Source organism: Chiloscyllium plagiosum, unplaced genomic scaffold, assembly GCF_037043375.1.
Source record: "Chiloscyllium plagiosum isolate Xiang-an unplaced genomic scaffold, Cpla_swu_hap1 HiC_scaffold_28, whole genome shotgun sequence".
In the NCBI taxonomy this organism is placed as follows: Eukaryota; Metazoa; Chordata; class Chondrichthyes; order Orectolobiformes; family Hemiscylliidae; genus Chiloscyllium; species Chiloscyllium plagiosum.
This window is the reverse complement of record NW_028270166.1, coordinates 16925911-17043836: the sequence shown is the minus strand read 5'-3', so window position 1 is coordinate 17043836 and position 117926 is coordinate 16925911. Positions and strand designations below refer to the sequence as shown.

General features: G+C 39.0%; 1 protein-coding gene across 3 annotated transcripts; it reads left to right on the top strand.

The window, feature by feature from the left end:
* The first annotated feature begins 2052 nt into the window (after positions 1–2052).
* Positions 2053–116637, top strand: polrmt (polymerase (RNA) mitochondrial (DNA directed)). 3 transcript variants are annotated; one of them, XM_043721278.2, is made up of 21 exons: positions 2053–2204; positions 9158–9256; positions 16000–16784; positions 18913–19046; positions 49564–49750; positions 51625–51774; positions 52673–52840; positions 55704–55874; positions 57378–57617; positions 65324–66112; positions 67305–67427; positions 75730–75852; positions 76482–76661; positions 83190–83276; positions 85720–85833; positions 102500–102552; positions 106906–107004; positions 110188–110260; positions 113209–113300; positions 113452–113525; positions 115375–116637. In XM_043721278.2, the coding sequence occupies exons 1-21, from the start codon at positions 2081–2083 to the stop codon at positions 115422–115424; spliced, it is 3915 nt and encodes a 1304-aa protein (XP_043577213.1). In that variant the 5' UTR covers positions 2053–2080; the 3' UTR covers positions 115425–116637. The 3 variants fall into 3 exon arrangements, with proteins under 3 accessions (XP_043577213.1, XP_043577215.1, XP_043577214.1); XM_043721279.2 differs by lacking the exon at positions 9158–9256 and having other exon boundaries at positions 2058–2204; XM_043721280.2 differs by lacking the exons at positions 102500–102552; positions 106906–107004; positions 110188–110260; ... (1 more) ...; positions 113452–113525; positions 115375–116637 and adding an exon at positions 99158–101329.
* Positions 116638–117926: the final 1289 nt, after the last annotated feature.

Below are 117926 nucleotides of genomic sequence, written 5' to 3'. Positions count from 1 at the left end.
AGAAGAGTAATGGTGACTTGACTAAAACATGTAACATCCTAATGGGTTTTGACAGGGTAAATGTGGAGAGGTTTTTTCCTCTTATGGACAATCTAGAACTGGGGTTTGCTATTTAAGAATAAGTGGTTGTCCAAAAATTAGGTGAGTTATTTTTCTCTCAGAGGGTCATGAATCTTTGGAACTCTCTTCCTGAGAAACCACTGCAAGAAGAGTCCTTTAATATTTTTAAAGTTAAAACTCAAACGACACCAGGCTATAGTCCAACAGATTATTTGAAAGTATAAGCTTTCAGACTGCTGCTCCAAAACTTGTACTTTCAAATAAACCTGTTGGACTGTAACCTGGTGTTGTGTGATTTTACACCTTGTTCACCCCAGTCCAACACCGGCACCTCCACATCATGAATATTTTTAAGACAGAGTTAGGTAGATCATTGCTCAGCAAGGGGTGAAAAGGTTATGGGAGGTGGCCAGAAATGTAGATTTGACCTTCATGAATTATATGGCTATCCAACAATCATTGCCGGCTGATGAGAAAATTAAGTTTGAGGTTGTCATTTCTAAAAATCACAGCCTTCAGTGTCAGCTGTCATTCAGTTTGTAGCTCTCTTACTTGAATCAGAAGGTTATAAAATCAAATTCCATTCCAGAAATTTAAACACAAAACTTGGGCTGACATACCCATTGCAGTGCTGTACTGTTAGAGGTGTTGCTTTTGATTTGAGATGTTAAACTGAAGACCTATCTGACCTGTGCATACAAAAGATCTCGTAAAACATTTTCTCAGCCATTATAGCTTGACAAGTAAAACTGAAAATGAGCTGTTCATTATCTCATTGCTTATTGTATTGTGCAAATTGGTTGTTGTATTTCCTGCATTGTAACAGTCACTATCCAAGGTTCTTTCTGTTCTGTGATTGAAATTTATCCCAGCACAGTATCCTTAGCTGATATTCATCCTTAAGCATCACGTAAATTAGATTCAAAACCATGAAATTATGATGCTGGAATGAAAACAGAAAAATTTTGAAAACACTTAGCAGGTAAGCCAGCATTTCTAGAGACAGAAGCAGAGTTATAACTTTTTAGATCGATGGCTTTTCAGCACAACTTCCTAACTCAGAATCCTTATTATTGTTCCTTGTCCTGAAACATTAATTCTGTTTCTTTCTGCGCTGACGCTGCCAAACCTGCTGAGTATTACCAACATTTTCTGCTTGATCTGAAAATAAATGATCAGCTCATGATCTTATTGGTGAGATTGTTAGTGTAAGTTAATTAGCTGTCTTGGTTCCCTACATTACAACAGACTGTTGCACGCTTTAAAATCATCCTGGAAGATGTGTATAAAATGCAAGTATTTCTTCCTTTTCAGGAGGGAAGAGACTGAAAACAAAAAGTAATCTGATAGTGGTATTTCAATTGTAGTATTTTATTCAAGAAATATATTCATAGCCCAAAGGCCAAAGTTTAGTGTAATTTATATGTAAAGTTCATGAATGAATGAACCAAATTAAAAATATGGAAACATTATAATCATGTACTGACAAAATTAGATATTGTGCAGATAACAGGATTGTTAATATTAATAGGCAGAATGTTTCAGGAAAGAATATTAAATGAAAATTAGATTAAATGCACTATTTGTCTGATTTATATCATATTGAATATAATGCATTATTTTTGTCCTTCTTTCCACAGATGCTGCCAGACCCATCACTTCCTGTTTTTGTTTCAAATGTCCGGCATCTACAGTAATTTGCTTATGGTTTAGTTGACTCCGGGCACTAAAATACATGCAGGGTTCACTGTTCAATACACCATTTATCTTTATTACAAACAGAGTAAACAAATACAGGTCTTTATCTGCAAATGGATTTGGGATCTTCAGTGCAACTGCTCACACACGCGATTCCTGATATCACGTGGTTTGTCCGGAGCCAGGCCTTCTGGGAGTTGTAGTTCGCTCCGCAAACCGGCCTCAGTTCCCGTGGGGCTATGCGAGAGTCGCGCGTCTGCGCTCTGGCTCCGGCGGGCCGCCTGACCCGAACAACCAAGATGGCGCGGTAGGCGACAGGGCGATGTCGTTTCTGAGGCTCTGTTCTTCTCGGAGTTCCCGTCCCGCGACTTTACGGGAAATGCTGCTCCTCCCCTCCGGTTGTCACCGTTGTCTGCAGCTCAGGAGACATTCCGTTAGGAGCTCAGGTCAGTAAAAGTGTAGCAGCTGGACTGAGCCCTTCCTGGAGGCTGAGGCTCCATGTGCCCCAGGCGCTTCCCTTCACTGAGTCTGAAACATTACAGTCGTTATAAGCTACCCCCAAAAACTCTCATAAAATAATCTTATGGAGAAGAATCGATCTGGACTCGAAATATTAACTGTGTTTAGCTCCACACATATCAGAAACTTCCATATCCGCCACAGATTCACCTGTACCTCCACACATATCATCTATTGCATCCTTTGCACCCGATGTGGCCTCCTCTATATTGGGGAGACGGGCCGCCTACTTGCGGAGCGTTTCAGAGAACACCTCTGGGACACCCGGACCAACCAACCCAACCACCCTGTAGCTCAACATTTCAATTCCCCCTCCCACTCCACCAAGGATATGCAGGTCTTTGGACTCCTCCATCGCCAGACCACAACAAAACGACGGTTGGAGGAAGAACGCCTCATCTTCCGGCTAGGAACCCTCCAACCACAAGGGATGAACTCGGATTTCACCAGTTTCCTCATTTCCCCTCCCCCCAGCCTGTCTCAGTCAAATCCATCAAATTCAGCACCGCCTTCCTAACCTGCAATCTTCTTCCCGACCTCTCCGCCCCCACCCCAGTCTGACCTATCACCCTCACCTTGACCTCTTTCCACCTATCACATTTCCGACGCCCCTCCCCCAAGTCCCTCCTCCCTATCTTTTATCTTAGCCTGCTGGACCAACTTTCCTCATTCCTGAAGAAGGGCTAATGCCCGAAACGTCGATTCTCCTGTTCCCTAGATGCTGCCTGACCTGCGCTTTTCCAGCAACACATTTCCATCTCCAAGGATGCTGTCAGTTTCTCCAGCATTTTCTGTTTGGTTCAGATTTGCAGCATCCACGTTATTATACTTTTACACGTTATGAGTCCACCTTGTTTGTCAAACCTCGTCTGCACTTGAAGGCAAAAGCATTTTCTTTTATACTCTGCTGCTGACAACATGGAAATGTCACAACCCTTTGTAAACAGGGTAAATTGTCAGACAGCTATGGTACTGGATGACCAAAAATGACCGCTAGTGGGAATGACTTGGAGGTGGACAAAGTTAAAAATCACATAACACCAAGTTATAGTCCAACAGGTTATACCAACAAATAAACCTGTAGGACTATAACTTGGTGTTGTGTGATTTTTAACTTTCTCCTGTGAAGACTGGCCCAGATGTTGCAGAGAAATTATATTTTAAAAATGTATATTTACCATTCTCTGTTTTCTGTGCTGGAATTTCCTGGACAAGAGCCCCCTGTTGTGAACTTGATCCATGACTTCAGCAGCAAGGATTTTTAATGAAACAACACTCCTTTTTTGCAACAGTCACTGCATTGTTGTGTAATTTAAATGCACAGCCGGCACTTGACAGCTGCTGTGATAGGATAAGAGTTAGGTATGGTTCGGGTGCCGGGTAAATGACCAGGTACATAAGTGATTGTCAGGACTGACAGGTAGGGGGTGGGGTGCGATTCTGGGAGATATTGGATCCAATATGCTTCAGGCTCGCTGGAATGGGTGTCAGGCTTGCAAGTGTTGGTTCAGATTCAGTGGTGCATTTGATCCAACAGATGAGAGGAGTTATTGGGGCAGATGCTGTCAGATGAGCAGGGATGTGTGTGTGGGGAAGAATCAGGCCAGCAGTGTTCAGTATGCAGTCTGTCCAGAAGATGGAAGGAATTGTTGCAGGTGGGGTGTGGGGGTGGGGGGGGTGTTTGGGTTCTAGCTGGAGGGTAAGTTCAGGGTTTCAGGTGATCTGTTTCATTTCAGTCTGGGAATGGGGTCTCTGGTCTAACAGGGTCACATCAGGGGTGATGGAGACTGATTCTGGTGGAAGTGGGAGGTAGGGAGGTGTTGGTATGTTTGAGAGAAAGTGAAGTCTGTAGATGCTGGAGATCAGAGTTGAAAAGTGTGGTGCTGGAAAGCAGGTGAAGCAGCATCTGAGGAGTAGGCAAGTTGCTGTTTCGGGCATAAGTCCTCCAGGTATGTTGGGGGAAGGTAGGATGTAAATGGGCAAGTGTTGCATCTTTGAGGATTGCAGGGGAAGATATTTGTGTGTGTGTGGAAGTGGGGTGTGAAGAGGAACCAGCTGAAGCCTGCAAACTGGAAATTCCATAACTGGCATAAAGCGTCAGAGGAATTGAAGATGCAAGTGGCCACGGACTGGACCAGTGGAGAAAAGACCAGGTCAAGTTAGGATGAGATGAGTTCTATGGGGCAGAAGCAGGCAGAAATAATGCTGGACAGTTCTGTTTGTGGATTTTCAGAAGGAGGTAGAAGCAAGCTATACACGGTTGGGATACGATCAGCTTGGAAGCGATTGGGGGAGGAGGGCGATCACCGGTCGAAATTAGGTTCATGACTGGAGTTGATACAGTCGCCTGATATTCCATGGTGGGGGTCATGGTATGGGGGAGATAAGAGAAGATTTCTGTGCATCTGCAATGTATAGAGGTAAGTATGCCAGACTACAACAGTACAATCCTTATTGGCAGGCTTAATAACAAAGTCAGGGTTGGATCTGAGTGCATGGAGTGCAGTGGAAATTGGAATTTGGGGTGAGATAGGTTGATTGGGTAAGGGGAGGGGGAGCAGAGAAATTGAGGCGACCAGTGGTGTCATGTTGGCAGTTCTTAATGAACAGATCAAGTGCAGTTAGAAGGCCTGAGGGAGGGGTCCAAGTGGAGGGAGAGTATTGGAGGTGGGTGAATGGGGTCTGAGAGACAGGTAGAAGACTCTTGTCGAACGAAATGGGTATGGCGGCAAAGACAACGGAACAAGAGTTTGACATTCTGATCTCTGCTGCTCCAGCAACTCTTTGGCCACCAGAAACCTGGGCCATTGTCTTTAGTCCCCGACTTCAAACTTTACCTTGCACAATCACTCTCCCAAGCCATTATCTTTGGCTGTATCAAGTCTCATACTTCATGCCAAGATAATCTTTGATTATTTACTTATGATACTGCTAAGACAGCCTATTTCACCACTGGAAAGACAGCCTGCACTGCTCACAGCTAAGCTTGTTTGCTGGTTAAAGCCTTGTCCTTACCTTTGTTAGTTTACTTCTACAGAACTCTTGATTATTCCAAAACCCTGATGGTCACTTTTGCATTCTTCCATGATCCACAATTTGAGTTCAACAAAAGCTCTGCTGAGTGTGTTCTTCTAGTATACTATGCAACCAGTCCCACTCATCAGCTCTGTTCACAGACAGACATTTCCTGATTTCACAATGCCTCAATTTTGAAATTCTCGTTCACATTCTGTGGCCTCACTTCCTCTATTTTTGATATTCCAGCCCAATAAACTGCGACCTTTGTGCTTCTTCAATTTTGACACCTCAAACATCTCTGGCTTCAATTGCTCCTAGACTGATGACTGTGTTTATAGTTTTAAACTTAGGCAGCTGTAGGAAATCGTCTTTAAGCATTTCTACCCTCCTGTCCTCTTTATTATACTCTTGAAACCCAGCTGTGTTAATCATCTGTTAATATTCTATCAAGTAGTTCAGTGTTAAATTTTGATTAGATTAGATTAGATTGGATTCCCTACAGTGTGGAAACAGGCCCTTCGGCGCAACAAGTCCACACCGACCCTCCGAAGAGCAACCAACCAGACCCATTCCCCTACGTTCACCCCTGACTAATGCATCTAACGATACGGGTAATTTAGCATGGCCCATTCACCTGATCTGCACATCTTTGGACTGTGGGAGGAAACCGGAGCACGCGAAGGAAACCCATGCCGACACAAGGAGAATGTGCAAACTCCATGTAGACAGTTGTCCGAAGGGGAAATTGAACCCAGGTCTCTGACGCTGTGAGGCAGCAGTGCTAACCACTAATCTTCCAGCAAAGTGCCTTGGAGTGCATTTTTGGTTCTTGTCTCAATTGGAATACAATTTGGTGTAAGAGGATCAGTTTTTATTCTAACCGAAGTGGTGTTGACGGAAATGTTTTTGTATTTATTTAATAGTCTGTTTTACTCTATTCAATAGGTTTCTTTAAATTCATCATTTTCTGTGGACTGGCTTGACTGATTCTGTAGATTTTATTGCAAGGTTTTTGTGGCTCAATTTATTGGGTTAGTATTGAAATTCATAGAATGCTAGAAATTAAAAACACAGAAGACCATTTGTCTTGTCATCTGCGCTCACTCAGTTATTCACATTCTCTACTTTCCCTGTTTATTTTCCAAACTTTTATCAGTCATTTGAAGAAGTCTTAAGGCTTCAATTTTAAAAAAAAATCGCAACAGTGTTGTCAGCAAAGTATTGGCTGTTTTGGGGAAAATGTTTGATTTCCTTGTTGGAGGTCATGTGACTGTGTTTTTGGGAGCTATCAAATTTGCAGTTATTCTTTGGTAATTCTGATCTCCACTGTACACTTCGTTCTGACTTATTCAATCACTTTCTAGTGGATATATTTCATGCTTTTATTTGTAACTCCTTTAAAGTACTAATGTTTCCACTTTCCTAAGATGTAAAAGCAAAATCGCTCTCCATTAATATTGTCCACACTGGGAGAAATTAAAAAAATAATGTGCATTGATCTCAGAGCAGAGGTTTCAGTGCATGTGTGGGTCTTTGACACCAGACTTCCCATTTTTGATTCCCAGGACTTTGCTGGTTAGGCCAGCTTTAATTGCGCAAAAGTAATTACCCTTGTGAAGGTGGTGATGATCCATCCTACCTTGCAACTAATAAAATTCTTGTGGTGCAGGTGCACCCACAGTACTATTAATACCAAGTTCCAGAAATTTGGCTCAAAAACAGTAAGGAAACACAATGTGGTTCCCAGTCAACACATCCTGCAGGTGATGGTGTTCATCTGCAACTAATCCATTAGATGTCATATTATGCTTTCAGTTTTCTTTCCCAGATGTTAGTAAGGAGGACTTTGCAGGGTTTGGTGCTAGGTTTGCAGTAGTCACTTCCTGGGCCCTCGGCCCAAGGTTGACAGTGGGCCATCTGATTTCAATCCTTCTTTGGATCTCATAGCAGTTTAATACAGCTGTGGCTCACCAAACTATTTCATGGATGTTTAGGAAATAACCACATTGCTGTGGGTCATGAGTCATCTGTGGACCAAACTAAGTAAGGACAATGGATTTCCCTCCCTAAGGATACCAGTGAACCAGATGGGGTTTACGACAATCAACAGTGGTTTTGCAGGCTATTTTTTTAATTCTGCATTTATTTATTTAGTTGAATTTAAATTTCACCATCTACCTTGATGGTATTTGTAGCCATGAACCTGGACTTTTGAATTATTGGTCCCATGGTATTACCATTAATCACCACCAGTCCTGGGATGTGATCATTCAGCTTTATTGATGAGATTATTTAGTATAAAATGGCACTTTCTATTCATAAATTAAATTAAAAATATTGATGTTGTGGTACCAGGAGATCCAATTTCATGGTAGAGTAGAAATAATTTTTATTTAATTGTTTGCTGGTAAATGTATCTGCTAATCTGATAAATTGTTCATAACTGCATGTTCAACCCATTGAAATAATGACAGCCAGGTATTATTTCCAAATACGTCCACAGTTTGTGTCTCAATTTTTAAACTGGTCTCATCAGTGCATCTTCCACAGAATGTCATGTAACCAAAAATGGCAGATGAATTTTTCTTAGAATTCATTATTTATTTTAATATCATTCTGAGGTTTTGGCGTTTGTGTATTATCCAGTTATGCTGGCCTTTTTAATTCATTCATTGAATGTGGACATTGCTGATTAGGCGAGCATTTATTGCTCACCTCTAATTGACTATGAGAAGATGATAAGCTGCTTCTTGAACTGCTGCAGTCCGAGGGATGTCAGTGCATCCATTGTTAGGAAGGGAATTTAAGGACCCAGTGACAGGAAAAGATTGACAATATAGTTTAGAGTCAGGATTTAGTATGGCCTGGAGGGGAGCATGTAACAGGTGACATCTGCTAACCTTGTCCTCCTGGTAGTAGGGATCATGAGTTCGGAAGGTGGTGTTGAAGGATCAATCATAGCCAGTTCCCAAAATCAGAAAAGCCATGTTTGCACACATGATTCAGTTTGTTTTCAATCATTTGTGCTCATGAGGTTAGAGCACTTGTCTCTGGATCAGAAGTTGTAGCTTCAACTCTCACTCAAGGACCTTAAGCACAAATACCTAAGGCTGACATTAAATTGCAATGTTGAAGGATAGCTACACGCTTCAACTGCCATCTTTTGGATAAGATGTTAATTTGAGCTCCTCTCTGTTGCTCTTCAAATTAAATGTACAAGATTTTGTAGGATGATTTTGAAGAAAAGGGAGTTATTTCTGGTGTTTTGATCAATATTTATCCCTTACCAAGATAAAAAAAAACTAGTCATTAATACATTGTTGTTTATGGGAGTTTGCACTTAAATCAGCTGCCGCATTTCCTGTATTGCAACAGTAACTACACTTGAAAAGAACCTCACTGACTGTGTGCTACTTTGTGGTGCTCTGATATCATGAAAGGCACATGAATATATGTTGTTTCTAGACTTGTAGATATGAACTCCTTTATTTATTGAGGAAGCACAGACAGTATTTATCTGAAAAGCAAAATGCTGTGGATGTTGAAAATCTGAAATAAGCACAATGTTGAGAAGCTCACCATCTGTGGTGAGAGAAAAATTTAGTCTGGTAAGGCTTTTCAGAACTATTATTTATATCAAATGGGTGGCTAATTGGGTTTGTGAATACCCAGGCGCTTATTTACCAGCCCAGTGACAATATCAGTTACGTAAGAAAACTGAAATAATGTCACAAATGAGAGCTTCATATTAGGTTTGTACATGTTTCAGAAAGTTCTAACCAACAGAAAAATATGATTATTGGTTAAATATTCTTGTTGGATGGACAACATAACTAAAAATACTGGCAATTTTTTCTATCAGAGCTGCCTTGGGGTTTCTTCAGAAGAAATTACTCTTCTATTATTCCTAAGAAGGATGTTGGAAAGGATCAACCCTGTGAGAAAACTCGTTTGTTACAGGGTATGTATTAATAAAGAAAATTTAAGGGACAAAGAAATTAATATTTTTCAGGAGTTTATTTTGATTTTGAGGAACTAGTTTGCATGCATCAATGCCAAAGTCAAAACTTTTACTTCCAAAACACTTCAACTGTTTGACTGGATCTATTGTATTTTTTTTTAAATATCCATAGTCAGCTGTAGTTAGCAATATTTTGTAACGAGACATTTTATTACAAACAGAATAAAGATTTGTAAATTCTCAGGCTTTTGTGCTTCTGTTTGTGAAATAAACAGAAAGAGCTGCTTATGGTAGGACCATATATAAGAACGTAGGAATTAGAAGCAGGAGTAGGCAATTCAGCCCTTTAAGCCTGCTTCACCATTTACAGAGGAACTTCGATTATCTGAATATCAATTATCCAAAGGGGATCTCCAGGTCCCGATAGAAACATTACGTCAAAGAGCTGTTTCAACCCTGATTGTGTCTTTTGTTTACAAGTACAGCGATTAAACTCAAACAAAACAGTCCTGGACAGTCCAGGCACGTTGCCAAATGACTGACTTCCCGCCCTCCCTCTCTGCCCCCACACTTTCTCTGGAGTTCTACACAGGGCTGAACCCTAACCCCGGCTTCCCCAGATAATCTCTCCAGCATTGTCCTGTACAGGACAGAGGTGGAACCTGTCAAAAAGTTGTGTGCGCACGCTTTGGAGACTTAGCCCCCAAAGGCAAGAGCAGTCTTACTGTTGGTGTACAGTCTGGCTGCCTGGGGCGGGGGGAAGCAGCAGATGGAGAATGGATGGGGGTGCAGAGCTGGAGCTGTGGTGTTGGGGGCAGATGGGGGTTAGGGTGGGAGCAGACAGGGTTGGGGATGAGCAGGGTGGGAGTGGATGAGGGCAGGCGGGGGGGGGACAGGGTGGGTGCGGATGGGGCAGGGGCGGCCAGGTTGGGGTGGGAGCGGACAGGGTCTTGCACACAGTGTGCTGCTGCTGAGTCTCCTGAACAGGGAGCAGACTTCACAGAAGACTCCGAGCCCCAGTGGAAACCAAATAATCAATTATCTGAACGAAATAGTGCCTGCCCATCTCATTCGGATAATCAAGGTTCCTCTGGAACATGATCATGGCTGATCATATCCTGATTTCAACTTCACTTTCCTGCCTGCTCCCCATAGCCCTTTATGTTGCTTTTTTAGATTAGATGAGATTCCCTACGGTATGGAAACAGGCTCTTTGGCCCAACTAGTTCACACTGACACTCTGAAGAGTAACCCACCCAGAACCATTCCCCTAGCCTATATTTACCCCAACTAGCACACCTGTCACTATGGGCAATTTAGCATGGCCAATTCACCTGACCTGCACATGTTTGGTGTGTGGAAGGAAACCCATGCAGACACAGGGAGAATGTGCAAGCTCCACATAGGCAGTCGCCCGAGGCGGGAATTGAACCCGGATCCCTGGCGCTATGAGGCAGCAGTGCTAACCACTGAGCCACCATGCCACCCCATCACAACCACATCTGTTTTTTTTTCTTGAATCTGTTGTTTGATTCTGCCTACACTGAACTTTGGGGCAGTGAGTTCCACAGATTCACAACCCTCTGAAAGAAGTGGTTTCTGCTTATCTCAGTTTTGAATCTCCCTCCTCTCATTCTATACCTATGACCTCTTTTTTGAGACTGTCCTACAAGGGGGAACATCTATTCAAAGTCCACCTTATCAATTCTCTTTAGCATTTTATATACCTCAGTCACATCCCCCTCGTTCTTCTGAACTCCAGCGAGTACAAACCCAAGCTTTTCAACCACTCCTTGTATGGAAGCCCTTTTCATCCCTGGAATCAATCTTGTGAACATCCTCTGAACTATCTCCAGTGCCACCACATCCTTCCTCAAATAAGGAGACCAAAACTGAACACTATTCCAGTTGCCATCTCACCAATACCTTTATATAATTGCATCAACACTTCTTTACTTTTCATAATCCAGTCCTTTTGCAATCAATATGAGGATTCCATTCAATTTTATTATTATGTGCGGCACCTACACACCCCTTCCTGCAATTCATGTACAAAGATGCCCAGATCCTTCTGGATTCATTGAAACAATAATTTGCCCTTTTATTTTTCCAGTCCAGCTGAACAACCTTGCACTTATCTACGTGAAACTACATCTTCCAGATTCTAGCTCATTGTCCTCACCTATCAATATCTATCTGTAAGCTCTTTATCACCTCATACAGCCTGCTTTCCCACCTATTTTAGCATCATCTGCAAACCTTGCTATGTTACACTCTGTCCCTGTTTACAGATCATTTATATAGATTTTAAATAGTTGAGGTCCAAGAACTGCAACACCCCACTAGTTACAGTTCGCATCCAGAGAATGAGCCATTTATCCCAATTCTCAGCTTTCTATCAGTCAGCCAATCCTCTACCCTTAGCCCCCTGTAATTTAACCTTCTGGATCAATCTTTTATGCAGCAGTTTATCAAATGCCACCTGGAAGTCTATATATGCCACATCTATTGGATCCCAATTGTCCACCTTGCTGGTTACATTCTCAAAGAATTCCAGCAAGTTTGTCAATCAAAACTTGCACGTCATGAAATTGTGCTAACACTGATATTTTACTTTAAATGCAGATGTGAGGTAAAACTTATCTCTGTCAATAGTTTGTATAAGAGTAGGTATTTAAGAAGTAACTGGGCACCTACAGCTCAGAAGGGAAGGGGGAAGAAGAGCAGAGCAGTAGTCATTGGGGACTCAGTAGTTAGGGGGACAGATAGGATGTTCTGTGTGGATGAGAGAGACTCACGGTTGGTGTGTTGCCACCCAGGTGCCAGGGTCCGCGATGTCTCTGGACGTGTATTTGGGATCTTTTGGGGGGAGGGAGAGCAGCCCCAAATCGTGGTCCACATTGGCACCGACGACATAGGTCGGAAGAGCGATGGGGACTTGAGGCAGAAATTCAGGGAGCTAGGATGGAAGCTTAGAACTAGGACAAACAGAGCTGTTTTCTCTGGTTTGCTGCCCGTGCCACATGCTAGTGAGGTGAGGAATAGGGAGAGAAAGGAGTTGAACACGTGGCTACAGGGATGGTGCAGGAGGGAGGGTTTTGGGTTTTTGGATAATTGGAGCTCTTTCTGGGGCAGGTGGGACCTCTACAAGCAGGATGGTCTTCATCTAAGCCAGAGGGGTACCAATATCCTGGGTGGGAAATTCGCTAAAGCTATTAAGGTGGATTTAAAATAATACAGCAGGGGGATGGGAACCAGAATTGTAGGATAGGTACAGAAGAGGATGAGAGTAGGAAGTTCCAAAATCAAGTATCTGACTGGCAAGTAAGAACCTGGTTTGAAGTGTGTGTACTTCAATGCGAGGAGCATCCGAAATAAAGTGAGTGAACTGGCAGTGTGGGTTGGTACTTGGGACTTCGATGTTGTGGCCATTACGGAGACATGATAGAGCAGGGGCAGGAATGGCTGTTGCAGGTTCCGGCATTCAGATGTTTCAGTAAGAACAGTGAAGATGGTAAAAGAGGGGGAGGTGTGGCATTGTTGATCAGGGACAATATTACAGTTGTAGAAAGGATGTTTGGGGATTCGTGGGCTGAGTTTAGAAACAGGAAAGGAGAAGTCACCATGCTGGGAGTTTTCTATAGGCCTCCGAATAGTCCCAGAGATGTAGAGGAAAGGATAGAAAAAACGATAGGAGTGAGAGGGGCAGGGTAGTTGTCATGGGGGACTTCAACTATCCAAATATTGACTGGGATCACTACAGTACGAGTACTATAGATGGGTCAGTTTTTGTCCAGTGTGTGCAGGAGGGCTTCCTGACACAGTATGTAGACAGGCCTACAAGGGCAAAGCCACTTTAGATTTAGTACTGGGTAACGAGCCTGGCCAGGTGTTAGATTTGGAAGTAGATGAGCACTTTGGAGACAGCGATCACAATTCTGTCAGGTTTACTTTAGTAATGGAAAGGGATAGGTGTACTCCACTGAGCAAGAGTTACAGCTGGGGGAAGGGAAATTACGATGCAATTAGGAAAGATTTAGGAAGCCTAGAATAGGGAAGGAAACTGCAAGGGATGAGCACATTAAAAATGTGGAGCTTATTCAAGGAAACGCTCCTGTGTGTCCTGGATAAGTATGTACTTGTCAGGCAGGGAGGAAGATATAGAACGCGTGAGCTGCGGTTTACTAAGGAAATGGAATCCCTGGTCAAGAAGAAGAAGAAGAAGGCTTATGTTAGGACAAAATGTGAAAACTCAGGGCGCTTGAGGGTTATAAGGAAGTCAGGAAAGACCTAAAAAGAGAGCTCAGAAGAGCCAGGAGGAGACATGAGAAGTTGTTGGCGAATAGGACCAGGGTTAACACTAAGGCTTTCCATAGGTATGTCAGGAATAAAAGAATGACGAGTGTTAAATTAAGGCCAATCAAGGATAATAGTGGGAAGTTGTGTGTGGAGTCAGAGGAGATAGGGGAAGCACTAAATAAATATTTTTTGACAGTGTTCACTATAGAAGATGCAAATGTTGGCGAGGAAGGTACAGAGATACTTGCATCTAGACTAGAAGAGATTGAGGTTCACAAGGAAGAGGTATTAGAAATACTGCTGAGTGTGAAAATAGACAAGTCCCTTGGGCCGGATGGGATCTATCCTAGGATCCTCTGGGAAGCAAGGGAAGAGATTGCCGAGCCTTTGGCATTGATCTTCAAATCATCATTGTCTGCAGGAATAGTGCCTGAGGACTGGAGGATAGCAAATGTGGTTCCCTTGTTCAAAAAGGGTAGTACAGACAACCCTGGTAATTACAGACCAGTGAGTCTCACTTCTGTTGTTGGTAAAGTGTTGGAAAAGGTTATAAGAAATAGGATTTATAACCATCTAGAAAAGAATAATCTGATCAGGGACAGTCACCACGGTTTTGTGAAGGGTAGGTCGTGCCTAACGAATCTTATTGAGTTTTTTGACAAAGTGACTAAACAGATAGATGAGAGTAAACCGGTTGATGTGGTGTATATGGATTTCAGCAAGGCGTTCGATAAGGTTCCCCACAGTAGGCTATTATACAAAATGCGGAGGAATGGGATTGTGGGAGACATAGCAGTTTGGATGAGTAATTGTCTTGCTGAAAGAAAACAGAGGGTTGTAGTTGATGGAACATGTTCATCTTGGTGTCCAGTTACTAGCGGCGTACCGCAAGGGTCGATGTTGGGTCCACTGCTGTTCGTCATTTTTATAAATGACCTGGATGAGGGCTTAGAAGGGTGGGTTAGTAAATTTGTGGACGACACTAAGGTCGGTGGAGTTGTGGATAGTGACGAAGGATGTAGTAGGTTGCAAAGAGACGTAGATAGGATGCAGAGCTGGGCTGAGAGGTGGCAAATGGAGTTTAATGTGGACAAGTGTGAAGTGATACACTTTGGACTGAGTAATCGGAATGCAAAGTAAGATCGGAAGAGTAATCGGAATGCTAATGGTAAGATTCTTGGAAGTGCAGATGAGCAGAGAGATCTCGGTGTCCATGTACACAGATCTCTGAAAGTTGCCACCCAGATTGACAGGGTTGTTAAGAAGGCATACAGTGTTTTGGCCTTTATTAATAGAGGGATTGAGTTCCGGAACCAGGAAGTTATGCTGCAGCTGTACAAAGCTCTGGTACGGCCACACATGGAGTATTGTGTACAGTTCTGGTCACCGCATTATAAGAAGGATGTGGAAGCTTTGGAAAGGGTGCAGAGGAAATTTACTGGGATGTTGCTTGGTATGGAAGGAATGTCTTATGGGGAAAGGCTGAGGGCCTTGAGGCTGTTCTCGTTAGAGAGAAGAAGGTTGAGAGGTGACTTAATGGAGACATACAAGATAATCAGAGGGTTAGATAGGATGGACAGGGAGAGCCTTTTTCCAAGTATGGGGATGGCAAACACGAGGGGACACAACTTTAAAGTGAGGGGAGATAGGTATAAGACTGATGTCAGAGATAGTTTCTTTACTCAGAGTAGTAAGAGTATGGAATGTTTTGCCTGCAATGATAGTAGATTTGCCAAGTTTCAGTGCATTTAAGTCATCATTGAATAGGCATATGGACGTACATGGAATAGTGTAGGTGGGATGGGCTTCAGATTAGTATGACAGGGTGGCGTAACATCGAGGGCCGAAGGGCCTGTACTGTGCTGTAATGTTCTATGTTCTATGATTGTGTGAAGGTTTTTTGTAAGTTTTCAGTTGCGCTGTATTTAACTGTAACTCTGAAAAGACACACACCTCCTTGGATAGTCTTTCTTACCTAATTCTTTTGGGCTCCCCTGCATAAGTTGATCCTCTGACTACCAGTCCCTTGCTCTTTCTCCTGATCCTCTGCTTTCTTCTACTCCTGCTACATTTCATCTTCTCCCTTTTCTCCTGAAGCAGGTCTCCTCCTCCCATTTAAGTTCCAGTCTCTTGTCCCCCCTTCTCATATTACAAGTTTCTTTGTCCTTGTACACAGTTGTGACTGTGCCAGAATAGTTTGTGTTGGAAATACAATTCCTCCTTGCAAGCTGTGCTATTGATTAGGACATTCTGCTCATGGATCAAGGTGATGTTTGGTTGGCAAGTGTAGGAATTGTCACCATTTTAAATGTGTTATGTAGTTATCTGTTCAATCGTGCAAACTGTTTATTTGCTTGCTTTCTCTTGTTACTATTTCTATATTGTTTTGATTAAAGTTTGTAGTTAGATGTTTAAACTTTGAACTTCTTTGCTTCGCATGACAGTTCTCGAAGCCCGAATGCAACAACTTCAAGCAGATAACATCACTGAAGTGAAATGTACAGAGGTGCAGTTTGTCAACCGAATAAATGTAACTCATGATGAAAATCAAAGCAGTACAAATAATCTTACTTTTCTGCCAGATCAAGAATTTAAAAAATCTCTTAACCTGAGCACAGAAGCATTTGTAGAAGAAAAGATAGCTAAAGAACAGATGGGAAAGAAATGTTACACAGAACCAGCAATTCCAAAAACTGCCTCAGCTCCAAGGAAATGGATAGAAAAATTAGACAAAGAGAAACGTAACAAAACCAGGAGACAACTTAATATTGTGAAAAAAATCAAAGAATCAAAAGAATCTCTACAATTATCAAGCACAAAAAGTGTTACTGGTGCAAAGACCACTGAGACGGGCAGTAAAAGTACATCAAAAGGCAATGTTGCAAAGGCACCAGTAACACACAGAGCCAGACCTTCAGTAATGAGTAATCGGGAAGCAAAGTCCAGTGCATTACATGATTTTTCTGTGGAAGCTATACTTGCTGAAGTGGAAAACCTTGACCAACGGCTCATTAATTGGGAGCCTTCTGCTAAACTGCTTGAAGATGAAGAAGGCAACAAATATGGTGATGCCCAGCGGAATATTTTATCCTATGTTGAGGCTTGTGCATTCATTAATGATCTGGACAGAGCTCATCAATGTGTCATGTTCCATCATCGGATTCTTACTCGCCGGAAGCAGTTGAATATAAAGATTTATAATGTTTTAATGCAGATGTGGGCTAAAAAGGTTAGTAAATTTATAAGTACAGCTTTAAAAAAAAATTGTGCTATTTACAGCATTTGTTCTGAAGTGCTCTTCCTGTGCTTTTTAAATGAAATTAAATTTTATTAACAGCATTGCTTCTTGCGCAAAAGCATGTTTGATTCCTCTGAAAGGAAGTAGCCAAGAGATAGTGGGTGCATTGGTAGTAATCTTCAGGAAATTCTAGATTCTGGAAAAGCCCCAGAGGGTTGGAAAACTGCCAACCTCTTGATTTTAAAAGGGATGGAGTCAATAAACATACTAATACAGGCCAGTTAGCTTAAAATCTGTTATTTGGAAAATGTTATCAATGATGTAATAGCAGAGCATTAAAAATCACCTAATATGATCAATCATAATCAGTATGCTTTCATGAAGGGAAATAATGCATGACAAATGTTATTGTTCTTTGAGGAGGTGACAAGCAGAATAGATAAGGGGGAAGCAGTGGATGTAATATATTTGGATTTTCAGAAGGTGTTTGAGTAGGCACACAATAGGTTACTTAATAACATAAAAGCCCATGTATTAGAATTAGTATATTAGCATGTCTAGAGGGTTGGCTAACTAGTGGAAGACAGAGTTGGGATAAAGGGGGCACTTTCAGGATGGCAACCTGTGACTGGTGGAGTTATGCACTTTGCAGGAAGAATAAGCCAAATATTATTTAAATGGAGATAGATTGTCGAAAACTATGGAAGAGAGAGATTTGGGAGTCCCCATCCCTGAATCAGATAAAGTTAGCTTCCAAGTTCAGCAGCTAATAGGGAAGGCTAATTGAATGTTGTCCCTTATTTCGAAGGGAATGGAGTATGAAAGTAGGGCGATATTGCTAAAACTAGATAAGGCACTATTTAGGCCACAGCTGGAATGCTTATCTAAGGAAAAATATTCTGACATTGAAGGCAGTCCAGGAAATGTTCACTTGACTGCTAGCAGATATGGAGGGACTGTCGTACAAAGTGAGGTTGAGTAGGTTGGGCCTGTATTTGTTGGTTATTAGAAAAATATGAGGTAATCTGATTGAAACATACACGATTCTTTGGGTGTTTAACAGTGTAGACATGGAATGGTTATTTTCTCTTGTAGCAGAATCTCGAGCAGTGGGATTAATCCCTGAATAAGGAGTCGCACATTTAAGACCGTTGGAATGGTAATGAATCTGCAGCTGTATATATTGCAGACACCAGCTGAGGCTCTGTCATTAAGTATGGTCAGAGCTGAGATAGAGATGTCTAATCAGTATGGAATCAAGGGTTATGGGGAAAAGGAAAGACAGTGGAGTTAATGGTTATCAGATCAGCAATGAGCTGAACGGCCCACTTCTGCTCCTACATCTTATGGTCATATAAAGTGTTTTCCAGACTGCTCCAGTTTTTAATGGGCATTTCAGTTTGTTAACTAAAATCTAGGTCCTTGTACTCAAGATTTCACATAGTGCCCTTAGTTTGCCATTAATCAATTATTTTACTAACAGGCCACAGTATGACTGATATTTAAAATGGAACTGCCCTGCAGAAAGTTTTTGGGATATCTTGTCAGAGCAGAGTACAGTACAATTGTACTGAATTTTGCCATAACTGACCTTTGGGTTCATTGTACTGACACCGGACGTTGTAAGGAAAAATTGTCCCATTTTGCAACACCAACATTCCTTGATTTCATTTGTGCAACATTTCATGATGAGGAGAGGATAATCAGGATCTTTTTGTGATCAATTGTGCTTTCTATAATGCATCAAGTATTTGGCAAGTGCACAGTTTAGGGTTGGCGGTTAAGAGCTCTAGCATCACTGAGGGAAAATTGAAATTTGCTCCATCGACAGCTCAACAACCCACATTCCAAGTCTATTTTTAGCAGTTGGAAGCTCCTCCGAATTAATACTTTTTTCTGTTATTTTGAAGGAAACTGCTATTTTTTTCTTGGAAATTGCATCTGCTTATTTTTTGCCCTTTTTGTTATACTTCATTATTTTCTTTCTAATTTTGTCTTTTAGCATTTTGCTTCTCTTCCTCTATTTTCCAATTAGTTAACCTACATTGGCGATATTCCTGCTTTTTTTCTCCCCCTGAAGATTAGCAGTTAGAAAAATAACCTCATGCTTTATTTGCAGGGTTCATTAAGTCAAATTGGCAACCTTTTCAGTCTGGTGGAAGAGGCTGGGTTGAAGCCAAATTTGGGATGTTATATGGCAGCATTGGAATGTATGGGGCGCATGGAAAACTGCTCCCCCCATGTGATTGAGAGGTAAGCAGTGATGGTAAAAATTGGAGAAAAATGTCACAAAGACGCAATCAATTGGTCAAACTCTATCTATTAGCACATTTGGAGTAAATTATAACTATATGAAAAATGCACATTGACTGCAGCAGAATTGATGACACCAGTGTCATTCATCTGTTCCTCTGAAAATATTGAGGCCTTTAATAACCTGGTTGATTTTCTCTCAGTACTTGAACATAGCAAAACAACAATAGATTATTGGATTTACAAGCTCATTTGGGTATATTTTTGTTACTTTTTCACTTTGTCACAAGAATCTTAAACACCTGTGCAAGAGCGGAGTGCATGGATAGACAATTTCCTTCTAGAAATTGTGTTGAAAATGCAGTGTGGTGTATCTTGAAGAATGCAATTAGAATGGAATTTAAGCATAGCTGTTGCGACCTTGATGTTTCATCTTTTTCCCAGCTAAAACATTTTTGGTTTGGTAATATTATATTGAATATCTCACATTTAAGTACAATGCAAATACTTAATGTACTCCTATCAAATTCTTTCCTTGTTGAACAGAGATTTTAGCTGCTGCTTAATATAGGAAACATTAATATAAGCATATGAATAATTTGTTTGATAGCATTAAAAAGAAAAAAAAAGTTTTATATTAAAATAATTAGGCGTGTTTATTTATCAACTTTGAGAGCAAGTTGAGTGTAAATATGTCAAGGTAGTTAGTTTATGTTGGCATCTGCATATGACAACCTGAAACCAGCCTTGAAATCTGTTTATGTAAATTCTGTGCATACTATGTATCACTGAGTACTGGCAGGAAAGTTTAATGCATTTCTTGGAGCTGTGTATTTTTCCGTCAATTGTGTAACCGGCCAGGATTTTCTGTGTGAGTGATGCATGTTCACTTTTTTGTTCACAGATTGACTTCCTGGCGTACGCCATACTCTAAAGTTGGCGCCTTCATGTGCATAATTACATTGTCTCGCTTGACATCTATCTTGATAGAAAATATAAGGTTTCCGGATTTTTAAAATTCCTTCACAGAAAGTGTGCATCTTTGGCAAAACCAACATTTGATGCTACCCCTAATTCTCTTTGAGGTGATGACCAGCGTTCTTGAATCACTCACACTTTGTTGTTTTGATACATTCATAGTGCTACAAGGAATGCCATTACAGGGTTTTGACTCAGCAGCAGAAAAAAAAATGAGAATTTGGTTCCAAGTCAAGATGGTGTATTGCTTGAAGGGGAATATGCAACTGGTGGTGTTCCTTTGTATCTAGTGCCCTTATTCTAGCTGGTGGAAGTCTTAGGTTTGGTAGGTACTATAAAAGGAGTCTTGATGAGTTGCTGCAGTGCAGGTGTACAAAGCTGCCATTCTGTACTAGTGATGGGGAATAGTGTGAATATTTAAAGTGTGCTGATCAAGATGGACTGTGGTGTCCTCGATACTGTTGAGCTTTCAAGTGTTGTTGGAGTTGCATCCCTCTTGGTCATTGGAGCCTATTCCTTTACACTGCTGACTGAAAGATGGTGGACAGGCTTTGGGGAGTAGGGAGGAGAGTTATTCACTGCAGAATTCCCACTGTCTGACCTACTCTTGTAGCCACAGTATTTATGTGACTGCTGCAGTTATGTTTCTTCTCAGTGGTAACAGCAGGATGGTGATAGCAGGGAATTTAGTGATGGTAATGCTGTACAATGTCTAAGGGACATGCTTAGGTTACTGTTTATTGCAGATAGTCAATGCCAGTCACTTGTGCAGCTTGAATTACAAGCCACCTATCAGTCACAAGTTTGAATGTTGACTGTGTCTTTCTTCATAAAGATATGGACTATTTCAGTAGCTGTGAAGTTGCAAATTGTACAGAACAGAGTAGAAATCATGCCAATAACACCTTGTGTTTCTTTATTCTCCATTAATTCAAAGGCTGGTGCACTCTGTGATTGCTTTATTGACATGCGGGTGGAGAAGCTAAATTTTATGATAACAGTCCTTCTGGGCTCCTGCAGCATCTTGACTTTAGCAACCTCCCCAACTGGCATCTGAGATGAAATGGAAGATATGGAATTTCATTGTACTCCTTGCATGCTGAGCTGGGGTCTTGCATCCACCCCATTAACAAGATTATTTCCTTTTACCTTTGCAATAATATAATTTATCCTGTTTTTCTGTCGACGATTATAGAAGCTTGAATCTATTGCTTCTCTATTACTCTTCTCAGTGCTACCATCAGCTCAGCAGCTCACCAATTACGGCTTATTTCTCTTCATATTCATGTTCTTATCTGCAACAAAGTCTGGTATGCTGATCACCCTTCCACTCTCCCAAATCTCACTGACTTCACACTGCAGTGAGTTAACTTCAGAGTTCTTGCCTTAATTTCAAATTCCTACACAGCCTCCACTAACCTTTGTTGAGGAACTGGTTCAGTCTTCTATGTCTACACAGTCCCAGTTCCTTAGCTGCTTCATCTGCTCATTGAGCCACTTTACTTCCTGCCACTGGCTCTCACTGGATAATGCTGCTTGTCACACTCTTTATATGGTTTCAGAAAATGATGAGGAAAAAATGTCGTTTTCCTTTGATTTTTTACAATGTAAATACAACAAGCTGCTGAATCTCCGGCAGAAAAACAAATTGCTGGAAAGGCTCACGTCTGGCTATCTCTCTCAAGTTATAACAAAGAGAGGCTTGTACTTTCAAGGATAATTTTACTAAAAGTGATGTAAATTGTTAAACTGATTTACAACACTTTTAATAAAATTATCCCTAATCCACCAAGTTGTGAAACATTGTACATTTAAATGTGGAACAGTTTGAATTTATGTAAGAGTTGCAATAGCAATGCAAAGTGATGCTAAAATTGTAATAGTAATCTGGGTTCAGAAAATGATCTGCTCCAGAATGGTATTTCTTGAAAGTGTTGTAAGAATCTCTCCTTGCTGCAACTTGAGTGAGGCTCTGTTTCCATACTTACACTGTAATGCCATTGGCTTCATCGATACCATAGTACAATTGGAAGGTAACTGTGGCTGCTGATTGCAGCTGATGTGGAAATAGATACAAAGTTTAAAAATCATACAACATCAGGTTATAGTCCAACAGGTTTATTTGGAAGCAATAGCTTTCAGAGCGCTTCTCCTTCAGGTGGTTATGGAGTATATGATCGTAAGACGCAGAATTTATATCAAAAGTTTATGGTGTGCTGTAACTAAGATTATATCTTGAAAAAGACCTGGATTGTTTAAGCGTCTTGTAAGGTACAAAATACTTATTTCATCCACTAGATGGCTCCTGTGATCTTTACACAGATGAACAATGAGTAAGTGTTGTAGTACCAGGTGTAATAATTGTCCTGTTTTTAACTAATGCTTATAGGCGATCCCTCTAAAGCAAAGTTTCATCAACCATGGGTCGCAACTCGCAGTAGAGATGCAAGATGAAATTTTGTGGTCACAAGCTCTCAGCCAACAATGGTTACGTGGAGCTCCAGCTGATTTCTGACACTGGGCGACACTTTAAATTCTCACTTTTTTGTTGGTGAGCAGAGCCTAATGATCTGCTCTCTCAGACCTCATAATTGCTGCAAAAGAATTGAGGTTTAATGTATAAGGTGTATTTCTTCAATAAAGAGGATTGTCTTGTGTCAATAATCAGGATCAAAATGCATTAATAATTTTAATTCTGTTGCATCAATGATAAAGATCCTTTTACATCAATGCTGAGTCATATTACGCTAATGTCTCGTTCCCATTACATTCATATCAGAACCCCATTAACTTTAACTGTTACAATAGTACAATAACATCCCAGTCTGACTTTGGGTTGAAAGGGCCATTGAACAGCTGACAATCAACAAGGCTGCTGGCACAGGAAGTTGTCTGCCAAGATACTAAATTATGATGGAGGGTCACTTTTGGCTCATATGCACAAGCTCATCTCCCCTATCTGGAGGGAGGACAGCATGCTACTGATCTTTGAGATTAGATAATCATGAATATCTTCAAAAAAGAGGATGAGACTAATAATGTTAACTGCAGAGGGGTGTCTACGCTGTCTGCCAGAGGTAAGATCATTGCAAACATTTTCCTCAGTTGCTTCCCTTAACTGGCTGAAGAGTTTCTCCCTGAGTCGTAGAGCAGATTCCATCCATCGACAGACATAATCTTCAAAGATAATAAATACAGGAAAAGCGCAGAGAGCAGCAACAACATGTCTCAGAGACATTTGATTCTCTCAGGACAGACTCTGGCGCATGCTTCTCAAATTTAGTTGCCAGAAGAAATTCATTACCATACTCCACCTGCATAATGCGGTCTTGCAAGCTGTGAACCTCACCAATAGATTCACCGAAGAACCATTGTGAGTGCAAGTTAGGGTCGAGCAAGACTGCCTCATCATACCAAGATTCGTTTTAATCTTCTCTGATGCAACACTCCACTTCCATATCTAATGTGGAGCTACCGACTCCAGGATAAGCAGGGAACTTGCATTGTCCTCAGTCCGGAAGCAAGTCCACCCCAACCTCTATCATTAGGCTGTAGTTTTGAGGTCTATGGTAAGCCACTAGACAATGTGGATCACTTCCCACCTCTTGGGACCCTCCACAGTGAGAACATAAATGAAGAAAATCGGTGTTGCTTCGAGTGTGCTGGTGCAGTCTTTAGCCATCTGAGGAACAGTGTTTGCAGGGGCAATAGTGTTGTCAGTCCTCCTGTATGTGTCTGACATGGACAATGTGCAGCCTTGAGAAATATCATTTGTGATGATTCTGCAAAATCCTACAAATCCAGTAGCAGTGCAGATGCTCCGATATCAGCATCCTTGCTTAGGCCAACACCCTCGGTATCAAGACAACTGGTACTGGGGCAAAGGAAATGCTTCAAGGATGTCTATAATTTCTCCCTGATAAATGCAATATTTCTATATTGTACTCTTATCAACTCATGGGAACCTCAAGCTTAAGATTGCCCAATTTGACAAGAAAGTACTTGTAAAGGATCCAACTTGACAGACTCAAATGGAGAACAAGTACAGCAGTGAATGGGGGGTGCAGTACCATCCACCTATCTCAGCAAAGACCATCTGCTCTACTTATGGCAGGTTTTGTTGATACTGCATTAGACTATTTAATTTCCTCAGGTTCCACCACATTAGATTGGGAGAAAGGAACCCTCCATCCCAGGGATTGCCTCTGAAGAAAGAGAAGTGAGATGAAAGTGACTGCTCTTGATATGAAAGCTGCATTTGACCAAGTGTATCATCAAGGAGTACCCTGTATTAGCAAAAATAGAGTAAGAGGGAATATTGCTGGTTGGAATCAAACCTGGCACAAAAGAAGCTGATCGTGGTTGTTGGAGGTCAATGTTCTGCATTATTCATAACCCTTCAGGTTTGAAACATTCCATGTCCAAATGGAGCCAGAACTAGTTAATACCCACGCTTTGGCTGACAAGTAGCAAGTAACATTCATGCCACACAAATGCCAAGTGGTAACCATCGCCCCATGGCATTCAATGGCGTTACCATTCCTGAATCACTCACTATCACTATCCTGGACATTGCTGTTGCCCACAAATTGAACTGGACTAGCCATCAGGAAAGTAGCACAGCACCACTTTCTCAAGGGTGACGAGGGACTGGTAATAAATGCTGACCCAGCTAATATCACATTAATGAAATTTTAAAAATGATGTTAAGTTTCTTAGTGCATAAATGTTCAGTATATTTGACATTAATAATCGGGACCTGATAACAATAATTGAGTTGTTCCTTGGCATTTTAAAATAGCTGCTCATTGCTTTAACAGTCAGGAAAATGTTGCATCAATAATTGGAATTCTGTTAATGTCACTTGCCTATTGTGCCAATAATTGATTCTGTAAGATTAATGATGATGCTGTTATGTAAATAATAGTCCAAATACATAACAATCAATTAATATCCTTGAAACTGAATCATTTGAAATAAAATTGAGAATCACTTTCCTAAAGTCTGCCTTGACTAGTTTATCAGTTATCATGTGTTTGCGTATTCTCTCAGTGCTCTATTTCCTGCAATTTCAAATGGTTCAGCACTGATAATGTAAAAACCACGCAAAATAGTGCTGAACATACACTGAATGATAACATTGTGCAAACTAGGACTGTACTAAGTGGGAAACTATGTGAATTAACGTTGAATTTTTTAATGCAAAGCATAAGATCTGTTCACATCTGATACATTGTAAATGCTGGATTTCAATTGTTTTGTTGAATTAGCTAATCATTTTCACACTAAATGATTATTTCAGTAGGTGCATTAATACTTGTATAATAACTGATGAGCCCAGTTTCAAGAGGACATAGGTTGCCATGCAGTATTATCCCTCTAGTAAACTAGCACAGCAGGCAGCATCATACCGCACTGATGTCAAATCTTTGAAATGTGTTTAACTGTCAATAGTTTAAAATTATGTTGGAGTCAGATTTCTCCATTAGAAATTTTGTCATTAATTTGGGCTTTCTGCTTATCATAATTGTCCAAAGTCCAGATATAATTGGCTATGGAAAGTATTCCTTCTGCTGTACTTAATTTTGACTTATGATCTCAGCTAATGTTAATACTGGACAAGTCAGATCTGTCACAAAGCGAGTCCTTTTTTTCTAAAAGTTGTTCCTTGGCTCAAGCAGACTCTGTCCTTGATATTTTTGAGGGGTAATAAACTGGGCTGAACTCCGATCAGTCTGGTTTGGTACAGATATGAAAAGGATTTTGAGAGGCCTTTTGTTTAAATGTAAACAGATGAGACTTCAGGCCAAAGTGGTCATGTTTTAGAAGTGATCTGTATAAAGCAAGGGGAGTGGTCAGCCCTCTAGCTAGCTGAGCTGAGCAGTTTTATTTCAGTCTTGAACTGGGAAGTTCAACAGGGAGCTGTGTGGAAACTCTCTTTTCTGCCCTTCAACTTCAGCCTGTAAGCATTTATACTTGTTTTTAAGGAGAGTTTGTTTATTGGGGTGTGATTATTCAGAGAAGCATAATTAAGTCTAGTTGTATAGGCTGTTATGTAGGGGTTCTTTATACTGTTCTTTGTTTTTCATTGTGTAATTTTTGTGAATAAAGTTTTTCTCTGTTTTAAAATCTAGAGGTTAACCTAGTTATCTTACTCTGGGTAATTTTTACTGTACAATTACCAAAACAAATTACAAAGTTAGGTCTAGGACTGCCTACTTAAGAATGTTTTGAGTGGTCTGGCCTAGTCCATAACAGATCCCAGTCTGAAATTTGACTTGATAGTTCGGATTTTAAAAAAATTAACAAGGTGGTCTTTTACTGAAACACAAGCATACAATGTTGCAGATTGGTTTGAACAATAAAAATAAGAGTTTATTGCATAATGTGTTTCACACTTTGTATTATACCAGATGACTTACTCTAGTTAGTTTGTAGTTAGTTGTAATGTTGAAAGCCAACTGGGTGTTGTCCTTTTGAACATCTTGCAAGAACCGTACAGATTGATAATTTGCAGATGACTCAACAGACTTCCTATTTTAGACCAGTGAAGTATAATTTTTCAGCCCAGTGCTGAAATGGTGGGGTTAACATTGTCAAACAAAATCTGACTGCACCATGTATTGAGATATTAGGACAGGTAATCAAATGCTTGGTCAAGGACCAGGCTTTAAGAAATTCTTATAAAGAAGAGAGAATGAGAGAAGTAGAACACAAGCAATAAACTTGAGAAGGAGAGATGCCACGAAACAGAATGAGACAAAGATGCTGATTAGTTGGACTAGTTGCTACATCTTCATGTCAATTATGGCTCAACCAGTCAGCACCTTCCTCATTCTGTTCAATAGGGTATCTCTTTTTCAAGTCTGTTTCTAGTGTCCCGGTTCTGATAAGTGCAAGATAATAAGCTTCTATTTCTAGTCTCCTTTTAGCAAGTTCAAGTTCTGTATCACTGGACATTTATTGTTCTCTACAATGGAGGCATTTTGCAGATTGAGTTATGTCTTAACATTTTTAAAAAAACTATATACTTGTAAATGTGCACGTAGTTCTCCTAACGCCATAGTTGTGTTCCAGTGTAACCTCGCTTAGTAGAAAATCGCTTAATAGAAATAACGGGGTTTATGGGAAAAATAGGGTTAGGGGCCGACTAGTTAACAAAAAAATCACACTGAATCACTGAAAAATCACCCAAAAGTCTAATGCAATGAAAGTTGAAATCATATTTATTAACAATAGTAAGTTTAAAACAGTATATTAAAAAATATTAAGATAGCTGCTCCCTGTACAGTACCTCTTTCTGAAAGCTGCTGTATCAGCAGCCGACATTGGCACATGCACAGGATGATACAGAGGAATCAGTGCTGATATCACGTGCACGTAGACTTCACATGCACAGATTGGCACGAAGACCGACACTTGCATTGTCCTTATGCAGATACCGGGGTGTGTGGAGATTTCAGCGTACACATTGGCACATGCACAGAATGAAGTGCACGAACCAATCCTCCCTGGAATCACGCTATTGCCAATGGAGATAAGTGCTCTCCAACATACTGTTCCCTTCAGCATTATAGCCGAATCGCACTGCCGATACATACGTTACCCCAGAACTACCTGTACTATCTTCTTTCTCCTGGACAGTGTCCCTGCACACCTTTAAAGTTGTCTTTTGATTGATGCAGCTGTCATAATAATTTGTTTTATCTTTCCAAAAGCTGAAATCTTCTTTCGCCATGTTACACTCCATATAACATTTCAGTTGGAAAACTCAAAACTCAAGTACCACTGGTGCTGGATGCGGCTGCAAGACAGGCATCTTCTGAGATTTCATTTTTGTCTTTATATGTTTGAGGCAGAGTTATTTTACCTTCACTTCACCAGGTTTCAGATACTTTTGGTCAAAGTTCACTTTTCGAAAAGGAATCGAGGAGCAGGACTACAAGATCTTGAACTGTGGCATTCAATTTATTGATGGCTGAAATGTATTGTATGAACAGGGAAATAGTGGTAGGCAAATTCATTAGATTTAAGGCTGATAAATCCCTGGACCCTAATAATATGCATTCCAGAGTACATCAGGAACCGACCCTGGAAATAGTGGATGCATTAATGGTCATCTTCCAAGATTCTATAGACTCTGGAGCAACTCCCTACAGACTGGAGGGTAGCTAATGTAACCCTTTGATTTAAATAGGGAAGCAGAGAGAAAACCGGGAATTATAGATCAGTCAGCCTGACATCAGTCATGGAGAAATGCTAGAGTCCATTATAAAAGATTTAATAGTTAAGTACTTGGAAAAGATGGGTAAACTGGACAGAGTCAGCATGGATTTATGAAAGGGCAATTATGCTTGACATATCAACTGAAATTCTTCACAAGTTGATGAGGGGGATCCAGTGCATGTGACTTATTTGGTCTTTGAGAAGGTTTTTGATTAAGATAAGAAATACACGTGTAACATTAAAGCACGTAGGATTGGAAATAATGTATTGAAATGGACAGAAAACTGGTTGGCAAACAGGTTACAAAGAATAGGAATAAAACTGTCTTTTTAGGTAAGGCAGGTGATAACAAATGATGTTAGGACACCAGCAATTCACAATATGTGTTTATGATTTGTGTCACAACGCTAGTCCCTTTCTTTTCTAAAAGGATACTCTGTCCTTGATTTTTCTTAGAGGGCTAATAGGCCAGGTTCCGATCAGTCTGGTCTGGTACAGAGGTGAAAAGGATTTTGAGAGGCTTTTTGTTTATATGTAAACAGATGAGACTTCAGGCCAAAGTGATCATGTTTTAGAAGTGACCTGTATAATGAAAGGGGAGTGGTCAGCTCTCTAGCTGAGTAGTTTAGTTCAGTCTTGAACTGGTGAGCAGTTCAACAGTGAGCTGTATGGAAACCTCTCTTTCTGTCCTTCAACTTCAACCTGAAATCACGTGTACCATTTATACTAGTTTTTAAAGGGAGTTTGCTTATTGGGACTGTTGTATATATTTGGAACAGCATAATTTAATCTGAGTTCCATAGGGGTTCTTTGTGTTTCATTCTGTACTTTTGTGAATAAATTTTCATCTGTTTTAAAAATCTAACTTACTCTGGGTAATTTTCACTCTACACTTACTGAAGCAGATTACAAAGTTATGGTCTAGGCTGCCTGTTTAAGAATGTTTTGGGTTGTCTGGCCTAGTCCATAATACTTGGATAAGCTATTTAATTGCAATATTTCCAAATTTGCAAATGACATAAAGCTGCTTAGAATTGTGAGCTGTGAGGAGGATGCAAAGATGCTTCAGTGTGATCGGGCAAGCTGAGTGGTGGGTAAAAGCATGGCAGTTGCAGTGTAATGTGGATACATTTGAGTTTATTCATTTTAGGAGTAAAAACAGGAAGATGGATTATTATCTGATTGCCCATAAATTGAGAAAGAATATGCAAGGAGACTTGCATACCTGTACACCAGTAACTGACAGTAAGCATGCATGTGCAGCAAAAGGTAAAGAAGGCAAATGATGTTTACTTTTATAATGAGAAGATTTGAGTACAGGAACAAGGATGTCTTGTTCCAATGTACAAGGTCTTGGTGAGCCCACACCCAGAATATTTTATGCAGTTTTGCTTTCTTGCTGCATAGGGAGTGTAGGTAACGAATATCAGACTGATTCAGTGAGGTGATAGCCTATGGTATTGCTAGTCTATTAATCCTGAAGTTCAGCAAATGTTCTGGGGTCTAGGATTTGAATCCCACCATGACAGATGTTGGAATTTGAATTCAATTAAAAATATCTGGAATTAAGAATCTACTGATAATCATGAAAACATAGTCAACTGTCAGAAAAAAACCCCATCTGTTTCACTTACGCCCTTCAGGGAAGGAAATCTGTCAACCTCACCTGGGCTTGCCTACATGTAGATGCAGACCCACAGCAATATGGTTGACTCTCATTTACCCTCAGAAATGATCAAGAATGCCATCAGTTGTATCATTTGCTGTGAAGTCTCAAAGAAATGAAACTGGACAAAACACCTGGCACTAATCTACACACTGGAAAAGACGATGGCAGAAACAGCCCTGTTTCTTCCTCACTAACATCTGGGGACTAGTGGCAAAATTGGGAGAGCTGACTCACCGGCTAGTCAAGCAACAGCCTGACATAGTCATTCTCATGGAATTACGCCTTGCAGACAATGACATCGCCATCACATTCCTGGACGTGTCCTGTCCCATCAGCAATACAGGCTAAGCAGAGGTGGCAGTGCAGTAGTATGCAGTTGAGAGGGAGTTGCCCTGGGAGTCCTCAACATTGGCTCTGGACTCCATGGAATCTTATGGCTTCAGGTTAAACATGGGAAAGAAAATATCTTGCTGGTTACCACATACGACCCCCTCTCTGCTGATGAATCCGTACTCGTCCGTGTTGAACAGCATTTGGAGGAAACACCAAGAGACTAGGGCACCAAGAATGGCTCGACTGCAGCACTACTGATCAAGCTGGCTGGATCCGAAAGGACATAACTGCCAGACTTGTCCAGACTTCCTTACCAGTCTATTTTCATCTTGGTACCTTTCACCTCCTTCAATGCTGAAAGCCAATGATAGCTTTTATATAAAACTGAGCTTCATAATTGATCCATTGCATATTAATTTTCACTTCATACATCATGAAGGAGATGTCAATATAGATACCTATTGTTTGCTGCATTATTAGAATTCTTATAAATCGATAATGATAGGTTAGATTAAAATGAAATTTAAAGCCAATCAAAGAAGAAATCATTCTTTATCTGGTTTAATTTCTTGGAATGGTGAGTAAATCAGTATCTTTTTGAGTTTTTTGTTCAAGGTCATACAGCAGATTATGTGCCTTATTGATCATGAATGTATGTATTGAGCAGTAGCCTCTTCAAACATTGTAATATTTTATTTTCAGATACTAGAAGGTTATTCTTCACATTCAAGATTAAGTACATAGTGATACAGTGGGGAGTTAGTGATCAATGTTAGTAAACTTGCATGCATAGTTAACACTAAAGATCATTGTGTCATCGTTTTGATAGTTAAATAAACATTGATTGCTGATTGGAATGCCCATGATTAAAGTATTGTCTTTCTAAAAGAGCCATTTTAAGAGCTGAAAGTATTCTGAATGATTCCAGTGTGTGTCAACAAAGCAACCTGTTTCCGTATGGGTTGATTATTATGTTTTACTTGCAGGATGTTTGAGTGACATTGTATGTCATAGTTTCAACAGATTATTTAAATAGATTGGATTTAGGAATGTAGCTGAATCCGAGGTGTTTTATTGATGCATAGAAGATTCTGAAAGGGTTTGACAGAGTTGATAATGAGAAGCTGCTTCCTGTAGCTGGGTGGTCTAGAACTCGAGGGTAATAGCCTTTAGGATGTTGCCTAAGCTGAGTAGGTTTTTCACTCAAAGGGTTGAAAATCTTTATGATCTTCCACCTCAGAAGATTGTGGATGCTTAGTTGATCTGTAATCATGGCTGGTCTTTTGGATAATAAGGGAATTGAAGGATATAATGATCAGGCTTGCAGGCACAAGTTGCGGGTAGACGATCAGCCTTATCATCTTGAATGACAGGGCAGGCTGGAGGGGCTGTATGATCTATACCTGTTCTTATTTCATGTGTTCTTACAACTTGACACTTGGCATTGTCATGTAGTCAGGCTTAAGTAAAATCTTTTGATCGAGCAGGTATAGATATTAAAAAGAAAGGGTTATGTCGGGATTGTGCTGTGGGAACTTAGGAGAGGAACATACTGACGGAGCAACAGCATGGAATTTACAGGAGGTAGAGAAAGATTCTGAGTTGGAACAGGAGGGCGGAGCATTGTTGTACATTTGAATAGAGAAAGGAATTGCTGGGTTAATGTGCAAAGTGAGCTGATTGGGGAAAGAGGGGATGAAATGGAATGCAGAAATTGAGAGAGATTTGTAAGTGAAAGAGAAATGGGAGAAGGGCATTGTTTAACATTTAACTGAAGATACAACTTTGAATGTATTCTCATTTCACGTCTATCAAGGAGTGAAGTTTGAAGAAAGCAATACAAATAATTAATGAAAGCTTATGGTGGTGATTAGATAATGTTATAAGGTCTGGAACTATATAATTTAGAAGCACTAAAATGGTTAACATAATGAAATAACTGGAGTACCAAATTTGGAACTAGAATTAATAAAGGGCAGCTGCGGTTTTGCCAGGGCTACCCAGCTCCTGACCTTATTACAGCCTTGACTCAAACATGGACAAAAGAACTGAATTCCAGAGGTGAGGTGAGAGTGATTGTTCATTAATGTGAAGGCCACATTTGATCAAGTGTGGCATCAATGTGTTCTAACAAAACTGGAGTCAATAGAAATCAAAGGAAAAGCGCTCTGCTGGCACATGGCAACATGGTCGTCGTGTTGGAGATCAATCATCTCAGCTCAGGACATCACTGCAGGAGTTCTTCAGGGTAATGACCTAGACCTAACCATCTTCAACTGCTTCATTAATGACATTACCTTCATCATTAAGTCAGAGGTGGGGATGTTCCGCAACATTTGTGACCTTTCAGATACTGAAGCTGTCCATGTCCTAATGCAGCAAGACTTAGACAATATCCAGTCTTGGGCTGACAATGACAAGTAATATTTACACCAGCCAAATGCCTGACAATGATGGCATCAGCATCACTGAATGCCCCATGATCAGTAGTAATCCTGGGTGTTACTTTTGACCAGAAACTGAACTGAATCAGCTTTCTAAATACAGTCTTTACAAGAGCGGGTTAAAAGCTAGGAAAACTGCAGTAAGTAACCCATGTCCTGACTCCTCAAAGTATGTTCACCATCTACAAAGCATAAGTCAAGAATGTGATAAAATACTTCCCATTTGCCTGGATGGGTAAAGCTCTATCAACAGTTAAGTTTGACATCATCCAGTACAAACCATTCTGTACAATCTACAAGATGCACTGCAGCAATTCACAAGATCCTGAGACAGCACCTTTTCAAATGACCACAACCATCTCAAGAGACAAGGGCTGCAGATACATGGAAACATCTGCACGTATGGGTTTCCCACCAAGTCACTCACCATCTTGACCTGGGAATATATAACCATTCCTGCAAAATCCTGGAACTCCCTCCCAGTGGCGTTGTGAGTCTGCCGACAGCACATAGATTACAGTGATCAAGAGAGTAGCTCACCATCACCTTTTCAAGGACAGCAACAGTTGGGCAATAAATGCTGGCCCAGCCAGTGACACTCATGTTCCATGAGTGAATGAAATAAAACTGGTGCTTAGGAATGCTGACCCAACGCACAAGATTGCCTTCAAGGAAATGAAAAGTGGAGAATTTTTTTAAAAATGAGTGATCCACCTAAAATTTAGTTTGATAAATGCATTACTTAGAACTTGAAGGAAGAGGTTCATTTTCAATATGATGTAAACCACTGCTACATTTTATATTTTTCAAGACACTTTGCTAGATGTGCTGATGTAGCTGTGAAGTAGAATGGCTTCTTGATGTTGGGTATTTGATTATCGTTCATGAAGTTAAGCAAATGTCCTACCAGGTGAACTTTGTTGTGCGAATTTTGTTATGTTTCTCTTAATCACATTGGGGTGCAAGACCGCAAACCCTGGTTGACGTCTAATTATTAACCAAAACAACCATTACATGATTAGCAGCCAATTTGATTATAAATGGCATTAAATTTAGCCACATCCTAACCACCCACATATACCTTCCCAGTATGAATAGCTGCAGAATAATTGAGGGCTCTTCGAGTATTGTGCAAAGTTTTGGGCCCCATATCTTAGACAGGGTGTACTGGCCCTGGAGCGGGTTCAGAAGAGGTACACAAGAATGGTCCCAGGAATGAAAAGCTTAACATATTAGAAACATTTGAGGATTCTTGGTCTATACTTGATAGAGTTCAGAAAGATGAGGGGGGATCTAACTGAAACTTACAGAATACTGTATGGCCTGGACAGAATGGATGTTAGGCAGATGTTCCCATTGGTAGGAGAGACTAGGACTCAAGGGCACAACCTTCAAGTAAAGGGAAGACCTTATGGAACAGAGATAAGGAGAGAGTGATGGGTCTATGAAATTCACTACCACAGAAGACTGTGAAGGCCAGGTCATTGAGTATATCTAAGATGGATATAGATAGGTTCTTGATTGTCACAGGGATCAAGGGTTACGGAGAAAAAGCGGGAGAATAGGGTTGAGAAATGTATGGCAGAACGGACTTAATGGGCCGAATGGCCTAATTTCTGCCCCTGTGTCTTATGATCTTATGATCTGTTGCACTCCAGCCTAGGAGTTTGAAACTCAGCTGAAGTTTCTGTACTGACTTGCAAGTCCAGTGAACACTAGGAATTGAATTTGGAATTTGTGACATTATACCCATTGAAGACTCACACCCAGAGTACATTTCACACCTTCAATACATGATAAAAAAAACAGTATTATGTGATTATAAAATGTCAACATCAATTGTTACCTTTATTTCCTCCTTTTAGTAGACCGTCGTAGCTCAAGAGCTTCAACTGTCGAAATCCTTCTCCATTACAGATTGGATCCTGTCTGAATGATGCCATCAGTGGATCCATTCTTCAGTACAGCATTGAGTAATTCATCAATTAAAAGCATTTATTAGACTTGAAGGCAGTGCAGGATGGCTTTACTAGAAAGTTACCTGAAATCAAAGGGTTAAATTGCAAGAAGAACTTTCTCAAACCAGGGATGTATTCCATAGAATTTAGAAGATGAAGGGATAATTTGCTCATCATTTTCCTTAATAATTTGAAAACTCAGGATAAGTAGAATGTTTTTACTCCTAGTTGAGGACTCGAGACTAGGTATACAGACTAAGTATTAGAGTCAGACTCTTCAGGTGTGAAATAAAGAAACAATTCTATGTTTGAAGAGTGGTAGAAGTTTGAAATTCTGTTTCGCAATCAGCAAATGATACTAGCAGGATTGGAAATTTTAGATTTGAGGTGGGTACACGTGGAACCTTCAAGCAAGGTGTATTGAATTATGTCTCAGATCAGCTATGATCTCTGAATAACTATATAGATCCAAAGGCAAATGGCCCGCTTCTGTTATTTTAGATTCATACTATGTCATTAATGTGACAATGTCCCATGATGCTATGGGTAGCCCATGAGATATTGATCCTACTTAGTTTTCTAGAGGTGTTTCAAATCTGACAGTTAGAAATATTGGGTACCATGATTTCTTTGTGGGTTGATTTGCAACATAAGCAATTGTGAATGCATTAGCTGAGTTGAAGAGTGCAGAACAGATGAAGGGTTGCACTCTTGATGCTTGGATCTTTTTAAATAATGCAGATATCTAATCTGTAGCTGAGCACAACATTTTTTCCAACACATTATGATGGACTGTTGCTGTTGAATTTCAACACGCCACCAACAATTAAAACTCATGCACAGTATATCCTGAAGAGTTAATTCCTTTATCATTCTATTTCCTTATTTCTAGTTCAAAGATAACTCACGATTATAACTTGCCGATCAGATGGATAGAAATTTATATTTTTGAAATGTTATTATTTAAAGTAGATTGATTTTATGGCAGGCTTTAATTGCATAAAATGTCATCATTATTAGCCCCTGAGCCACAATTTTAAAATCAAATGATAGCTTTAAAGCTAAATTCATCTTGAACTTGATCCAAAGGCTTCATCACAACTGTCATCAGTTTACTGTACCCCCTAGAGCCTTGACACCTTTGTGCTCTGACTCATTGGCACAGCATATTGGTATACCAGCTGGATGGCAAACATTGTTCAACTCTCTCAAAAGGCTAATTTCAACTTTGACAACCTGCATTTATGTTGCCCCTTTAATGGAGTAAAATATTTTAAGGAGTGTTATTCATCAAAACTTGACAATGGAATTGATTGCACATGAAGGTGAATCAAGCTTAATAGAATGGATGCTGTGGTTTTTGTTCTGATAAGGTAACAGATTAGAATTTAGATCTGTTACTAATTTTGAACACATCCATGGCCTTTTATATAATTGTGAAATGTTCAGCCAAATTTTAGATTTAACCATCTGTGGCTGCTCCTGCACAACAAATAGAATGCATACATAGCAACAACAATTGGATGTTTGTGAGGAACATGCTGGTCACTGACTCAGAAAATTAACTGATTGTTTAAATTTCTTTGATAATGGGTATTATGTAAATTGTGAAACAGAAATTGTTTTAATTTCCTAATAATTACTCATGAGTGCAAAATTGAGTATGTTGTGCAATTCAAAGATTATGTGTTGATACTTAAAAGTTTAAATCCATACATCTTGCTGCAGAATTAATTTCATTAAACTTACTTTGTGCATTAGTGCTAAAGTGTGGGGGCAATGTTTCAGTGTTTCCTTAGATGATTTTTACCAGCGTGATAACAAGCACAGTAAAGTGGTGCTTGGCATATTTTGACTAAGGCAGTGGAAGTGTAGTTCAGAAGTTCCTTTACTGACTGGAATTCATGGTACCTGCTAAAAAGGATGTGTCGGACAAGATAGCGTTCCGTTAGGATTAGTTGAGAAACTTCATGGCTTCAGATAAAGAATGGAAAGAAAACCTGCTGGTTAGCAAGTATCATATTTTCTCTACTGTTATACCATTTGACAAAACATTTCTGTTTGTGAAGGTTTGAAATGTACTCTGGGTTAGAGTCTGCAGTGTCTACTTTCAAGCATGTCTTACACCAGTGTTGACTGAGCCAGTCAATGTTGATACAACTGGGCTTGTGGCAGGTGGTGAGAGAACCAAAAGTTAATCACAGAACTCTCCACTAGCAAGTCCTAGCATCTTCACCAGAAAGTTGCAAGATAGTGTCAAGAAAATAAATCGAAATAAGTAATTTCCTAATAAACAGGGCAGAGTAGAATATGTGGAATTAAAGTATTTGTGTCTAGTATCATGATTGCACTGTAACTTGTATTTAGGAAGTTACTTGGGAACAGTTGCAATATGTTTCCTATTGAGTGAACAAATAATCTGGCAGAAGGGAAATATTTTTTAAGTCAGTCAATTAAAACAGAATTCTATCTGTTTCCCAACAAATTTGTTATGTTTCTACTTTCAAGAAAAGGCAACAGACCATAACTACTGCGTCTATTTTAATGGGTTTAGTCAGTACTGAAGTGAGGGAGCAGCTACTGTGTCCACTGAAATGTTTTGTTCCATTATGGACAATAGACAATAAGTGCAGGAGTAGGCCATTCTGTCCTTTGAGCCAGCACCACCATTCATTATGATCATGGCTGATCATCCTCAATCAGTATCCTGTTCCTGCCTTATCCCCATAACCCTTGATTCCACTATCCTTAAGAGCTCTATCCAACTCTTTCTTGAAAGTATCCAGAGACTTGGACTCCACTGCCTTCTGGGGCAGAGCATTCCACACACTCACCACTCTCTGGGTGAGGAAGTTTCTCCTCAACTCTGTTCTAAATGGCCTACCCCTTATTTTTAAACTGTGTCCTCTGGTTCGGGACTCATCCATCAGCGGAAACATGCTTTCTGCCTCCAGAGTGTCCAATCCTTTAATAATGTTATACGTCTCAATCAGATCCCCTCTCAGCCTTCTAAACTCAAGTGTATACAAGCCCAGACGCTCCAATCTTTCAATGTAAGATAGTCCCACCATTCCTGGAATTGACCTCGTGAACCTACGCTGCACTCCTTCAATAGCCAGAATGTCTTTCCTCAAATTTGGAGACCAAAACTGCACACAATATTCCAGGTGCAGTCTCACCAGGGCTCTGTACAGCTGCAGAAGAACCTCTTTGCTTCTATACTCAATTCAATATTATATTACTCTAAAAATGAGCATAGGAATGCTATTGGTTGAGGATATCTTAACTGATGAGAGCAACGTAAAATATATTTCTTAACGTAGGTAGTGCCTTTTATATTTACTTTGTGTAAAATTGATGGCTTTTGAAGAGATAGCATAGTAGCTCAGTGGTTATCACTGCTGCCTCACAGCACCAGGGTCCTGGGTTTAATTCCAGACTTGGGCAACTGTCCCGTGTGGAGTTTAGGCATTCTCCCCATGTCTGTGTGGATTTCTTCCAGGTGCACTGGTTTCCTCCCAGATTAGGCGGCTTGGCCATGCTAAATTGCCCATAGTGTCTAGGGATCTTCTGGCTAGGTTGATTAGCCATGAGAAATGCAGGATTACAAGAATAGGGTAGGGGGTAGGTTTGGGTGGGATGCTGTTGGGTGGGTCAGTGTGGACTCGGGCCGAATGGCTTGCTTCCACACTGGGGATTCTGTGATTCTATGAACAATGACGCTAATGTAGCAGAACTGTGGTAACTGGTGTACAACAACTAAATAAATCAGAGGGAAAGTGAGGACTACAGATGCTGGAGATCAGAGTCAAAAAGTGTGGTGCTGGAAAAGCGCAGCAGGTCAGGCAACATCCAAGGAGTAGGAGAGTCAAAGTTTTGGGCATAAGCCCTTCATCAGGAATGTGGAGGCTGGGAATGGGGCTAAGAGACAAATAGGAGGGTAGGGGAAGGTAGCTTGGAAGGTGATAGGTAGATGCAAGTGGGAAATGATAGTGATAGGTCAGAGGGGAGGGTGGAGCAGATAGGTGGGAAGGAAGATGGAGAGGTAGGACCATTCAGGAGGGTGGTGCCACCTATCCTTCCCACCTTCTCCTGTCACCTCCCCTCCACCCCACCTCACCCCACCCCATTCCTGATGAAGGGCTTATGCCTGAAACGTCAACTCTCCCACTCCTCGGATGCTGCCTGAACTGCTGTGCTTTTCCAGTGCCACACTTTTCAACTAAATAAATCATGCAATACCTGAGTTTCATGTCCAGTGTCAAAGAGTTTATTGATGTTTGTAATGATGCCATGACTTTAAGGGGTGTGTTTTGGGGATCCAAAATGGCGGCGATCTAACAAGTCTGCCTTGCTGAGCTCTGCACCACAACTCAGGCAAAGTGGTGATTTCCCACCCCGCTGTTAGATATTCTCCTGCAGCATCAGACATACCTGCAACCTCAGCTGCGACCTCCTCTGAAACCCTGATCGACTCACCTAGTCAACAAGTTCCTGAAGCTCTGGGAGAAAATTGAAGTGTTGATCGAAGAAAATCGCACCAGGCTAGAACCGAACTCGGCCATGCTACAGAAGCACAAGCAGGACCTGGAAGGACTTGGGAAGCAAGTGGAGGAGGTCAAGAAACAGACAGCGATGTTGGAGACCGTAGTGGAGTCCTCAGTGGGGCGGGTCCAGGCCCTTGAGGAGGTATGGGCCTTAGTGGAGCAAATTGACAACCTCGGAAATAGAGGATGAAGAAAGAACATCCAGGTTATCAGGCTGCCGGAGGGAGAGGAAGGCGAGCAACCAGCTAGTTTCTTGTGAAGACTTGCTGCCACAGTTTCTTGGTTGGTAGGCCGAGGCAGGCCAGGTGCAGATTGATAGATCTCACTGGGCTGCAGTGCACAGGCCTGGTTCGGACCAGCACCCCTACCCAGTCCTCGTGTGATTCCAGTATTTTGGAGACAAACAGAAGGTAATAGAAGCTTCCACATCGCTAGGGAAGGATCCACTGGCCCTGATCTACAAAGGATCCAAGATTTTTTTTTCCAGGACTTTTCTGTGGTCGTGATTCACAATAGGAAGTTCTTTGAAGAGATTGAGGGATCTTGATATTCAGTACACTGTAAAGTACCCGGCGGTGCTCCGTTTAAACAATGAGGGTCTCTGCATTTGTTTGATTTATCGGAAAAAGCAACAAGTGTTCTGGATGCTTGAAAATAGACCAGATGGCCTATATGTCATAAACAATAATGTTTTTTTTTTATTTTCTTTCCCTTTATTTACTTGTGTACTTCTCTTTTATTATAGAAAGTGTTGTTGAATTTTTTCCAGTGTGAATTGAGGTCAGTGCATGGTTGGGGATGGGTGGAATGCCCACTTTCAATTTAATTGTTCATAATACATTTTTTTATCCTTTGCCAGAGTTTGGGGTGTGACTCAAGCTAGAAGAAGCTATGGAGGTGTATTTGGCTGAAATAAGAAACAGGAAAGGAGAGGTCACCCTGACGGGAGTTTTCTTCAGGCCTCCGAATAGTTCCAGAGATGTAGGAGAAAGGATAGTAAAGATGATTCTGGATAACAGCAAAAGTAACAGGGTAGTTGTTATGGGGGACTTGAAGTCGTGCCTCACAAATCTTACTGAGTTCGTTGAGATGGTGACCAAACAGATGGATGAGGGTAAAGCAGTTGATGTGTATATGGATTTCAGTAAGGCGTTTGATAAGGTTCTGCATGATAGGCTATTGCACAAAATATGGAGGCATGGGATTGAGGGTGATTTTATCCAGCTTCTATCCAGAATCATTTTTGCTATCCTTTCCTCTACATCTCTGGAACTATTCGGAGGCCTAGAGAAAACTCCCAACAGGGTGACTTCTCCTTTCCTGTTTCTTACTTCAGCCAAGTACACCTCCATAGCTGCTCCGAGCTTGGATCAGAAATTGGCTAGCTGAAAGAAGACAGAGGGTGGTGGTTGATGTTCATCGTGAAGTTCAGTTACTAGTGGTGTACCGCAAGGATGTGTTTTGGGGCCACTGCTGTAGGTCATTTTTATAAATGACCTGGATGAGGGCGTAGAAGGATGGATTAGTAAATTTGTGGATGACACTAATGTCGGTGGAGTTGTGGATAGTGCGGAAGGATGTTGCAGGTTACAGAGGAACATAGGCTGTAGAACTGGGCTGAGAAGTGGCAGAAAAGTGTGAGGTGATTCCCTTTGGAAGGTGCAACAGGAATAAAGAGTACGAGGCAAATGGTAAGATGCTTAAAAATAACACAACACCCCAGTCCAACACCGGCATCTCCAAATCAGGTAAGATGCTTGGTAGTGTGAATGAGCAGAGATATCTCTGTGTCCATGTACGTAGACCCCTGAAAGATGCCATCCCAGATGATAGGGTTGTTAAGAAGGCATATGGTGTGTTAGCTTTTATTGGTAGAGGGAATGAGTTTTTCGGCCAGGAGGTCATGCTCCAGCTGTACAAAACTCTGGTGTGGCCGCACTTGGAATATTGCATGCAGTTCTGCTCACCGTATTATAGGAAGGATGTGGAAGCATTGGAAAGGTTCAGAGGATATTTACTAAGATGTTACCTGGTATGGAGGAAAGGTCTTATGAGGAAAGGTTGAGGGACCTGAGGCAGTATTCATTAGAAGAAGGTTGAGAGGTGACTTAATTGAGACATATAAGATAATCAGAGGGTTAAATAGGATGGATAGTGAGAGCCTTGGTAATGGCTAGCAGGAGGGGACATAGCTTTAATTTGAGGGGTAATAGATATAGGACAGATGTCAGAGGTAGTTTCTTTACTCCGAGTAGTCGGGGCATGGAATGCACTGCCTGCGACAGTAGTAGACTCACCAACTTTAAGGGCATTTAACTTGTCCTTGGATAAACATATGGATGAAAATGGAATAGCGTAGGATAGATAGGCTTCAGATTGGTTCCACAGATCAGCATAACATTGAGGGCCGAAGGACCTGTACTACACTGTTATGTTCTTTGTGGGTAGTGTAAGCATCCCCTGTGGATGGGGGTAGAGTCCTCCATCAGGTGTTTTTTTCTATTTTGTATTCTGTTTAGTTTGTTGGTTTTTAGTAGATGTAGTTTTTGATTTTAGTTAATGTAGTTTTAGTATGTGTACTTTCTAGGCTCTATGAGTCTATTTATTTGGTGCATTGTATGTAGGGTCTTCCTCTCTGGGATTCAAGGTTGTTTCGGGGGATATGACTAATTGTCTTTTTGAATGGAATGCACCATGGAATTAAAGGGAGTCACTCGCCGTTCAAGAGAAAAAAAGTATTCTCAAGTCTCAGGAGGGAGAGGGTTGATGTTGTCCTATAGCAGGAAACACACCTTGACGATAAGGGACATCTAAAGTTACAGCAGGGTGAGTTTGATCAGGTGTTCTTTTCGTCCTTTAACACTAAGAGCAGGGGAGTGGCTGTGCTTGTTTGGAATAATCTCTCATTTAAGTTATTAATTCACATTAAAGATGAGTATGGGCAGTTCATAATTCTTAAAGCCTTAATACATGGTGAAGAGTATGGCATTCTAAATGTCTACTGTCACCCAGGCACATGCCCTTAAATTCCTGACCGATGCATTCTCCAATTTTATTGCCCTTGAAACGCGGCATTCTGTCATGGGGGAGATTTTAACTACCTCATGGACCCCAAAGTGGATAGAATGCTCAAAGGCCTCCTAAACATCTCTCCGCAATCTAAACAACTGGTTGACCTATGCGTGGAATTGGGACTGATGGATGTTTGGAGCTGTCTCCATCGCACGGGTACAGACTTGACTTTTTTTTTCTAATCTGCACTAATGTATACTGGGATTGACCTTTGTTTTTAGCCCCCTCGGTTTTTCTGGATTCAGTGATGTCCTGTACAGTTGGAGATATTGTGATTTCCGATCATGCAGCAGTATATTTGGAGGTCAAGATTACGGGCAGAGGGACAGATTCACGGCATTGGCAAATGGATCCTTTTATTCTCAAGGACAGTAAGTTTATTCAGTACTTGGCCATTAATTGGGTACAGTTAGCAACCCGTCTGTACTTTGGGAGACTGCTAAGGCCAAGGCTAGGGGGATAATTATCTCTTACTTGAGAGAGCAGCGGTGTGTGCTCAAGGCACGGTTGAAGGCAGCTGAGATGACATATTTTGGTAGGCCATCGGTGACTAAACTACAGCGAGTCAAAGCTCTCCGGGTTGCTTTGAATTCTATGCTCACACAGATAGCGAAGAGAGAACTCTCTTTTGTGAAACAAAGGCTGTTTGAGCATAGTGATAGGCCGGGCAAATATCTGGCCAGGAAAAAGAACAGTCCCCAATCTTCTACAGTAATCAGAGAAGGCTCTGGAATTCCTACTTGTGACTCTAAAAAGATCAATGCTGCATTTTGGAGATTTTACACCGAACTATACCAGTTGGAACGCTGTGAGGATAGGTTGGCTAAGATGAAATCATCTTTTTTTTAAGAACCTGGACCTTCCAGGTGTGACTTCGGAACAGGCGTCTCTTCTTAATGTCCCCTTAACAGGGCAAGAGATACAGGAGGCAGTAAAACAGCTCCAGAGTGGAATGGCACCCAGCCCTGATGATCTCCCTAGTGAATTCTACAAAGAATTTATAAATATATTGTCCAGGCCTACGCTGGCCATGTACAGCTATTCGTACAGTTATGACTGCCTCCTGCCATCCCTGAGAGATGCTAATGTCTGTCTCATCCTCAAGAAAGGAAAATCCTGGAGGACTGCACTTTGTATAGGCTTATCTCGCTACTAAATTTGGACTTCAAAATTTGAACAAGACTTTTGTGTTAAGATTAGAGAGAGTGTTGCCCTCTGTTGTTAAGGAGGACCAGACGGGTTTTATAAAAGGCCGCAGATCCTCCAACAATATTAGAAGATGGCTGAATATGGTCCAAGTGTGTCAACATTGATCAGTTCAGGGATTAATGATCTCTTTAGATGCAGAGAAGACATTTGATCGGATGGAGTGGCCATATCTTTGAAACGTTTGGTCTAGGTGCGGTCTTTGTTGGATGGGTGGAGGTCCTGTTTAGTGATCCTAATGGCTGTGGCTCTCAGCAAAGATGTAAGATCCAGTAATTTCAGTATCAGTAGGGGCAATCTGCAAGGTTGTTGCCTCTCACCTCTACTCTTTACATTGGTGATTGTGCTTCTGCCAGCGACTCAGTCCGTAAGGACCCTAACATAGCTGCCCCAAATGTGGGATCAAGGACATATAAGATCACATTATATGCAGATGACGTTCTCTTCTTATCAAACCCGGCAATTTCTGTACCCCATTTAATAAAATGTATAAATTTATTTGATTCTTTTTCGGAATATAAGATAAATTTTGCAAAGTCGGAGACTATGCCCATGGGAGGGTCTTAGGGGAATACCTGACATTGAAGGTAAATCACAAATTCCTTTTAAATAGTTGCAGGGGTTTTCTTTACTTCATTATTTTTGTTACTCCCAACTTTGATCAGTTATTTAGGCTAATTTTGTTCACTTGCTTGACAAGAATAAACAAGATCTTCAAAGATGGGAGGTCACCCAATATCCTGGCTAGGTTGAGTAGCCCTTATTAAATTTAATATCCTTCCTCATTTGCTATATTCCATGCGAATGCTCCCTCTGATGTTTCACAGGCAAACATTGTGGAGACCTACTGGCTGGTTTAGTTCTTTTATTTGGCATCACAGGGGCCCTTCATTAAACTTGCCAAATTGCAATTACCCCAAGGGCTGGGAGGAGTATACTTCCTGGATATTAAGAGATACCAACAAAGCTCCCTTCTGTCTTTTGTAAGTGACTGGGCTTGTGAGCATCCGACGCCAATATGGTTTGATATCGAGGCCTCCCAGGCAAAGTGCCCTCTTAGTAGTCTGCTGTTAATGGATAAGATGAGGACAGTTACAGAATACTGTCGGCATCCAATTATTAATACCATCAAAGCATGGAGGGCAATGTGGCAGAGTGAGGGCAATTTATCTAAAACCTCTTTTCTCACCCCAATAGTTGAATGCCGGGATTTAAACTTTGGGCAACTAGGGGAGTCTCTTGTCTGGGTGACTTATTTGAGGGTGAGATTATGATGTACTTCGACCGAATGAGCCGCAAGTATGGATTGTCTAGCAGAGGCATTTTTCATTTTTCCAGGTTAGGGACTTTCTTCAAAAAAGAACTATGCTGTTGACCAACCCCTGCAGATCGAATACAGAGAAGAGGGTGCTTCTTGCCTAGAGCACTCTCTTGGTTAGTTCTGCCTACTGCCTCCTGTGGGAGTTCCTCGGATAATATTGAGTGACTATGTGAGGTCTGGGCGAAAGAGTTGGGAGTTGAGAATTCCTCCGAGACATGGGAGGACACTTGTGAGAACATGAGAAAGGTCTCAATCTGTAACAGGACGCATGCCATGTAGTTGAATGTTCTTCACAGGGTTCATTTGGCTAAAGATCATCTTGCAAAATTTAAAAAGGGAGTATCTCCAATGTACCCTAAGTGTAAATTAAGCATAGATGCCCTCACTCTCTGTTAGTGGTCATGCCACAATCTTTGTAGGTGTTGGAATCCTGTGACATGAGTAATAGAGGGGGTCTTGGGGATTGAGGTTAAGGTAGACCCGATCTCCCTTTTCCTCCGGTTGCTGAACTTCGCTACCTTAGGTGTACATGGGAAAAAGCTTATTAACATCCTAACTTTTGTACAAGGAAGAGCATTCTGATGTGCTGGGCGTCTGAACTCCCCGCCCGGGCTGGTCGGAGTTAATTATTGAACATAACCCTTTTGATTGTCTTGCAAATATGGTGTACCAAAAGATGGAATATTTTATATAAGACCTGGTAGCCCTTGTTGAATTACCTGGAAGCAGATATGTCTGCCGTTTTAATTAGGGCCTTTGGTTAGCCATGATGATTAGGTTTAGTAAACTTGATGTCCTGAGAGGAGGACTTTCAAATAAATGTGGGTGTAATAATTAATACTGTCGATAGTTGGGAGCTTCGGTTTTGTTGCACTGAGTGGCACTATTTATTTATTGATCTGTAGGGAGTACAGTTTTCATTTGTTCTGTAGAGTAGGGTAGTAGTTAGTTTATTATAATTTTATATTATATTTTTGTAACGTTATAATTTTGTAAAGAAAAGTTTATCAATAAAAATACTTTTTTTAAATAAAAGGTATGTTTTGCCCTGCTTTTGAAAAGAAATTTTGGGGGGGGACAGGTGTTCTGACAATCTGAGAAGATAAACAATTTATAAAGCCTAAGATTTTTAAAAATATTGGAACAATAGAAGCAGCCTGAATGGCTGTGGTCAAGCTCCCAACCACAGAACCAGGGATTTTAGTTTAGCTTTCTGCAACTGCTGTTAGGGTCTCGAAGAAGTGAAAGCTATTCTTTCCCCTCTCGGTTACAGCCATAAGCTGGAGATTCTCTGCCTGCTACTGGAGAACTGCATGAGAGACCACCTGTTTTCTGAATTTGCCTTTTTCCAAGGCTGTGTTTATGGGATGTTGCAATATTGGAACCGTTAATTAGCAATAATTACTGTATCTATTTATTCTGTTAAGCTTTCCATTAGAGTTGTTATTCCAATTCCTTCCTTTTTGTTGTATTTTAGCTATAATGTTTGAATAAATTGTTTTGCTTAACATTGAGTAGTTTGACCAATCAAATTGAATCTGCAACACAGTACCTCACATTTACCTTTAATATAAGAAAAAGTTGGGGTCCAGGCTACCTCCTTAATATATTTTAAGGGGGTCTGGTCTGGTCCAAAACATGTTACGCCAGTGGGAAGAAAACCTCTGGGGGTCCAGAAGCTTCTTCACTGAACAAAGGAAAGATGCAAACTTTTATACATTTGTTTTCAGCACACTTCTGATTACTACAAACCAATTGTATTATTAATTGATTACATACACATCCAATCAGGGTAATTACGTGATTGCATGGTCAATAATAGACAACTCCAGGTCTTCCAGTGATCCCACGATGTTTCCCAAAAATCCTTATGATGTATCCTTGGGCTTTCACAATTCAACCATGCTCCAGTACTGCTGATTTCCGCCTCTGTTATTCAGTTCCCCCTGCTAGCAGATGGAGGTTTTCTCCCTACTGTCTCAGGCTGTCTTCCCATAGGAATTCCACTAAATTCTTTCATGTTAGTTTGTTAGTTGCATTTAGAACTTCTGTGTGCCTATATAGGTGTATATAATACGTAGTGGCAATTTCCTAAAGAGTCTTAATTATTGTGGGATTAGGCTTTTTCTTGTAATCTTTACTAAATAGCAATCTTTGAATTAGCTGGTTAAAGGGGTCACTGTGAAGTCTTTTCAAGAGTGTTCCTTATTAAACAGTCTCTGTCTCAAAGCAGACTCCACAGGAATATAGTTAATTCCTTAAAGTCAGATATATCAAAACTACCCTTTTTTATCATATGTGTGTGAATACATATAAGTGATTACAATCCCTGTAAGAGTCTGAACTACTGTGAATCAAGCTTTTCTCCTTCTATTCCATATTCAATACCAAACTTTAAATTAGCTTGCAAGAAGGGCTTCTATCAGTGCTTCCCTTATCAAAGCTGTCTCTGTAAACAGTGGTTACATTTTTGCTGCTTCTTCATAAGATACTATTCTGTGATTTCTATGAGACACTTTATCTGGTTGTTATGAGTATGAAGACTACAATTCTGACTGTTAAAATTACTGCTTCAGCTGGCAATTATGGCCATTTTTGTCAACTGAAAGCCACAGCCAACCATTTAGTGTTAGCTAAGAACCATAGGCAGCTCGAACACTTAGGGAAGAGAAGAATAAGAGTGTCAGTATGAAGGAAATGTTTACGTCTGGGGAGGAATGTAACTTGGCTATTATAAACTTTCAGCTTGACAGAAGTCTCCTTATTTAAATTTATTCCTCTCAGTTTTTATTTGGTCTTTGCTTCAACACTACAAATAGCTATAAAATGATTATTTATTTGATTATACTAGCAATGGGAGGAATCTTGCCAGGGCAACAAGCAAATGTCTTCCTGTTTATATTGGACAACATTTTGTGGTCACCAGCAAAGTGATTGCCACTCATCACAGAAAGAAAGTTCTGGCATGGGCTTCATCATTATTTCAATGATGATTTGATTATTTTCCGGCCAACAATTGGTATTTGTACAATCATCAAGCAGATTAAGCAGCCAATCACATTAAAATGTTCTAAAAGCTCGCAAACAAGCAAACACTGATTATCCTTCACATTTTAATTTCATAGAGAGTGAAATAAAGCTTTGGACCTACACACAGGCTTAAGGCAGATGTCAAAATAATCAAACTATTTTTTAAATGATGACATCTGTGGATAAGAGGAACTGTCATCAACTTGCACTCTGTTTCTCAATCCTGTTTAAATTTCAGGTTTCTAGGATCTGCAGCAGTTAAGTATTTTTAAAAGTGATTCTATTGCATTAAAAGGAAAGATTTTTTTTTAAATGCCAAAAGTTTCCATTCCCTAATTACTAAATTGACTATTTATAGCCAGAAAGGCTGTCAAAAGTAATTAGGGCTTAATGCATCATGTAAAAAAACCGTTTTCTCAACAGACCACAACCTTTTGAATCACTGACAATAGCTTAGATTTTATGTTTAACTGCATATTTGTGAATACTTAGCAGGTTCACAGTTGTAGCAGTGGTGAATGCTGGTGATTTATGCAAAATATAAACCTTAAACTTTGTCATTCCCAAAGGAGGGGAACTGTAACGATGCAGCATTCCATCAGTATTGCAATGTATTGGCAGTCCACATTATGAATAAAACCCTTTGCTCTGCATTTCAATTCACATGCTATCAATCTAGATGCAACAGTGTTAAGAAGCGAAACAAGATAGCAAGATTAGATTACTTGCAAGTCTACACCGACCCTCTGAAGAGTAACCCACCTAGACCCATTCCCCTACATTTACCCTTTCACCTAACACTATGGGCAATTTAGCATGGCAAATTCGTTTAACCTGCACATTTTTGGACTTGGGAGGAAACCGGAGGAAACCCCCGCAGACATTGGGGAAAAGTGCAAACTCCACACAGACAGTTGCCTGAAGCGGGAATTGAACCTGGGTCTCTGGCACTGTGAGGCAGCAGTACTAACCACTGTGCCACCGTGCCACCCATAAAGTATATAATTTAAAGTTGCATTTACATGTGGATGACTTTCCTAGATTTGTATGGCACCACAGATTGTTGCTTTGGTCAGTGCAAAGTCATAGCCCTGAATTATTTCAATTGAATGTGTTCAATTCAGTGACCTTAGAGCATAATAGAGTCAATGATTTTGACCATTCCCAAAAAAATAGGAGTCTTTTATAGAATCCCTACAGTGTGGAAGCATTCAGCCCATCAAGCCCACACCGACACTCCAAAGAGCATCCTCCCCAGCCCCACCTGCATTTCCCATGGCTAACCCACCTAACCTGCACATCCTTGGAAAGTATGGACAATTTAGTATGTCCAATTCACCTAATCTGTATATCTTTGAATTGTGGGGGGAAACAGAGGCACCTAGTGGAAACCCACACAGACACAAGGAGAATGTGCAAACTCCATGCAGGTAGTCACCCAAGGTTTGAATCGAACCTGGATCTCTTAGTGCTGTGATGCACCAGTGCAAACCACTGTGCCACCATGCCGCCCTTGTTTGAATAGAAATTATGAAGTGTTTATGTTTTCTTAATTATTTTTCACCCTGCAGGGAAGGAGATTTTTTGTAAATAATAAAGAGTGAGTAATTACTGTATTATCTCCAGGGTATAATGCGTTGGACAGCATTGTACATGCAAGGAAAATCTCCTATTGTTTGAGAAGATTAAACATTTGTGCAACATATTTTAACATTTCCAATGTATTTTCCTAGATGCTTTCAACAGTTAAAAGAAGATGGCTTCACAATACAAGACTTGTTTAAGAATTGTGTGTTCCATAAAGATGAAAGAGAGATGATAATGAAAGCCATTTGGGCTGTAGATCCTGAATTCCAGCTCCAACCTGAACCTGAAATGGAGATTTGCCAATCTCCATTAGTGAAGCACTTTTATTCAAAGGTATGAGGGACAGCATTGCATTTATGTATAGTACTTCATGGAAGATAATTTACAAGAATCAAAAGACAAACCTGTCCCTTGAATAGATTTATTATTTAATGAGTACTTGAATGTTTTATTCACATTTACTGATGAACAAAACAAATTGAAGCGAGCAATTGGTGGCTCCTCTGTATTCTCAGATCTGAAATTTGTTCTATGAAGTCAGTCTTTTGTTAACTTTTTTCAGTTCAAGTCAGGGGCATCAGTCACCTCAGCAACAATGTTTTATAGACAGTGAAGCTTCCAAGCTAGGAGAATTTGGGTACAAGTCTTCAAATTATTAAAAATGAGAAAGTTTAAAGCCCTTAGAATTGTGAAATATCCAGAGATTCAAAAAGGAATCAAAAAATTGTCTCTGTTTCCATGGAAAAGAAACTAGACCATGTCATTTAAACAGAAATTTGTAGTCGAGACGGGAGTGTAATTTCTTTGGACTTGGGTTTCTATCGTGGAAAATATTAAGAAACAAGATGTAATTTTGCCATTTGAGATCTTCCTGAACTCTTCTTTATCCACATCACTTGGTTTATTTAATATATTTTGTGTGTAAACATATGTTCTGTTGTAAAGGAAGCATCTGCAGTCTTGTATGAATATGTTTGTGGCTAATCACCACATTAACAACCTAAATTAAGAATTAAACACGTGATCTATCAAGTCGAATTTCATTTTGAGATCTGACTTTTGACATACAAAGATGTCAATTTACAGTACTGTACTGTATAGTATAATAGTTGGTTCAATGGTTGTATAAGTTATTTGCAAGGCTGTTGCAAGGTGTGAACTATATCTACAATTTGTAATTATAGAGATAGTATTGGTCGCATTAAAAAATATCATTGCCAAAATATAATGATGTAGAGGTGCCGGTGTTGGACTGGGGTGGACAAAGTTAAAAATCACACGACACCGGGTTATAGTCCCAACAGGTTTATTTGGAAGTACTAGCTTTCATAGCGCCACTGCTGCTTCAGGTAACTAGTGTGGCAGGATCATAAGACACAGAATTTATAACAAATGATCACAGTGTCATGCAATTAAAATGATATATTGAACAACCTGGTGTTAAATGATTTTTAACTTTAGCCAAAATAGAAGATAGCTGATTAACTTTTCAAATTTAGAGCTCCCAATACTTAAACAGTGGTGATGGTGATGGTTAGACTCTGAGGATGGTATTCCAGTTAAATAATAATCAAATCAGCAATCCAGAGGAATGCTAATCTTCTATCATAGTTGTACAGGAATGTTGTTGACTTTTGTCTAGAGTGCCCTCATTTCTGTGGATGAGACAGTAGCCTCACAGCCTCAGTGAAAAAGTTGGAGACTGTCTATTAGTTTTTAGAAGAGGAAGGGGACAAGACTATTCTTTTGAAGAACTTGGGTAATTATGGAAGGCTTGAAAGAGGACACAGTGCTCAAGTGAGCGGTTCAGTATGTTGATTAGCATTAAGCTAACAAATACTTGTATGTGTATTTAAGCCCAGGAGTTTTGGACGTGCTCAAAGTCTGGTGAGACTGTATTTATTCTCCAACTGCACATGGCTTGAGAATACTGAGAGTCACTCACCTAGTATGGAACCATATGTAGCTCAGATTCCATTCCTCAAGTGCATTACAGCACTAGTTGGGTTTTTACAATTCTGCTACTTTGATGGTAAGTTTCTGTTCCACCCTACAGGTTGTCAGGTTTTTTGAATTCAGTTTAACAAATTAACCTTGAGGGATTTGAACTTAACTACCTCTGAGTAAGTACTGCAATAATCACTAGGCTATCACTATCTGACAAATTACTAGTAGTTATGTACATGAAGCATCTTGTTTCATTTCAGATTGAGCCTATTAAATATCCCAAATTGCATCTGTGTTTGGAACAACTAAAGGAGAGATTTGATCGACAACTGAGCAGGGAGCAAGAGGATACCATTTCTATTAGCTCTGTTGAAGCAACAAAACCCATTACAGAGAAAATGAAAAGGATGGTACTTATCTTCTTCTATGTATGCACATAGTATAAAGCAATAAAATTGAAGTTATTTTGTGTATCTTTTTAACTCTGATCATGATCTCTTCTGCTAAGGTCGAAGAGAAGATGTCTGAAGTGCCTTTGCTGGTTGTTATTAATGATGGTCATAAATATTTATTCTGTCTGGTACTGTTAGCTGCCATTGACAAAGATGCTGTACCTGGTTTTCCAGTCCTGATTTCTTTTGGTACTTGTGTTAAGGATGACATGGGGTCACAAAATATTAAGTGAAGAAATCTCAGATATCCGTTAATGTTTCCCACATTTTAAAAAGCCATGTTTGTATTATGTATGATCTAATCTTCTATATTACCTTGTACAGTCTATCATAGTGACTTGTAATTCATACTTTATTAGATAATTATTTTAATTATTCTAATTAGTAGTTTATAGTCTTAGATAATCTTTTAAATTGTATTTTATAGGCTTTTAAATAGTATTCAGTCTACTTTGTGACTTGGGAAAGAATAGTGAAATTTTCATAAAGGCTTTAAATCTGTGTGGTATCTAGTGCAATTGCGTCAGAAGGATACTGCTTTTAAATAAAGTGACATGCATTCAACCATTATTTATTATCGGGAAGAAAGTGAGCACTGCAGATGCTGCAGGCCAGAGTTGAAGAATGTGGTGCTGGAAAAGCATAGCCAGTCAGGCAACATCCAAGGAGCAGGAGAATTGACATTTCAAACATAAGCTCTTCAGGAATTCCTGATGAAGAGCTTGTGCTCGAAACGTCAATGCTCCTGCTTCACGGATGTTGCCTGACCGGCTGAGCTTTACCAGCACCACACACTCCAAATCATTATTTATTATATTTGATTATCACTAACAGAATGTATTTTGTTTCGATTCAGCGTAACCGTGTGGCAGATTTACGTGCCAAGTGGCATAAATCTCTACTGCAGGCATTTCGTGAGTTCAGGTTTCACTTGGCTGGTGACCGAAGTTGTTCCTGGAAAATGAATCTCTATCCTTATCTCTGCCTGCTGGATGATAAGGAATATGTAGATATAATGATACAGGTATGGATGACAGAGCTGTGACCACTTTCATAAACCATTAATGCATTGAATTCATTTTAGCACTTGAAGGTTAATTAATAGCTTTGACGTATCTGTGTTCCAAATCGGAATTAATTTTAAATATTGAGTGTCAAGTGTTTCCTGGCTTTTTCTTTATCCTTGTTTTTAAAAAGATAGAAGTTAGTTTGAAATACGTTAGTTGGAATTGAAAGTAAGTTTTGGTATAGATCTGGCTGTGAAGCCAAAGATTCACATTGATGTTTAAATTGACTATTTAAGTTGAGTGAACATTTCCAGGCATTTAAAGCTCCTGCATGAATTGATTTGAGACAAAAGTGAGGACTGCAGATGCTGGAAATCAGAGTCTAGTTTAGAGTGGTACTGGAAAAGCAAGCAGGTCAGGCAACATCCGAGGAGCAGGAAAATCGACATTCCTGACGAAGGGCTTTTTTCCGAAATGTCGATTTTCCTGCTCCTCGCATGCTGCCTGACCTGCTGTGCTTTTCCAGCACCACTCTAACCTGAATTGATTTGAGATCTAACGTAACTGAGCAAACTGTATTGTTAGACAACAAAACAGGCGGTCAGGAACGGAGAAGTTGGTAGGAAGGATACAAGTGTTGGTAGAACGATGGAACTATGTATCACCACTGAAAGGTAAGTCTACATTTATTGATTGTCACCAAGTGGGAGCTAGGAATTAGCGGATGCCTTGGGTAGATGAGTTGCTCTGAAAGTAACCAAATGGAAGCAGAAGGTATTAATTAAGGACAGGTAAGAAATCTATCAAGAGAAAGTGGTACTGTGGAGAAAATACAATGCACTCGAGAAAATGCGATTCACCTTCATGCAGAATGTCATTGGCTACTTGAACCCATATCAGCAGTTCAGAAACTAGAATCATATTTTCAAAGTTGGGGGACCAACTACATGTTTACAAATCTTGTAACAGAAGTTCAAGCTTGACAAAGGGTTAGATGGAATCCAAAGTTAAAACAGTTGAATAAGTTGGAGCTATACACATTGGAATTCAGAAGAATGAGAGCTCTATAAAATGGATTTTGGAAGGATGTTCCTTTTTGAGTTGGAGACTTGAACTAAGGGACACATTTTAAGAGTAAGTGCTGTCCCTTCTCAGAGAGAGCTGATAAGTTGGGGCATTAGTATGTGGTTATTTTGCTCCTAGAAAACAGTGGAAGCTGGGTCACCAAATTTATTCAAGACTGAGTTACATACATTTTTGATAGACAAGGAAGCTAAAGGTTATCAGGTTGATAGGAATATGGAATTGAGACCACAGCCAGATTAGTCATGGTCTTTTCAAATGGTAGAGCAAGCATAAAAGGACAAATGGCAAACTCCTGCTCCTAAGACCTGTGTTCCCACGACCCATTTCTTTTGTTCCAATGTGCTACTTTTAGGATAATAAATTGTGATCTGAATGTTCACAGTACAAATGTTTCTGTGTCTAGCAGCAAAAATGGTTTGTAGACAATCATTTTAAATTTGGCTTTAAATTTTTCCCTTGATATGGTTTCAAGTAACCAATGACATTCTGCATGAAACTGAATCACATTTTCTCAAGTGCTTCTTGAGCTCTCAGCAATCCAATATGGATGGCAAATATATCTTCCTACATACACCATCTCCACAGTACCACCTTCTCTTGATAGATGTCTTATCTGTCTTAATTAACACCTTTTGCTTCCACATGGTCACTTTCAGAGCAACTCAATCTACCCAAGGTCTCCTCCAATTCTTGCTCCCTCTTGGTGACATAATCAATAAATGTAAACTTACCTTCCAGTGGTGACACATAGTTCCATCTTTCTTCTAACATTCGTACCCTTCCTACCAACTTCTCCATTCTTGATTCCTCTATTGCAGACCATCTGTTTTGTCGCTTAACAGGGCTACAATGCTTCCAGAAGGTGGTTTTTATTTGTTCATGAGCCATTTTATGACACCACCTTGTGGCCATCGCATCCTGAGGTGGAATTGGAGTCTAGACCTTCTGACTCGGGCATAGGGATACTGCCATTGCACCACAAGATCTTTCCTTTTTGATGAACTTGTGAATTCAACAGACTGATCTGACTCCTGAGTTCACCAGTTTCTCATCAACGCACATCCAAACTGCTTCATATTGACGCAAAAGAGCTGTTTGTTTAACAGTCGGCTCTGCTATACCATGCTAGCTCCATTCTCATGCAATCCCATTGTATAAGAAAATCGCATAATAGCAGCACCATTTAAACTGATGGGGCCTGAATCACATTATAATCAGTTCGTGCTTTAGAAACAGTGTCCCCAACTCGTCAATTGTGTTATAGTGGATTTGCATTATCGAAATACGCGTTATAACAGAACAATCTGTATTGTTACAATTGCTTTCCTCCACGTAATTTCTGTGTTATGTTCTGGAAATGTATCAGATGGTCCCTTAAGCTAACCTCTCACCATGTTAACTGTACAGGCATGTCTAAAATATGATGGAACTGTGTAGGCACAGGTGATGAGGAATCACCTAATGGGTTACAGATTTTTCTATTATTTACAAATGTTATGAATAAAATGTTTGCAATATTATGAATGAATGCAACACAAATAGCATTGTTTAAGGCAGTCATTTTGCCCTTTAAGCAAAATGCAGCAGATGCTGGTATAAATCTGACATAAAAACAAAGTGCTGGGTTCTGATGACCTGAAACAGTAACTCTTCCTTTACGTACAGATGCTGCCACACCTGGAGAGTATTCCCATCAATTGCTGTTTCTATTTTGGACTTTATTCTATGAAATGATGATTCTTGATCAATGTGTAATATTAAACCTGAATTAATATTTTACGTTCCACCTCTCAGTCTATTGCAAATATCCCGCCAAATGGTGAAGCATTACTGACAATTGCTAAGGAATTGGGTAACAGAGTCTACAACAAGTATTCCATACGGAAGAAGATCAAAAATGAAATGGTAGATAAGATTAAACAAATTTACTATGCCTACATCGAACTGTTGGCAAAGGATACGGAGGTAATGCCAAATTAATGTTTTGTTTCTAGTTTAATTATTTTAAATAAGAATAAATAAAAGTCTTACTTTTCTAATTTTGTTAACAACTCTTAAGTTGGCGTCAAGCTGGTTTATTTATGATTATACATTAGTAACATTCATCCATATGACATTGGCTTTGGTTCACAGATCCGAATGCAAAAGATATTTTGAAATACTTGTGTCGATGCTGTCACTTCAAGAAGGTTATTTTTGCCCTTGGTTATTTTGAAGCAAGGTTGTAAAGGCAGAGGTGCCTAAGTGTCTAGTTAGCAATGGAAAGGGAATGGCCAGTTCTCCCAGTTCAAGTTTTGTTTAGTTTGTTTTAGCTATAGCAGTCACAAGATGTGAGAGTCCAGGGGAGTTGCAAGCTTCAGTAAAGAACTCTTCTGACTATTTTGAAATCTCCCTCTGGAAGTTGTTCCCTCCTGCGTTTGAATCTGTGTTTGAATTTACCTTTTTACCAAGGGGTGTTTATGGGATGTTACTATATTGGAACAGTTAATTAGTTAAATTGCTGTATCAAGTTGAAGTTTTCCAATAGTTAAGTTATTCCAAATTCTGCTTTCTCTGGTTCGTGCTTCAACTGTAGTGTTCAAATAAATTCTGGTTTGCTTAAAGCTGAGTGGTTTGACCAGTTGCATCATATTTGGAACACGCAGTTCACATTGCCTTTAAAATAAGAAAATGTTAGTGCCTAGGCTATGTTCTTAAAATATTTTCAGGGAGTCTGGCCTGATCTCTAGCATACTGTCTGGATATTTTCCACAATTATGAAGTTGAAAGCACAGCTTAAAAATGTCACCCGAGTTTATAACTCATTACATTGAGATTTTGTCCAGCGCTTCTGCTCGTAGATTTCTCAATAATCCTAATTAAGAATGGATTTAATATTTGCATCAGTATGATCTATAACGGTTTAGATTTCTTATCATCTTTTAGTAACATTCAAGCATTTAACAGTTTTGAGTCTTGCTGTTGCATATGGTGACAATCAGAATATTTTAAAAGATTTTGAAAAGCTAAGCTGATAACAAGTGGGAACAACAGAACTTACAAACTGGCCCATAACAGCAATGGAAAAGTAATCCACTCTGGGGTAATGAAAACAATACTGGTTTTATTTTCGTGAGTAAACCTAAAGTGTAAATAGTCCTATCATATTACAAAGGTTTAGAAACTTAAGAGAAAATGCATGACTAGTAAGTTGGTTGATAAACGTGAGAATATGATCTCAAATCAAGATGCTAAACTACAGTGGAGGAACGGAGAGAGTAACATATAAGTTAATAATTTCTTGAAATTTCAAGGATGTATAAACAGTTAATTGTGAAGGCATCTCCTGATCAATATTCTCCTGATCTTGATTTAATATGATTTCACAGCATGGATAGAACACTTAGCAAAGCTATAATTTTTTTTGCAAGCCTCTGATTATTTATATTTGGTAAAAGCATTTAATTATAAACTGTGTTTTGATTCTAGCTGAACAACTTCCTGCCTCGTGAGCACATGGTGAAAGTAGAAAAAGAGATGAATTTAGGTCTTTCGCTATTAAGTGAAGATTCTCCCTGGCCACATTTTCTGATTATAGATTTGGGAACTCATCTAGTAGATCTAATGGTTCATGAAATTAAAATCCCCATGAACACCCAAAGCCCAAGTCACGAGAGGAAATTTATCCCAGTCTTGTATCACATGTACAGCTTTCGCAGTAACAAGCAGGTGAGGCACAAAGTCATGATTTTTTTTAGTATTTGGGTAAATTTTGTATTGTTATTTTTAACAATGTGCACTCAATTGTACTTAACCAGGCAGGTGTTGGCTCCAACCAAATTATCTTGAATTTGTATTTTTTCATGAAGTGGCTGTGTAAATGCTTATGGAGAAGAAAGAAAGGCTTGCAGTTATGTTGGCAGTTGGGACTAGATTGAGTTGGGGTATCTGGTCGGCATGGACGAATTGGACCGAAGGGTCTGTTTCCATGCTGTACATCTCTATGATTCTATGACTCAATACATGATCACAGGATTTCCTGAAGTAATTTGCAGTCATTTAAATATTTTTGGAACTGTGGAGTAGGAAATATCAGAAATATAGTAGAAAATGTGCATACTGCAAGTCATTACAGAAAGCAATTCAACAGTAAGATAAGTTGTTTTTCTCAGTGATCTTGACTGAGAGATGAATATTTACTAGGATGCCAGGGATTAATTTGTTCCTCCTCTTTGAAATAGTATTGCGGGATCTCTTAGGTACACCAGAAAGAATAGGCAGATTTAGATTTAACATCCAGTTTAAAACATAGCACCTTTGACAGTGCAAGTATTGCAATGGAGTGTCAGCCTAAATTTTGGTTTAAGTCCCTGAAGTCTCAATTAAATCCACAACTTCTTGAAGATGTGAGTGTGCCATCACCTGAACTATAGGTGATAGAGGTACTGAATCATACATTAACAGAACTAAGCAGCTATAGCTATGTAGTTGTTTTTGTTCAGATGTACTGTTTGTTTGGATGTCAGTAAGACACCACTTGCTCTCCACAGCAGGACAGAACAAAAAAATGTTATGGAAGAATCTAGTTATGCAGTTGTTTTCTATGTCAAATTTTATCTTCTTTTAGTAATCTACCAGGTAAATGGAAAGAAGTATTTCATCTAATGGTATTAGCTGTTATTCTTTTTGTAAAAAGTGCTGTTTTGCTCATGAAGATTTGTAAGAGAAGTTTAATGATACCAGTATGGTTAGAAGGTAATAAATACACAGAGTTTTGGAAGAGTATTAAGACTATAATATTGTATCTTTAAAAGGTTTTTGAATGACAGGAATTGACATTGGGTAGAGATTGCTCCAATTTACTAATTTGTGATTTATTGCTGCATATTATAGTTCCTAATTATAGATTTATGACCTGTGTTTTGTTACATTTAAATTTTATGAGAGGGGAATAAGTCTTGCAACCTAAAGGAATGTGCATTGGTACTTTCATATTCCTTCAGTTTTTTAAATGTCTACTTAATTGAGCTTTAACAAATAACATCCTGTGTGCAGTCTCGTAAGCGAATATGAACTACTGCAATCCCATAGAATTGTTACAGGACAGGAGGAGGCTATTTGGCCCATTGTATCTAAAGTGGCACTCTGTGCATTTTCACTTGGTGACAAACTCCTTGCCTTTTTCCCCATAACCCTACATGTTTCTCATTTAAATATAATGCTCACTTGAATCCCTCAATTAAGTGTTCCAGACAGTGCATTCCATATCCTAATGACTTGTAGTGGAATACTTTATTTCTCACTCTGCATTTGCTTTCTTAGGAAAATATTTACAAACCCCTGGCTCTTGATCAGTTTCCCAGTGGGAATGGTTTCTCTCTATCTACAGTGGTGCAAACCCCTCATGAGTTTGAGAACTTCTTTCACGTATCTTCTTAGATGTCTCCTGTCCAAGGAAATATTATCTTTTTTCAATATTGCAATGCTCTCCTTAACCAAAACTTCCATCCCTCCATTTTCCTTCTGTTCTATCGTTATTGAATGACTTGTGACCAGGAATATTTAACATCCAGATAAGCCCTTTACTACATGCCACTTATAAAGGTCACTTAAGAAAATTTGAAAGAATGAAACACAAGTTGATCATCAATAGGTTGGCCCATTTTTAACCTCATTTGTGATTGAATTATTACTGAAGAGAATTAGTACAATATCAGTCTGCTAAGATGGTTAAAAATTTAAGTATACTACATATTGTAATGGCTGATGGAGAGTTGCATTTTTCCTGCAAAGTGAAAAAATAAAACAAGAATGCTGGAAATGTAAAACACAAGAAGAGAATATTCTAGAAATGTACACCCCATTCAGCATCTGAAAGCAAACAATATGGTATTTGGTCATTCATTAGATTTCTGTTAGTCATGCATCTGCTATGCTTTCAAAACTAGAATCCCATTTGTGTTAGTCCGTTGTTACAATTTGTTCATAAATGTTACTTGTTATTTACTGTGATGTGAGGTTGCATTGGGGTGGACAAAGTCTGGAGTCACGACACTAGGTTATAGTCCAATCAGTTTATTTGAAATCACAAGCTTTTGGAGCGCTGCTCTTTTGTTAGAAGTGATTCATCTGACAAAGAAGCATTGCTCCAAAAGCTTCTGATTTCAAATAAACCTACTGGACTATAACCTGGTGTCGTGTGACTTCTGACTGTATTAATTTATAATTGTATGCGGGCAGTGGGTTTAATTTTATGCAGGTGGTGGGCCTTAACAAAAGATTCGGTTGAGCCCATGTAATTTAGTGCAGACAAAAAAACTAGTTGTTGGGTGACGATTTCTAAACTTGAAACGTAACTCTGTACATAAAGATAAGTGGATAAAGACTGGCTTTAGTTCATTTTTCTTCAACTGAATTTGTGGAGTAAGTCCACTATACTTTTTATTTCACTCAATCATACAACTACCTAAACAGATTTAGAATTCCTTTGTTAAAAATTTGCTCAGTTGTACATTAGATGCGTGTTTTTGCCACAGAACCAACATTTGTGTCCCATCTTGGGTGGTGATCTTTTTCGTGAAGTGCTGAAATCTGTGTGATGAAGATGTACCTCTGTGCTATTATGTTGAGAATTCTAGGATTTTGAGCCATCATTGATGAAGTTAAAAATCACACAACACCAGGTTATAGTCCAACAGGTTTATTTGGAAGCACTAGCTTTCGGACCGCTCCTCCTTCTTCAGTTGGTTGTGGAGTATAAGATCGTAAGACAGAGAATTTATAGCAAAAGTCTACAGTGTGATGTAACTGAAATTATATATTGAAAAAGACCTGGATTCTTTGTTAAATCTCTCATCTTTTAGAATGACCAAGTTGATTTCAGTTTTTCATATGTAATCCCAGAACATTTTTAAAGTTACATTCTCAAGTGAACTTTAACAATAGGTGCCATTTTGGCCCAGATAATATATTGAAGGTGTGAGGTGCCCTGTGTGAGGCTGTCAGTGCCTCAATGTTCAGACGGATTCTATTTCTAAAAAAGAAATTTACAGAATCTTACATGGATTCATGCAGCTTTTGAGCAAAATAAAATGTAATTCTGCAAGTACAAATTCACCCCACAAACTTGTATATGTGGGTGGGTGTGCGCGGGGTGGGGTATGAGTGTCTGTGAGAGTGTGTGTACATGTGTGTGAGTGAAAGTGGAAAGAGATATAAGTCTGTAAGAGGTGCGTGTGTGTATGTGTATGAGAGAGAGCTTGTGTATGAAGTGTTGGGGTGTGTGTGTATGTGTGTGTGGGGTCACCTGTAGTGTAACATGAATCAAGGTCCTGGTTGAGGCCATCCGCATGGATAATGAACGTGGCTATCAGTCTCTGCTCGGCCACTTTGTGTTGTTGCCTGTCCCAAAGTCCTGCTTGGAGGATGGTCACTCACAGGTCTGAGGTCAAATGTCCCAGATCGCTGAAGTGTTCTCTGACTGGGAGGGAACACTCCTATCTGTTGAACGGACACCGCACAACGATCATCCATTGCCATAGCCTCTGCTTGGTCTCGCCTGTGCACCATGCTTCAGGGCTTCTTGGCCTGCAGCATATGAGATTGGCAACGTTGGCCGAGTCATATGCTGCATCCCCTACAATGACGGCATCGCAGCAACAGCCTCAATACTCAAAACCAACAACAGCCAATCTCCGAACACCTCATCCACTTTATCTTGACCACAATGTTTTCACCTTTAACAACTAGTTCTTCATCCAGACACACAGAACAGCCATGGAGACAAAGTTTGCACCCCAATATACCAATATTTTCATGCACAGGTTCGAACAAGACTTCTCTTCGCAGGACCTCCAACCAACACTATACACCAGGTATATTGACAACATTTTCTTCCTCTGGACCCATGGAGAGGAGTCACTGAAAAAACTACACAGTGATGTCAACAAGTTTCATCCCACCATCAGACTCACCATGGACTATTCTTTAGCATCTGTCTCATTCTTCCACCCATGCATCTCCATCAAGAATGGACACCTCAGCATCTCACTCTACCGCAAACCCACAGATAACCTCGCAATACTACACTTCTCCAGCTTCCAAAACATATTAAAACAACCACTCCCTCCTGTCAAGCCCTACGAATACACAGGATGTGTTCAGATGAGAAGGAATGTGACTGGCACTTGGAAGTACTCAATGATGCTCTCATAAGAACGGGGTACAATGCTTAACCCATCGACTGCCAGTTCCGACGTGCCACAGTGCGAAACTGTAATAACCTCCTCAGGAAACAGACACGAGCTTCAACCAACAGGGTACCCTTTGTTGTCCAGTACTTTCCAGTAGCCAAGAAACTACGCAATATTCTTCGCAGCCTGCAGCACATTATCAATGACGATGAGCACCTCGCCAAGACCTTTTCCTAGCCTCCACTTCTCATCTTTAAACAACCACCAAACCTCAAAGCGATCATTGTTCGCAGCAAACCGCTTTGCTTTCAGGATGACGCCATCCAACCTTGACACAGATACCACTATTACATGTCGGGGAATCTCCCACCATGTGTGTGGCAGGTACTCATGCAACTTGGCCAATGTTGCCTGTCTCATACACTCCAGGCAAGGATACCCTGAGGCATGATAAACTGGCGAGACTGAGCAGAGGCTATGACAATGGATGAATGGGCACCACACAAAAATCAACAGACAGGAGTGTTCCCTCCCATTCGGAGAACACTTCAGCGTCCGGGACCTTCAACCTCGTCGGACCTTCGGGTGACCATCCGCCAAGGCAGACCTCAGGACAGGCAACAACACAGAGTGGCCGAGCAGAGGCTGATAGCCAAGTTGGGTACCCATGGGGATGGCCTCAACTGGGACCTGGCTTCATGTCACATTACAGGTGACCCCACTGCACTACACACCGACACAGACACTTACACGCACAGACACAGACACTCCATGCTGTCTCACAGACCCTCTCTCATACACAAGCTCTTTCTCATATGCTCAAACATAAACACACACATACACCTGCACACACACAGAGACACTCCTATTTCTCCACCCCGTGCACATGGGCACGCACACAAACACACACACATAAGTTTGTGGAGTGAATTTGTACTTGCAGAATTACATTTTATTTTGCTCAAAAACTGCATAGATCCATGTAAGATTCTGCAAATCCCTTTTTGAGATTAGAATCAGTCTGAACATTGGAGCACAGACAGCCTCACACCTTCAGTGCATTATCTGGGCCAACGTGGCACCTATTGTTAAAGTTCACTTGAGAATGTAACTTTAAACATGTTCTGGGATTACATATGAATGAACTGAAACCAACATGTTCATTCGAAAAGATGAGAGACGTAACAAGCAGTCCAGGTCTTTTTCCGATATATAATTTCAGCTGCATCACACTGTAAACTTTTGCTATAAATTCTGTGTCTTACGATCTTATACTCTACAACCAACTGTTGAAGGAGCAGCACTCTGAAAGCTCGTGCCTGATATGTGACTTTTAACTTTGTACACCCCAGTTCCACACTGGCACCTCAAAATCATCATTGATGAAGGAATAGTGATTTACAGTTGACAAGATGCCCAGCCTATATTTATATCTTTTCGGCCTTTCATTGGTTGGAAGTGGAAATCCATGGGTGAAAACTTTTGTTATCTTGTATCTATCATAATGGAAAGCAATCATAATGTCCTGTCCAGCTAAGCTAATTTTGAATGATTGGTGCTTGGATGCCGGGCGGCTTGATTTGTGAGTCAAAAAGTTAGCACTGGAAAAGCGCAGCTGGTCAGGCAGCATCCAAGGAGCAGGAGAATCGACGTTTCAAGCATTGACTCTCCTGCTTCTCAGATGTTGCCTGACCCGTTTTGCTTTTCCAGTGCTGCACTTTTTGATTCTGATCTCCAGCATCTGCAGTCCTCACTTTATGAGAGGACACTGCTGATGGACTGTTTTTATTACTATCAAATTTGGAGGATTTTGCAAAGGCATCACTGATAATACTTCTGTGAGGTTTGAAGTGCCTGCTGTAGCTTGTCCAAGTCTCTGAATTATACGGGGTCATGAGTTGCCTGAAACCAGAATCCCTAAACATCTGTTCTACTTGAAATTTGTTCATAGTAGTATACTCCAAGGAGCCCAGTGGACATGTATTAATGACCTTAAAGAATCCCTGAAGAAGTGAAATATACTCATCGATTCATAGTTTGCCTTGTGGCTAACCAAAATGGAGAAGGCTCATACAGGAAGGCACCAAACATATCAAGAAGCTTTGGGCATTTATAGAGTTGAAGTTAAGGTATTGGAGGGAAAGTGTGAACCTCAAAACAACCCATTTATCCAAACCTTCAAACTCAACCCATCCTACAGTGGCAGAGTCTGCAAATCCCAATAAAACTTGAGTGAAAGCAAGCCACCCTCAATCCCAAAGACAGTGCAAAATTTTACATTATTGTACAACTCTGTTTTGTATGTAGTTCCTCCCTTTCCCATCATACCGTTTGTGCTGATGATGAAACTCTTATGGTCATCCCTTACTGACCATAGATATTTGGGATATTAGAGATAAGCAGTGTTGTGGTTTCACACAGGTGGCAGTTGCTGTTGCATTAGATGAATATCTATATGCAGAGCAGGAATGTTTCAAGTTTTGTTATATTTATTAAACAACGTTAGTTTCTAGAACAGGGTCTTAGTTCATATTCATTTGAAGGTTACTTTTCATGAGTTGAGCATATAATGTGAATTGATGACTGTTGTGGATTAATGAATAGTTATACTCCATACTATCTCCATAATTTGTTTATAATTCAGAATATTTAGGATTTATTTTAATTGAATCTAAAACTCTGTTCTGGTGCTTTCATGGTGGTAAATATAAAATTAGAGGACATGAATTTGAACTACCCAGAGTGATAAGCAGATAATATTAAAATCTGAATCTTAATGTTGATGATACAGGATCCTTATCCACCTCCTCCATTTCTGCCATCAATATTTGTCACCTGTGGGTGTGGTGATGTCCTTCAGTGTTCAATTGGCTGCTCAGTTTGGGGTGAGAGGTTAAAAAAAACTCACTGTCCATATGTCTTTACAAAAGGCACTTTGTTATCATAGTGCAATAAAATGTCAGTATAACACACAGCAATGAAAGTAAAAGAAGAATCGTCAAGATGTTTAAAATTAATTGGCTCAGGAGAGGGAAATTTGCATGGAAATCAAATACATAAATGATTTTCAATATATATGTCCAATACAGTGTCTTTTTTAAAGGATTTTGCATGGTAGAAATCTGAAATCAAATCAGTGTTGGGAAATGCACTCAAACTCATTAAATTTGGTTTGGGGGATGGGAAGCAAGCTGGTTTACTGTTTTCATTATGAACTATTTGTTGTAATGTCTTGTTTTGCAGATTGGTTTCATCAAACCGCATCCTATTCTAACTGAGCTCCTTTCACAAGCTGCTGAGACAACTTTAATCTTTGACTCCTGTGTCATGCCAATGGTCTGTGCTCCCATCCCATGGACTTCGCCTCGGTTTGGAGCCTATATTCTGGCACCCACCAAATTAATGCGGTGCGTGGAAGGGGCTCTACAGCATCATTTACTCCTGGAGAAATGCAAGAGTAGTGACTTGCATCCAGTGCTAGATTCTTTAACTCAGCTTGGTAACTGTGCTTGGAAGGTTAACAAACCAATCCTTGATTTGATTATTTCTATTTTTAATGATAAAGGAAGCGAGAAGCTGGAGATTCCACCTCCACTTTCAGAAGCACCACACATGCCCAAGTATGACCCAAAAGCTGACATTAGTCCAGCAGCAAAGTCTGTATTGAAAAAAAAGATAGCTTGGGTCAGAAAAAGGGCAGCTGAAATGCACAGTCTTCGAATGGATGCCCTTTACAAGCTTTCCATTGCCAACCATGTCAGAGATGACATATTCTGGTTTCCGCACAACATGGATTTTCGAGGAAGGACGTATCCCTGCCCACCATATTTTAATCACCTGGGCAGTGATGTCACTCGTGCAGTTTTATTATTTGCAGAAGGAAAACCCTTGGGAGAACATGGGTTAAATTGGTTGAAAGTTCATCTTGTTAACTTAACTGGCTTTAAGAAAAAGTGTTCCCTTAAAGACAGAATTGATTATGCTGATAAAGTAATGGATGACATTTTGGATTCAGCAGATAACCCTTTAACAGTAAGTGAATATTATTTCAAATGCACCAGTCTATCAATTAAATGTTAGTATCTACATTTTCAAGTATTTGTACCAAAAACAGAAGTTGCTGACGAAACTCAGCAAGTCTGGCAGTCTTTATGAAGACAAAGCAGAGTCCAAGTTTCTGGTCCAGTGACCCTTCAACAGAAGCATCAGAGTTCTGATGAAAAGTCATTGGACCTGAAACACTGACTCTGATTTCTGTCAGACCTGCTGGGTTTCTCCAGCAATTTGTTTTTGTTTCAGATTTCCAGTGTCTGCAGTTTCATGTTTTATTCGTGTTGTTGCATTCTGTTTTTAAATCGCTCCTAAAATTGACAGTGAAATATGCATCTTGATATTCTGTGGATATGAAGCAATGTAATAATTAAAAAGGGATTGCTATTTTTATATTGGCTGTATTCCAATAGAAGTTTTATAGAAACCCTAGATTTGCTGTTACTTTTATTCACTCCTGCTTGTGAAAAGTATTCATGATGATCAAACTTTCGATAAAATGAATTATTTTATAATCCCATCATCAGCCAAACGTGTGTAGAATGAATGGGCGATACCATTATTCAACTTTGGCACTGTAAGATAATCCAAATAGCAGCCACGAAACCTCCTCCACCAGTTGGAGATAGAAAAGGAATTTGAAAGATGATAAAAGCAAACATGTAGATGAAATAAGGAAGAAAGAGTAATTGAATGCAACTAATTTATTAAGTACAAATATGCATGTTCACATATTTCTGTAAAATAATGTTCCTGTTCAAAATACTGCTGTCCTTTATGTACTCTCTAACAAAACTCTGCTACTGAAAGTATAAAAGATCTTCTACTTTGTTAATAATTGCAAGTGATCTAAAGCATTCAATTACAATTATGTGGAAAGCTCATTCATGCAGGTTGCATTGGTATGTAAGCCACTCATTTATATTTCTGGCATTTCAAAACTTTTATTCATATATATTATACTGAAATGCTTGTGACTGTAAATGAAAAGTAAAATCCATGTTTCAGTGGAACACAATTTGTTGTAGAAACTGGTTTTGTCTTGAACGTTTGAAAGCATCTGAGTGCCCAAAAGATGAAGGAAGGAGAGTGAGTGCACATCATTTGCCCTTGATTAATGATGTTTACATAAAATAATGTGTCTGTGTGTCTGAGATGCTTTTGCTTTTCCCAGGGGAGGAAGTGGTGGATGAATGCAGATGAGCCTTGGCAAACATTGGCTTGTTGCAAAGAGATAGCACATGCTATTAGATCACCTGATCCAAGCAAATACATCTCTTATTTCCCAGTCCACCAGGTACGTTCTGAAATATTTAGAAAACATAGACTTATTTTTTTCTATCTGTACATGTGTATAAAGTTAATTTGAACGACAGAATGGCCTGCTTTAAAAGAATATAACAACAAATTTTATTTATATAGTATTTTTACTGTCATGAAATTTCCCACAGAACATGATAGATGTGTTGTGCAATAAAATTTGGCACCAAACCATATAAAAAGGTATTAGGCAAGATGATCAAAAGCTGGATTAGTTAGTTAGCTTTTAATGGGTGTTTTAAAGAAGGATAGACGAGAATTTGATAGGTGAAAAGGAGGGAGCTTCACAGCTATGATCTTTGGCAAACACCAACAGCAGAAATGCTGAAGGTACCAGAATTAGTGAAACGCAGGTGTGGGAGTGTAGTTGGGCTGAAGAAGATTATGGTGTTGAAGACATGAAATAAACTGGCCTCATACTGCTTTAATATTTACAACAGTGAAAACTTTTAAGAAATACTTGCATTTAATTGAAGGTTAGGGCTACAACAGCATTTGTCAGTACATACGCTGATTTCCTTTCAGCTTCCTAAATTGATGCTGTAGGTAATGGCATGTACAAGTTGACTGTGCATATCCGGCAACACCATTTTCTGGCCCCAAAAGGTTGTATTGTTTTCATCAACTTGGCATATAAGTTGACTGTCCCCACCTTTCACCTACTCAAACATTAATAATCAGCCTCGAATTCTTCATCACACCGATGTTTTATTTATTGTTACCTTTATAATTTTATGTAACGATCAGGCAAATGCTGTGGGCTGTGTTGTGAAAACACATGGGAGATTAAGAATAGAATAGAATTTCTACAGTGTGGAAGCAGGCCATTTGACCCAACAGGGCCACACTGACTCTTCAAAGAGCATCCCACCCAGACTCAACTCCCTACCCTATCTCTGTAACCCTGCATTTCCCATGGGTAATCCACTTAACCTGCACATCTTTGGACTGTGGGAGGAAACCAGAGCACCCGGAGGAAACCCACGTAGACACTGGGAGAATGTGCAAACTCCTTACACACTGTCACCTGAGGCTGGAATTGAACCTGAATACCTGGCGCTATGAAGCAGCAGTGCTAACCACTGAGCCACCACGTTTAGCATTAAGATGTAAACACAGAGCCGACTCAGTGTGGCAGATGACGGTGATCACCCAGCAATTGACTTTTATTTTCCATGTAAAAGCTAAGTCCTGTTTTGGAGTGATTATTCAAAGTTTCATGGGTCAACTTATGCATTAGCATCTACACTAACATTGAAAGATTAAAAGTTCTGTAAATGCTTCCAAGACATTTCTGTTTGATTACTGAGAGATTTTGTGACATTTCTAAACTTATGCAGAAAGACCAATGCTGTCTTACTGTAAACTAAAATTTTGTACAATATTACAGTACTATCCTTGAGTCTTGATTGACAACACTACTATTGTATTACCTTCATTTCATTGTGGGCTCATGATCTTCTAAGAGAAAAAAAATTGCCATAAGCTAATTCTGAATAATGCTTCATGGAAAAGTATTTAGTGTGTATGTTCAAACTACAGGATCTGCCTTCAGTTTACCTAGTCACTGTCAACTTATGAAGTTGTTATAGAGTTCTTAAAAATCTTTGGCTCTTCCAACAAAAACTTGTATGGAAATACTGGAATACACAGAATTCAGTGAATAATATTCATGTTGTTTCAAAATATATGCTTTTTTATGTTGCTTATAATCTAACTTTAGAAATGGAATTCTGGTTATTGAGGCGAAAAAATGGCCAACAAACCACCATGCAATGAAATAATTGCTTCAAAACAGTAAAATGATCACCGTCTATTACCAAATTATGAATGTTGGTATATTTAAATAAGGTTTTCTCAAAATATCTAGGTATAGTGTCAGAATCTTTGAATATCGATATTGGTGTTTAGAACAATGGAGTCGTTAAGTGTAAGAATGACATCGCGTTTCTGAAGTCAAGCTAAATGGTGCAGCATGTGCTGAACAATGTTTTTGCTATCAATAATCAGTAAAGTGATACTTCGTGCCATTTGATCTCAGAACGGTATCAGTGGATATAATCATGATGAAGAGAGCTCCTAGGATTGTAGTACTGTTGGAAAGATTGTATGTTTGTTACACTGTAGGAAGAGTAAAAGAAATAAAATATGCCTTAAATATGTTACTACTTTTGATAGCTTTGTATTCATCTTAATAATAAAGAATTAAATATTATTTAGCTTGTTTTTGCATAGTTACTCATTGAGATAACGCTTTCATACATTTCACATTTAAAACATGAATTGTACCTAAATTTATTGAGTGGCTGCAGTATTGGAAGACAGTAGAAACTGTGATAATTGGTGAATTATTCTGTCATGAATTTAGATCCACATGAACTTCAATATCGATTAGGAAGTTTTTTCTCTTTTTCCAGGTTGATGGTATATTAGAGTTTCATTGGAAAACATACATTTGCTGAACTTAGAGGAATCCTCAGAGTTGCAAGTTACTTGCTTCATGTTTCCTGAAATTTCCTCCTTTGATTTTTCTTTTTCGTTTTGGATTGTGTGATTCCAACGCTAAAGATGCTCCTGTGATAACAGTCAGTCACATCAGAACCTGTATTGACATTTGTATTTGTGTACATGCAGGTGACATCACAATATTGGTGCATGATGAAGTTACATGCCAAACATGCACGCAACTGTAAAATGTATTGTTTAATTAAACATATCAGATTGCAACAGGTGTCTGTTGCTCAGTTGTTTCTAACACTGGTCCTTAGATTCCAGCATTATGATCTGAACTACATATGGTAACTCACTATATGGAGTCATTATGTTCAGGAGTTCACAGGAAAGTATCAACATAGCATAGTGGTGGCACTCTTACCTAAGTAAGCCACCTTTATCTGCACAAGCAAAGCTCTCTTTTTGATCATGCTCGCTCCTGCAATTGCCCAGTCACTAGGGGTCTCCAAAATTTGAAATAATATAACCTTCAACACATATGTGGCAGATTTCCATCATTCTGCCTAGATACTAAACTGACATTGAAAATCAGCTCCACACTGTCAAAAATGCAAAACTTTGCTTCCATTCATGGAAATTGAATGCTTTCTATAATCTGTGGTTGGCCAATCCAGAAAACCAATTTTACCATCAGATTATATGTTAAAATTTATCCTGTGGTCTTGAGAGTGGGCGCCATTGTTGTAAACAAATAAATTAATTTTGATATTCTGCTGAGAGAGGATTCAGTCAATAGAAAGTAGAAATTTATTTTCAATTTGTAATATTTTGGGCAGCTGCCACTCTGCTGGCCACTTTTTGGCACATGCTTGCTTAACATGCTATTTTTTCTTTTTTTGGTTGGTGTGTGTTGTGTTGTTCACTGCACAACCTTAATACATTGTTTAATATCATCAACCATGTAAAAATATTAATAGCGAGTCTCTCAGTACTGAAGTAAGAATACATTACTCTGATCAATAGACTTCGTGTAGAAAACTGAAGTACTTTTCTTGTAAAGAAAAGCAGGGTTTTCTGAATAGTTGGAATTGACTGGTGGACTGTAAAATTCTATTGCATGTTGTTTAACATTTTGGAGAATGAGATTTCTCTTTAACTTTCCGCTGCATTTTTGTCTCTTTTTCTAATTTATTTTCAGATTTCTAGTAATTACAAGGTTTTTTACTTTTTCTGTTTGTAATGTTAATTGTTGGAAGTTGTGTTTCAAATGAGCAGCATAGTTGACGAATCATTCGAGGTACAGGACATCACGTGGTTAAAAATTGAAACTCGCAATTTGGTGAATTCAAGATTAAATTCTAAAAGGCTATAGAATAGCAATTTATTGTCACATGTATTTTTTCAAAAAAGGTACAGTGAAATATTTTATAAGTTGCCATACTACTATAGATAGGAGGGGGGTGAGATGCTCTTAGGGAGGTAAAGAACTCTACCAATTTGAGGTTTTTGAAAAAAAAAGGAAAATAATACAACATGCTTTTTTGTCTTCGATAATTTTCTTCTAGTTATATGCAATTAAGTATGTGGTCTAATTTTATGATTCAGAATAAATTTAACACCTGATGTTAGAACAGAAGCACTATGAACAGAACTATCTCCTTTCATTGGAGGGTTTATGTTTATGTCCGAGTTATCCAATTTCATTTTTCCATTCAGTTAGTGACAGATGACATATAATGAGTTCAAATGTTTTGTTTTAAATCTAATTTGATTTGTACAGAGTTACTGAAAGGGCAATCATTTTATTTAATTGATTGATAGCAGTATTTAAATGGTGAGTGTGCTATCTCTGATTGTAAATGGTCTGTTAGGAATATGAAGTTTCCTTTACAATAGTGATCACTTGGAAATATACCATTTGTTTAAAAATTAAGGTGATGATTTTTATTTAAAATTCAATTATAAGTCTTCAGGAATTATTCACCACTAAGTTGGAAATTGTGGCTGTTTTAAATCTAGAGCGAGTCTTCACGTGGAATGACATGTCTGCTATCTCCACAAATAAGACATTATTTATAAGATATAAGTATTATTAATTATGTATGACATAACAGCAAGAGCAGCCTAATGACCTTGTGAAACATACAACGGAAATCCACTGAAGAAATTTCTGATCTTTTTATAGATAATTGGGCGTGTGGTCTATTGATGATCATGATTAAACTTTCAAAATTTGTATCAGATGTTAAATAACCTCAACAAAAACATTTTATTCTGTATAAGTAGGAATGCCAGGAGTGATTGTATGCAGACATGTGACTAGTGGGTGGCACGGTGGCTCAGTGGTTAGCACTGCTGCCTCACAGCACCAGGGTCCTAGATTCGATTCCAGCCTTGGGTGACTGTCTGTGCACCAGTTTGCACATTTTCCCCGTGTCTGCGTGGCTTTCCTCGGGGTGTTCCGGTTTCCTCCCACACTCCAAAGATGTGCAGGTCAGGTGAATTGGCCATGCTAAATTGCCCATAGTGTTAGGTGCATTAGTCAGAAGGAAATGGGTCTGAGTAGGTTACTCTTCGGAGGGTCGGTGTGGACTGGTTGGGACGAAGGGCCTGTATCCACACTGTAGCTAATCTAATCTAATAATTATCATTTTGATGATTTCATGGGAAAATGTAGGATGACTTTTATCTGTTTGATCTTTTGTAATTTTGAAAATCCTCATAACTCAATCAAGCATAATGCTTAATCTGCAGCACACTTTCTGATATGCAATTTTTGAGGCATCTATTTCTTTACTTTGCATGATGTTACATGGAAAAGCTAGAAAATTGAATTGCACCAGTTCTCAATTCTGATTTGCATTGTAGGAATCAGTGCTGGAGGTCCAACTAATGCTCAAAATATTGATTTTTAGAGTCCCAAACAAGAAAAGTAGCTGGACAGCTATAAGAATAGGGGCAGTAAATTTACATTGGATTACTTGCTTACATGAAGGAGACTCTTGACATAAACTGAGAAATTAGCTAAATTGACTGTTTCCATATTTTGTCCTTAATATGAGTGTTAAATACATGGTTCAGCATCAAAAACAGTCATTGTTTATTAATTGTGAGTTCCAATGATAATGAATACCAAATAATGTGCAGGTTTGTAGATAAGCTGTCTCTATTTAAAGCACATCACTTTCTATCTTGTTCTGTTACTCAGGACTGTTTAGTATTTTTTTACAACTTTCTTGGTCTCTGAGCCTCTCCCCCAGAAATCTAAAAAGGATTGAAGACATGCACTTTTGAATAACCAAACCCAATTGCTAAAATGCAAAAACAAATATTTAAGCCAACATTTGATATATTTCTTTCCAATAAAAAAGAAAGGACTAGTAATCCATATTGCATGCAGTGATGTATTTAAGTGATTATGACTACTTTATTCGTCCACCTGCATGGTTAAGGAAAGATTTATTGAGATTCATCCAACCAGCCAGATTTTTAACTACTGTATCTGTGTCTGGATAAATGGTTGCATTTGCAATCTAATTAAAAGCTATGGCCACTAGATGGTATTGGAGTATCCTACAAATGGTTTGCTGGGCTTTGTGAAAAAAGTCAATTTACATTTGTGACTTTCTAACTGAAGATGCTAATCTTCAAAGTAAGAACTTTAGCCTAACAAATTAAACAAACATGCATTCCATGACAACACGGTTAGTCCATCATGCTGTCTTCTATTTTTTTTGACAGGTTATCTTGACAGGTTCAAACTCCCAAGAAACCCCAGAGAGAATTTAATATTATTTCCAGAATAATGACACTGATGGGTGATCTCAGATTTTGTAGTCTGAAGAATCTGCATGCATTGTGTATAATATTCCAGTTGCATCATTGCTATTAAGTATCTGAATTGCTGGAATATTTGCTTTAGATTCTAGCAGTGTCTGCAAAGTGTTTGTCAAAATTACTTGAAGAAATGAGAAAAGACAGACTTCAAGGAATAATCAATTGAAATATATTTAGTATTTATTGTGAAAGCGACAGTAATAGCATGGAGTTTACAGCAGAAATGACCGTAAGGTATCAGGGCTCTCTGTTATTAAATAATAAAAGGGACTGCAGGTTTTGGTGTCTGCATAGATGTAGCTAAACACAAATCAGGAAGCTACTATGTGAGATACCCAAAGTCTTTATTCTAAAAGTATCATGCGCAGAAACTTAACATGCAATAGGTTTTGAATTTGATCGCCTTACTGGATATCCACGAAATACAACAGAAAATGTTAACAGTTGCTTGTTCAAGTGTAAATTTTAGTGAAGTGATATGTCTAAATTACTGCTGCACAATCCCTCTGAGAATGTACTTTTATAACTCGTTGGAAATAGTGTTTCAAAATCTTTTTTGTAATGACTGTTTTACCTCTATCTTAATCTCACCTTTCTTTCTCATTCTTATTAACTTCCTATGCATGACTTAGCATTAAATCAAATAATTCTCGCACTTCCTGGTACAATTTCTAAGAGGAATGCCTCTGTACTAATTCAACCTGGCTGGCTGAGGAGAGATGCCATTGCTTGCACACAGATCCAAAATCAGAAGCTAGGTCAAGATACCAGATTGTTTTGACTGCCTACTTACTGTAAGCCCATTGACAAAGCAAGTAAATGTAAATAATGGCAAATGCCAATTGTTCACTGCTATGAAATCTGGGCGTATGTGTTTGTAAGATAAGAAGAAAAAGACACTTCAGATTACATTTGAAAACCAAGGACTGTCCCCGAATGTTTACAAATTTAAACATTTTCCCACAAATATCAAAGTGCAGGATAACCTTCACATGAAACTCTTTCTTTTCCTGATACCTTAGAATATCTGGTCTCTATTCCAGTTAATGCATCTTGCATGTAATTTTGTTTCTTTGTCATTTTTAAAATGGCAGGGAGGCAGATTAAAGATAAACAACCCCATTTGTACTTTTCACCATATAGTTTATGAGGCTATGGAATTTAATTCCCAAACCACCAGTAAAATCACGTTTAATTAAAAAAAAAACAATTTGGCTTGTTGGTCACTTTGATGCATGCCATCCATGACAATAAAACACCCTGTTTCCCGATTGTTATAAAACACCAAATTGTCTGATTTACTATGAGTGATGTGGTTAATTTAATTTAATTAAAACAATATCTAATATGCATCTCCAATAAACTAAATTTCTCAATTAAATTTTCTATATCATTCTTTAGAATAAGTATGAAACAAAAATACATCATTAATTGATCTTTTTTATTTACTTGGACTTTGAAATTTATCAAATATGCATAGTAGTACAGATATGTCTCCACTCATTCTTCAGGCAAATTTACAAAATTATAGGAAGAAAGAATTCTCGTGAGGGAAAGTTGATAAAGTAGCAATATTGCAGTGAACTCAACAATGAACAGAATAATTCAGATAAATCTTGATTAGACAGTCAGTTGGATGTTAGTAAGGATTAAGTCAGGTATAATATTTGCATATTTTTTCACATCCTTCTAGAAAGTGAAAATAAATCAAACCATTAGGCATGTTTACTCAGAAATTCTCTATTTTTAAATATTGGCCTAAAATTTCTGGTTGGCTAAGTAGGGGAGTCAAATTAGCATTTGTGAAATGTTTCACTTTTTATCTCTCCCTTGTATAAAAGTACATAAATTGATGTTAAAAGAACAATATGTAGAGCCACTGAGTTCATTACAAGTGCAATAGCAAACTGGTTTTTAAAAACTCAGTTGTTTTATGCAGATTCAGCACTGATTAATCCCTTAAAGTATTTTGCCTTTTTTTTAAACAGGATGGCTCTTGTAATGGTTTGCAACACTATGCTGCTCTAGGACGTGATGTGATTGGTGCAGCCTCTGTGAACCTAATGCCGGATGAGGTACCACAGGATGTTTACAGTGCAGTAGCACAACAGGCAAGTGAACTGAGTAAAATGAACTAAAAATAATCTAAGTGGTATAAGTATCCTAGAGACAGCAATATACAACCTAACAAGTGACAGTAATAAACTGCAATACACGATAATGTCAACTGTCACGATTGTAGTCATTTTCTGTCAATGTACAAGTAATGGTGGTTATTAGCAGGGTTATGTAGTTTCTAGAATGCTTGGTTCTTGCACTAACTAAATCTTTGTTTTATGATGGTCTGAGAGGACCTTGAAAAGTTGCACTACAACCAAACGCTGGAATTGCTTTCTCTATCAATGAAGAAGAATAAACAATTGTACAGAGTTAAGGAAACATTGTACTGAAACCATTAGAATCACAAGATGTGTCTAAATAGTAATTGGCAAAAGTAAATACATTTGAAAATTAAGAAAAAAATCCAAATTTATCTTATTTGATTGCAGTAACTTCGCTATAATTAAATTTGTAATAAGTAATGTCACTATCAAAGACACTACTAGTGTAAATCAAGTTAATTCTTTGCGCCTTACAGCAGGAGATGTTGGTAACAAATATTGTTTATTTTGGCATCTACTTTTTGGCTGAATGCAAGTCCTGGGTTCATTATTGCAATTGCCTTGTGTTTTCCTTTCAGGTTGAAGAGTTCAGAAAAAGAGATGCTGAAAAAGGTGTAAAAATTGCTCAAATCTTGGAAGGCTTCATTAATCGCAAGGTTGTGAAACAGACAGTGATGACTGTGGTGTATGGTGTGACACGATTTGGTGGGCGTCTCCAGATTGAAAAAAGATTGAAAGAAGTTGAGGATTTTCCAAAGGTATTAAAAATTGCAGTAATATTTGCACTCATAAGCAAAGGCTCAGCAATTATTCCATACTTTTTTTGACCGTTCTAGTTTAGTCCAACTAACAGACAGCCATTCCGGACAGCCATTTTGATATTGGAATAATCTGCTCATCAGTCATTATTATTTTTGTTTTAATGCCAATTTAAACTTGAATATGCACCAAATTGGAAGTAGTCCAATTCACACATGAGAGTACTCATAAATAAGATACTTCTCTTGCTTTATTTCTTCACTCTGATTTCAAGAAGCTAATATTTGGCACAGCAGTAAGTAGGAAAAGCAAAAATGCTGTAAATTTTGATACTGTAACTGAAAATTTTAATAATGCCAACCAAACTAATAAACATCAAAAAGTGAAATAGAAGTTAAAATTTCAAAACTTGTCATAAAAGCATGTGTTGAACCAAAAATTATTAAGCAATTTTGGGCATACTAACAGTTTTTGCCTTTGAGTAAGCATTTTACTTCAATTTCAAGGTCAATCTTTTATAAAGTTGTTGTTTGCTTGTTGGACAGCACTGTGGCTCAATGCTTAACATTGCTTTCTCACAGCACCAGGGACCTGGGTTCGATGCCAGTTTTGGGTGTCCATCTTTGTGGAGTTTGCATGTTCTTGGTGTCTGTGTGGGTTTCCACCAGGTATTCCGATTTCTTCCCACAGTCCAACAAGGTGGACTGGCCATACTAATTTGTCCATAGTGACCAGGGATATACAGGCTAAGTGAATTAGCCATGGCAAATGTGACCATACATTTAAGATGGCATGCTCGGGCTGGGTCTGGGTGGGATGCTCTTTGGAGGGTAAGTGCAGACTCTGACCAAATGGCTCCTTTCTGCACTGCAAGGATTCTATTCCAGGATTCAAATCACTGAGAAAGTAATCAGACGCTTTGAATTGATAACTGCAGCAAGACACAGTAAACATAAGTGGATTAACTGCAAATTCCAAACAGAAAAATAACCATTCAGCAAAATTTCACGGCTAATATTTTTTAATTAATTGAACGCAATAGGCATAGATCTTATGATTTTTCAATTTCCAATTGTTTTGAAATATACTAAAATTTACCAAATGCTTTGAACTTATACAAAATATACTGTTCTGAAAATAATTTGAGCCTGTGCAGCCTTACCAGTACTTTTATTTTTAGTGAAATCAATATTTTTCAAGTGGCCAATGCAGGAATTTTTGTTTATTATTTGTTCTAATCAGGTAGCAAGGTTTCCTCTAAGCTCAGTCCATGCACATGCCATTCCCAGCCATTGACTTTTAAAAGCTGCTGCTGGTATGGACCTTAGAGATCTGCACAGAACAAAACAAAATTAGTGGAAATACAATTAATTTACCTTATTCACTATAACTTGGCTAAGTTTGGTCAACACCTTTTCTTTCGCTATATTGATGGCTGTATCAGTGCCACCTTGTGCTCCCATGAGGAGGTTGAACAGTTCAACAACTTCACTAAAATGTTCCACCCTGACCTTAAGTTCACCTGGACTATCTCTGACACCTCCCTCCCCTTCCTGCACGAACACCTTCTAAAAAACCCACAGACTCCCACAGCTACCTGGGCTACATCCTCTCCCACCCTGCTCCTGTAAAAACGATATCCCTTATTGCCAATTCCTCTGCCTCTGCCGCATCTACTCCCAGGAGGGCCAATTCCACCACAGAACACACCAGATGGCCTCCTCCTTTAAAGACCACAATTTCCCCTCCCACGTGGTTGATGATGCCGTCCAGCACATCTCCTCCACTTTCTGTGTCTCCGCCCTTGAACCCCCACCCCTTCAACCGCAACAAGGACAGAACCCCTCGGTCCTCACCAACCTCCAGATACATCACATCATCCTCATCAATTTCCGCCACCTACGAACAGACCCCACTACCAGTGATATATTTCCCTCCCCACCACTATCTGCATTCCATGCAATCCATTGTCTCCACGACTCTCTTTTCAGGGCCACGCACCCCACCAACCCACCCTCCCCTCCCGACACCTTCCCCTGCTATCGCAAGAAGTACAAAACCTGCGCCCACATCTGCCCCCCCCCCCCCCCCCCCACCTCTTTTCAAGACCCCAGAGGAGCCTTTCACATCCATCCGAGATTTGCTTGCACTTCCATACATGTCATTTAGTGTATCCATTGCTCCTAATGCGGTCTCCTCCATATTGGGGAGACAGGACACTTCCTTGCGGAATGTTTCAGAGAACATCTCCAGGACACACGCATGAAGCAACCTCACCATCCCGTGGCCGAACACTTTAACTCCACCTCCACTCCCCCAAGGACTGCAGGTCCTGGGCCACCTCCGTCGCCAAACCCTTATCACTCGCCATCTGGAGGAAGAATGCCTCATCTTCCACTTTGGGACCCTCCAACCACATGGGATCAATGTGGATTTCACCAGTTTCCTCACTTCCCCTTCCCCCCACCTTATTCCAGATCCAACCTTACAACTCGGCACTCCCCCTATTGATCTGTCCTACCTGTCCATCTTCGTTCCCACATATCCACCCCACCCCACCCCCACCTTCAGCTACCTATCACAATCTCAGCTATAATCCCCCATCCCCACCTCCACACCCTTTCCATTTATCTCTCAGCCCCCTTGGCACACAAGCCTCATTCCTGATGAAAGGGTTATGCCCAAAATGTTGATCTTCTGCTCTTCTGATGCTCCTGACCAGCTGTGCTTTTCCAGCACCAGACTCTCTACTCTGAGTTTGGTCAACAGCAGAGTTGAGCAGCCTAACTAAAATTACTTGAATTTGACAGTTTGCAACAAACCAAACATCTTGTCACAACATATAATCATAAACCTCAAGATAATAGGTTTAAAAGCAGTGCTTACATTTCTGCAGATGCTTTAATCTAAATCAACTATGAACTTATCAATACCAGTAAAAGCATACTAAATTACATTGCTCAATGATGTTTTCATACTCTGTTGTGAAGGCTGTGGGAGTATTGCAGCCCTTGAAGTGCAGCTTTGTTTTTTGTAGAACACTTTTCTATTGCATCAAAGTTTCAGGTTTAACATAGTTTTGAAGCAACAAAAAAAATGTAATAATGGCAAAGAAGTCTTGAGTTTCCCAAATCGCCTTGGATGACGTCGGAGCAGACAAAGCACCTTGCAGCCAAAGGAGTACTGTTCAAGTGTAATTGTTTCTGTAAGTGTTTCAAGAAAACTTGATCCACCTTTGACCCAGAAACAATGCAGTAAGGAACGTTTGTATTTCTTTGTGGAAATCTCTGAATTCCCATTGTTTTCAATAACATTTTGAAAAGGACTTCTAAAAACTTGCATCGCTTGTAAAAGAACCATTGATTAATGAGAAATACAGGTACAGTTGACATTTCACAATTGAGGTAGTACTGCAGAAAGGAAGTTGAGGTAAGGACACCCATGTGACCAGACATACTGGAGAACTACAAGGAGAGGATCTGGCAGCTGAGGCACAGATGAAGCAACAACAATAGAATAGATGGAGACAGAAAGAGGGCACGTGGAATTCTTGAGAAAAAGGAGGCAAATTTCTCTCACGAAGAAGTTAGTTTTTTTATGTTTAGCAGAAAAAAAAGTAGGAGCTATTTGAGGAACTGTGCAAGCAAAAGAGGCCTAAAATCTGAAACATTTGGAGCAACCAAAGACGTAGGCATTTTCTTAAAAGTGGCTAACTACGTTAGCTGTTGGTCAGCTGATAAAGGAACTCTGGAAAGCTTTTCCATCTGGACTGTCTTGACTTGAGTGGGAAAGGACTAATAGAATTGTGCTTTGCGGCAGATAACCATACTGTGAAATGTGAGGGAGAAAGTTATTATACAGTAGGACTCCTGACCTACCATGTATGAATAAAGAACAGCATGTTGTGGAACTGTACACTTAATGCTATTCATGCTGAAGAGGAGTCATATAAAAATATATCTTGGACTGACAAAGGATTGATTTTTAGATGGTATGAAGTTAAATATAATGGATGTCCAAAGAGATTTGGAGGTTCAGGTGCATACATCTTTAAAAATCTACAAGCATGCAGAAAATAATCAAGGCGGCTAATGGAATTCTAGCCCTTGTACTTAGTGGACTGGAATATAATGATGCAGTAGTTATGCTGCAGCTTTACAAACCCTTAGTGAGACCCAACTTGAGCAGTTCTGAGTATCACACATTAAAAGGATATATTGGCCTTGGAGAGAGTACAATGTAGGTTACAAGAATAATAACTTAACCCCTGAAGTCCAGATATGGAGAAAGCTTATACAAATGAGGCCTGTTTTCTCTAGAATTTAGAAAGTTAAGGGATGAAATCAAGGTAGATAAAGATAAATTATTTCCATTGGTTGGGAATTCTGGAGCTAGGGTGCATAGTCTCAAAATTAGGGCCAGGCTGTTCAGGAGAGATGTTAGGAAGGGCTTCTACATACGAAGAGTGTAGGGGTTTGGAACTCTCTCACAAACAGCAGTTTATTTAAGATATGTTGTTAATTTCAAATCTGATATAGAAAAGTTTGGATTTAGCAAGTATTAAGGGATATGAACCAAAGGAAGGCATATGGGGTTAAGCCACAGAGATGCTGTGATCTTATTGAATAGTGGAACAGGCACAGTGGCCTGCTCCTGTTCCTATGTGCCTCTATGTATCAATATTTAAAGTTAACTTTGCCCTTTTATTTGATGTGTAATTTGCCTGTTAATTCTTTTTTTTTGCATGGGTTCTGATTTGTGTCAAAGTTACAAAGGATGAGATTGTATTGATAATGACTTTTTATGGGAGTCATTCAGTAATTTTGTTTTCGTTGTTTATGGTTTCCCTATGGCGGCACAACATTTGTGCCACAAAAGTGTCAGGCAATGATCATTCTAGCAAGAAGATATCTAACATATCTCCTCAAAGTTTGATGGCATTACTAGCAACAAATTTGCCAGCCTCACTGGGAGTTACCACTGACCAGAAATTGAACTGGACCAACTGTATAAGCACTGTGCCTACAAGAACACATCAGAGGTTAGGAATTCAGAGGTCAACAACTCACCACCTAATTCTATAAAAACACAAGTCAGGAGTACGATGGAATATTCTTCACTTGACTGGATAAGTCCAGCTCCAACAACACCCGAGAAGTTTTCCAACATTAAGGACAAAGGCTCCCATTTGATTGGCACCTTGTCCATAATGTCGTACTTTCACCCCCACCCGCCCAAAAAAAACCTGATGTGACACAACAACTCAGCAAGGTTGTTACGGCATAGCTTCCAAACTACAGCCTGCACCAACTAGAAGAAGAGCATTAACGGTATGGGAATGCCACTACCTGCAACTTCCCCTCCAAGCCATATCCTCTTCAACAGTATTGTCATCTCTTCATTCTCATGGGATCCAGTTCTTTTCAGCTGCTGTTCAAGGTGCATTTTTCAGCATACAATTACTTGATAACTGGTTTTTGCTTTCAATCTGGTAGTATTGAAGCCATAACTATAGGAGTCATAATCTCCTGACTGAAATCACTAGGCATAATTTGAACAGAGAATAATTAAGTACACTCAGTTCTACTATAACACATGTTTCTTTAACACGATTGAGGAATTAAGACCGTTATTTGTAGAACATGAACTTTCCTTACCTGTATTGGCTATAACGCAATTCCATCCCCATTAGTTTAAATGGCATTGCTATTGCACAATTTCCTTAATGTGAAATTGCACAAGAACAGAACTATTGCTTTATATCAGAACCAACTGTAAATGGTAAGGATTTAAGGGCTGCAGAATAGGATGAAATTAAATAACTAGAAAAGAATGCATAATCTTTAAAATGTCTACACACATTATTTTGATGTCCTACAGAGTCACCATATGTTTGTGCTATTTAATTTTTACCTTTCCAGTATATTGCAATAGTTGTGATTCAATATACCATACAACTGAAGGTTGACCAGCTTTGAGCACCTCTTGGATGTTTCTCAATATACCATTTTTATTGGCAAGGTCAACTGGAGGAAATTGATGCATCTGCCCCTCATTTTCTTTTACCTGCAAGAAACAATCTAATAACACAAGTTTAAACAGAAGAAAACAGTAAACATTGAGAAATTACATGGCAAAACTGCCCTAGTTTGCTTGGATACCAATTTTGCATGTTGCAGAACATAGTTCCTTTGATTCTGCAGTTAACTTTCGCTGTACCAAGATAGATGATAAAAAAAAAGCATTTTATATTTGCCTGTAACAACTACCATGAATAAATGAATAAAACATAATTAAGTTTTTATTAACCCTTAAAGCAAGGCAAGATGTTGGTGATTTGTTACAGCAACTTCATACAAGGGCAGAAGTAAAAATGATTAAGTCTTGCAGCTATCCATTCCATGTGGACTGAGGTGGTATAGATGTGTAAGAACATATGTAATAGAAAATTACAGGTTACCTGTTGTCCGCTAAATTAGTGGAAATCAAAAATGAAATATAACTGGTTAATTTTATTTAACTTCTAGGACCATGTGTGGGATGCTTCTCATTATGTGGTGCAGCTGGTCTTCAGCAGTTTGACAGAAATGTTTACCGGAACCAGGGAAATTCAGGTAATTACACTATCTGCAGTAATGTAACTGGATAGTAGATATCTGAATAGTCGAATGATCCAAACTTAAGTAGCCGTTCAGTATTTTTTGTTGCAATACAAGAAGAGAGGAGAGTTGAAGCAATACAGATTTCTATAGATTTAAGATATCCACATATCCAAAGCTTGTACCTAATAATCTGAATTAAGTAGTTTTCTGCATGTATGCATTAATAAATGTCCCCCTCTGCCAGCTGCAGTCTTTAGTGTGAATAATGTTGGAGATCATCTTAATTATTTTCAATAACAGATTCAAGAAAGCTAGTTAAGGTGAGTCTGATAATTGAAGGTGAATGTTTTGCAGTAACATTATCCTGCATATAATGAGCTGGAAATGTGTTGCTGGAAAAGCGCAGCAGGTCAGGCAGCATCCAGGGAACAGGAGAATCGACGTTTCGGGCATAAGCCCTTCTTCAGGAATGCCCCCCCTCCTGCATATAATGGGCAACATATATGCTGAACTGCATCTAGAAATGTGCGCACACAAATTTTCTGTAACTGTGATTGATCCAGACCAGTTCATGGAATTGTTGCTTGGAAATGCTAAAATTGGGTAGCAGTCTGTTTGCCAATACTATTTTGAGATAAGGCTGCAGTGTCTGATTCTTGCTTTGGGTGTTTTTATGATTTGTGGATCAGCACGCAGATTGTTGGTGCACAATCATGTCCAGTTCTGCATCATCTTACATTTTCATTTCAACACCCTTTGCTTCCTTTGATTGTTCTTCCTAATCTATAGTTTTTTTTTCCCCTGAAGTGTCCTTGTGATCAAAGATAAGGTTTGCCAAGCAAATCAATTTTGATTTGCCATAATTGCAATGTAAGCTAACCTGCATTAAAATCATATTTTAAAAAAGTTCACAAACAATTCAACGTTCAAGGTGCTAGCAGCATGATTTACCCAGATATGTCTGTCTGTCTATAAATGATTGAGGTATAGCAAAGTATATATGTAAATTGCAGGGATATGAAGGCCAGTGACTTTGTGTCTCACAGACACAGGCTCCCATGAAAATTTTAGATAAATCCTTTTGGTTTGCGTGGTCCGTTTTTTAGTGGATCATTTCAGGTCAGTGTTGACTCTTGTTTCCTTCCACAAATATTGCCTATCAACTGAATATTTACAACATCAATAGTATTTATTTGAATTAGTTATATTCCATTTAACAATTCTTTAAAGTATTGCAGAGTCCCTTTTTGTTCCATTAATTTACACCTAAAACCAATTCCACCAACCAAGCTTAAAATAAAAAAGATACTCTGTGTGTCTGTCTCTCTCTCTCTCTATCTCACACACACTGGATATACCATTCTCTAATTCTTCTACATATTGCAATATTGCGATGTTGCTATTTCTGTCAGATAAGCCACAACTGCCATTCAGGTTGAATACCTGACATTCACTTTCTGCTAACTTTAGTCTCTTCCAAGCTGTGTAAAGCACTGGACCAGAACTAGCTCATCTCCACACTAAACAAGACACATTTCACCTAACCCATTTGGAACAAAAGCATTTTAACTATTTTATGGTGTAACATAAAGTTGATCTCAAGGAAATTATTGTTAAGCTTAGAGTTGAAGGCTGCTGGAGGTGTGGATTGGCATGGGACCAAAACATTACTTACTTGTGATGGAAATGTTACAAAATTCAGCAAGCTGGTCCAAAATTACTTTTATTAAAATGAGAGTGAATATGAAACTTGGAAACAATGCTGAATTTTCAGATGTGTAAGACCAAAATTGCAGTTTTAATGTAAGCTTTTTCATTACGCTTAAATTTGTCAGCTTCAGTGTGTAAATCCAGTTTTTTTTCTTCTTCTTTGTATACTTTAAATGTCCCAAATAATTTTTACATATAAAAATATTGTGAATGTTTCACACATTTAAAGCTGTAATTAAAATCATAACTATTTTAAAAATTTAATTTCAGACTCTACATGCAGTATCTGAAAAAAGTATAATTGCTTACAAGTCCTGTTCATTAAATCCAGTATACTACTTTTCAGTCTTTCTGAAAACTGTCATTTATGTATCAGGAATCCAGACAGATAACCTTTTGCATCACAAAATAATTTTCGCAATATATTTTGTGTGTAAGAAAATTATGATTTATAAATTGTTGTAAATAGTTTTTGCAGCTTTAAGATACAGATGGTAAAGATTTCAATTTGAATGTAGTCTTGAGCTTCATGCATGGTTCCACAATCTCAGTAATGAGCAAAAATACATACTGAACCTCATAAGGATAAACATCTGATATTATCTCAGAAGCATTACAATTGATTTCCATCACAAATAATCCATAATTGGTCAGCTAAGTTTTTGTTGTACGGTTTTATTAATAATTGTGGGCTACAAATGAATTGTTGTAATAATCATGTCACTTGACACATTGTTATCTTTAGGACTGGCTGACACAAAGTGCACGACTGATTTCCAAATCAGGAAGTTCAGTGGAATGGGTGACGCCACTTGGGCTACCAATTGTACAACCTTACCATAGGACCAGGACTACATTAGTAAGTGCTAAGCAAGCATATGACTACTGTTTATTAAGTTACTTGTATGTCTGATAAACTGATCTACCATTCACATGAATCATAGTTGCTGTGTGTCCCAACTCCATTTACCTATGTTGGTTCTGTATTCCTTATTTAACAAAAATCTCTCTCAGTTGTGAATATTTCAATTGGCCCACCATTATGGCTTTGTTTGGAAAAGAGAGCATTACAGATCTCCCTTCCTATTTATGTGAAGAGCTACTTCCTGATATCAACCTGAATTTTAGATGTTGCCCTAACTTCAAGATTGTGATTTATTTTTCTGAACTCTCAAAGCCTATGAAAATAGCCCCTCTCTCTACCTAGCCAATCAAATTCTTTAATAATCTTGAGCACCTCAATTTGATCAACCCTTGATTTTTTTTTAAATCCAGTGGAATAAACAATTATTATATCAAACCTCTCCTGACAGTTTTAACTCTTGGATAAAGTTATTGATATAAAACAATCCAATATTATTGAATGAAATTGTCATCTTTCAGCCGTGCTTATTACGATTCAATTCCAGTCCTTTTGCACTTTTAGGGAAGGGAACCTGCTGTCTTTATCTGTACTGGCCTACTTTTTTGATTCCAGGCCCTAGAAATGTGATTGATCCTTAACTATCCTCCAAAACAGGATCAAGAAGCAGAAGTAAGCCATTTTCAGCTCCTTGAGGTTGCCCTGTTTATTCATAAGATTATGGCAGATCTAATTGTAATCTCAAATCTGCATTTCAATCTACCCCTGCTAACCTTTCACCACCTTGACTGACTTAAGAATCTATCTCCCTCTGCCTTAAAGTATTCAAGTTTCTGCTTCTACCATCTTTCAGAAAATGATATAGTCAGTCACTTGTATCAAGGGAAGTTAGGGATGGGCAACAAATGCTGGCTTTCCCATTGACACCCATATGCCCTGAAAATATTAAGGTACGTCTCCAAGTCAGTTTAGTAAATGTCCTGTTTTTTCACAATTGTAGCCATGGTGTTTTTTTTAAATAAGGAATGACAATTGTGTAAATCTGGGAAATTGACTGACAGGTCAATAGTTGTCATTCTTCAAATTGGTCTATTCTTGTCCAATCCTCAAAATATTCTATTCTTACTATACAGTCAAATTATGCTGCTGTTTCAACAACTTTTTTTTTGATGCTGTAGAATTTTCCAAAACATTTTGTCTAGTTTCAAACCATAATGGACAATTCTACAATTGCTACGCTGTAAGAAATAAGAACAGGAATTGGCAGCTTTGCTTTACCAGCCTGCAACAGTAATGTCAATGTTGGTCTTCTGCCGCAACATGCCCTTTCCTGCACTAATTCTATATCCCTTATTTCTCCCAATGCCCAAAAAAGACTGACCACTTTCTTTAGTACACTCAACTAAAGATCCATGGCTCACTGAGATAGAGAACCCTTTATATCAAGAAATTTCACCTTATCTGATTTCTAAATGGTCAACCCCTTATTCTGAGATTGTAATCCTATGTTTTAGATTTCCCAGACAAGGGAAGTGTTTTCTCAGCAGGTATTCTGTCAAGCTACTTTAGAATCTTATATGCTTCATATCGATCATCTCATCCTTCTAATCTTCAGGAAACATAGACCTAGTCGATTTGATTTGATTTATTGTAGTCGCATGTACCTAAGTACAGTGAAAGGTTTTGTTTTGTGAGGAGTACAGGCATATCATAACAAACAAGGATGTACAGATTATACAGGCATATAAGGTTACGGTTGCACAGGAGATGCACAAAGCAAGATCAACATTATTTGAAGTTAGAGAGATCCATTCAATAGTCTAATAACAGCAGAGAAGAAGCTGTTCTTGAACCAGTTGATGTATGTGTTCAAGCTCGTGTATCGTCTGCTTGACAGAAGAGGTTGGGAAAGAGCGTTACCAGGGGCTGGGAGGGATCTTTGATGTTGACAGTCTTTCCACAGCAATGGAAAGTGTCGATGGAATCCATGGATGGGTGGTTGGCTTCTATGGTGGTCTGTGCTGTGCACACAACTTTCTGTAGTTTTATACGGTCCAGACCAAAACAGTTGCATCTGTAAAAGTTGGTGAGGGCCCTCGTAGACGTGCCCTATTTCCTAAGCTGTCTGAGGAAGAAGGGGCATTGTTGTGTCTTCTTGGCCATTCCATCCACAAGGAGATCCACAACAGGTGGTCAATTATCGTCACTCCGAGGAGGTTGATACTGTCGACCCATTTCACCTCAGCACCGTTGGTGTAGATAGGAGCATGCCTTTCTCCCTTCTTCTGAAGTCAGTGATCAGCACTTTTGTTTTGCTGACATTAGGAGAGAGGTTGTTATCATTGTAACAGAATACCACCTTCTTCCTATATTCTCACTCGTTGTTTGATATCTGGCCCTCCATGGTAGTGTTGTCGGCACACTTGTAGATGGTATTTGTACGGAATTTGGCTACACCGTCATAGGTGTACAGGGAGTGTAGTAAAGGGCTGAGAACGCATCGTTGCAGGGTGCCAGTTTTGAGGATTATCGTGGAGGAGGTGCTATTCTCTGTTTTCACTGAGTACACTTAGTCTGTCCTCCAAAGGACACTCCCCATACGCTCCAATGTTACATGATCTTAACATCAATCAAGATCTAACAAAAGACTAGAAATAAACTTGTTTTCAGACTGATCAAATCATGTCTATTTATTTATTGAAAATATTAAATACAATTGTAATTTGATTGGTGTTAGACTCAAATAGTTGGTAATCTCTGATGTACTTTGTTTTAAGTGAGCTTGTTTCTGAACCTATTGCTTTCTGATCACCACTATGTAGAATGTTTCCTGAGCAACGTTGTCATTGTGAGAACTGCAGTTAATGAAAAGAAAATTTCTTTTGCGAATACTGTTTGTCTCCAATGGCTTCTGTATAATCTAAGGATTACAACATAATCATTCATAGTTTAACTTGAGAACTGCAGATAGTCTCCGTCAGACATGACTTTAATATGCTCCATTTATATACCGATGTTTTTCTAGTGTATCTTAGCAGAACTATCAGCAATTCTCAAGAGTTACTCACAATTGTCTGGAATCATCAGCTCTGAAAACCTGATCATTTTATTCAGTTATAAATTTGCAAACATTAATTGTGGACTGGAATATAATAACTGTAATCTTTCTCCCCTGTGTATGGTGCATAATAGAGAAAGAAAGCAGTTTAAGCCAGTAGGCTTCAATTCCATTGCAACACTATATACAAAAATAAGTCTGTATTTTACTGAGCATTCAATTATATTTACAATTTTCAGCATAAAATGTGTGGGTTGACACTCTGCAATTTTTAGTCTTTGTAACACACTTGCACTGTCACTGGAAGAGCGGAAACTTTAGTTACTTTATCCATGTCATCTGAAAAATCACACATTAAAAATGAATCTAATGGAATCATGAGAGATTAAGATTTGCTACAAGATAAGCCATAGCTTTTTATCCTGGATGAATTTGCACTAGGACGCAAGAAGCACACTTGGAAAATGGGACACAAATTTCTGCAGCATGAAAAGTACATGCTATTTGGGTGCACCACTCTTAGTATGGAGATGCTGCACTTGTAGTTAACTAGCAATCTTGTGGTGCAGTGATAGTGTCCTTAGCTGTGTGCCAGGAGGCCTGGGTTCAAATCACACCAACTGTAGAGATGTGTAATAACATCTCTGAACAGGTTGATTAGAAAAAATCTTAACTGTGAATATTGGTCCTCTGACCAGGCATATTGACTATAATTGGTCAGAGTTCAGCAGAGATTAGCAGTTTCCATGAGCCTTTTTCTCCCTAGTGCCAAAAGTGAAATCTATATTCGTACATATTCCTTTTACTAGCATAAAAAGAAAGGTCTTCCGTGTCCATGGAAGTAGCTGCTAGTAAACGCAAATCCACTGAATATTCAATTTGGCTTCAAGTACATTTCTTGGGTCAGTCTGTGTTCAACGTTTTGAACACCAGAGGGTAAATAATGGCAAAAGTCCAGGCATATGCTTTTCTTGTCAGTGTAATTTTAATTGGCACATCACCAAGCTAACACACCAATTACTTTATACCAATATTTTTATCAACCTTTTCGGACATGTGATGATAGCTCCAAGCTGATGGGACATGAACTCTGACCTTTTGGTCTAGAAATAGGGACCCTACCACTGCGCCAAAATTTGAGTTCAAATTGCACCTGGCCTAGACATGTGTCATAGTTCGTCTAAACAAGTTGATTAAAAATATCTACAACCAGTTTTCACCCAGTTATCCCTTAGTTAACATTTAACCATCATCTACTCTGATTCCATTTTGGTCTCCGGCATCCCTGCCAGACCCTATAGCCTTCCCCTTCTAGGATAAACTGAAGCAGGCAGGGCACTATTCGAGGCCGAAAATAGTGAGTATAGATCCTTTCCTGAGTTTTTGCAATGTACGATGAGTGGTGATTTGATAACTCATTATCCAGCTGATAGTTTTGATATGCCCTATCTCAGCATTAACTTGACAATACTAGGAGAAAGTGAGGACTGCAGATGTTGGAGATCAGAGCTGGAAAATGTGTTGCTGGAAAAGCACAGCAGGTCAGGCAACATCCAAGGAGCAGGAGAATTGACGTTTCAGGCATAAGCCCTTCTTCAGGAATGAGGAGGGTGTGCCAAGCAGGCTAAGATAAAAGGTAGGGAGGAGGGTCTTGGGGGAGGGGCGTTGGGAATGCGATAGGTGGAAGGAGGTTAAGGTGAGGGTGATAGGCTGGAGAGGGGGTGGGGGCAGAGAGGTCGGGAAGAAGATTGCAGGTCAAGAAGGCGGTGCTGAGTCCGAGTGTTGGGACTGAGAAAAGGTGGGGGGAGGAGAAATGAGGAAGCTGGAGAAATCTGCATTCATCCCTTGTGGTTGGAGGGTTCCTAGGCAGGAGATGAGGCGCTCTTCCTCCAGGCATCGTGTTGCCATGGTCTGGCGATGGAGGAGGCCAAGGACCTGCATGTCCTTGGCGGAGTGGGAGGGGGAGTTAAAGTGTTCAGCCACGGGGCGGTTGGATTGGTTGGTGCGGGTGTCCCAGATGTGTTCTCTGAAACATTCCGCAAGTAGGAGGCCTGTCTCCCCAATGTAGAGGAGGCCACATCGGGTGCAGCGGATGCAGTAAATGATGTGTGTGGAGGTGCAGGTGAATTTGTGACGGATATGGAAGGATCTCTTGGGACCTTGGAGGGAAGTGAGGGGGGAGGTGTGGGTGCAAGTTTTGCATTTCTTGCAGTTGCAGGGGAAGGTGCCGGAAGTGGAGGTTGGGTTGGTGGGGTGTGTGGACCTGACGAGGGAGTCGGCGAGGTAGTGGTCTTTCCGGAACGCTGACAGGGGAGGGGAGGGAAATATATCCTTGGTGGTGGGGTCTGTTTGGAGGTGGTGGAAATGACGAAGGATGATACAATGTATCTGGAGGTTGGTGGGGTGGTAGGTGAGGACTAGTGGGGTTCTGTCCTGGTGGCGATTGGAGGGGCGGGGTTCAAGGGCGTAGGAGCGGGAAGTGGAGGAGATCGTCAACCACGTCTGAGGGGAAATTGCAGTCTTTGAAGAAGGAGGTCATCTGGGTTGTTCGGTATTGGAATTGGTCCTCCTGGGAGCAGATGCGGTGGAGGCGAAGGAATTGAGAATATGGGATGGCGTTTTTACAGAGGGCAGGGTGGGAGGAGGTGTAATCTAGGTAGCTGTGGAAGTAAATGTCCGTGTTGAGTCGGTTGTCCGAGATAGAAATGGAGAGGTCTAGGAAGGAGAGGGTGGAGTCTTAGACGGCCCAGGTAAATTTGAGATCAGGGTGGAAGGTGTTAGTAAAGTGGATTAACTGTTCAATCTCCTCGAGGGAGCACGAGGTAGCGCCGATACAGTCATTGATGTAGCGGAGGAAAAGGTGGGGAGTGGTGCCAGTGTAGCTGGACTGTTCCACATATCCGACGAAGAGGAGGGCAATATTGTCCTTTATTGTGTGTTCTGTCCTGTTTCTCTTGCAGAGGGGTTTTGTCACAGCAGTGTTGAGGTGTCTCCCCCAGGGCAGGCAGTTTGTAAATAGCTTTGGGTTTCTCCCAGGGTGTTTTTATTAACAAAAAATTATGTGGGTGGAGTCAGGCTCTCACAGACCCAGAGGACTTTGCTTTTGCTTTCAGTTTTTTTTGTTAGCTAGCTGCTAGAGCAGACGGCTAGAGTTCTCTGTGCTGCTACATTGAAGACATAAACGAGAATTTTCCTCTTAGAAATCAGAAGGGACAGATTGTTCATTTCTACTAGTCCGGAGAGAGACAGCGTGAGAATAACAACTGTTTTGCTGCATTGTATTTTGACAAAGGACATGTTTATGAGATGCTGCCTATATTACAACAGTTGATGATTAGTGCTTAAATAATACATTGTCTTGTTAAGTACTTCAATGGAGTAAACTTATAACTTCTTCATTTTGTTGCATTTTAGTTGCAATGTAAGAATAAAGTGTGTCTTGACTAAAAGATTATTGGTGAACACAGTGCCTTACATTTAACTTTAAAATGAAGTAAAAGTTAGGTTTTAGGCTATCTCTATAATATATCTTGGGGAAGGCTAGTCTGATCTCTAACACATGATGAGTAGATGGCTAGGGTTTAGGTTGCCAGTCACATTCACCTTATAGTGCGTCGAACTGACGGAATCCCAGCACATATATGGACTAGTGAATGTAGGCTCTCAAAACATAGTAGTTCAGAGCCTTTGGCAGATTTTTCAATTAATTTAAACCAACCTTTAATCCTTATTCTCCAGGAATCTTATGTAAGTTTGATTTTTTTTTATTCATGCAAGGGATGAGAGTGTAACTAGCTAGGCCACGTTTATTGCCCATCCCAAATGTTCTAGAGGGCAGGTAAAAGTCATCACAATGCTATGTGTCTGGAGTCACATGTAGGATGGACATTAGTGAATCAGATGGATTGTTTTGATAATTGACAATGAATTCATGGTCAATAGACTCATAATTCCAGAATTTTTATGAAATTCAAATTCCACCACCTGCCATGGCAGAATTCAAACCCAGTTTCCAAAATGTTACCTGGATCTCTGGATGAACAGTCCAGCCATAATACCACTGGACCATTGCCTTCCCCTGAGTTCAAAAGCCGGGACTCTTTACATTAATATTAAGTATTAGTCGAGATTTTACCAAACTTAATGAGATTTGCTACTCTGACTTCTTTTTGAATTTAAAGAAATCTGTCCAAGTAGCAAGTTGCATTTGACAATGTAAATATGAACATATGTTACTTGAATAACTTCAAAATTGTAACCAATGTTAAATTGCCTTTCTCTGTGATGTTGCAGTCATTCCTGATGTTTCGAGATGCTGTATTGTTTTATCTAGTACAGCAAGCTGCAGTATTTCAAGCTGGACTCATTCAGTCTGCTGTGGACTTCCCTCATACTCTTCAATTATGCTTGTACCTTTAGGGAGTCAGGAAGTGAGTTACTCACTTCAGAATACCTAACCTCTGAACTGCTTTTATGGCTACAGCACTTATGTGACTGGTCTATTTAAGGTTTCGATCAATGGTGACCCTCAGGGCAGAAATGCAAATTGCATTGGATATCAAATAAAGATTATTTCTTGGTGAAAATGACATTGCCTTGCACTTGTGTGGTATGGATGTTAGTGCTCACTTATCTACCCAAGCAATGGTATTGCATGCAGGTAACATATTGTTTCTGTGTCTGATCTACAAATGGTACTAAACATTGTAGTAATCAGCATGCATACTCACTTTTGGCATTATGATGGAGGGAAAGTCATTGATAAAACAGTTGAAGATGTTAGGTTGTGGACTACCCTGATGGACATTCTGTGATTTTTCTGGAGCTGAGATGATTAGTCTCCAACAACCACAACCAATGTTTAAAAAAACCTGAGCTTATCTACTCCAAATGTGTTTCATTTTATAATGTCAGGATGTTCATCCATGCTGATTAGACAAGCCCAGGTTCATTTCTTGATCTATGAAGAATTAAATGATCTCATCCAGTGTAAGGTCAGAACATGTAATTGGCTTGGTTTAGGAAGAAAATTAGCAAATGTTTCTACTCCTGAATATATATTTTTGATGTTTATCTAAACTGAAGACAGCTCCTGATTTGGCAGTAATTCCCCCTACAGTGGAGTAGCTTACCTGCCATTAATAAGTAGGCTTACGCAAATAGGAAGTAAGCCTATCTATGAAATTATAAAAATTTAAGACAGACTAGAGATTCATCCCATCTTCACTTGACTCAGAACAGAAAACCAGTTCTTCACTGAGTAATGCACACACATACATACACATGGACGTGCGTGCACAGACAGACACATACCTACCCCATATCCTTACAGGCTCTTGAACTGCCTAAGATTTTGGTCTACACTATTCATGCTGGCAGTTTGCTCAGTGCTAATTAGTCAATGTCTTTTCAATTTGATTGGAACAAAAGATGCTCTAAAGGCTAACATTTTATATAGTAATGGCTAAATATTTTTAATAACCCTATTTTCATGTTTATAAAAAGTTAAAGTGATATGTGGTTAGCTTTTTCTTGCTTGTCTTGGTTAAGTGCTATAAACATCTTATGATTTGGAGATGCCGGTGTTGGACTACGGTGTACAAAGTTAAAAGTCACACAACACCAGGTTATAGTCCAACAGGTTTAATTGGAAGCACTAGCTTTCGGACGCCACTCCTTCATCAGGTGGTTGTGGAGGACACAGTTGTAAGACACACAATATGAACTTGCACTCCAAGGTCTCTTTGTTCAGCAACACTCCCTAGGACCTTACTATTCAGTGTATAAGTCCTGCTAAGATTTGCTTTCCCAAAATGCAGCACCTCGCATTTATCTGAATTAAACTCCAGCTGCCACTTCTCAGCCCATTGGCCCATCTGGTCAAGATCCTGTTGTAATCTGAGGTAATCTTCTTCACTGTCCACTGCACCTCCAATTTTGGTGTCATCTGCAAACTTACTGACTGTACCTCTGCTCACATCCAAATCATTTATGTAAATGACAAAAAGTTGTGGACCCAGCACTAATCCTTGTGGCACTCCACTGGTCACAGGCCTCCAGTCTGAAAAACAAGCCACCACCAACCTCTGTATTCTGTGTCTTACAATTGTGTACTCCACAACCACCTGATGAAGAAACGGCACTCCGAAAGCTAATGTTTCCAATTAAACCTGTTGGACTATAACCTGGTATTGTGTGATTTTTTAAGTATAAACATCTTAGATTGCATGAGGTCTAGTTCTATCTCGTCTGTATCCTTATATCTAGGCAATTTAATAATACTGACTAGATTTCAAGGACATGTAAATGTGAAGGATAGCGATGTAGTCAGTTCACAAGGGTAAGAATAATTTGAATGGGAAAGCAGCCATCAGTCTAGCTTTTCATAATGCTGAAAATGACGTGACCAATCGATATATGTATACTATTTGAGAGTAGGTGTAAGTGCATGTTTTCATCCTGCTAGATCAACAAAGTAGTTATTTAATGCTTATATAACAAAGCCATATTCAGGAAGGCCACAATATTAAATAGCAAAATAAAGCAGAAAAATTAAAAGGTTGAAACATCGTCTAATTTATTAAACTGTTTTAACTCTGCTTTATATTGCAAGTTCTCAGTGTGTGCCTTTTAAATTCTTCCCTGATTGTATTATCTTTTTTTGTCTCCTGTATTGTCACATGACCCAGATTTTTCTCCCAGCAATGAAGGAGCCCTGGTTGCTGTTCACCTCATTAATCGCTGCCTGTACATTTTTTTTGCAAGTATCAGTGTAGATTGCTTCTATTTTAACATCTGAACCAGTACATGTCTTCTATAAACGAATCTTTGACATCTCAGCATTATCAATGTTATCACAATCAGATGGGAAATTCCTTCAGCAGCAGACTCAAGGCAGCTAAATTCATAAATCCTGATTGGATTTAAATCACATGCAGAATGCAAATTAAAGATCTGAAAAGATGGGATTGAGAAGGAGAGATAAAGAGCCAAACAAAAGTATTTTTAAAATATTTCCAGAACTTGTAAAGTTAAGCTGTTATGTCAGAGATTGTTTGTTTGTCTCTTGGGGTAGAGCGGTAGAATGCAACTGACTGGATTGCACAATAGAGCGTTAGCTTAGAATAGGCAAAAGTGAGGACTGCAGATGCTGGAAACCAGAGTCTCGATTAGACTGGTGCTGGAAAAGCACAGCAGGTCAGGCAGCATCTGAGGAGCAGGAAGATCGACATTTCAGGCAAAAGCCCTTCATCAGGAATAGAGGCAGGAAGCCTCCAGGGTGGAGAGATAAATGGGTGTGGGTGGGGCTGGGGAGAAGGTAACAAAGAGTACAGTAGGTGAATGAGGGTGGGGATGGAGGTGATAGGTCAGAGGGGAGGATGGAGCGGATAGGTGGGAAGGGAGATTGACAGGTGGGACAGGTCATGAGGACGGTGCTGAACTGTAAGTTAGGAACTGGGGTAAGGTGGGGGGAGGGGAAATGAGGAAACTGGTTAAGTCCATATTGATGCCCTGAGGTTGAAGTGTTGAGGCGGAAGATGAGGCATTCTTCCTCAAGGCGTCAGGTGGTGAGGGAGCGGCAGTGGAGGAGGCCCAGGACCTACATGTCCTAATATGCAAACTCCACACGGACAGTCACCCTGGGCTGGAATTGAACCTGGGTCCCTGGCGCTGAGAGGTAGCATTGCTAACCACTGAGCCACTGTGTTTTCCTGCTCCACGGATGCTGCCTGACTGCTAGCTTAGAATGGATAGGCTAAATTGCCTCCTTTTCTCCCATGAATGTATCTTTAACTATTACTTACTATTCTATTAAAAATTCATTTACTCCTGAATAGACCAGGCTTAACATTTTTCTGACCAACTTCATAGGGAACTAGTTGGTGAGTGCTCAATGTTAACACCATTACAGCAATTTATTTGCTGAGTCCATTGGCAAAAGCAGTTTCAGTGCAGCTCTTAAAGTGGAACAGGTTATCGAGCATTTAACTACATATGTGCTCAATCCAGATGTTCCCCCTTATAATGCTAAGTGCTATTAGTCTTGCATTATTCCTTTTGCAAAATTTGAGCCAATATTGTAAATTATTTCCTCCCTATCAAGAAGCAATGTTTCAGCATTGTTCAGCTGTGATTTTCCACTGTGCTAAATGCAAATCTGGGTAAGTGCCCAGATTTTTATCAAGCCAAAGTGGTATGAGCAAACTAACGAAACAGACTCCATGAATTTCATGTTGACTTCACACAAATATCTTGTGGCTGATTTTGTAAATCTAATCTGTGATCTTTGTATATGTGAGATAAATGATTGCTAACATTTAACTTTATGCTTGTCACAGTTTTATTTGTGGGCCACTGCAGTGACATTTATAATTGCTAAATATGAAAAGAATGCATACACAATGGTTTCAGTCCTCATCATTTAGTTGCTTAAGAGGAACATCTGGACAGGAGGCTCAGCAGAGCACAGTTCATAAATATGAGTTGAGACTGACATCTTTGTTGTTTGATCGGTTAGGTAATGTTATGAGCACTGGAAGGTGCGATCTGTCCAGGGAAACCTGTAAATTGCAGATTCCTTAGGGACTGACAACAACTATCCTTTTTTTGCTGGTATCTTTATTTCCAGAAGGGTCATTATGTGTACTCTAAATATTTTTGCTAGCAATCTAAAAGCCAGCTGTAATTATGATCACCTATTCAACTGCAGCAAAAGTATGGGTACATCTATTACACAACAGTGTTCACTTCAGTTTTGTAGTCATTTCAAACTCTTCTGACTTGGATGGGACTGCATCTTAGTAAAGAACACACTTTCCGTTCTGCTTGCCAGCTTATGGCAGAATAATAAAAGGGACGGATGATATATTGAAGTTTACAAAGGCAAGTCTCAAACTAGGCTGAGAGCATTTAGGAAAAAGAGCACAAGTTGGGCAAGTTATGTGCAACAGTGAAATTGAAGTTTTCTGGTTATGCAGTGGGACTGTTGGAAAATTGACTAATAGTTGGGAGAAACGTGGAGAACCCAAGACAGCAGTCTTACTTTCACATTGTAAATCCAAAGCTCCTCAAAGAACCTGATCCCTTATCAGAAGTCAAGGAAAAGGAATCCTTGGTAGGATCAAGGAGGAAAGGATTGTGTGGATTTTGCTTGCCACAAAAGGCTATTCAGTTCATGCTTGCAGGTTAGTGCACAGCGGCAGCCAGGTCTGCAAAAGAAACAGTTCTTATCAAAGGAGGGAATTCTTTAACCAGTATCCAAAGCAGCATTCGATTTCAGAGACAGAGAGTTTCTTTGCCACTAAGGATTCTAGTTAAAGAGCTTCCCTGGATGCAAAAACCATTGCTTAAACAAAATGCACTAAACAATATGCACCTACATATATTCACTGTACCAAAGTGAAAGAAAATGTAGGGGCAGAAATGAATTAAGCTGTAACAGGAAGTTGTGGTTATCCTGAATCCATGAAAAATGCATAAGCATCTGTTTTACGACAGTGTGTCTTATGTTTTAAAACTTAAAAGGTTTTGGTGTACTGAAGGCTGTCCATAGAAATTTGAGTGTCTCATAGCTCCATGCTGTACATGTTTTACCGTGCAACTTATTGGGATATCTCAAGTGTTTTTTACAGGTGTGATTTCATAGGTTTCATATTTTTGAAATTCCATTTTGGCTGAATAAATGAACCGACCCATGCAGTGATGCTGGGATATTGTATTGGCTGATTCTATGTTGCTGACATTAGCTTCTGTTGGCACAAAGTTAGCAGTCAATTCACTTGGGCCTGTGTAATTTACGCTGATATTTTCTGGAGGTCCTAATCCTGTAAGGAGTTTAAACCAAACATTTAAGATGCTGTTGTGCAATGTGTTCAAGAACATTCATGAGCAGTTAGCTTATTGAAATGATACAAGCGTCAAAATCCCTTTTTCAAAAAGCCTACTAATTACAGAAAATTCTTGCCAGCAGAAGGTGCATGAACAAGAATTTCTATCACACCGACGGCATTTTAAGAAGATACGAAGTAGTACTATGGCCTTTATTAAGTACTGTATGTGTTTACGTAAAAGTCGATTTTCTAAGACTAGACTTTTTGGGATTTGGCTTTTAATGAGAAATATTTTTGGAGAGGTTGAAGTCCACTCTGTCTCATAATCTCACTATTGCAGCTGCCACATCGGAGACTTGCTGCCAATCCCATAGCACTAATGGAGCCAAAAGTGTTTTTATTTATGAATAATTGATCACTTCTCTGCCAACAGACATTAACTCTGCACTCTGAATTAGACCATCAAAAGCAAAAGTCGTATATTGAGATTCACTACGGAAAATAATACTTAGCAACACAGCAGCGCTGAACCTGTATTAATATCCATAAAATCACCATTCTCCTTGTCTTCAGAACCAAATAACTCATGCCATTCTACTGCTTGAATGATATCATCACATGGATCATCAATATTATCTTCATTAGCATTCACAACATCATCTTCTGTACCATCGCGTATATTGGAAAGCCATGTTTCTTGAATGATTTGATGACAATCTCCATTCTGATTGCATGCCTTTCCTGAAAACCCACTCACCTGAGTTTGTTAATGTTGGAGCCCATACATTGCCTGTTGTATATTTTACCATACAAGTTATTGGGATGTCTCAAATATCTTCTCTTCAATATCTGTTTTGTTTCGGAGAGATCTGTGACGTTGAACTTTTGAGCTCTGTGTGAATTGCACAGCATGGTTTTAATTTAAGAATTATATGAAAAAGAGTAAATGGTTATATCACTGTCTCTGGTTGTCATAACACAATTAAAACGTGTTTCTTCTTTTAGAATTTTAAAACATAGCAATGAAGTAGCATTATGAATTGTAATATTTTCTGTTTAATTGAGCATTTCATTTTTTATGACTATCAGTCACATAGGGGAAGAAAAATGCTTGACAGTGTATGAAATCTGTGTTACAAGCATGAAGACCTATGGCCAAATGGAGTGGGTAAAGCAATGATTAATTACTGCTTGAACCGTTACCCTTAGTCATGAAAGAGAGCAATAAAACACTTCAATACTGTGCTGTTTTGACATTGCCATCGGTATTTGATACAAAATCAACTGATGACCTATTTTAAAAGAAAATCTTTATTTATGTTTGTAATTTAAGAGCACTTATTTTAAGAATATGACTGATTATAAATACACCTCTTGAAGGTGACTTCTGTTAAGTGGAATAGATTAGAATAAAGTTAAAACTTGCAATAATACTGAAATGATTACACCAATTCCAATTCTAGTGATTGCACCAATATCCTTGTTGCTACTATAGTTCATGAATGAATAATGTGAAGTGATAAAGTATTTTGACAATTATATTGTTATCAATAAACGATAATATATTTTGTGAAATCAGAGCAACAAACATTTCTTGTCTGCTGCAATTTGGATACAAAAAAAGTATTGTTAACGTTTGTGTTACCATATAGAAATCGTTTGTTTTTCAGCTATTCAGCCCCTCCACTCAAACCCACCTCCTTTCTTGTCAAGCCATTGATTTATTTGGATATAGTTTCTCTCCAGTACTTTACTCGTATTGCCATTTTTGCGACCACTAAATCATTGCAGGATTGAGAGATGTTCATTGTTTCCAACTTATAAATAATGTAATTCTACCTTTTTAATTTATTTTCTGATCTCTCACTCCTCATCCCTTTCTGCCTCCAACTTGACTGAAGTCTGGATGAGAGAGCATCTCAGCCTGAGGCATCCTGTCAGTGACAAGGCTAGGACGGAACCGTAAGTCAGTCTTGTGCCAGCCCAGAGTCGCTCATCCCACTAGAGGGGTGCACGCTCCTTTTAGCCATTCAGTGGAATAAAGGAGGCATGCAGACAATGTGGGAGGTATGCAGAGCCCCAACTTTCTGCAGACCTGATACAGTGATGTGGAGGTTGGGAACAGAGAGAATGTGGAGCAATGAAGCCTGATTATCCAAGAGGTTAGGCAGGAAAAGAGGTGTAGGGTCTGCTGTCTAAGAAAGGGGGATTTTGGGAAGAAAGGTTGCTCAGTTGTGAGAGGAGTGGGTTGGAAAGAGTGGCTGCTGTTCTAACTGAAAGAGGCGAAGGAATATTGAGCAGAGGGGCTTAGTTGAATCTTCTCCCATTAGGAAAAATGGAGAGCATGACTGAAACTTCTATATGAAGCAATAATGTTTTCGTGAAATATTTTAAAACAAAGATTTGTGTATTTATATTTTACTTATGTTAGAAAATGTTACTGTAGTAATTTTTCTTTGTTTTTTGGTGTCTGGGTTATGTTCATTTTCAAGAGTGTTTTTTAATATTAATTCGTGGAATGTGACATGACTGGACATGTCAGCATTTATTGCCTATCTCTAATTGGCCTTGAAAATGTGACAGTGGATTAAAATGTGGTTGGACAGCACTGTTGTTTTCCTTTGCTATGCTTTATATGTACATAATCTAGCAAGGTCATGTTCTTTTATTAGCAGGGACTTCATCCTGTATAGCTTGCACAAATGCTGAAGTACTTGAGATCACTTTGGTGATTTGATACAAAGGCATTGGTCTAAATCTTTATGGTAATAGAAGGTAAACAAAGGGAAACTAATGTTTCAAACAACTTGAAGCCCAACAATTCTAGCTACTCACCTAATGGCCAAGAAACATTTGCTTTCACAGCAGATTATGAAAAGTATTATACAGCCAACTCCCCATTATCTGACAAATATGGGGAATGGTAGGTGTGTCAGTTCTGTGAAGTTACTGATAGCACAAGAAATATTATGAACATGTGTGCATCAGCAGTTCGTGCACCAAGTTCAGATTGTTTTTGAAGAAACAGTATAAAAATGGTATATTTCCTTTGAAATTTTTTGCCAGTTGAGTAAGAATTCTGGATGCTTCGGTACTGGATATTGGGAGGTTTTCTATAATTACATAATACCTTGTCACAAAATAAATCTCAGATCTTTTTATCTTTAGCTGCTCTCATCCTTGACACTGGATGTAACAGGGGAAAGTGAAGACTGTAGATGCTGGAGATCAGAGTCGAGAGTGTAGTGCTGGAAAAGTACAGCATCCGAGGAGCAGGTGAATCTGCTTCTCAGATGCTGCCTGACCTGCTGTGCTTTTCCAGAACCCCACACTCAACACTGGATCTAACATTTGGGAACTGGGAGTACAATAAATTTCTTTATCACCAACAATGTATGACTGTTGTGATGGATGATGTCAATCTATTAGCACGCACCAGAAATCAAATTTAAATTCTTATGTTCTGTATTGTTTTGTGACACAACAGGCTAATATAGAATTGAATACATGCAGAATGCAGACCAATTTCTCACATGCAGGTTAAATTCTGAGTTGACATAACAAATAGAAATTTGTAATGTTGCTTTAATGAAATTTAGCAATTCACAATTTAATGCATTTTTAAACGCAATAGTCTTTTGGCAATATTTAAAATTCAAACAAATGGCATATGTAAAGCATTGAAATTTGAGTTAATAGAATATAATTGTCACAATCAAGAATTTTTATTTTATTTTGTTAAAATGGGTGAAATTATTAAATTATTCTTTTACAGCTCAGAAGCAACCTTCAGAATTTGAATTTGCAAATAAGTCATGATGCAACTCAGTAAGTATTTCACCAATTTTGTCACTAACTTTTGTCTAAGAGAGTAACTTCATTGTTGTTAAAAATTAAGACGTCTTGTGTTTGGCTCAGATTGAGTGGGAAATTGAGGCTGATGTCGTAGTATACTAAATTATATTGTAACCTTTGCAAGCATTACACAAGTTAGCACTTTTAGTCAAAGGTAAGCAGAATTATGTTTTTTATCTCAGTTTTAGAAATAGGATTTAAAGTGTTTAATATAGAAGAAAGGTAAATTATCATTAACTAATGACCAACAATGTACATAAAATTTTCAGTTTACCCTTTTGCTTATGTAATAGATATCACAATACTTGCCTAATATTTGGCTTTCATGCCAAGGACCATTACCTAGTTAATTCTAATAGATTTATGTACACAATGCTGTTAGCTGTATAGACTTATCTTAACTTAATTTAAGCAAATACTGAATGGTTCCACCAGTTCAGTGTTTTAGTTGGCATATATTTTTAATGTAACCCACAAATGTACTCTGTGATTTGATAAAACAACAAATAGTTGTTGAAGCCCTTGAATAAAAGGAATAACTTATAGTGCCTTTAATGTCTCTTATGAAACTTTCTATGGGAACTTCTTGGGATCATTATTAAACTATGTATGGTATGGAATCATATAGGTCATATGGCCAAAGAGTGTACAATGAATTAGTATTTTTTAAAGGAGTGAATACATTAGATAATTTTAATATTTTGTCTAATTCCCTCTGATGTTAATCTGAGTAAAACTTTGATTACTCTTCCATAAATTTGTTTTGTCATTATCTCTCAAATTTCAAGAAAGTCTATACTTCCAGAACCAGCTGAAAGAAGTTAATAAAGCTTTGATCGCTGCTTGTTTGTGTATGATAGAACACTGCTGAAAATGTGTTGCTGGAAAAGTGCAGCAGGTCAGGCAGCATCCAGGGAACAGGAGAATCGACGTTTCGGGCATAAGCCCTTCTTCAGGAATGTCAGTCATAAGCCTGAAGAAGGGCTTATGCCCGAAACGTCGATTCTCCTGTTCCCTGGATGCTGCCTGACCTGCTGCGCTTTTCCAGCAACACATTTTCAGCTCTGATCTCCAGCATCTGCAGACCTCACTTTCTCCTATGATAGAACACTGCAGTACATAAATGACATTGGAATGAATGAATGATTGGAGTTGTTCTTTGCTTCATGTTAAGTGTAATTCAAGTCAGGTGTCAAGATAATTTGGCTAAAAGAGAGTTATTGCCAGAATAATGATTATACTCAGCAAAAGCAACGTCTTCTTTCAGATTTTGCAAGCATATAGTTAGTATAGAGCAGTATAGTTAGTGAAAGAAAGGGATCTTGCAGAATCTCTTCATTCAGATTCTGCAAGCATCTCCTTTCACTAACCATACTGTCCCGGAGCCTTAACAGCAGAATTATATCATTTTCACAGTGTTGTATCTCTGTTCAATGACAGTAGTTTAATGTTCTCATACAGATTGAATTTTAAACTCATCTTTAAAAATGACATTATATGGTAGCACAAGGTTATAATTGAAGACTTAGTCTTTCTTATTACTAGCGTTATTTCTCATGTCAGGTTTCCTCCCACAATCCAAAAATGTGCAGGTTAGGTGAATTGGCCATGCTAAGTTATCCATAATTAGAAGTAAACATAGGGTTTGGGTGGGTTACTCTTCGGATGGTTGGTGTGGACATGTTGCGCCGAAGGGTCTGTTTCCATACTGTCGGGAATCTTAAAACAGGTGAGGATAAAGAAACTCAAGGCATTTTCTATTTCCACATGTCTTTCTGTAGTCAGTGTCTCTGCTTTGCTGCCCCCTCGAGGTTCAGTTAAACAAATGAAGCAGTGATTTTACCTTAAATCTGACCAACATTCTCTCACTGGTGGGGGAAAAAAATCATCTTCCAGCAGAAAAGACTGAAAACAGTCCTTAATTGACTACAACTCAGCAGTCACAATGTATGCTATTGGAGAACTGGAAAATGCAATGTATTTTGTTTTTTTAAATCAAACTTTCCAGTGAAGCTCATAGAGCTTCCCAGTCCTCATCAGTTCCTATCATGATGATTTTTGCATTTACTGCCAGGTTTGTTGTCAACAGTACATTGTACAGTGTATTATTGGTGCGAAACAATTTTCTGTTGTGATCTGAACTGATCCTCATGTGAAGCAAAGTAAGATTATTTTGGCTCCAGGCAGTTTCATGTCCATCCAGTGTTAGTTGTGGTGCAATAACTGATTTAAGCTACATTTGTTTCATAAATGCTAAATTGATGCAAAACCACTTCAAACTAATATTAGTACTTTATTGATGTTACAGTGCCAATTTTATATTCTGCTCTCCGTCCAAGGGTATCAGTGAAGCATCATCTTGTTATCTCCAGTTCAAGACAGTATGACATGAAACTTCATTGTAGTATCAAACTGAGTCTAGAAAATGTTGATAAATTCTCCCGGGCTTCAGGAAGAACATCTTTGACAATCTCTGTAAGAAAGAAATGCAACTTGGAACTTACACTTTGACATTCCCAGAACCTCTGACATTAGATTGGATTGGGTTTGAACCTTAAGTGGGGTTGCAGGTCAGGAGAGGGAAGCAGTGAGAGTCAGTGAATGGGAGGTTCAGCTAGGGAATGTATCGGGTGCAGCGGATGCAATAAATGATGTGAATTTGTGCACCTCCACAAACATCATTTATTGCATCCTCCACTGCACCCGATGTGGCCGCCTCTATATTGGGGCGACAGGCTGCCTACTTGCGGAAAGTTTCAGAGAGCACCTCTGGGACACCCGGACCAACCAACCCAACCACCCCGTGGCTCAACAGTTCAACTCCCCCTCCCACTCCACCAAGGACATGCAGGTCCTTGGACTCCTCCATCGCCAGACCATAGCAACATGACGGTTGGAGGAAGAGCGCCTCATCTTCCGCCTAGGAACCCTCCAACCACAAAGGATGAACTCAGATTTCTCCAGTTTCCTCATTTCCCCTCCCCCCACCTTGTCTCAGTCAAATCCCTCGAACTCAGCACCTTCTTCCTGACCTCTCCGGCCTATCACCCTCACCTTGACCTCCTTCCACCTATCGCATTTCCAACATCCCTCCTCCAAGTCCCTCCTCCCTACCTTTTATCTTAGCCTGCTGGACACACTTTCCTCATTCCTGAAGAAGGGCTTATGCCCAAAACGTCGATTCTCCTGCTCCTTGGATGCTGCCTGACCTGCTGCGCTTTTCCAGCAACACATTTTCAGCTTAAAAATCCCAAAACCTCACAAGTTGTTTATCTTCTGATAGATTGCTCAGTGCCTGTCCCACAGTCTCTCTCTCTCTCAAAGAAAGCAGGATAAAACATGCCTTTTAAAGCCACGTGCACAATACTTTATTGAGCTGGATTTACATCAACTTAGCAAGTTTTTATTCATTTGTGTCCTTTTGAGTATCAGTGATTTTGTCACTATTAGTGACAGGGACTACTTGCCAAGCCCCTAACTTCTGGAAATCTCTCCCCGCACTTTCCTCCTAACTCAATTTCTTGCTTCAAGTTTTTTTTTAATACCTACTTCTAACCTAATATATCCATAGATAGCTTGATATGGTATTTTTCTTTATAATGGCCTGTGAAGTGCCTCATGGCGTTTTACTACATTAATGGTGTTCTATAAATAGAAGTGGTTAATGTTAATAATATTTTAAAATATTAAGCAGAGTTTCAGAGATTAAAAGCTATTATGTCATTTTATGTTTGGCATATACTGAAGTGTTCATTTAATCTATATTCCTCACGGTTTTTAAAACTGAAAGTGAACATCAAGGTTGTATCCAAAGTACACCAGTGGATGCACGTAAGTGACAGTATTGGGACAAACATGGATTTGAGTGGAATCAGTCTTGGGTTTTGGCAGTTGGGTGATAATCCTGGAGTTTGGCTGTATTTTGCTGTATTGCTAAGTGTAACCACATCAAGATGACTTTTTGGTTTCATCCATGAGTGCCAAGCCACTTAGGCTGGTTTCTTGGGGTTTGCTAAGCTTAAGGGTAAAATAAGGTTGTTTGACTCACTGGTGAATTGTGACATTGAAATGTTGACATTAGCTTGCCATTGTCAAATGTTGAAGTACAATTATGCCGTTTAAAAATATTGGCATCATTGATGTGCACCACCTGAAAAACCTTGAAAAAAAAGGATTTGGGAAGGTAAACTTATAATGGACAGGAAGGTCATACGCATGCCTTGTTAACATTGGATAGATATAAGATTATCATTGAAATTATTCCAATGTTCGTTACTTTGTAATGCAAACCACTAATGTGCTGATTTGTTTCCTTGTTTACTGCAGACGACCTGACACAGTCAAGCAGAAGAATGCTTTTCCTCCAAATTTCATTCATTCTCTTGATTCAACGCACATGATGCTAACAGCACTGTACTGTTATAGGTAAGCTATTGATTCAGTAATCAGACTGCAACAAGAGCATCATCACAACTAAAAAGTTTATACCTATTGTCTTTCGGTTTAAGGCTGTAACTTCATTACTTAGGATATCGTATTTTATTTACGCATGCATTCTTTAAAGTGTAAAGCAAAATATTAAAATCGATATATTTGATACAGTTACATAATTGCTTCCCCCATTCTATGGTGCCTACAAAGACTTCTGTTTAAAGTATTTAGTTGGGAATGGTGACTGCAATGGTTACATACGGAAATAATTTACAGGACAGCCTTATTAAATATTTGAGGCCATTTTCTTGTTCCAAGTTTTAATCAATATGGTCCATTTAGAGTTTGTATAAAATTTGACCTGGAGGTATTGTACAAAGTAGTTTGGAACTTGTAATTGTTCTTTACCCTGAGAAGAAATTTGTACATGCAGGAAGTGTTAGCTTACATAGATTAATACAAAAATATCTAAAACAAATTACTATAAAATCTTATTGAGGCTGAAATGACCATTTACTGGGCCAACAGCGAGGGGACATAAATCAGGTGAAAGAGAGTGACTACATTTTTCCCCTTTATGGCCCTTTCTGTTCCATTCCTGCTAGTGGATTTAAGCATATGCAATAAACTAGATGTATTTCACAATTGGTCAGAGTGTGCTGTTGCTTGTGGATGTTCAAACTTGTATTCTGGAAGACACTATTGAGATTAAATGAGCACAAACAGCGAACTGAAAATAACTTTCAGACATCAATTTTTTCCAACTAACCTGTTCCCAGAGCACTTTCATAAAATAACCTGTGACACCAGCTTATGATATAATTTCTTAATGGAAGCTAATGGCTGAAAAACAATTTTGAGATGTATTCAAATCTGTACTAATGAGTTTTTTTTTGCCATCAGGCCATCTCAATTAGCATCAACTGTTTATATGCAACCTTGTTTGATATTTTAGAAAGTACTTTGTTCAGTTAATTGTCTGTCACCATGTTGAAATATTTAGGCTGTAAGTGTGGTTTCTAAGCTTTCTAAATAATAGCTCAGCGTTTTAGTTGAAAAAAGCAATTTCTGAGATTTTGAAAGGCGCGTGCTTTATCCTTCAAATGTAAAGTCACTGTGTTTGGGGCTACATTTCTGAGTAGATAACATTGAATTATGTTTGCTTATTTGTTCCATTGCATTAGTTGCTAATGTGATGCAAGTTAAATCTGTTTTCAGGCAATTGGAATTTACTTAATTACAATATTTCATTGCTTTATTGAAATGGAGGTTGGTTCATATGACTATTATCAGACTTATCAAGCCTGCTTTGTCTATTTGATTGTGTAATCACACAGATGATCTAGCCACTCCGACTAACAATGTTTCCTGGGAAAGGGAAAATAAAAATAGAGGAAAAAAAGCCTTAGAGCAACTCAAAAAATGTTTCAATATATTAAGCAATTGAGAAAATTCTTGGAGTCACTGGTTATCTAAGATAGAAATGATCAGTTTCAGAATCGTACTATAGTATTAAAGGATTGTGTAGAGTCCATAATTAAACATACTTCACAATGTTTTTTAACATCTTCAAGCCAAAATTGCATTCTAATGTCAGACCTAACTCTTTGTGCATGTATTTGACAGGTTTGGTCTTCTACAACCCATCTCTATTTGAAAGAAAAACTTTATAATCTCCTTTTGAGCTTGCATTTCTACAAAATAATGGGCCAAATTCTTGTAGCATTGTTCATAACTGAGAGTTGCAAAACTTGCTATAATCCCGGAATCTTCTATGCACACTTTAGGATTTCAATCACTTTCATGGTGCTACAGTGGTTAGCACTGCAGTCTCTCAGCGCCAGGGTCCCATATTCAATTCCACCCTCGAGCAACTGTCTCAGTGGAGTTTACGCATTCTCCATGTGTCAATGTGCATTTCCTCCCACAGTCCAAGGTTGTTCAGGTTAGGTGGATTGGCCATGGGAAATGCAGGATTACAGGGATAGTATAGGCTCTTCAGAGGTTCGGTGTGTACTTGATAGGGCTAATGGCCTGTTTCTATATTGTAGGGATTCTATGATTCACAGATCTAGAAACCAACCTAGAAAATAATTCACGTGCTGGCACAACAGAGCCTTACATAGTTTAAACTATATTAGGCGAAGTCCAATCCATGTCTTTGAATGTCATGTCATTTCATGCGATTACCATATCACATTGTGTAATGTCAAAATAGTATAAGGTTTGAAAAATGTTCTATTTACAGAAGAAGGGAAATGAGATGAGATTTGTATATCTCGTTGAGTACTGTTGGTAGTGGTTCAGTCCATGAAAGGACAGTTATTTCTGATGGACTAGTTTTTAATGTTTCCATAAAATCTACTTCAGTATTTTGATTGCTATTCAACTAATAGATAAATGGAAATGGTAGCTATATTGTATCACCTGGTCACCTGTCATATCCACCAGCTGTTCAAAAGGAAAGGTCACTTGATTAAATGCTTTATGTAAATTGCAGCTTCATTCTCCTGGCTCCACTGTCAAAGCTGTTTATGTTCATTATATGGCTAAGATAAACAAGTTGGCTTTATATAACACTCCTTACACAGAAGGGCAAGGAAACAGTAAAGATGCGAACATCTAACAGTAAAATAAAAAGGCAATGCTAAAGGAATAGTGAAAAAAATTAGACTTTAAAAGGTTTCTGAAGCCAATGTTGAAGTTAGTAAGACTCAGACACATTTTGCAAAGAATTACAGGGCAGTAGCGTAGTGACTGACAATGGAATGGTCATTCATCAATAATCCAGAGCAAGTAAATGATCATTTCGGGAATGGATAATTGTTTCAGTGAGGTGAATAGAGTGGCCTGAAGTTAATGATCTTGAAGTTAGTTCACTGGGGGACAAAAGGAGAAAGAACAGAGTTGTTGGTAAAACTGTACTATGACAGAGAAAGGATGGGTGTGGGGTTTAGACTATCTAATGTTTTTAATGTGTAGAGGAGATAAGACTGTTGAGAGAATTCATAAGGTATTGATTTAAGCTGAAGTTGTGGAAGATGTACAATTTTAAAGTCTGCATTCTTGGTCACAAATTAAGTACACTGAAAAAAGCTGATGGACTTCAGCACTAGAATCATCCTATCTCTCTGCATTGAATGAAAATGTAATTGTCATAACTTTGTGTCTTTGCAGTGCTGGGATAACATTTGTTTCTGTCCATGACTGCTTCTGGACGCACGCATTCACAGTAGATGTCATGAACAAGGTAACTATAGTCCTTTATATTATTGGTGCTGTTCAAAAATGATCAGAAATATGATATTGTGTAAGAAAAATAATTTTGCAGCAATTGCTCCACCGAATTATTTATTATATATGCTTTGTGAAAATGAATACCTTGTGTATCTTAATTTTCTGTAGTGGTTTTTTAATGTCATAAGTTTTCCCTCTTGGTCTTTCTGCAAATATCTGAACTTTAATTTGCAGTATAATTGTAAAACAGAATTTAAAAAGATCCCATTTGCAAAATGGCTTGTTATAATATCACTTTCCCTTTCCCAAAGAGTGCATTGGCTTAGGAGTTTTTGTTTTCTGGAAACCGTGACATGGGTAATAGAGTCAAAACACCCTAGGGTTTGAAAGCTCACATCACGCATATGGTGTCATTGTCACAAAGCTGGCAACCGTAATTGTTAGAAAATAGTATGTGGAGTAGAATGGATTGAAAATTGTATTCCAAAATGTAACCTTCCTGTGTATAGAGTCATAGAGTTGTACAGCATGGAAACAGACCCTTCGGTCCAACTCGTCCATGCCGAGCATATATCCCAATCCAATCTAGTCCCACCTGCCAGCACCCGGCCCATATCCCTCCAAACCCCTCCTATTCATATACCCATCCAAATGCCTCTTAAGTGTTGCAATTGTACCACTCTTCACCACTTCCCCAGGCAGCTAATTCCATACACGTACCACCCTCTGTATGAAAAAGTTGCCCCTTAGGTCTTTTTTATATCTTTCCCCTCTCACCCTAAACCTATGCCCTCTGGTTCTGGACTCCCCAACCCCAGGGAAAAGACTTTTGTCTATTTATCCTATCCATGCCCCTCGTGATTTTGTAAACCTCTATAAGGTCACCCCTCAACCTCCGACACTCCAGGGAAAACAGCCCCAGCCTGTGCAGCCTCTCCCTGTAACTCAAATCCTCCAACCCTGGTAACATCCTTGTAAATCTTTTCTGAACCCTTTCAAATTTCACAACATCCTTCCAATAGGAAGGAGACCAGAATTGCACGCAATATTCCAACAGTGGCCTAACCAATGTCCTGTACAGCCACAACATGACCTTCCAACTCCTGTACTCAATACTCTGACCAATAAAAGAAAGCACTCCAAACACCTCCTTCACTATCCTATCTCCCTGCGACTCCACTTTCAAGGAGTTATGTGTCCACTGATGAAAGTCAACAAGCAGATGAATATAAATAGTAGCAGAAATAGGCCATTCAGCTCTCAAGTGTACCCTGACATCCAACACGATCATGACTAATGTTCTCCAGGCCTCAATCCTTTTGTGCCATTTCATCATGGCCCTTAACTCCTTGATATTTCACAAATCTATCAACTGCTTCTCAAATTACTTTCAACGATCTAGCCACCACAACTCTGAGGTTGAGAAAAAATATGTATAATTTTTTCGGGGATAAATGGATCAACAGTTGCAAGAAAAACTCATGAGAAAATGTGCAAGAATTTTTTTCTGGCCTTCCCACCAAACAAAATAGTTTTGCACCATCAGCTGAATGGAAAATAAATTCTAAAATAGTAAAAGAGAAATAATTAATTTACAAAACTTTCAAAATTCCACTCATGGGTGTTTTTGAATGTTGTAAAATAGTTTGCTTTTAAAATTAATGTTAGGGCATCTAGACCCTAATGAGCATTTGCATCACCTGAAAGTCAGCTAGCAGACAACAGTAATAAACACTGACCGAAGCCCCACAAATAATGTGTTCAAATTTCTAGACGGTACTCTTCAAAACCCTGTCCAAACCCTATACTTTTCCACATTTGAAATCCACCTTAAAGTAATCTTTCCATCATTTTTTCAGTCTCCTCTTACTGTATAGTTCATTGGTTTTCCATTACTCCCTTTATCCATCGATTTTTCCCTCATTTTATAACAGCTGCTATATTGATGCAAATTGATGTTACCTGTTAGATCAATGACCTGCTGGCCTTGTTACACAAGTGCTTCAATGTTGAAAAACATCCAAACTGCTGCCAATAGATGCAAAGCTTGTTAATATTACAGCACTACTGTAGCCTAATGCTTTTAATTAACTTTTTATTTGTAAAATTTAAAGAATACAGGATATTTTGTATGATTTCAGTAAACTGAGTCGAACTTATCAACCGAGCTCGGAGACTTGAAAATATCTATAAAACATTTGCCATAAGCTAGGAAAGTTTTCTCTAAGTGACGTGATTAGTGGAAGGCATATACTGAATAGATGACTTAAGAGTAACCTTGTACTGCAATTCAACTTAATTTTGATGTTTTCTATAGCTCCAATTTTGTGAAATTTGATAAAACAATCATTCTCCTCTCTATTAGTATTTCAGCATAAAGTTGAGTCAGTAAAATATTTGAATGACAATTTTGGCTGTGCTGCAAATGTCTTTATAATGATTAGATTAGATTCCGTACAGTGTGGAAACAGGCCCTTCGGCCCAACCAGTCCACACCGACCCTCCGAAGAGTAACCCACCCAAAACGATGGGCAATTTAGCATGGCCAGTTCACCTGAACAGCACATCTTTGGATTGTGGGAGGAAACCAGAGCACCTGGAGGAAACCGACGCAGACACAGGGAGAACGTGCAAATTCCACACAGACAGTCGCCCGAGACTGGAATCGAACCTGGGACCCTGGTGCTGTGAGGCAGCAGTGCTAACCACTGAGCTACCATGCCACCCTTAATTAATTGAAACATATGAGATCTTTCTCCTCTTTAACCTTTGATAAAACAAGATTTCAGAAATGTATTTCAACAAAACTGCAGCTCTATTACAGTGAGGTTACAGTAATTGTTCCTAAAGCCTTTTGGTCCTAATTGGACAACACCGATACCTTCCAACCTAATCTCATTTAACCAATAAGGCAATGCAGTAATCTATATTGTAAGTAAGCAGTGTGCACTTGTGTTGTAGGTTTGCCGTGAGCAGTTCGTTGCCCTGCATAGCCAACCTATTCTTCAAGATCTTTCCAAATTCCTGGTAAACAAATACCGCTATAACATTCCGTGAGTATTGAGCGAGTTTCACTCCATACAATATCATTATCTGTTCAAACATAGACTTGTAACAATCAGAGGCAAGAAATAGTAATGCTTTGATATCTTTGAACTCTTTAATATAGACAATGGTTTCAGTCAAATATTTCTGTCTTTGCAGTGCTGATCGAAAAAGCAAGAAGCTTCAGGACTACCAAAGAATGATGGAGTTACTTTCTAAAGAACTGAAAATAGGTACTGAACAAAATGGTTTAGAAAAAAGCAAATTAAGTCTGGCATTAGATTAGTAGGACATGCCTAGTCTAAGTCAAATTAGTTAATTTACCTGTGTGCTCTTTAAATAAAATACTATGGCTTTTAGAGTACTTTCTCTGAAGGGGAGAACAATAATGATGAACTTTAAGGCAGCTGGATGAAAGAAATTAGATTAAATGCCTTAAAGGAAAAAAAATAGTTGTATAACAACTGCAGTAGTCTCTTGATGAGAATTGACACTATTTTGCTTCACTTTGTTTAACCAGTGAAGTAATTCCTGGATGTGATTTATTTGTTTTAAGTATTTTTGCCAGTTACTTCACTACTCCAACTCCCTTTTCTGCAGCCATTGATACCACTCTTTGATGCATTATTAAGGAGTTTGTTATTTTTCTTAAGAATTCTGGACATTTTGGCTGTATGCAATTTTTCATGGAAATTAACGCACCTAAATCCAAAATTGCACTCATTTAGTACATGTGCGTTATCTTCCAGTGAGGGTCACTGTAGCTCTAGCCACTTTGTCTGCTTTTGAAACCATGGCAACTGACCCAGGGTGTGGCACTTACCATTATCTATGATAAGATCTGTTGGCTTAATAACATATGTGGATCTTGCTGTATCTACTGTATCAAAGGACAGTACAATACAATAGGGATGTGGTGGCATAGTGGTAAAATCTCTGGGCTAGCAATCTAGAGGCCCAGGCTAATGATATGGGGCCATGAGTTCAAGTATCATCACAGCAACTGTCAGAATTTAGTTTTAATTAATAAATCTGGAACTGAAAGTTACTGTCATTAATGGTGCCACAAAGCAATTGCGATTATCAAAAAGACACTTCTGAGAAGACCTACAAGTGACTCCATACCCGCAGCAATGTGATTGGTGCTGTCACCTTTGAAATGGTGGAGCAAGCGACTTGATTCAAGAACAGCAATTTTCAATATCATTTCTAAATTTATGGCTTCATGTGAACAAAGTGTGAGTAATTTGTATTAATAAGTTGAAAGTGTAGCTGGCTTAACAATTTTGGGGAAATGGAAAGGATAGGAAGAGGAAAAATATCTTGTGTGACCTGGGCTTAGTCTGCAGTATGTTAATTGTGAATTTAATTCCTTCCTTTTGATATGTGAAGTAATATTGAACCTTTGCTCATGATATGGTGCATGTTCTTCACTCACCTCCTGTAACTGCCATATTACAACAGATTATCTCGCCTATTTAAGATTCTGAAATTCCAGATAAAGAAATGTACGTTGGCTTGGAAAATCAAAATTTGTGAAATAATTCTCAAGATTTCAACAGTGACAGACTATACCACATTTGCAACAATTGTTTTCCATGTAATCTGAAAGTTGAGGCCTTTTAATGATTTTGGATTTAATTATGCTTCTGAAACAATACAACTTTTCCTTGAAGAAATGACTGCGCTCATTGCAGAATTCAAGAAATTAAGGAAGAGTCTTTGTTGGGAGATGACCACTTCAAGTACTAATTAGTTCATTAAAGTGATCTTTAATGCCTCAGTGAATCCATTCATTCATCGCTCACTCTTCAATCATCACTATTTATTCAATACAAAAGCATAGTTAAACTGTTAAAAAGTTTGGAATGCCTTTTCAAACATTTTGCATATGTTTGAAAACATTCCAACTTTTTCTAATGTTTTATTTTTGCTTAAAAATATGGATTAATTAAGATTTAATTAACAGTACGAAAAACCTAAATGTCCCCTTCCACTGTGAACTTGACTTGATTTCAATCAGTTCTTCCTTTCTGATTCACTTGTTTATGCAAGACTGATTGTGTTTTTATATCCTTTCAGGTGAATTTGATCTAGAGAAGGTTAAAGAATCTACTTATTTCTTCAGCTGAAGATATCAGAATGAAGGGAAGATATTTACAAGCATCTGCCCTTTGATCTCCAGAAAAGTCCTCTAATTAAAAGCAAAGTATCGCAAATACTGGAGATCTGGAATAAGAACAAAGTGCTGCAGAAAATCAGCAAGTCTGGAAACATCTGGAGAGACATAGCAAGTGCTAAATTGCTAGTCTAGCACGACTCCTCTTCAGATATCTTCCCGTTGTTTATTGGATACATGAAAGGCTTAAGCTGGGAAAGGAATTTATTGTTTCAGTGAAATAGCTGAAGAGTTTGTTTTGTACTGTTGACCTGTGTAAATCTTTCCTGTTTATGATAGGTTCCATGAAAACTTGATAAAACTACCAAACAATAATACATCTCTCTTTTGATCTGAAGATTAAATTGACCACCATTGACAAAATAATACCATCTGGAGGAATTAAGTAAAATCTTATGTCTTGCTAAGTATATGGTGAACAAAGTCAGAAATAATGTTTTTGTACTATTTCTGTTTCAGCTATTTGTCATCCTTACATAGGGGTTTACAGAACCCAAGTTCTGCAAATGTTTGTTCTTAAAGTGACAGGACATATCTCAGCGCAGAATGCGAGGTGAGAAAGGAGATGCTAGCATCATGAAATGCACATCCCTTACATCCTCGTATCAAAGTTGTTGTTTCCCCACCAAATGTAATCCTATTTCAGTTTTTAAATTTGAGAAATTTCACTGTAAATGTTTCCAAGAAGTAAAATGTTTCAAATTAATTTTCAATCTAATTTTTGCATCTGTTCTTAACACATCATGGCAGTTACTATGAACTCCTGTAAATTTGTATTTCATTAACCTAATGAATGAAAAGTGATAAAATCTGTAAGGGGAAGAATTACTGTACAAACACACTTGCATCCCACTTTCTAGCTTTCTGTATCTCCTTATTGAAGGAAAACAGTCCTTAGTTTTAAAACCTCTTTCCACCGGGCTCTTATGGTTGTGAAAAACCCAGGATTTATCTTTGTTAAAGAATATGACTACTGCAGCTTTCATTGCTTTGCAAATTTAGTGAAAAGGAATTGTGACCTCCCTGTCTGTCTCTGAGGGAAATCATTGAATTTCCTATCACTTGTTAGTGAATGATTCACATTGTTAAACTGCATCAGATTTCTAATTACAGAAAGTTTGACATGATTGTATTTTTTTATAATAAATTATTGGATCTGAAAAATGGCTGCCAACTACCCTGTGCTATTTTGTTTAACATTCTACAGAAGTTTACACTTGTAGAAGTGTTCATATCCACATATGTTGTTGGTTGTTGATGAAAATTGTTTTTTATCACGGCACGGTCCAACCAGTCCATGCTGAACATAATCCCAAACTAAACTAGTCCCACTTGCCTGCTCCTGGCCCATATCCCTCCAAAGCTTTCTTATTCATATAATTATTCAAATGTCTTTTAAACATTGTAATTGTACCCACATTTCCCACTTCATTAGGAAGTTCATTCCACGTGCAAACCACCCTCTGTGAAAAATTTGCCTCCAATGTCTTTTTTTAAATCTCTCTCCTCTCACCTTAAAAATGTGCCCCCTAGTCTCAAAATCCCCAATTCTAAGAAAAAGACAACTACCATTAACTTTATCTATACCTCATTATTTTATAAACTTCTATCAGGTCACCTCTCAGCCTCCTATGCTCCAGTGAAAAAGTCCCAGTCTATCCAGCCTTTCTTTACAACTCAAACCTTTCATAGCCAGCAACATCCTGATACATCTGAACCCTCTCCAGTTTGATAATATCCTTCCTATAACTGGATGACCAGAACTGGACACGGTATTCTGGAAGTGGACTCACCAATATCCTGTACAGCCTCAACATGACTATACTCAAAGGACTGAGCAATGAAGGCAAGCATGACAAACACCTTTTTAACCACCCTGTCTCTATATGCTGCAACCTTCAAAGAATTATATACTATACGTCCACGTCCCTCTGTACTACATCACTACCAGTTCTTCATTTAAGAAATTATTCAGCCTTAAACTTTTCAAAAAATCATTTTCCTTGCTTGATGACTTTTACAGTAAGTAGTTTAAGTGTATAAATGGAGACAGGTTGAGATTGAAAAGATCAGGTTGTGACTTCAGCAATTGTATCAGACATCCATTATGTTGTCCATTACTTTGAATGATAGAAAACATTTCATCATTTTAAGTCTTAGTGCAAGTTAAAATACTGTCCTGTCTGTCTTTGCAAATAAATGGTGTATGGAATCAGAATCACTTGCAAAATCCTAAATAGCTCAACAATTTAAGGGAATTAGTATATAAGAAGGTTAGTGAGCAGTTTTCAGAAAGCTGACTTTTTTTTTTGCTGTCTCTTACCAAGGAATAAGCCCTTTGAATAAACCAACTGTCTTTTTCCATGACACAATGTAGGCAGGTTTGAAATGTACTTGGAGTCATAGTTGCGTAGTACGGAAGCAGACCTTTGGTCCAACTCGTCTATGCCAACCA

Coding starts and splice junctions, on each gene's coding strand:
- polrmt (XM_043721278.2), top strand. CDS start 2,081: ATGTCGTTTCTGAGGCTCTGTTCTTCTCGGAGTTCCCGTCCCGCGACT. Junction 2,205..9,157: donor ACATTCCGTTAGGAGCTCAG/GTCAGTAAAAGT, acceptor TTTTTCTATCAG/AGCTGCCTTGGGGTTTCTTC. Junction 75,853..76,481: donor ACAGTGCAGTAGCACAACAG/GCAAGTGAACTG, acceptor TTTTCCTTTCAG/GTTGAAGAGTTCAGAAAAAG.